Here is a 144179-nt window from a genome sequence, read left to right as displayed (position 1 = left end):
CGGGGGGAGGGCGGGGCCAAGAGGGAGGGCGGGGCGAGGGCGGGCCACGAGGGGAGCACCCGCGGGCCGCGTTGAGGAGGGGCGGGTGCGGGGAAGGAACTGGGCGCCCCAGCCTAGGGGCAAGCAAGCAGAGCCCATCCGAAGACGCGGTGCGTCCTCTAAAGCGCTCCCGAAGTTGCCTCTTCAGTGTTTTCTCTCTCCTTTCTTTTGCCTTGCACATGTTTTAGTGATTGATCTTGACTGTCTTGTTGGACTTAGGACTGTGTCGCTTTGTGTATTTTTCGGTGAAAATGGGGCAGTTAATTCAAACTAGTCAATCCTAAAGGAAATTAACCCCGAATATTCATTGGAAGTCCTGATGCTGGAGCTCCAAATACTTTGGCTATTAGATGCGAAGAACCTACTCGTTAGAAAAGACCCTGGTGCTGGGAAATTTGAGGGCAGGAGAAGGGGACGACGCAGAACGAGATGGTTGTATGTCATCACTGCTTCAATGGACTTGACTTTGAGCAAGCTCCCTGAGATAGTGAAGGACAGGGAAGCCTGGCGTGCTGCAGTCCAGGGGGTCGCAAAGAGTCAGACACGCAAAGAGCGACAGAACAATTATCCTCTTGAAATAGGTAAAAGTCAAAAGGTACGTTTTTGCCGAGTCCTGGTTAACTGGGGAAATTTTGGCACGGTTGGTTTGAGGTGGTAGAAGGTGAAACCCGAAAAACAATGATTTGCCATCTTTAGGCGAGGATGTAGTAGCTTGTACATTTATGTGCGGGAAGAAGTTTGGCCAAAAGGAGAATCAGAATTAGGCCCACCAGTCCCTGTCCATTTCAAGGCCCTCCTCACTCCTTGGCTTTTCAGTCTCAGGAGTGATAAAAAGCCAGGTATTGAAGCACTGAGTTCCCAGGACAAGGGGTTGTTGCCTGTGGATATGTACCAGTGCCAAGTTTCCTTGCTGTTTTCTTTCCTTACCCTCCCTGAGTAAGGCACCGCTAGCAAGAGGAACTTGTATGAAATGAGTAATGTGGTTGAGCACACAGTAGGAGGTTCTGTGTTTAACCCCAATAGAACCGACTCTTCATGTCAATCTCTGTGCCAGTCTTGAGGGAGAAGGGGGTTGCATACATAAAATCAGTAAGGCTGGCTTCTACAAGCCCCCTTTTGAGGAAAAAAAAAAGACCCAGAAATTACGAGAGAAATGTTAGCTATTGTGCAAAGCTGTTGAATGTCTTGAACTAGGGGTGAAAGTTGTAGGAAGAATGGGGGTTTGATCCTCATTCTCGGAGCCAATTAGGAATGGAAGGCAAAGAATAGTCCGTGAGAATGTAGCCTCAGAGTGGTACCCTTTTAAAATAAAGGAAGCAAGGGCATCTCAATGTCCAGCTGCTGGAAGAGGATTTAGTAAGGACCGACACAGGGCAGGGAGAAAGAATCAGAGGAGTATAGAAATGTACCATCAGCTCTTGGCCTCTGCTTCTGTGTCTTAACTAGCCTCAGTGTGGCTTTGTTTCTGGGGCTGGCAAATCAATGTGGGAGACTATATTAGACGTTCTAAAATGCTTGGTTCTGAAATTTCAGAATCCTTGGGCATGTCACAGTGATGTTGTTACTGGATAATATTGCTGTCCAAACCCTGACATATAAAATGAGATTCTTCACTTCAAATTGTACTCACTGGTGAGGAAAGACTGACCAAAAACTCAAATACAATTATAAAAGAGGGATGTATGTGTGCTAAGTAGCTTCAGTCCTGACTCTTTGCAACCCTATGGACTGTAACCTGCCAGGTTCCTCTGTCCATGGGTTTCTCCAGCCAAAAATACTGGAGTGAGTTGCCATTTCCTCCTCCATGGAATCTCCTCCACCAGGGATCGAACCCGCATCTCTTCTGTCTCCTGTATGGGCAGGTGGGTTCTTAGAAAGGCAGGTGGGGAAAATTGAGCTGAGGACTGGAAAGGAGTTATTAAAGAACACTTTTGACATTTTGTGTTTAACTGCGTCCCATCCCAACAGTTGTGGCCTTGTTCCCTCAAGGTTTAGTTTGGTTCAGTTCAGTAGCTCAGTCGTGTCTGACTCTTTGCAACCCCATGGACTGCAGCACGCCAGTCTTCCTTGTCCCTCACCCACTCCCAGAGCTTACTCAAACTCACGTCCATCCAGTCACTGATGCCATCCAACCATCTCATGCTCTGTCATCCCCTTCTCCTCTCACCTTCAATCTTTCCCAGCATCAGGGTCTTTTCCAAAGAGTCAGTTCTTCAAATCAGGTGGCCAAAGTATTGGAGTTTCAGCATCAGTCCTTCCAATGAGTATTCAGGACTGATTTCCTTTAGGATGGACTGGTTGGATCTCCTTGAAGTCCAAGGGACTCTCAAGAGTCTTCTCCAACACCATAGTTCAAAAGCATCAATTCTTCGGCGCTCAAATTTCTTTATAGTCCAACTTTCACATCCATACATGACTACTGGAAAAACCATAGCTTTGACTAGATGGATCTTTGTTGGCAAAGTAATGTCTCTGCTTTTGAATATGCTGTCTAGGTTGGTTATAACTTTTTTTCCAAGGAGCAAGTGTCTTTTAATTTCATGGCTGCAGTCACCATCTGAAGTGATTTTGGAGCCCCCAAAAATAAAGTCTGTCACTGTTTCCACTGTTTCCCCATCTATTTGCCATGAAGTGATGGGACTGGATGCCATGGTCTTAGTTTTCTGAATGTTGAGTTTTAAGCCAACTTTTTCACTCTCCTCTCACTTTCATCAAGAGGCTTTTTAGTTCTTCGCTTTCAAAAATTGTATATCTTTATGTGGTCGCACAGAGTCTTAGTTGCAGCATGTGGGGTCTTCACAGCGGCAAGTGGAATCTTTAGTTGCAACATGCAAACACTTAGTTGTGGCATGTGGGATCCCAGGAGGATGATTTCAGTGTCCACTCTGCCCAGCTGGGCAGATTAAGTAGAATTTCTGTTCAAAGACCAAGATGACAAAGGGATGTTTGGATTATTTATTGTTTTTCCTAATCTGGTTTTTCTAACAGCTAGCCTGCTAGTCTGGGTTCTTGATTTTACATCTCAGATTCTGTTCATTTATGGGATAGCTGAAATTTCTTGTCATTTGGTATTGTGGCAAAAGCATGGAAACCAGAATTAGAGGGCTTGGTCCAGGATAGACTAGTATCTACTACTGTGTCACCTTGTTAAGAAGTCACAAGATGGCTCTAAACCTCCTTCCTGTCACCTATAAAATGGGATAAGCTGCTTACCCCGTCAGCCATTTACTGTAAGGATTGAATAAGGTAGTGAATGTAAAATTCCTTTGAAACAGATATACTGCTTGTATTTAATTTAAAATAGAGAATTAATTGTAGAGAAAAGAAAAGTCAGTATCTCTGGTTGAGCTGGATGAAATGATATTATTTAATTTAGGGTCCAAAGAGCCTCTTTGAATTTTATTTTTATCAAAGTGTTAGTTGTTCTTTGTGTCCAACTCTTTGCAAACTCATGGACTGTAGCCCACCAGGTTCCTCTGTCCATAGAATTCTCCAGGTTAGAATACTGGAGTGGGTTGCCGTTTCCTTCTCCAGGGGATCTTCCCCACCCAGGGATTGAACCTGGGTCTCCTGAATTGCAGGCAGATTCTTTACCATCTGAGCTACCAAAGAAGCTCTTTAAAAAATAAAAAGTCAAAGTATTATCCATATCAAAGAACACTTCAAGACTTCAAAATTGAGACAATTTTGAGAGTGAAAGGGGCAATGGTAACAAAATTATGCCAAACAATCAAGGACAAACTGGGACTGCCCCAGGCAAATCCAGATACTCTGCTTATCCCTTCTCACTCTGGTTCCCGTTCCTCAGAAGTAACAGCCTTCAATTCTATTAAGCATTTTTCTCATGTTTACCTTTCTATTTCCAAATAATAGGCTTCTGTTGCTTTTCTTGATTTTTCCATTTTTATACATTATCTATTGATTTCTTACCATGGAAGATGAAGAATGATCTCTTTTATACCCTCCATTCACACACCATTTCCTGCCCCTAATTCCCAATGTGATTATATTATATATTCATTTTTATATTAATGCATCCATATAAATCTTGTTCATGACTGAACCACATCATTTATATTTCCCTTCTGGTGCAATTGTTCATTTTCCCTGGAGTTAATAATTAACTCAAATTTTGGTTTGTTCTATTTTCTAGGGCCCTGTCCACTTATTCATTCCCAGACTCTCTGTCTGAACTATCAAACCACTCAAATGTCTAATTTATCAATCCCAAGTTTTATTCGAAATAAACCTTCTGTCCTTGGTCTTCCTGCTCTTGGTAGACTGGTTACCCTCCAGACCAATTACATAGCTGTCATCCCAGGACTACCCTTCACTTCTCTTCTATGTTAGACTCTTTTTTTTTGATCCCATGATTACACTTTGTTTCTTCACTTCCTTGTTTGCATGGAACACAACAGCTACAGTGATTTAGTAAGAAAGTGAACTTTGGAGACCTTACACATCTAAAAATTCCTTTATTCTATTCTTATTCTTTTTTTTCTGAAACAAAGACTTGGAAGACAAAAATCTCCTTAATACCCTTCACCAATTCACTGATTCCTAAGATTTTTGCTGCAGTTGCTTTATCATGTCTTTTCTCTATCTTAAGTAAAAGCATATTGTTTTCTTAGGGCTTTCCAGGTGGCTCAGTGGTAAAGAATCCACCTGCTAGTGCTGGAGATGCAGGAGAAGTGGGTTCGATCTCTGGGTTGGGCAGATTCTCTACAGGAGGAAATGGCAACCCACTCCAGTATTCTTGCCTGGGAAATACTGTGGACAAAGGAGCCTGGTGGGCTACAGTCCAGAGGGTCGCAAAGAGTCAGACACAACTGAGCACATACACACACTTTTTTTTCTTAAACCATTTAATAGCTTCAGTTCCTCTTCCTATTTGAATGTATAGCCAAGTATAGACTTCTAAATTGGAAACCATTTCCCCTCAGAATTTTGGAGGCATTGATCCATTATCTTCTGGCTTCTGTTGCGATTTAATTGTTTTCCCTATAATTTCTTTGACTACCTAATTACTGTTTTTCTCCGTAAGAAAATCAGACTTTCCTGGGTGCCTTCTCCAGAAACATGTCCTGCTGTGATTGTGAGAACTGCCCATCCAGTCCTTTGGCTGTAGAAATCACCTTGTTGATCACAGCATTGGTATCGTGCTGTGCTTTCCAGTGCACTAGGCCATTATCTGGGTTTATCTGGTGGCTCAGTAGTAAAGAATCCACCTGCCAGTGAAGGAGACACAGGTTTGATCTTAAGTTAGAAAGATTCTCTGGAGAAGGAAATGGCAACCCATTTCTGTATTCTTGCCTGGGAAATCCCATGGACAGAGGAGCCTGGCAGGCTACATAGTGGACCCTGGGGTCGCAAAGAGTCAGACATGGCTTAGTAACAGAACACACACACACAGTGCATTAACTGCAGGAATAGGCAATGTGGCATTGGGAGACTTATTTAGCACATAAGCTGGAATCTTCAAAAGGAGGAACCTCTTTTTTGGGAGAGACATAGCTGCAAAATGTGGCTTTCAACAGAGCTGAGAGGTAGGCACCCTGCAAGGCAGCTCTCTTTGCATGTTGCTGTCCTTCTCCCCTGGCCAGTCAGCTGGCCAGGAGTCACCGGTCCTCTCATCTTCCAACACCAGGAAAAGCAAGCAGGAGGACCCTGTACAAACACTTTGAAGACAAAGGTAAATAAGGGAAGTAAGCAAACAATAAGTGACCTTTCCTCCTGGAGTAAACTATTCCCTCCCCTGATCACCTGAAGCTACAATGACACATAGTCTGACCATGAAACAGCTGGCATTGCTACAGAGTTTTCCCACCCAGGACAAAATGAAAATGCAAACCCCTTGTTCAAAAAAGCAGGAAAAAAGTACCATTGGAGTGCTACTATATAAAGCTTTTCCTTGCTTTCTGTTCTCTGGACCTGTTAAGATGTTTTTAAATTTGTGATTGAATGTATGTAACTCTCTCTTGGGCAGAGGACGTGAGTGTATGCTAACTTGCTTCAGTTGTGTCTGACTCTTTGTCGGACCCCATAGACTGTAGCCCGCCAGGCTCCTCTATCCATGGGATTTCCCAGGCAAGAATACTGGAGTGGGTTGCCATGCCCTCCTCTAGGAGGTCTTCCTGACTCAGGGATTGAACCCCGCATCTCTTGCACTGCAGGCACATTCATTACGACTGAACCACCTGGGAAGCAGAATATGGAAATGCCCCAGTGGTGAAGGGCAGTCGTAGAGAGCATGAGGTTGGGAGGGGGCCCTGGATACCAGGTGATGGCGGGCCGGCTGCCAGGAAATGGGGAGCTGACAGCAGGCAAATCTCGTGTGAGCAAAAGGCTCCAAGGCCTTGGCACATGTTCCAGTGTTCATCAGATCTCACTTATAAAACACAAATCCAAAGAAAAAATTATTTAGAATTTCAAGGCGGCAACAATTAAACTCCAAGCATCCACAGAGTCCCTCTGAACCTGGGGTCTCAAGCCTCTGCTTTGTCACATACCATGAAGTCAGTGTGTGGGATGGACTTATTGAAATCAATGAAGGTCCAGAAAATCCTTTATTTTTTATCACATTTGTGGTATGTCATAAGCTGCTGTAGATGGTTTTATTTTTTTACATAACCCTTCCTGGATGCCGTCTGCAAGGCTTAGCTCCTACCCTTTTCAGCCATTCTCTGACATATTACAGCCCCTCTCAAAGCCTTATCTGTAAAACAGAAATAAAACAATGATCTTGTAAGATTGTTGTGAGGACTTAATGAAGCTGATAAGGCACTAAGCTTAGTTACTGGCTCGTGTTTTTAACAAATGGGCATTAACATACATATGTGTATTTGCCCACATACATGATACACATACAGCATTGCACGACACACAGGGATGGTACCAGAGTACATGAAAAGTGTGAAAAGGCATTAGTCACTCAGTTGTGCCCGACTCTTCCTGACCCAAGGATTGTAGCTCGCCAGACTCCACTGTCCATGGAATTCTCCAGGCAAGAATACTGGAGAAGGTATCCATTCCCTTCTCCAGGGGATCTTCCTGATCCAAGGATTGAACCTAGTCTCCTGCATAGCAAACAGATTCTTGACCATCTGAGCCTCCAGGGATACATAGAAGGTACTTAATAAATCTGGTTTTTTTGGACAAAGAACATAGATACTAGGAAATTTTTAAAATGTCAGTGTGGTGAATGAATGCTTTAGTTGCAGTGTAAGGCAAATATGACTTGATTATTTAAAGAAGAAAGTATAAAAGTGTTTTTTAAAAATTCAAACCTGCTTTGATAGGATAATTTAAAAACTAATCATAGCTGAATTAAGGACATAAAGAAAATGAATGAAGTCCTGAAAACCTTGATAAATTTGATTTTAGAATGAAAATAGGAAAAATTTAAAAAGTTGGTGCTGGTGAGCATAAAGAGAAAGATAAGAGAGAACCTTAGAATAGCAGTATTGTTTTCAGTTTAAAGTGAGTTTTTTGTTATAAAAGTATGCATTTTTATTACAGAAAATATAGGAAATAAGTATTATCAAAAAGAAAATCTGAAATATGCACAATCCCATTATTCTCACACAATGAACAAATTTGTATCAACTGATAATCCTACTGTAAGCACATGTTTGATTTCCTTGACTAGCATTTTCATTTTTAAAAGTATTTGACAATTTTACATCTGAAATGACATCTCATTGCTGATTTGGTTTAAATTGTGTATTTGAATAATAAACTACTTCTTTCCTCACCTTGTAAGTTTATCGTTCAGGCCTGTGTCCTTAGACCATTTTTAATTAAGATGTTTTTGTTTTAAACAATAAGAAATATTTTAAAATGCATTTTAAAAATACAGAAAATCTTATAGCAGACACAGCATGTCTCTGTGTTTTTCAGAAAGACATCCTGCTGGGCTTGAGGTCAGGGCTGTGTTAATACAATCTCCCATGTTGCTTAAAAAAGAAAAAAAGGTAAAATGTTTACCTTTTTTACGTACTGATATGCAAATGTTTTTTGCTTTGTTGTATGACATGTGGGATCTTAGTTCCCCAACCAGGGATGGAACTTGTGCCCCCTGCACTGGAAATTCAGAGTCTCAACCACTGGTGCCTGTGTGCTAAGTTGCTTCAGTTGTGTCCACTCTGTGACCCCATAGACTATAGCCCACCAGGCTCCTCCATCCTTGGGATTCTCCAGGCAAGAATGCTGGAGTGGTTTGCCATGCCCCACTCCAGGGGATCTTTCCAACTCAGGTATCGAACTGGTGTCTCTTATGTCTCCTGCTTTGGCAGGAAGATTTTTTTATCACTAGCATCATCTGGGAAACCCTCAACCAGGTTAATCACTGGACCACCAGGAAGTCTCGAAAATGTTTTTTGTAACATTAAGGTGCTAACCTTTTCCTATGAGACAGAGTTTTTGCTTTAATATTTGACCAATTCTTTTGACTAATTCATCAAAGTAACTGAAAAGAACAGGACAAAAGGAAATTAAATTAAACAAAATTTTTAGTTGGATATAAGAAACAGTTTCTTGAGGATAAAGAAAATAAATGCAGGAGAAGGAAATTATCATTATGGAATCTTTGACCCTCCATCTCTCTTCTATGATTTACATTAAATTTACCTGGCTAGGAAACAGAAGCTAGACCAAATGGTTGTTCATATTTTCCTAGATTCTAGGAAGAACTAATTTAAAAATTAGTAGGAAAAGTTCTGGGTCACATGGCTAATTTAACTTAATATGTGTTTTCTTCACCACTGTAAGCAGAATAATTATATCTTTGCAGGATTTCTGAATAAGAGCTGCTAACTCTACTGATCCCTGAGTCTGAAATTCAGTACTTGGATGCAATCTCAAAAACGACAGAATGATCTCTGTTCGTTTCCAAGGCAAACCATTCAATATCATGGTAATCCAAGTCTGTGCCCAACCAGTAATGCTGAAGAAGCTGAAGTTAAACGGTTCTATGAAGACCTACAAGACCTTTTAGAACTAACACCCCAAAAAGACGTCCTTTTTATTATAGAGGACTGGAATGCAAAAGTATGAAGTCAAGAAACACCAGGAGTAACTGGCAAAATTGGCCTTGGAGTACAAAATGAAGGAGGGCTGATAGAATTTTGCCAAGAGAACGCATTGGTCATTAGCAAACACCCTCTTCCAACAACAAAAGAGAAGACTCTATACATGGACATCACCAGATGGTCAACACCGAAATCAGATTGATTATATTCTTTGCAGCCAAAGATGGAGAAGCTCTATACAGTCAGCGAAAACAAGATCGGGAGCTGACTGTGACTTAGACCATGAACTCCTTGTTGCCAAATTCAGACTTAAATTGAAGAAAGTAGGGAAAACCACAAGACCATTCTGATATGACCTAAATCAAATCCCTTACGATTATACAGTGGAAGTGAGAAATAGATTTAAGGGACTAGATCTGATAGACAGAGTACCTGATGAACTATGGACAGAGGTTTGTGACATTGTACAGGAGACAGGGATCAAGACTATCCCCAAGAAAAAGAAATGCAAAAAAGCAAAATAACTGTCCAAGGAAGCCTTACAAATAGCTGTGAAAAGAAGAGAAGCGAAAAGCAAAGGAGAAAAGGAAAGATATACCCATTTTGAATGCAGAGTTCCAAAGAATAGCAAGGAGAGATAAGAAAGCCTTCCTCAATGATCAGTGCAAAGAAATAGAGGAAACCAATAGAATGGGAAAGACTAGAGATCACTTCAAGAAAATTAGAGAGACCAAGGGAATATTTCATGCAAAGATGGGCTCAATAAAGGACAGAAATGGTATGGACTTAACAGAAGCAGAAGATACTAAGAAGAGGTGGCAAGAATACACAGAAGAACTGTACAAAAAAGATCTTCATGACCCAGATAACCATGATGGTGTGATCACTCACCTAGAGCCAGACATCCTAGAATGTGAAGTCAAGTGGGCCTTCGGAGGCATCGTATGAACAAAGCTAGTGGAGGTGATGGAATTCCAGTTGAGCTCTTTCAAATCCTAAAAGATGATGCTGTGAAAGTGCTGCACTCAATATGCCAGCAAATCTGGAAAACTCAGCAGTGGCCACGGAGTGGAAAAGGTCAGTTTTCATTCCAATCTCAAAGAAAGGCAATGCCAAAAGAATGCTCAAACTACCACACAATTGCACTCATTTCAGTTCAGTTGCTCAGTCGTGTCCAACTCTTTGCGACCCCAGGAATCACAGCACGCCAGGCCTCCCTGTCCATCACCAACTCCCGAAGTTCTCTCAGACTCACGTCCATCAAGTCAGCGATGCCATCCAGCCATCTCATCCTCTGTCGTCCCCTTCTCCTCCTGCCCCCAATCCCTCCCAGCATCAGAGTCTTTTCCAATGAGTCAACTCTTTGCATGAGGTGGCCAAAGTACTGGAGTTTCAGCTTTAGCATCATTCTATCTGTCTCACACGCTGGTAAACTAATGCTCAAAATTCTGCAAGCCAGGCTTCAACAATACGTGAACCATGAACTTCCAGATGTTCAAGCTAGTTTTAGAAAAGGCAGAAGAATCAGAGATCAAATTGCCAACATCCACTGGATCATCAAAAAAGCAAGAGAGTTCCAGAAAAACATCTATTTCTGTTTTATTGACTATGCCAAAGCCTTTGACTATGTGGATCACCATAAACTGTGATTGTGAAAGAAAAGGGAATACCAGACCACCTGACCTGCCTCTTGAGAACTCTGTATGCAGGTGAGGAAGCAACAGTTAGAACTGGATATGGAACAACATGCATGCATGCATGCTAAGTCGCTTCAGTCATGTCCGACTCTGTGCGACCCCATGGACAGCAGCCCTCCAGGCTCCTCTGTCTACAGAATTCTCTAGGCAAGCGTACTGGAGTGGGTTGCCATTTCCTTCTCCACATGGAACAACAGACTGTTTCCAAATAGGAAAAGGAGTACGTCAAGACTTTATATTGTCACTCTGCTTATTTAACTTATATGCAGAGTACATCATGAGAAATGCTGGGCTGGATGAAGCATAAGCTGGAATCAAGATTGCCGGGAGAAATATCAATAACCACAGATATGCAGATTACACCACCCTTATGGCACGAAGTGAAGAAGAACTAAAGAGCCTCTTGGTGAAAGTGAAAGAGGAGAGTGAAAAAGTTGGCTTAAAGCTCAACATTCAGAAAACGAAGATCATGGCATCTGGTCCCATCACTTCATGGCAAATAGATGGCTAAACAGTGGAAACAGTGGCTGACTTTATTTTTTGGGGGCTCCGAAATCACTGCAGATGGTGACTGCAGCCATGAAATTAAAAGATGCTTATTCCTTGGAAGGAAAGTTATGATCAACCTGGACAGCATATTCAAAAGCAGAGACATTACTTTGCCAACAAAGGTCCATCTAGTCAACGCTATGGTTTTTCCAGTAGTCATGTATGGATGTGAGAGCTGGGCTATAAAGAAAGCTGACTGCTGAAGAATTGATACTTTTGAACTGTGGTGTTGGAGAAGACTCTTGAGAGTCCCTTGGACTGCAAGGAGATCCAACCAGTCCATCCTAAAGGAGATCAATCCTGGGTGTTCATTGGAAGGACTGATGTTGAAGCTGAAACTCCAATACTTTGGCCACCTGATTTGAAGAACTGACTCATTGGAAAAGACCCTGATGCTGGGAAAGATTGAAGGCAGGAGAAGGGGATGACAGAGGATGAGATGGCTGGATGGCATCACCGACTCAATGGACATGGGTTTGGGTGGACTCAGGGAGTTGGTGATGGGCAGGGAGGCCTGGCGTACTGTGGTTCATGGGGTCGCAAAGAGTTGGACATGACTGAGTGACGAACTGAATGGAACTGAGTTATGAATCTAAGTTCTTTTTTTTTATATGTATATACGATTGTTTCAGCACAATTTATTGAAAAGACTATTCTTTCTTCACCATGTTGTGCCTTTGTCAAAAACCAGTTGTCCAGATATATGTATGAGCTTATTTCTGAACTTCCTATTTTATTCCACTGATTTATTTTCTATCTTTATCTTAATACCACACTGTCTTCATTAGTGTGGCTTTATGATAATCCTTAAAATCAGGGAGTATGATACCTTGAAATTTTTATGCTTTTTTTAAGAATGGTTGGGCTATTCTAGATTCTTGGCATTTCCTTAAAAATATTAGAATCAGCTTGTCTATCTCTACAAAAAATCCTGTTGGGAGTTTGATTTTAATTGCATTGAGTCTATAGATTAATTTGAGGACGCTTGGACATCTTTATGACATTGAGTCTTCAGGTCCATGAACATCTTGTCTTTCCATTTACTTAGGCCTCCTTTAATTTCTTTCAGCAGTACTTTGTAGTTTTAGTGTACATGTCTTTCACTTCTTTTGTTAAATTTATCACTATTTTTTCTGTTATTGTTCATGGTAATGCTTTTATATTCAAATTTTTAATTATTTGTTGCTACTACAGAAAAATATAATTGATTTTTGTGCATTGATCTTGTAGCCTATAACCTTACGGGTCTCAATTATTAGTTCTAATAGCTTTAAGAAAAGACTCCATCATATTTTCTTCATAGATCATTATATCATCTGCAAATAAAAGCAGTTTGAATTTTCCTTTTAAATCTGGATGTCTTTATCTATTTATTTATTTTTCCTTGCCTGAATGCGCTGGCTAGAACCACTGCAAGTTTTGAATTAAACTGATAAGAGCAGACATTCTTATCTGTTTCCTGATTTTATGAGGAAAGTACTTAGGTTTTCACCATTAAGTATAATGGTAGCTGTAGTATTCTTTAGATGACCTTTATGAGGTTGAGGAAGCTCCTTTCTAATTTTAGCTTACAAAGAGTATTTCTTAGAAATAGATGTTGAGGGACTTTCCTGGTAGTCTAGTAGTTAAGAGTCTACTTTGCAATGCAGGTGTTCAGTTCAGTTCAGTCGCTCAGTCGTGTCCGACTCTTTGCGACACCATGAATCGCAGCACACCAGACCTCCCTGTCCATCACCAACTCCCAGAGTTCACTCAGACTCACGTCCATCGAGTTAGTGATGCCATCCAGCCATCTCATCCTCTGTCGTCCCCTTCTCCTCCTGCCCCCAATCCCTCCCAGCATCAGAGTCTTTTCCAATGAGTCAACTCTTCGCATGAGGTGGCCAAAGTACTGGAGTTTCAGCTTTAGCATCATTCCTTCCAAAGAAATCCCAGGGCTGATCTCCTTCAGAATGGACTGGTTGGATCTCCTTGCAGTCCAAGGGACTCTCAAGAGTCTTCTCCAACACCACACTTCAAAAGCATCAATTCTTCGGCGCTCAGCCTTCTTCGCAGTCCAACTCTCACATCCATACATGACCACTGGAAAAACCATAGCCTTGACTAGACAGACCTTTGTTGGCAAAGTAATGTCTCTGCTTTTGAGTATGCTATCTAGGTTGGACATAACTTTCCTTCTAAGGAGCAAGCGTCTTCTAATTTCATGGCTTCAGTCACCATCTACAGTGATCCTGGAGCCCCCCAAAAATAAAGTCTGACACTGTTTCCACTGTATCCCCATCTATTTCCCACGAAGTGATGGGACCGGATGCCATGATCCTTGTTTTCTGAATGTTGAGCTTTAAGCCAACTTTTTCACTCTCCACTTTCACTTTCATCAAGAGGCTTTTTAGTTCCTTTTCACTTTCTGTCATAAGGGTGGTGTCATCTGCATATCTGAGGTTATTGATATTTCTCCTGGCAATCTTGATTCCAGTTTGTGTTTCTTCCAGTCCAGTGTTTTTCATGATGTACTCTGCATAGAAGTTAAACAAACAGGGTGACAATATACAGCCTTGACGTACTCCTTTTCCTATTTGGAACCAGTCTGTAGTTCCATGTCCAGTTCTAACTGGATGCAGGTCAGTTGCTTCCTGACCTGCATACAGATTTCTCAAGAGGCAGGTCAGGTGGTCTGGTATCCCCATCTTGTTCAGAATTTCCCACAGTTTATTGTGATCCACACAGTCAAAGGCTTTGGCATAGTCAATAAAGCAGAAATAGATGTTTTTCTGGAACTCTCTTGCTTTTTCGATGATCCAGCTGATGTTGGCAATTTGATCTCTGGTGAGGAGGGTTCAATACCTGATCAGGGGACTGAGATCCCCCCTGCTGTGGAGCAAATAAGCCAGCAAGCTGCAACAACTGAGCCTGCGTGCCATGACTAGGAGTCCGTGCACCTCAAAGAAAGATCACACGTGCCACAACTCAGACCTGAATCAGCCAAATAAATACAAATAAGAAATAGTTTAAAAAAAGAAATGGATGCTGAGTTTTGTCTTCATAAGCATATGATTTTTATTTTTAATTTGTATGTTGAGGTATATTGATTGACTTTTAAATGTCAAACAGAGCTTCTAAGTCACGGTTCCAAGATAAACTTCATTTGATCATATGATATTTTAAACTTTTAGTATATTATTGAATTTAATTTGCTAACACTTTGTATAGAGTTTTTGTTCTATAGTCTTCTTTTCTTGTCATGCCTTTTTGTCTTGCTTCATTTAAAAGGTAATCCTGGCTTCCTAGAATGAGCTGAGAGCTATTCTCTTCTTTGATATTTTTGGAAGAGTTTGTGTAGAATTGGTAATATTTCTTCTTATATGTGTGCTGGAATTCACCCATGAATTCATCTCAGCCCAGAGTTTCTTTGGAGGCAAGTTTTTAATTATACTGCTTTCCTAAATAGATATAGGGCTATTAAGATTATTTATTGCTTCTTGAGTGAGCTTTGGCAATTTTTGTTTTTAAAGGAAATTGTCTATTTCACCTACTTTTCATATTTATTAGCATAAATTTGTTCTTAATAATTCCTAACTGTCCCTTTAATATGTGTAGAATCTGAAGAGATAGCACCTCTCTCATTCATAATATTTGTCATTTATGTATTCTATTTTTCCCAATAAGTCTGGTAAGAATTTTATCAACTTATCAATTGTCTCAAAGAGGAAGCTTTTGATTTTATTGATTTCTCTATTGTTTTTCTGTTTTCTATTTTATTGATTTATGCTAATGCTAAGTCACTTCAGTAGTGTCCGACTCTGTGCGACCCCATAGATGGCAGCCCACCAGGTTTCCCTGTCTCTGGGATTCTCCAGGCAAGAACACTGGAGTGGGTTGCCATTTCCTTCTCCAATATCAATTTATACTTTGATCTTATTTATTTTCTTCTGCTTCTTCTGGGCTTAATTTGGTTTTATTTTTCTAGTGACTGAAGATTATTGATTTGAAGTCTCTCTTTTATTCTAATCTAGGTGTCTGAGTCTATAAATTTTCCCCTCAAAATTGCCTTTGGAGTATCCTACAAATTCTAATTTGTTTTATTTTTATTAGTTCAAAATAATTTTTAACTACCCTTTTAATTTCTACTTTCACTTATGTCTTCTTTAGAAGTGTGTTTTTTAGTTTCCAAATATTTGGAAATTTTGTAAAGAGTATTCTGTTATTAATATCTAATTTAATTCTATTATGGTCAAAGAACATACTAAGTATAGCTTGTGAATTGTGGTAAGACAATTACAGCGTAGTATCAACCAAAGGGAAATTATTATCTCTCAGGAAACCCTCAGAGTCAACCAAAGGTGCTGTAATCATTTAGTTCCCAGTTTATTTCAAGTTTACAAATGTTTGTTGAATACTGATTATATATGCTTAATCCACAAAATTGTTGACATTGTTGTTCAGTCACTCAGTCGTGTCTGAGTCTGTGACCCCCATGGACTGCAGTATGCCAGGCTTCCCTGTCCTTCACTATCTCCCAGAGTTTGCTCAAATTCATGTCCATAGAGTCGGTGATGCCATCCAATCATCTCATCCTCTCGCCCCCTTCTCCTCCTGCCTTTAATCTTTCCCAGCATCAGGATCTTTTCCAGTGGGTCAGCACTTCACATCCAGTGTCCAAAGGAAAGTGGAGTCCCTAATCTCAAGGAACTTGCAATCTAGATATGAATTACTGATACCAGGAAATACATGGCAAAATTAAAAAGTGGATAAACAAGAAACAAGAGGGGTTCAAGGAAGGGAAGATTTGAGAAAGGCTTCACATTAGAGGTGGGACTTAAGAAGAGACTGGGAAAAGTGTTCAAGTTTGACAGGTGGAGATGGTGGGATGGTCCTTCAGGTAGAATAAATAGGATAAGCTCAGCAACAGGAAAACACAGTACATGCTTGGGAAACTTTCCCTTGACTGAAGTTTAGGGGAGTGGTGGGAGATAAGGGGAATATTCTATAGCATTCTGAGGTCTTTATACTTATTGAAGAGGCATTTGGGTGCCATCAAGATTTTTTGAGCCCCAAAGTTACCTTTATTCACCCACGACATTTGCTCTGTAAAGTCTTAGTGGGACTCTATCCACCACAGAGGTCTGGAAAATGTCAAGTGGTTGGATTACATCACTGACCCTTCAGTGGATCCATGTTGCACTTAGAGTAAAATAAAAACTTCTTGGGTTTTCCTGGTGGCTCAGTGGTAAAGAATCTGCCTGCCAATGCAGGAGACACTGTTTTGGTCCCTGGTCTGAAAAGATCCCACATGACGTGGAGCAACTAAGCCTGTGTGCCAAAACCATTGAGCCTGTGCTCTGGAGCCCAAGACCCACAACAACTGAGCCTGTGTGCCGCAGCTACTGAAGCTAGTGTGCCCTAGGGCCCACGCACTGCAACAGGAGAAGCCACTGCAATGAGAAGCCCGCACACTGTGATGAAGAGAAGCCACTGCAATGAGAAGCCCGCACACTGTGATGAAGAGAAGCCACTGCAATGAGAAGCCCGCACACTGTGATGAAGAGAAGCCACTGCAATGAGAAGCCCGCACACTGTGATGAAGAGAAGCCCCCACTCACCGCAACTAGAGAGAAGCCTCTGCAGCCAAAAATAAAGAAGGAAAGAAAATTATTTTTAAAAAAATAAAAGTTTTTCAGACCTTGCAGGGTCTGCCTTTGGACTCCCTCATCTCCTACCATTGTTTTTCAACTTTATTCAGTACATTCTACCTCCATCAGCTTCCTCTCACTTCTTGAAACATAACTAGGGTTTCTCCCACTCAGGACCTTTGTATTTTCTTTCTTCTGTCCTGAACACTTTCCCAGCTCTTTGCATGGTATAGCAGGCAGCCTCTAAGGTATCCCAATTGTCCTTATCTCCTGGTGTTCACAACTTTGTATTATCCCCTTCCCTAGAATATGGTTCAGATTTAGTGACTTGCTTTTAGCAAGCAGAATGGAATACAGGTGATGGATTACAAAAGGGAGGGCATTCTCATGTGGGGTACAGTCTCTCTGGTTCTCTGGCTCATTCTGAGGAAGTCAGCTGCCTACTATGTGGTAAGTGCCAAGTCATTTCAGTTGTGTCTGACTCTTTGTGACCCCATAGACTGTAGCCCACCAGGCTCCAGCATCCATGGGATTCTCCATGGGTAAGAATACTGGAGTGGGTTGCCATGCCCTCCTTCGGGGGATCTTCCCAACCTAGGGATTGAACCTGGACCTTTTATGTCTCCTGAATTAGCAGTTGGGTTCTTTACCATGAGCACTGCCTAGGAAACCCCATGGAAAACCCTCATGGTGAGGAACTGATGTCTCAGACCAACAGGCAGCAAAGAGATCTTCCAACAGCCATGTGGGTGACATTGTAAGCTGATCCTCCCCCAGTAAACCTTGAATTGACTGCAGACCCAGATAACACCTGGATTTTAGCCTTTGTGAGACCCTGAGTCAGATACCCAGCCAAGCCATGCCTGGATCACTGACCCACAGAAAACCATGAGGTAAGAAATGTTTATTATTTTAAGTTGCTGAGTTTTGAGGTAATTTGTTATGCAGCCACAGGTAACTAATACATATGGCTGGCTCAGTCTCATTCATCACAGCTTAGCTCACGTATCACCTCCTCAGAGAAGCCTTTTATAACTAGCCTGGCTAAAATAACTTTCTTCCTACTCTTCTCTTCCCAAAGTCAATTTCTAATATAGTGACCTATTTTCTTTCTCCCATAGAGTTTATTTATAATTTTTACTTATTATTATTGGCTGTGTTGCATGGCTTGAGGCATCTTAGTCATAGAGCTTGTCATCATCTTTAATTAATTCATTTACTTGTGTGTTTTCTGACATCTCACAGCTAGAATGCAAACCCCTTAAGGGCAGGACTACTGCCTAACTTGTTCACTGCTCCAACACCCAGAATGATGCCTGGATCAGACCCTTGTTGAACAAATGTAAGAGAGTAAAGATTCTGTGTTATTTGTTCTAGAAACTTCCTGGTGTTTAGCAGAGCCAAGTCCTATGAACCAAGCATAATCAAGCATAATCTGTGCATTTGTAAGAATTTTGACAGCCAACAAAGCCTAGGGATGTTTTCAGTTTTTAGAACAAGATTTGCTTTTATTTTATGATCAGAAAAATAACTTACCAGAGCCACAAAACTAGTAAGCCATGGAGCTGGGATTCAAACCAAGATCTAGACGAGTTCAAAGCCAATTCTCTTGCCAAAAATTAAAACTATTTAAAAAGTAAAGCCATTTAAAACAAACCACAGCCTTGTCTAGCTCAATGAAACTATGATCCATGCCGTGTAGGGCCACCCAAGACGATGGGTCATGGCAGAGAGTTCTGACAAAACATGGTCCACTCGAGAAGGGAATGGCAAACCACTTCAGTATTCTTGCCTTTAGAATCCCATGAACAGTATAAAAAGGCAAAAAGATAGGACACTGAAAGATGAATGCCCCAGGTTGGTAGGTGTCCAATATGCTACTGGAGATCAGTGGAGAAATAACTCTAGAAAGAATGAAGAGACAGAGCCAAAGCAAAAACAATGCCCAGATGTGGATGTGACTGGTGATAGAAGTAAAGTCCGATGCTATAAAGAGCAATATTGCATAGGAACCTGGAACACTAGGTCCATGAATCAAGGCAAATTGAAAGTGGTCAAACAGGAGATGGCAAGAGTCAATATTGACATTTTAGGGATCAGTGAACTAAAATGGACCGGAATGGCTGAATTTAACTCACGTGACCATTATATTTACTACTGTGGGCAAGAATCCCATAGAAGAAATGGAGTAGCCATCATAGTCAACCAAAGAGTCTGAAATTCAGTACTTAGATGCAATCTCAAAAACGACAGAATGATCTCTGTTCGTTTCCAAGGCAAACCATTCAAAATCACAGTAATCCAAGTCTATGACCTGACCAGTAATGCTGAAGAAGCTGAAGTCAAATGGTTCTATGAAAACCTACAAAACCTTCTAGAACTAACACCCAAAAAAGATATCCTCTTCATTATAGGGACTGGAATGCTAAAGTAGAAATTCAAGAAATACCTGGAATAACAGGCAAATTTGGCCTTGGAGTACAAAATGAAGCAGGGCAAAGGCTAACAGAGTTTTGCCAAGATAACCCACTGGTCATAGCAAACACTTTCATCCAACAACACAAGAGAAGGCTCTACACATGGACATCACGAGATGGTCAATCGAAATCAGATTGATTATATTTTTTGCAGCCAAAGATGGAGAAGCTCTATACAGTCAGCAAAAACAAGACTGGGAGCTGACTGTGGCTCAGGTCATGAATTCTTTATTGCCAAATTCAGACTTAAATTGAAGAAAGTAGGGAAAACCACTATTCCATTCAGATATGACCTAAATAAAATCCCTTATGATTATACAGTGGAAGTGACAAATAGTTTTAAAGCATTAAATCTGACAGAGTGCCTGAAGAACTATGGACAGAGGTTTGTGACATTGTATAGGAGGCAGTGATCAAGACCATCCTCAAGAAAAAGAAATGCAAAATGGCAAAATGATTGTCTGAGGAGGCCTTACAGATAGCTGTGAAAAGAAGAGAAGCTAAAGGCAAAGGAGAAAAGGAAAGATATACCCATTTGAATGCAGAGTTCCAAAGAATAGCAAGGAGAGATAAGAAAGGCTTCCTCAGTGATCAGCACAAAGAAATAGAGGAAAACAATAGAATAGGAAAGACTAGAGATCTCTTCAAGAAAATTAGAGAGACCAAGGGAACATTTCATGCAAAGATGGGCTCAATAAAGGACAGAAATGGCATGGACCTAACAGAAGCAGAAGATATTAAGAAGAGATGGCAAGAATACACAGAAGAACTATACAAAAAAGATCTTCACGACCCAGATAATCACGATGGTGTGATCACTGACCTAGAGCCAGACATCCTGGAATGTGAAGTCAAGTGGGCCTTAGAAAACATCACTACAAACAAAACTAGTGGAGGTGATGGAATTCCAGTTGAGCTATTTCAAATCCTGAAAGATGATGCTGTGAAAGTGCTGCACTCAATATGTCAGCAAATCTGGAAAACTCAGCAGTGGCCACAGGACTGGAAAAGGTCAGTTTTCATTCCAATCCCAAAGAAAGGCAATGCCAAAGAATGTTCATCTCACACACTAGCAAAGTAATGCTCAAAATTCTCCAAGCCAGGCTTCAACAGTATGTGAACCGTGAACTTCCAGATGTTCAAGCTGGATTTAGAAAAGGCAGAGGAACCAGAGATTAAATTGCCAAAATCCGTTGGATCATCAAAAAAGCAAGAGAGTTCCAGAAAAACAGCTACTTTTGCTTTATTGACTACACCAAAGCCTTTAACTGTGTGGATCACAACAAACTGTGGATAATTCTTAAAGAGATGGGAATACCAGACCACCTGACCTGCCTCCTGAGAAATCTGTATGCAGGTCAAGAAACAACAATTAGAACTGAACATGGAACAACAGACAGATTCCAAATCGGGAAAGGAGTATGTCAAGGCTGTATATTTTCACCCTGCTTATTTAACTTATATGTAGAGTACATCATGCAAAATGCTGGGCTGGATGAAGCACAAGCTGGAATCAAGATTGCTGGGAGAAACATCAATAACCTCAGATATGCAAATGACATGACCGTTATGGCAGAAAGCGAAGAAGAACTAAAGAACCTCTTGATGAATGTGAAAGAGGAGAGTGAAAAATCGGCTTAAACCTCAACATTCAGAAAACGAAGATCATGACATCCTGTCCCATCACTTCATGGCAAATAGATGGGGAAACAGTGGGAAGAGTGACAGACTTTTTCGGGGAGGCGGGAGGGGCTCTAAATTCACTGCAGATGGTGACTGCAGCCATGAAATTAAAAGACACTTACTCCTTGGAAGGAAAGTTATGACCAACCTAGACAGCATATTAAAAAGCAGAGACATTACTTTGCCAACAAAGGTCCATCTAGTCAAAGCTATGGTTTTTCCAGTGGTCATGTATGGATGTGAAAGCTGGACTATAAAGAAAGCTGAGTGCTGAAGAATTGATGCCTTCGAACTGTGGTGTTGGAGAAGACTCTGGAGAGTCCAAGGGACTCTGTTGTTCCCTTGGACTGCAAAGAGATCCAACCAGTCCATCCTAAAGGAAATCAGTCCTGAATATTCACTGGAAGGACTGATGCTGAAGCTGAAACTCTAATACTTTGGCCACCTGATTTGAAGAACTGACTCATTGGAAAAGACCCTGATGCTAGGTGCTCCGTCAGCCTTCCTCCTGAAGGCAAGAGAAGGGGATGACAGAGGATGACATGGTCGGATGGCATCACTGACTCAGTGGACATGAGTTTGAGTTGGTAATACAAGGAGGCCTGCGAGCTGCAGTCCATGGGGTCACAAAGAGTTGGACATGACTGTGCGACTGAACTGACTGATAGTTGCTGAAAACAAAATAGATGACAAGAGACAATAGTCAAGGGGGAAGCAAGTAGAATATTTTACAAGAAAACATGTGACAGTTCAGGAACAGTTGAAGTGAAAGACAACATGGGGCCCTGGGCTTACTTAGAAAACTGCTGAATATGAAAAGGACAAAATGAGGAGCAGTGGAACCATGAAAGGTGTATGGGGAAAAGTCATTTGTCACAGTAAAATGATTACCTCGGTGCTTGCTGTCCACTCTCCTACCCCAGGTGGGTGTCTGGTCCTTTCCTAGGGGACTTTGAGTCCTGCAGGAGATTTGTGTGAGCCTGAAAAATTTTGCTGCTCTGACAACTCAAGGTGTGATGCCTTGCAGGGACTAGAAGTTGTAGTACACTATCTATCTATCTATCTATCTATCGCCTCCCAGGTGGTGCTAGTGGTTAAGAAACTGCCTGCTAATGCACGAGACATAAGAGACTTAGGTTTGATCCCTGGGTCAGGAAGATCCCCTGGAGGTGGGCATGGTAACTCACTCCAATATTCTTGCCTGGAGAATACCATGGAAGAAGAGCCTGGTGGGCTACAGTCCATGGGGTCTCAGAGAGACAAACATGACTGAAGTGACTTAGCACACACACATGTGACGAACATGTAAAGACTCCCTGGTGGCTCAGATGGTAAAGAATCCTCCTGAAATGCAGGAGCCTGAGTTCAATCCCTGGGTCAGGAAGATCCCCTGGAGAAAAGTTGTAGTACATTATAAGATGATTAAAGCCACACTGGGCTTCCCTAGTGGCTCAGTTTGTAAAGAATCTGCCTTCAGTGTGTGAGACCTGGGTTTGATCCCTTGGTTGGGAAGATCCCTTGGAGAAGGGAACAGCTACCTACTCCAGTATTCTGGCCTGGAGAATCCCATGGACTGTATAGTCCAAGGGATTGCAAAGAGTCAAACATGTCTGAGCAACTTTCCCTTAACTTTACTTCAAAGCCACACCACTGCCTCCCTCCTCTCCTTCCCGCTCCTGCCCTCAATCTCCCCAGCAATGGCAAGAGTGAAAAATATCAAGGATGCCATATTCCTGGCAAGAGCGCTCAGAAGGGCTTTGCATTCATATTGCAGCTCTGCCATGTTCCACCGAACACTAGTGGTGGGACTTTGAGCAAAATAGTCCTTGTGCATTTCAAAAACTCTCCACCTCACCTCTTATTTTGGTCATTGATGAGATGACCAGTTGCATGCCAGTCTATATAGTGTAGCCCGATAGCATCTAAGCCATATGTCTCTTGATTTCTGTCCTGAGGTTTTTCTGACATGCCTTGCAGTATGGCTGCAGGACTCATCTCAGCTCTCAGCTTTTATACTTGGAAGTACAAAACTTCATGTGCTACGGGGCAAACACTGCCCAATGGAATGGGGGTTGGAGGTAGCTGATGTACAAATTTGCCTTCTGTCTTCTCAGATGGAAAATTCTCAGACAATCCCGTGGGATCGAACAACCAGTCTTTCATAATGCTCGTCCATAATGCACATTCTTGTGTTGGTTTCATTTCCTTCCCTTTTCACTCCCTTCCTCCCTCACACCTGTCCCTGGGGTCATTTTCTCAATTAAACTACTCATCCAAAAGCTTTTGTTTTAGGCTTTGCTCTAGGGAAAACATAGATTATTTAATCTCTCTGTTCCTCAGGTCATCATCTGTAAAACAGGTACTTTGTTGTTGTTCACTCTATCAGTCTTGCAACCCCATGGACACCAGGCTTCCCGGTCCTTCACTGTCTCCAGGAGTTTACTCTAACTCATGTCCATTGAGTCGATGATGCCATCCAACCATCTCATTCTCTGTTGCCCCCTTCTCCTGCCTTCAATGTTTCCCAGCAAATAGGGAATATTTGTGTCAATTTCATAAGGTTTGTATAAATGTAAGTTAATAATCCATGAGAAGCAGGTAAAGGACTGCTTTTTACACAAGTGTACTGTAAGTTCCAGCTGTCACTGTTGTTGAATAAAAGGGAGTGTCTGTGTATATAAGGAGAACCCAACTTGTCCCTAGCTCTGAGAAGAATTGATTTCATCTTTACTTTCTTCCATAAACTTTCAACTAGATGCTTATATTTTAGTCTAATAAAAGGAAACAAAAGAGAGAAGGATCTAGAGGTGCTCTGTGTAGAAAACTGGCACTGATGAAGTCAAAGACAAAAATGTTGGGGAATTTTCCCTCAAAAGTTAATAACCTGAGGATTATCAACACCCAACAGAATATATTTAAAGTCACATATGTGTGTAACTCTGAGATGTCTTCTCTGGAAGGGAAATTCTCAAGTGGGATATATGGTTAGTATTTGTGTGTGTGTGTGTGTGTGTGTGTGTGTGTGCATGCCCGTGCACACTTAATTGCTCAGCTGTGTCCGATTCCTTGCAACCCTATGGACTGTAGCCCACCAGGCTCCTCTGTCCATAGCATTTCCTAGGCAAGAATACTGAAGTGGCTTGCCATTTCCTACTCCAAGGGATCTTCCTGACCCAGGGATTGAACCTCCATCTCCTGCGTTGGTAGGTGGGTACATTACCACTTGAGCCACTAGTATTTACAGCTGTTTCAAGGTATAGGTTTGCAGGTCAGCCCTGTGTGAATGGATGTGTCCACTTCCTACTATGCCTGCTCTTTGATCAGCTGCCACAGGTGGTCAGCAGTGTTCTGAACTATAGAACCATGGAGAACTGTCCCCAAAGACTTCCCCATGAGGGAACAAAATTCTGAATATCAGAGTCAGCCTTAGCTTTTCTTTTTTTTAATTTGAAGACCACTGTGTCATTTATTTATTTGACTCTTGGGGTCTTACTGCAGCACATGGGATCTTTGGTTGTGGCGGACAGACTCTCTAGTTGCGGCTCACAGTCTTAGTTGCTCAACGGCATGTGGGATCTTAGTTCCCCAACTAGGGATTGAACCCAAGTCCCCTGCATTGCAAGGTGGATTCTTAACCCCTGGACCATTAGGGAAGTACCTGCACTGACTTTTCACTCCCTTTCATAGGCCACACCAGATGAAATCTCCATATTCCATAGACTGTCTTCCCTGGAATGTCTTCCAGAGCTGACCTCCTCTTTCTATTCCCCTTTACTTCCCCTTACACTTCAGAATTTCTTCAAACTGTTTCCTTGGAAGACCTTTCCTCTGTTCTCTATCCATCTAGTTCAGAACCATTCTTAAATCTGTGGCTTTTTCTCTCTCTAGGAAGCTACCTTATATCCCTGTCTTGCTACTTCTCCTGTCTCTGGCATGTTGACTAATGGTACCAGTCACTAGGAGAAAATCTCTTTGGAAGCTGCTCTCTGGCCTGAAATACACTATTTTTCCTCTCCTGAAGTTGGCTCAAGTCCAGTGTCGTCCACTAAGCCACACGCAGCTGCCTCAATCCATGCTGACAATCCCCTTTTCTCAGCCCCCTGCTGCTGCTGCTGCTAAGTCACTTCAGTCGTGTCTGACTCTGTGCTACCCCACAGTCGGCAGCCCACCAGGCTCCCCCGTCCCTGGGATTCTCCAGGCAAGAACACTGGAGTGGGTTGCCATTTCCTTCTCCAATGCATGAAAGTGAAAAGTGAAAGTGACGTCGCTCTCAGCCCCCACCCTAGGCTAAGTCCATCCCTCTGGACCACTCATACATGCCTAAACATTTAGTAATACATTTTTATGTATATGGATTATTCTTTGTCTCAGTTTGCTTGGTAGAGAGAACTTCAAAGTTGTGAGGGGGGAGGAGGAACCCAGGCAGAAGCCAGTGATCTCCTTGCATCGAGGAGATAGAGCTCAAAGCATTGAAGACCAAAGAGTTTAAATTTGTAAGACAGAATATCAGGGAGGAGAGAACTTCACAGAGACACTACTCTGAAAATTTTTAGAGTGTGCCCTTTGAGTATTGATCAGCACATGTATACAAGGAAAGTATGCAAATTCAGGTAAAGAATAACCTATAAAGATTAGCAGTAACAGTGACTGGCATTCACACAGGTTAAGAAGAGTGCCTTTTTCCACCAACCATACTGAAAAGTTTCATGACATACAGGTCCGTGGACAGAGTACAAAGAAACATGTTGCCTCAAAGGGGAATAGCTAACTCCAAACAGTGCTGCTATGGTCTTATCTGACAAATCAGGAAAGCAAGACCCGAAGGTATTAGATTGCTTCCATGTAACTTAATAGCATCCAAGAACAAATCTCAGAAGTATTTGTAGGCGGACTTCCCCTGGTGGTTTAGGGATTAAGAATCCACCTGTCAATGCAGGAGACACAGGTTTGATCCCTGGTCCAGGAAGGTTCCATATATCACACAGCAACTAACCCATGGGCCACAACTACTGAGCATAAAGCCTATTCTCTGCAACAAGAGAAGCCACTGCAATGAGAAGCCTATGCACGGAAACAAAATGCAGCCAAAAATAAATAAAAATTAAAAAAGAATATTCTTTGGCATCAAAAATATCCATCTGGGGAAAGGGGTTGGGGAGGAGAGTTAAATAAGCAGAGCACAGGGGATTTGCAGGACAATGAAAATACTCTGCATGATATTATAGTGGTTGATATACTGCTATTTTACTTCTGTTCAAATCCATAGAATGTACAATGTCAAGAGTGAACTCTAAGGTCAACTATGAACTTTGGGTTACTATGATGTATCAGTAGAGGTTCATTCTTGGTAAATTTGCCACTTTGGTGAGTGATGTTGAAAATGGGAGAAGCTATGCATGTATGGGGCCAGGGGAGTATGTGAAAAGTCTCCGTATCTCTCAGTTTTGTTGTAAATCTAAAACTTTCCTTAAAAATTGTCTTTAAAATAAAACCATCTCCCAACAAGGTGAAATTTACAATGCTTGGCCCTCAACCAAAGATTACCAGACATGCAAAGGACCAGGAAAACATATTCCATAAGGACGAGAAAAAATCCAATCAATCAAAAATGAACCAGAACTGACAGAGCTGTTAGAATAAAGCAGTCAACTAAATTAAAACAGCTATTCTAACTGTATTCCATATGTTCAAAAAGTTAAGTAGAGACATGAAGATGGAAAATCTTCCAAATTGACTTTATAGAGATGAAAGCTACAGTGTCTAGGATAAAAAACACACTGGATATGATTAATTGAAGATTAGACATTACTTTAAAAAGGATTAGTGAAAAATCCAGTGCTAGAAACCATCCAATGAAATACACAGGAAAAAGTGAATTTAAAAAAGCAAAAGGAAAGTGCACCAATAACCTATGGGACAACCTCAAGCCTAATACACATGCAGTTAGAGGCCCCAGATGAGGTAGAAGAGAAACTAAATAATGGAGTTCAAAAATATTACAAGAAATAATGGCCAAAAGTTTTTCAAATTTTATAACCATAAACTCACAGATCCAAGATCCTTAACGAACCTCCAAAACAAAAGCTATGAATAAAACTATATCAAAACATATTATAATCAAATTGTTCAAAGACAATAATAAAGAGAAAAATCTTAGAAGCAGCCAGAGGATAAAGCTACCTTACAGAAGGGCACATATAAGGAAAACATTCATTGTCTTGTTGAAAATAATGTGAGATGACTGGAAAAATATCATTAAAGAAATGTAAAAAACAACAACAATTCTGTCAGCCCACAATTTTTTAAATTAATTTTTATTGGTGTAGAGTTGCTTTATAATGTTGTGTTAGTTTCTGCTGTACAGTAAAGTGAATCAGCTATACGTATACATATATGCACTCTTTTTTGGATTTCCTTTACATTTAGGTCACCACAGACCATTGAGGAGAGTTCCGTATGCTATACAGTGGGTTCTCATTAGTTATCTATTTTATACATAGTCGTGTATATACGTTCATCCCCATCTCCCAATTCATCCCACCTCACTTTTCCCCCGTTGGAGTCCATATGTTTGTTCTCTATGTCCATGTCTCTATTTCTGCTTTGCAAAAACGTCCCATTTATATCATTTTTCTAGATTCCACAAATAAGCAATACTACCCGATATTTGTTTTTCTCTTTCTGATTTACTTCAAATCTTATGACAGTCTCTAGGTTCATCCACATCTCTGCAAATGCCACAATTGCGTTCCTTTTCGTGGATGAGTAATGGTCCACTGAACCTAGAATTTTTTACTCAGTAAAAATATATTTCAAAAATTAAGGACATAGAGACAGATAGTAGGTTAATGGCTGTCAGGGTCTGAGGAGGAGGGAGAATGAGGAGTGACTACTAATGTGTATGGACTTGTGGGAATTGATGAAATTTTCTGGAGTTAGATAATGGGAACAGTTGCACAATTTTGTGAATATACTAAAAGCCACTGAGTTATACACTTTAAATAGTGAATTTTATGGTATTGAAATTACACCTCAATTTTTAAAAAAAACTAAAAAAAAAGAAAAATCATACACTTTTTTTTAGACATACAAGAGACGAAAGAATTCATCATGAGCCAAAATTCATTTTGAAAAATGTTAAAGAAAATCTTATGAGCAGAAGGAAAATAATACCAGATGGAGATACAGATCTACACAAAGGAATAAAGAGCACTGTAAATGGTAACTATGTGATAAGTATGTGACTTTTTCTTATCTAAATCTCTTTAAAAGATGACTGCTTTTTAAACTGAAAATGATGATGAAATAATAATAAAAATCTTTATGGAATTTATAACATTTGTAAGTAAAATAAATACAAAACAACAATAGCATAAAGAGAGGGAGGTGACATCACAACCTATAAAAACGCACACATTGTGAGCCAGCACCTTCACACATTGCTGATGAGAATATAAGATGGAATGTCCACTTCGGAAAAGACTTTTGGCTTTTTTTTTAAGTTAAACATATACCAACCCTACCACCAGCAGTTCCACCCTTAGCTATTTTCCCAAGAGAAAAGAAAGTGTATCTGTGTGTTTAGTCACTCAGTTGTGCCCGACTTTTGCGACCCCATGGACTGTAGCTGGCCAGGTTCTTCTGTCTGTGGAGATTCTCCAGGCAAGGATACTTGAGTGGGTTGCCATGCCCTCCTCCAGGGGATTTTCCCCACCCAGGGATTGAACCCAGGTCTCCTGCATTGTAGATGGATTCTTTACCATCTGAGCTACCAGGGAAGCCAAAAGAAAGTATATATCCATGCAAAGACCTGTACATTAATGTGTATAGCAGCTTTATTTGTGATAGTCATGTGTTCACTCATCTAAGACTCACAACCTTACAGTATCCTATGAGATAGGTTCTCTCATTAACCCCATTTTCCAAAGTGTTGTTAGGAATGGGGGAGGGAAATGTTGGGCTGACCACTTAAAATTGTCTACCACATGGACTTATAATAGCACTTGACTCAAAATTATATACACACACACATATATATAATTGTATTTCATATACTTTATATATATCTCATTTTTAAAATTTTATTTTTAAACTTTACATAATTGTATTAGTTTTGCCAAATATCAAAATAAATCCACCACAGGTATACATGTGTTCCCCATCCTGAACCCTCCTCCCTCCTCCCTCCCCATACCATCCCTCTGGGTCGTCCCAGTGCACTAGCCCCAAGCATCCAGTATCGTGCATCGAACCTGGACTGGCATCTCGTTTCATACATGATATTTTACATGTTTCAATGCCATTCTCCCAAATCTTCCCACCCTCTCCCTCTCCCACAGAGTCCATAAGACTGTTCTATAAATTTATATTATAAATTTATACAATAATATAATAATAGCACCTGCCTCAAAGTGGGTTGTTGCTGCTGCTAAGTCACTTCAGTAGTGTCCAGCTTTTTGCAAACCCATGGACTATAGCCCACCAAGCTCCTCTGTCCATGGGATTCTCCAGGCAAGAATACTGGAGTGGGTTGCCATGCCCTCCCTCCAGGAGATCTTCCTATTCCAGGATTGAACCCATAGCTCTCATTTCTCCGGCATTGGCAGGCAGGTTCTTTACCACTAGCATCACCTGGGAAGCCCCAAAGTGGGTTGGGAAGTTCAAATTTAATGATACGTATAATGTACATATGTGGTGACTAGCATGTTGTATGTACTCAGTAATGTGATTGATGACAATGATGATTTTACAGTAGGGCAATGATAGTCCCAAAATCACGTAGACGGGGTATAATTGAGAGAAGTTTGGATGCACGGGATGTTTTGTCATGTATCGTTTTTGTTTAGTCATTCAGTCGTGTCTGACTCTTTGTAACCCCATGGACTGCAACACGCCAGGCTTCCCTGTCCTTCATCATCTCCCGGAATTTGCTCAAACTCATGTCCATTGAGTTGGTGATGCTATCCAACCATCTCATCCTCTGTCATCCCCTTCTCCTCCTGCCTTCAATCTTTCCCAGCATCAGGGTCTTTTCTAATGAGCCGACTCTTCTCATCAGATGGCCCAAGTATTGGAGCTTCAGTTTCAGCATCAGTCCTTCTAATGAATATTCAGGGTTGATTTCCTTTAGGATTGACAGACTTGATCTCCTTGCTATCCAAGTGATTCTCAAGAGTCTTCTCCAACACCACAGTTCAAAATAATCAATTCTTTGGTGCTCAGCCTTCTTCATGGTCTTTATTTAACTTAGAGAAGTTAACTACAGGGAACTCTTTCTTCCTAAGAAAATTGCCCTAAATTTTAATAAAATATTACTGAATTCTGGAAACAGTGAGTGAGGTTTGCAGACTTCATTCCTTTAGCAAATAGACAAATTGATTGAAATTAGGTGCAAATTATCTGCCTCAGAGCCTCCAGTTGTGAAGCCTGTAATACCTGATAGTAGTATAGTTGTCCAAGCAGAGATATCAGGATATAAAATTAGAAATCCTGTTTTTTAAAGATAAATCTTCTTTCCTAGAAAGGCAAATTCACTCAGTGGAATACTGACTTTAGCTGGCCTGGGAGAAGCAGGTGACAGCTTTTTAGACTGCACAAGGACATTAACTTCACATAATCCTTTTTTTAATTTTTATTTTTGGCTGCACTGTGCAGCATGTGGGATCTTCCCCTGTGCTCAGTCACTAAGTTGTGTTGGACTCTACAGTCCCATGGACTGTAGTCCGCTAGGCTCCTCTGTCCTGGGATTTTCCAGGAAAGAATACTGGAGTGGGTTGCCATTTCCTCCTCCAGGGGATTGTCTCCACTTAGAGATCGAACCCCCATCTCCCAAGGCTCCTGCATTGGCAGGCAGATTCTTTACCACTGAACCACTAGGAAGCCCTTCCTGAGTTCCCTCACCAGGTATCAAACCTTCAGCCACCTGCCGTGAAAGTGGGGTCTTAACCAGTGGACTGCCAGAGAAGTCCCAGTTCTTCACAAAATTCTTACAGCAATCAAAACACTGTTTATTGTTGACATCTGATTGCATGAGTAATCCGTGATGTTCAGAGAAAAATAAGAAAACATGACCAAGCAAGAAGAGACTATCATAATCGTAGTCTCATAATTCTCTCTATTAATGCCTTAGTGGAAATCCTTCAGAACCTTTCCTATGTACTTTCAAAGAAACAAAAAATGGGCTAATAGCACAATGTGCACTTTTTAATAAATTGCTTTCTTCACTTCCCAATATATTCTGAAATTTTTTCATTTCAAATTGACGCATTTCTGAAACATCATTAAAGTCTGGTATGGATATAAGATAATCTATTTGATCAGTTCCATAATTCTCAACATTTCCAATAATTTGATATTCCAAACAAGGTTTTGCTGAGCATCTTTGATTTTACCCCCTGATTCTACAAATTATCATCACTGATAGTTTCCTTAGGATAACTTCTATAGAAGAGGAATTTTTTTGTCAAAAGACATGAATGTTTAAAAGATGCTTTCATATGTTTTCCAATAGGCCCTTCAGAGTAGTTGTACTAATTTATTTTTTAAATTAACTTTTTAGAGAAGGCAATGGCAACCCACTCCACTGCTTTTATTGGAGCATAGTAGATTTACAATGTTATCTTAGTTTCAGGTGTACAGCAAAGTGGATCAGTCATACATACACATACACATATATCCACTCTTTTTTAGATTCTTTTCCTGTATGGATCATTACAGAGTACTGAGCAGAGTTCCCTGTGCTATACAAGTAGTTCTTATTAGTTATCTGTTATATATATATGTGTGTATATGTAAATCCCAATCTCCCAATTTATTCCCCCTTTCCCCAGTTGTACCAATTTACTACTTCCACTGTCAGTGCATATGCTGTTACTTAACAAGCTGCATAAGAGAAGAGTGTGATAAACTCATGTATTACTTTCCCTTTTTAATCTGTGAGCAGCCAAATATAAGGCAAATGAAATCGCTTTCCATATCTAGATTGGGATTAGGTTTGGCAGCTCAGAGTAATTAAGCAAAAGGATTTCTCCAAAGTTGTGGAGCTTGAAACATTAGCCAGTGGATAAAAGTAGAAGTAGAAGAAAAAGAAAAAGCCCACGCAAGGCAAGGTAAAGCAATTAATAGTGTGTTTTTGCTATTGACCTTGTAAAATCATTCCTGTGTCATGCTAAGTTGCTACAGTCGTGTCCAACCCTTTGCGATCCTATGGACTGTAGCCCGCCAGGCTCCTCTGTCTGTTAGATTTTCCAGGCAAGAATACTGGAGTGGGTTGCCATTTCCTTCTCCAGGGGATCTTCTAGACCCTGCGATTGAACCGGTCTCCTGGGTCTTCTGCATTGGCAGGTGGATTCTTTACCACTGAGCCACCTGGGAAACTTGAAGGTAAGGGAATCTGTTTCAATTCAATGTGGAGTAGAAATGAATGTTCTTGTCTATTGAAGATTCCTTCACCTCCCCAGCTTTTTTTGTTAATAACCTGGTCCTTGTTCTGGCACTGGGCAATACTACTATTCTATCTCTCTGGCCATGGTGACTGGTCCAGAGATGGGCTTATGACCCCAGTCAGAGCAATCAGAATCCTTAGGCAAACATTTTCTAACTGGACTGGTCTTCTTTTCTTCTCTTTTGGTCACTGAATTTTTTAGCTGTAGGCCCAACACTGTTGGAGGGCATGTTCCCTGCTGGGTACAGAGAGTCTATCTGCAAGAGGAGGTCTTTAGTACAAGTTTTCCTAACATGAATTAGTGATGAGTTGACTGATTAATTAGAGAACATGAGGTGCCAACTAACTGGCACTGTTATAACCTCATACCAACGGTGATGTCTGAGTGACTTTATGCTTTGTTTATCTCAGCATCAGGTTGTAAAGTTGTTAACAATGTGTGCAGCTCATCCTAGTGATAAAGATGGTAGAGGTACTAATGAGTCAGTACTCTTGAGTAAGAACCACGAGTAACATAGAAATAAAGGACAACTATGAACCTGGAACCTAGAAGGACTTAGATTCATGCAAGATTATATTGTTGACCTAGTTCCAAATAAGGAAAGGACTACATCAAGGCTGTATATTGTCACGTTGCTTATTTAACTTATATGCAGAGTACATCATGAGAAACACTGGGCTGGATTAAGCACAAGCTGGAATCAAGATTTCTGGGAGAAATATCAATAACCTCAGATATGCAGATGACACTACCCTTACAGCAGAAAGCCAAGAACTAAAAAGCCTCTTGAAGAAAGTGAAAGAGGAGAGTGAAAAAGTTGGCTTAAAACTCAACATTCAGAAAACTAAGATCATGACATCCAGTCCCATCACTTCATGGCAAATAGATGGGGAAACAGTGGAAACAGTGACAGACTTTGTTTTTTGGGGGCTCCATAATCACTGCAGATGGTGACTGCAGCCATGAAATTAAAAGACACTTGCTCCTTGGAAGAAAAGTTATGACCAACCTAGACAGCATATTAAAAAACAGAGACATTACTTTGCCAACAAAGGTCCATCTAGTCAAAGCTATGGTTTTTCCAGTAGCCATTAATGGATGTGAGAGTTGGCCCATAAAGAGCTGAGTGCCGAAGAATTGATGCCTTTGAACTGTGGTGTTGGAGAAGACTCTTGAGAGTCCCTTGGACTGCAAGGAGATCCAACCAGTCCATCCTAAAGGAAATCAGTCCTGAATATTCATTGGAAGGACTGATGCTGAAACTGAAACTCCTATATTTTGGCCACCTGATTTGAAGAACTGACTCTTTGGAAAAGACCCTGATGTTGGGAAAGGTTGAAAGCAGGAGGAGAAGGGGACAACAGAGGAGGAGATGGTTGGATGGCATCACCGACTCAATGGACATGAGTTTGCTGCAGTCCATGGGGTCACAAAGAGTTGAACATGACTGAGCGACTGAACTGAACTGAATATTGTTGACAATAAGTGTTGGAATAAAAGAATATAGGTCACTAAAGGCTATGCTTCTCAGTAAGGAAAGAATCCTATAGCAATGTAAAGAGAGGAAGGAAAATCTACTTAAATTTAAATCTATCTGATTACCCATGTGAAATGCCATTTAAAAAAAAACCAAGACACAATTTTTGACATACTAAACAGCTAATTACAGTACAGTTATAAAATTCCTATTTTATGTCCCAGGAACATAACTTAAATTGCAACTAGTGAGATTTGGGAAACCTTCAGGGAGAGGTGTTTGCAATGAGTGTTGAAGATTGCTTGACATAGTGATGGAGATGGTATAGAAAAATATCCCAAGCTAAGGGCAGTAGCATAAATAAAATACTGGAGAGATCTGTGAATGCAGTGTGCTACCTTTTGTATAAGAAAAAGAAACAGAGTACATATTATTTACTTTTATAAAAGCTTAAAGGTTCTGTACACTCATAAGGGCTTCCCGGGTGGCCCAGTGATAAAGAATCTGTCTGCTTGTGCAGGAAAGGCCAGTTCAATCCCTGGGTAGGAAGATCCCTTGGAGGAGAAATTGGCAACCCACTCCAGTATTCTTGCTGAAAAAAAATCCCATGGACAGAGGATCCTGGCAGGTGATAGTCCATGGGGTTGCAAAGAGTCGGACACGATTTGAGTGCCTGATCACACACCTACGCATGCATACTCCTAAGAACCTAATATCAGGGGTTGGCTACTGGGAGTCAGGAATGTGATCTGGATGGATGGGGACAGGGCTGGAGGGAAGACTTGTCAGTGGAACTAGAGTTTAGTTGTATTTGAATGACAGAATTTAGTGAACAGTAGGTTTAGGGTGGTGTTAGATCAAGCATAATCTTGAATGTTTTGTTACAGGATTTGTAATTCAGTTTCTGGGTGATGGAAACCCATTGCTGCTGCTGCTGCTGCTGCTGCTGCTAAGTCGCTTCAGTCATGTCCAACTCTGTGCTACCCCATGGACTGCAGCCTACCAGGCTCTTCCATCCATGGGGTTTTCCAGGCAAGAGTACTGGAGTGGGTTGCCATTGCCTTCTCCATGGAAACCCACTACAGAATTTTAAACATAAAACTGACCTAGGCTTCCCTGGTGGCTCAGTGGTAAGAAATCTGCCTGCTAATGCAGTAGACATGGGTTCAATCCCTGGTCCTGGAACCCTGTCATAGGGCAACTAAGCCGGTGAGCCACAACTACTGAGCCTGTGCTCTAGAGCCCAGGACCCACAACTACAGAGCCCACACCCTGCAACTACTGAAGCCCACACGTTTTAGAGCCCGTCCTCTGCAAGAAGAGAAGCCACCACACGAGAAGCTCAGGCACCACAACAAGAAGCCCAGGCAACACAACTAGAGAGTAGCTCACACAACAACAAAGACCCTCACAGTCAAAAATAAATATATATATATATATATATATATATATATTTTTTTTTTTTTTTTAAAAAGACTGACCTAATACAGTCTTCACGGAAGGGGTAAGTATTTGCTCTGTAACACATGAAATGCAAGCAATGTTACACTCTTTTATGTTCCAAAATTAAATCAAATTTGCTTCATTTGTCAGAGTTTGCAAAAAAAAAAAAAACAGTTTTGTTGCAGACAAAAGTGTGTTGGAAGGAGTTCTCCTCACTCTCCCAATTCCATTAGGATCATGTTAGAGGTCTGGGAGCTTACATATAACATAAAAAGAAATCAGCTTCCCTAGTAGCTCAGTTGGTAAAGAATCTGCCTGCAGTGCAGGAGACCTGGGTTCAATCCCTGGATTGGGAAGATCCCCTGGAGAAGGAAATGGCAAACCACTCCAGTATCCTTGCCTGGAAAATCCCATGGACAGAGGAGCCTGGCAGGCTACAGTGCATGGGGTCACAAGAGTTGGACCTGACTTAGTGACTTCACCACCACCACCAAAGAGAAATCACTCAACCTGTGGCCCAGACTTTGCTGTTTCTTCCTATCCTGGAGCAGGACCAGTTACATAATTTGCAGGGCTCAGTGCCAAATGAAAACGCAGAGTCCTTTGTTCAAAAATTTTTGAGAATTTCAAGATGGTGACAGCAGAGCATTGGATTCCAGTGTGGGGCCCTTCTGTGTGTGAGTGCACAGATCTGTCTCAGACCCATGAAGCTGGCTCTGTCTGAGGGCAGGCAGCCTCACATGGACTACTCTACTTAGCAAAACTAAGCTCCAGGAGTCTCTACTAGAGTAAGATGTGAGGCCAGCAGGATTACAGTGGTGCCCAAGGGGTCTATCTCTTGGAATGCTTACCAAACCTTAGTGTGCATGCAAATCACAAGGTATTGCTAGGATGCAGATTCTAACTCTGGGGTAGGTCTGGGGTAGCATTTGAAATTCTGCATTTTTGCAGACTTCCGCATGCTGCTGTTTCTGCAGGTCTGTAGACCACATTTTGATCCACAAAGCGTTACCCCATAACCCTGTGCTGTGTGCTTGGTTGCTCAGTCATGTCTGACTCAGCCCTATGGATGGCTCCTCTGTCAATGAGATGTTTTCAGGCAAGAATACTGGAGTGGGCTGCCATTTCCTACTTCAGGAGATCTTCCTGACCCAGAGGTTGAACCCATGTCTCCTGTGTCTACTGCACTGCAGGTGGACTCTTTACCCACTGAGCCACAGGGGAGACTCCATAACCTTAGACGCGTGCAACCAACCCTCAGACTCTCCTCCTGACTCTCCAAGAATTCATCCTTGGTGTCCAATCTTTTATCTCACAAAGCCTCGGCTGCTAAGGGCAGGGAAGGAGGTCAATATCCCCCTTCAGTCTATAACCTAGAAGACAAGTAGTACTTGAATTTCCTCATCAGGGTACCTGGACTGGTCTGTTTTATAAAGATAAAGGAAATGTCAGTATGAGGCATGGAGAAAAAAACATGAAGACATGAGAGGCAGTTATAATTGTGCAAGTTTGATATGGCCCTGAGGATTAGAATGGAAGCAGACAGGAGAGGCTTTTCAAAGGTCAACCTAGCTGGCTGAGGAAGCCAACTAGGAGGAGAGGGAGAGGGAGGAAATGGAGGTAAGTCCAGAGTTTTGAGCCTGGATATGCCTACAATGATAAGGATGCCATTAACCCTGGAGGGCAGAAAGGACAGCAGCTCTGAGAATACACAAGTTCAGTTCAGGTAACACTAAGTTTTAGGGGCTGTACATCCTTATAGCTGGGCTTTCCAAGTGGCTCAGCAGTAAAGAATCCACCTACCAATGCAGGAGACATAGGTTCGATCCCTGGGTCAGGAAGATCTCCTGGAGGAGGAAATGGCAAACCGCTCCAGTATTCTTGCCTGGGAAATGCCATGGACAGAGGAGCCTGGAGGGCTACAGTCCACAGGGTCACAAAAGAGTCGGACATGACTTAGCGACTAAACAACAATATCCTTATACTAGGAGAAATCCTAGGCATCTAAGTAAGTAGAAAGCAGAGCAAAATGGTGAAAGAAATATATTAATGGGTATCGAATGAGTATGGATGTAAAATGCAAATTTTTTCAAAATAAGAACATGAGGACACATGTTCACTGAGTGGAAGAAATCCAAAACAATGGGTGGAGGACCTGTTTTGGTAGTGCAGGGCAGTGCTACTAAGAAGTTCTAGGTGAAATAGAAACCTTTGCTCTTGAACAGGTATGCAGCATTTTCTTCTGTCACAAACTTTGATATTATCTTTATAAAAATAGACTAGTCCAGGTTCCCTGATGAGGAAATCTTTCAAAAAATCTTTGAAGCTTCCTGGAAAGCCTATTCAGTCCCTGCCATATCTGCTGTCATTAAATATATTAATAGAATCTAGAATGCTGGAGTTACTTGTCTGCTGCCTTTTATGAGCACTGCTTGTACACAAAATGGTCTTCTGTGTTCTCATTTAATGTGGTCAAACGAATATATTTTGGTATGTAAATTTCTTATTTTTTTTTTTATTTTAATGGCTAACAACTTTACAGGAAAAAAATCGTATGTATAAAACAGCTTGCTACAGCTGTTTGGAGGTTTCTTCTATCCTTATCAGTATACATACACATGATTAATATGTTTCTTGTGGGACTGGTTGTGACTCATTGGTGTGTAAGTTCTTTAATGACCACAAACTCCATCCTCTTTGTTTATAACAGTCCCTGCAGTGAGACCTAGATGTTCTTCCATCAAGATATGGAATCTATTTCCTCCTATCTTGAATCTCCTCCAGCCTGCTGACTAACTTTGAGTAACAAGAGAATGCAGTTTCTTCTTTCTTTTTTAATGAAATGAGGCAAGGTTATTATTACTATTTAAAATTTTGGCTTGCAGGTTCTTCATTGCAGCCCAAGGGCTTAGTTGCTCCAGGGCACGTGGGATCTTAGTTCCCAGACCAGGGATCAAACACACACAGCTCCTGCATTGGAAGGAAGATTCTTTTTTTTTTTTGGAAGGCAGATTCTTAGCCACTGGACCACCAGGGAAGTCATAAGAGATTTGTGATTTCTGCTCTTGCCATGTTGCTACCATCCTATAAAGAAGCTTGACCTAGTCTCCTTGCGGCCTACCCTTTACCCAACGCCAAAATCCAGTCATGTGAATGAAACTGAGACTGTCAAGCCTCAGGTGAGCTGCCAGATGACTGCAGTCACGAGTGTGACCCCAGGCCAGGCCAGCTAAAATCCAATGGAGCTTAACCCAGCCCAAGTGTGTGAGCAAATAAAAATAGTTGTTTTAAAACACTAAATTTTAGGGAATTCCCTGATGGTCTGGTGGTTAGGACTCTCTGTGGTCAGTGTTGAGGTTGTGGGTTCAATCCTTGGCTGGGGAATTAAAATTTTGCAAGTCACAGGATGTGTCCAAAAACCCATTAAATTTTAGGTAATTTATATGGAATATAGATAATTGATTAAATTTGGTACATTATATTTGCATTCTAATTTTGGAATTATCATTATTTAGGGTATAATTTTGTATGTATATTAACAAGTTGTAAGATATTTTATATGCTTATACACAATTCTATGGTATTCCTTTACCACTGTTTACTTAACCTTTTCCCAATAATTAGACATTTGATGTGTATACAGCTTTCCATTTTTATGGATAATACTGTTCCAAGAATCTTTTTACAACTGGTCTCTAATTTTTTTTGCTTGCTATTTTCTTAGGATTTTTTTTTTAACCTAAAGTGGAATTAGTGGGTAAAATTATGTAAAGTATTAATTCTCACTACATATTGACTGACTGCTTTCTAAAAGATGGTTATCAATTTACTGTGCAGCCAGCAATATATTCATCTCCCCATACCCAGTTAGCAAACTTTCTAAAAATTTAGCAATTTTGATTGCTTAAAACTCTTTTTTGGCCTCACCTCTCATTTTGTGGCATCTTAGTTCCCCAACCAGGGACTGAACCCTGGGCCACGGCAGTGAAAGCACTGAGTCTTAACTACTGAACCACCAGGGAATTCCCAGCAATTTTAAAATTAAGATGTAACATATATGCAGCTAAGTATGCAAATCTTAACTATGTATCTTGATTAATATTTACAGATATAGAGAGATAGACAGAGTTCATGTAATCACCCCCAGATGAAGATCTGGAACATTTCTAGCTCCCCACGTATTTCTCTTGTGCTCCTTTCCAGTCAAACCACCCCCAGAAGTAATCACTTCTTTGATTTTCATCACCATAGATTTATCTAATCTTGAACTTCATATAAACAGAATCATGCAGATTGTACTCTCCTATGTCTGCCTTCTTTTGCTCATTATTATATCTGTAAAATTCATTCTTGTTCTTGTTGTGTATGGAAGTGGTTCATTCTTGTCCATTGGTAATATTGTTGAGTATGCTGCAATTTCCTTATCTATTCTTCATTTGATGGACAGTTCAGTAACTTCAGCTTGGTGCTATTAAACAAAGTGTTTTAAACTTTTTCATTTATTTTAATATTTCAGTAGTCATATGTTCGGAGAAGGCAATGGCACCCCACTCCAGTACTCCTGCCTGGAAAATCCCGTGGACGGAGGAGCCTGGTGGGCTACAGTCCATGGGGTTGCTAAGAGTCGGACATGACTGAGCGACTTCACTTTCACTTTTCACTTTCATGCATTGGAGAAGGAAATGGCAACCCACTCCAGTGTTCTTGCCTGGAGAATCCCAGGGACCGCGGAGCCTGGTGGGCTGCCGTCTATGGGGTCGCACAGAGTCCGACACGACTGAAGTGACTTAGCAGCAGCAGCAGCAGCAGTCATATGTTGATACCTTAGAAGTGTTTCAGTACTAATTTCTTCATTTACTGTTGGAGTACAACTGGCGAGGGACTAGAGAATGAGTCTGAGTGAGTGAGCAGGGCCAGATTATGAAGGACCTTGTGAGAGGTGCTGAGGAACATGAACTATGTGGCATGGACAGAGGGAAGTCACTGAGGGATCTGAAGCAAGAGAAGAACCTTATCAACCTTGAATTTTAGAAACATGTCCCTGCCAGGAGGGAGGAGAATGGATGGTGTGAGGAAAAGTCTGAAGGCAGATTTCTAGGCAGAAGACATGGCAATAGCATAGGTAAGAAATGAACTGGGCCTAACTAACTAGGAACTAACACAGCAGCAACAGAACTTATTAGGTGTTGATCTTTGGGGCATGATGAGCTAACTGCTGGATAACTAAAATGGCAGTAGATGCATTGACTAAGGCAAGGAAGGCAGATGGGGAGGAGGATAGAGCACCACAGGAAAGATAATGAGTTAATTTTGGATTTGTTGAATTTGAGATACCTGTGGAACATCCAGGTGGAGAAGACTATTTGTCAACTGGTTATGCGGGTCTAGATGGGCTTCCTTGGTAGCTCAGTTGGTAAAGAATCTGCCTGCAGTGCAGGAGACCCGGGTTGGATTCCTGGGTTGGGAAGATCCCCTGGAGAAGGAAATGGGTTACCCTCTCCAGTGTTCTGGCCTGGATCACAAAGAATCCAACACAGCTGAGCGACTTTCACTTTCACTTTTCACGTGGGTCTAGAGGTCTGGAAGTGGTCCTGCTAGAAGCAGAGATTTGGGAGATCACCAGAGCATAGGAGGAAGAAGAACCTGGAAGATAGACAAGGTTAATTAGAATAGTAGTTGAGGTGGATGGACAGGCAGTGAGAAGGAAAGCCAAAGAAGCCCAAGATGAGAGGTCTGAGATAAATGGGAAAGTTGTGGCTCTCAGAAGTTCAGGGGTTGAAAATTTCAAAAAAGAGGGTATCTCAGAGAGGAAGGTGAGATAAAGACTGCATAGTAACTTCTGGATTTGGAAGTCAGATTGTTGGTGAGCTTGCCATAGCAGTTCCAAAGAAGTGATAGGAGTGGGTGCCAGATTGCAGCAAGCTGAGAAAACCAAGGGCGGCAATTAGACTTTCCTTTTGGAAAATTCAGTTACAGATAAAAAGAAAGATGACATTATTGAGGCCAATGTCACTTTTGTTTTTGTTTTTTGGTTTTTTTAATTGATAGAAATCTGAGTACCAAGAGCAGACTGGGTGAAGCCATCCCCTCCTGGACTGCACCCTAGGGACCACGCCGCGGATCCAGCACCTCTATTGTCTTCCAAGCCCTCATTTCTGCCTTCTCTAGTTTTAATAGAGCATTTTATATGATTCCTTGTTGTCTCCTCTCTTGGTCTGTTAATTATATGTTTAAAAATATATTTAAGCATTTTCCTTAGGGTTTGCAATCTACATTTACAGCTAATTCACTCTAATGCTTCACAGGTAGTGCAAGTATTTCATAACAGAGTATTATCAATGGCTCCCTCCTATTTCTTATAACATTGCTATTATTTATTTCACTAATTCATAAACTATAATCGCTGAAAGCATGGGTTGTATTAGTGAATCATGTAGTGAAAATTTATCATTTGGAGTAATTTTTCTCACAAAGTTATTTGTTATGCTCTACCCAAGTGACTCGGTGGTAAAGAATCTGCCTGCCAATGCAGAGACGCAGGAGACCTGAGTTCAATCCCTGGGTCAGGAAGATGCCCTGGAGAAGGAAATGGCAACCCACTCCAGTATTCTTGCCTGTAAAATCCCATGGACCTAGGACTACAGTCCACAGGGTCGCAAAGGGTCAGACACGACTGTAGCGACTTAGCACAGCACCATTTCGTATTTTATTAGTGTTGGTGCTTTTAAACATATGTGGTTTCTAACATGATGACTTTTAAAGACAAGACGTGAGATAGAAGAGAAAAATTCAGATTGAGTTTATGATGAAAATTTCAGTCTTTTGAAACATCTCCTTGTACCTGAGGACAATGACCTCAAGTTGCTCTGTTCCTTTGTGCACTGTATTAAACAGCTTACAAAGTAAGCAATGTGTCCCTGCGAATTGCAAAGACATGTAACTCCACATCCTAGTCATTTTGACAAGGAAGGTGGCTGATTATTTTATGTGGCTATTAGAATCTTAAAACGGAGTAAAACTCTTATTTAAAAAAAGTCACAAACAAATGGTATCTAACTAAACTTAAAAGCTTTTAAACAGCAAAGCAAACCATAGACACAATGAAAAAACAACCTATAAACTGGGAGAAAATATTTGCAAATAATGCTACCAACAAGGGATTAATTTAAATATGTATATATATACAAAGCAGCACATACAGCTTAATGTCAAAACAGAACAAACAAAATAACCCAGGGCAGAAGACCTAAATAGACATTTCTCCAAGGATGACATACAGATAGCCAACAGTCACATGAAAAGATAATTAACGTTGCTAATTATTAGAGAAATGCAAATCAAAACAGTTCTCACACTGGTCAGAACTGTTGTGTCCAACTCTTTTCGACCCCATGCAGCACACCTGGCTTCCTAGTCCTTGACTATCTCCCGGAGTTTGCTCAGACTCATCACCATTAAGTTGGTGATGCCATCCAACCATCTCATCCTCTGTCACCCCCTTCTTCTCTTGCCCTCAATCTTTCCCAGAGTCAGGATCTTTTCCAATGACTCGGCTCTTCACATCAGAATGGTCCCATCAAAATGTTTATAGGACTTCCGTGGTAGCACAGTGGATAAGAATCTGCCTGTCAATGCAGGAGACCCAGGTTTGATCCCTGATCTGGGAGGACTGCACACGCAAGAGCAACTCAGTCACAACTGCTGAGCCCTTGCTCTGCAACCTGTGCTCCGCAGCAAGAGAAGCCACCACAGTGTGAAGCCCGCACACCACAAGGAAGAGCAGGCCCTGCTTGCTGCAACTAGAGAAAGCCCAGAGCAGTCAAATAAAAAAAAAAAAAAAAAAAGTCTACAAAGAATTTCCCTGGTGGTCCAGGAAGATTCCACATGCTGCAAGGCAACTAAGCCAGATGCCACAGCTACTGAGCCCATGCTCTAGAGCCCACGTGCTGCAACTGCTGAAGCCACAGGCCCTACAGCCCATACTCCACAACAAGAGAAGCCACTGCAATGAGAAGTTTGTGAATCACAACTGGAGAGTAGTCCTTGCTCACCCCAACAAAGACCCAGTGCAGCCAAAAAATAGTCTACAAATAATAAATGCTAGCGAGGGTGTGGAGAAAAAGGAACACTCCTACACTGTTGGTAAGATGTAAATTGCTGCAGCAGCTACAGATAGTATCGAGGGCCCTTAAAAAACTGAAAATAGAGTTACCATATGATCTTGCAATTCCACTTCTGTACACATATCCAGAAAAAATGTCTAATTTGAAAAGATACATGCACCCTAGTGTTCACTGCACCACTATTTACAATAGCCAAGCATGGAAACAACGCAAATGTCCATTGACAGATGAATTAATAAAGAAGATATGATACATATACACAATGGAATACTACTCAGCCATAAAAAGAATCAAATAATGCCATTTGCAGCAGCACAGATGGACCTAGAATTTATCATATTAAGTGAAGTAAGTCAGACACAGAAAGACAAATATCATATGATATCATTCATATGTGGAATCTAAAAAAAGGATACAAATGAACTCATTTATGAAACAGAAATAGACACACAGACATAGAGAACAAGCTTGTGGCTACCAAAGCTTGGGTACTGAATTCGGGATTAACATATACCCACTACTATGTATAATATATATAAACAACAAGAACCAACTGTACAGTACAGGGAACCATACTCAATATCTTGTAATAACCTATAATGGAAAAGATTTATATACACACACACACACACATATATACATATATGTATATCTGAATTACTTTGCTGTACACTTGAAAACTAACACAACATTATAAATTAACTGCTGCTGTTGCTGCTAAGTCGCTTCAGTCATGTCCAACTCTGTGTGACCCCATAGACGGCCTCCTACCAGGCTCCTCTGTCCCTGGGATTCTCCAGGCAAGAACACTGGAGTGGGTTGCCATTTCCTTCTCCAATGCATGAAAGTGAAAAGTCAAAGTGAAGTCGCTCAGTTGTGTCCAACTCTTAGCGACCTCATGGACTGCAGCCCACCAGGCTCCTCCATCCATGGGATTTTCCAGGCAAGAGTACTGGAGTGGGGTGCCATTGCCTTCTCCGATAAATTAACTATACTTCAATAAAGATAAGAAAGAAAAATGTCACAATTGGTAAAAATGCTCAGGAAATACATTATTTATTAGCCTTTATTTATTGTCCAGAAAAGGAAAAATCACCCAACAGTATAATCAGTCAACATATTAGTGACATGTAACATTATGCCAACAAAGTTTTGTGTGATAAACTGAACAACAATTGCTTGTCTAGCCAGGTTGATGAGTCAGTAGATTTTACCAATAAATGTCTTAGCACAACATTTGTAAGATTTATAAATAAAGATGAAAATTGAGAGTTTTTTTTTTTTTTTTTTTTGCTGCTGCTGCAAAGAGCTCCCTAAACTAGTCAAGGTCAACATACTTGTAATGTTTTGTCTTTGTACCTGAAGAACTGTGTGAACATTTGTAATGACCGAGCCTATCAGTGGTTGTATCCAGGAAAGGCTTTACTTCTAATGAGCAAAGAAAATTCCGACTTTGTTCACAACATACTGTTTTTCTTCATAGAGAAGTGCTGATGTCAAAGCCTGTTAAACAAGAACTTTTAAAAGTCTAGACAATGTGACAAAAACCACCAACTTTATTAAAAAGAGAACAATTCACTCAAGAATATTTTTTAAACTGTGTGAACATCTGGATAAAGAGCACATAAATCTGCTACCAACAGGAATTTAGTGGCTTAGCAGAAAAAGAATTCTCAGCGGGAGTTTAGGTTAAAAGATGAATCATAAAATCCCAGAGAAAACATTTCGATTTCGAGAGATAGGTTCTTAGATTGAAAAGAAATGAAAATTTGAGAAATTATGTTCCAAAGGGAAATATTGACGTGTTTCCACTGTTAATTAGGTTTGAAGGTGAGGAAGGGTCTCTGCAAGCCTCACATCTTATTGAAAACCACTTGGCAAAACCACAGAATCTCACTGAATCACAGTCCCTGTGTTGGGGCTTCCCTGATGGCTCAGCCAGTAAAGAATCCACCTGCAATGAAGGAGACATCGGAGAAGCCAGTTCAAGGTTGGGAAGATCTCCTGGAGAAGGAAATGGCCACTCACTCCAGTATTCTTGCCTAAAAAGTCCCATGAAAAAAGAACCCTGATGGGCTATACAGTCCATGGGGTCGAAGAGACTCAGACATGAATGAATATGAGTATGCACCACAGACAGTCCTTGTATGCACAAGGTATGACTTGAGCAACTCACACTCCTTGAATCTTTTGCTCAGCCTGAGAACTGTACCTTTAAGGGAAGAGAAGGAAGACTTCCCTGGTCTCCCTTCTCTTCTCTTAAACCACTTAATCCCTTAACCAGTGTTAAGAATCTGCCCTCTATGGCAGGGATTCCCACCCCTGGTAGAGGAACTAAGGTCCCATATGCAACTAAGCCTGCGCTTGGCAACTACTGAGCCCGCTCATGGAAAGATCCCGAATGCTGCAACTAAAACCTGATGCAGTCAAATAAAAAAATATAAATAAATAATAAAGTCCACTTTAATAGATTTAAAAAAAAAAAAAAGAGAAGGACTTTTTGAACTACAGTCTGTATATTTAAATGAGGTTTACAAGTTCTGGATTCCTTTGAAAAAAATAGGACCCCACTATTCATGGGAAGGGGGCTTTCCTGATAGCTCAGTTGATAAAGAACCTGCCTGCAATTCAGGAGACCCGGGTTTGATTCCTGGGTCGGGAAGATCCCCTGGAGAAGGGAAAGACTACCCACTCCATGGCCTGGAGAATTCCATGGACTGTATAGTCCATAGGGTTGCAAAGAGTCAGACACGACTGAATGACTTTCACTTTCACTTTCACTTTCACTTTTCATTCATGGGAAAACAATGATCATTTTGCTGAAGTGTTTAACTTCTCTTAAATGTGTAGATAAGCTTTGCGTATTTAACCAGTGTCAGAAATTGTCTCATTTTAGTTGAAAATGAAATCTCAGCGTTGGACCAGCAAAAAAAAAAAAAAAGGGCACATTTCAATTAAAAGGTAAATTTCATTCTTTAGTTTTAGTTTCATAAAGAATAGTTTTAATGCTTTTATATAGTCTGATAAAAGAGATCATGCAATTAGTTATATATGTTGTAATTTTGCAGTTGCTAGGCCTGTATGGGAGCTTGATCATGTCACTAAGTAAGGAAATCCTTTCATATAGTGCTGAATCAAGCTGTCTTAGGTCAAGATTTTTTTTATTTTTTGGCTGTGCTACATGGCTTATGGGATCTTAGTTCCCCGACCAGGGATTGAAACCAGGCCCTTGGTAGTAAAATCACAGAGTCCTAACCATTGGACCACCAGGTAATTCCCTCTTAGGTCATATTTTTATTCATATTGCTTTGTTTATAATTTTTGTAACTTTTCAGCATTGTCAATAAATTTCATGTTGTAAATAATATTAATTAAAACAATATATGATCTTTACATAAATTAAATCTACTCCCCCCTTTAAAAAATTAAATTTCATTTTGTATTAAGTTAGTTATTTGACAAAAATATATTATATTTGCCTCATGAGTTTTAAATATTTATGACAAGGCAATAAGGAGATAAATTTCAGGAAAAGTAAGCTAATTTTAGCTATTTGATTCTTTTGCAAAGACATGGTTAAAAGAAACTTTAAGTGAGGGAAACAAACACTCTTGTACATATCATATATGACATACTAACCTCATTAGAATATCATTTAGTAGGAATTTCTGATAAGAATTTCAGAATAGTTGGTTAAGATAAAAAATCAAGTAGGTATTATGAGTTAACATCTTTGGTCAGTAGGGAGAACCACACAAAATAGTAGGCTAACCAGTTAGTTAAAATAAACGGATCCTCAAGAAAGTATTTATCCTCTACTCAAAAAAATCATTGGAAGTTATTACTGGATTGATGTATCTACAATTTACTGATCATGCTCAAACTGTGTAACTCATACTGGGACTTGAACCTAGTTGGCCAGGACTTGAACCTGGCCAAAATCCAATTTGGGACTCAAAGGCTGTCAAAATTCATGATCTTCCAACTGAGATCACACACTTGGTTTCAGCACTTAATGAAGCTCAGATTCCTGATGTTTTATCATGGAAAGAATTGAGTGAGAGACAAAGTGATAGGTAAGAAGTGGATTTATTTAGAGATACAGAGTGTGGATAATTTCAGAAGGAGAGAGTGGCCTTGAAATATGGTATGGTTAGCTTTTATGGGGTGGGTAATTTCATAGGCTAATAACTGGGTTTCCCTGGGGGCTCAGATGGTAAAGAATCCACCTGCAATTCCGGAGACCTGGGTTCGATCCCTAGGTTGGGAAGATCCCTTGGAAGAGGTCATGGCAACCCACTCCAGTATTCTTGCCTGGAGAATCCCCATGGACAGCCCCCTGGCAGGCTACAGTCCATGGGGTTGCAGAGTCGGACATGACTGAGCGACTAAGCACACACACAATGACTGGGAGGGTTATTCAAACGATTTTGGGGAAGGGATGGAGATTTCCAGGGGCTGGGCCACCACTCACTTTTTGGGCTTTGATGGTCAGCCTTGGAACTGTCATGGATGGCACCTGTGCATGTGTCACTGAGCTGATGTGCTACAATAAGCAAATACTGAGGCTCAGGGTTGCATGGAAGTTGACTCATCGCCATCTTGGACCCATTTGGTTCTAATCAGTTTATATTATGTCCCTGGGCTATGCGATTCTTTTAAAGTTTGTGCCCTGCCCACTTCCTTCCTGTTTCAATGCTAATGTACTATGTGTGCGTGCTCAGTGGCTCAGTCATGTCCAACTCTTTGTGACTCTATGGACTAAAGCCCGCCAGGTTCCTCTGTCTATGGAATTTTCCAGACAAGAATACTGGAGTGGGTTGCCATTTCCTACTCCAGGGAATCTTCCCAACCTTGGGATCAAACCCACTTCTCCTGCATCTCCAGCACTGGCAGGTGAATTCTTTACCACTGAGCCACCTAGGAGCTGTAAGGGAAAAAAAAAATTTATATAGACATTCTCTGAAAATTATTTCAAGAGTTCCTCCAGAGGGAAAAGATTGAGAAAGATTATGTGAACCTCTGCATGGTGTCTGAAAATTGCTCTGTGCCTTTCCTTCTCAGTACGAATATTCTATAGGGCCTATCACTGAAAATTCTTTAAAAAAGAAAAGATGAATCATGTTCATGGCATCCTGTAGTAAATACATTGTGATATGTCACAACATACAGAAAGTAAAATAAAAGGTCTATCACAGGGTCAGTTGACAAAGTCGTCAAAAAGAAAACCAGGGCCCAAAGTGGTGTAACTTTTACTAAAGCCCAGGATACCAAACCTAGATTTAATACCTGACCCAATTTTAGCTTCAGCTTTCCCCAGGAATGTCATCTTAATGGGCCAGTCTGGGGTTTTCTGATCAACACCACTGAGGTAATCTGGTGGGCCCTCTCCCTACCCACACCCCACCCCCAGGGGAAGAATGCATAATAAAAGCTGTTTTGTTCCCTTCTCCACAAAAGAAGATGGCTTGGCCTAAAATAATCCTTTGTTTTCTTTTGCTAATCCTTTCTTGTCCCATTCTTCTAGTTACAAAAACTTCCCATTCTGTACAACTCCAGAGAGTGTCTTTCTCTTCGTTAGATGGGGTGCTGCTGATGAATCATTGAATAAAGCCAACTAGATCTTCAGATTTACTCAGTGGAGTTTGTTTTAGGCTCACCTGGTGGCTCAGTTGTAAAGAATCCACCTGCCAATGCAAGAGACATGGGTTCGATCCCTGGGTTGGGAAGATCCCCTGGAGAAGGGAATGGCTATCCACTCCAGTATTCTTGCCTGGGAAATCCCACGGACAGGGAAGCCTGGAGAGCTACAGTTCATAGGGTGGCAAAAAAGTTTTACATGACTGAGTGACTGAACAACAACAACAACAAATACTAAAAAGATTAATTTGTTAAGGATAGATAATTTTAATTTATATATTGTGTAATACTGGAGCGGGTTGCCATTTCCTCCTCCAGGCAATCTTCCAAACCCATGTCTCCTGCACTGGCAGGTTGATTCTTCACCATAGTGCCACCTGGGAAGCCCATATGTGTAAATTATATATTAAATTAAAACCGTATATAATTTTAATAATTTATTTCTGTATCTTAACAGATCATTTTAATAACTTCTTTCTGTATTCTAGCAGATCAAGGGGGTACACACTCACTTTGGAAACTACTGTCTTAATCACAGAATTCCTAGTCACACCCATATATCTAATGTCAGTTGATTTTCAACAAAGGTGCCAAGTCCATTCAATAGTGAAAGAATAGTCTCGTCAATAAATGATACTGGAAAACTGGATGGCCACGAGCAAAAGAAGGAAATTGAACCCATAACTCACACAAAATACAAGAATTAATTCAAAATGCTTTAAAGGTCTAAATATAAGAGATAAACCTATAGAACTCTTAGAGGAAAACATAGGGGTAAATTTTGATGACTTCAGTTTGGCAGTGGATTCTTAGATATGACTCCAAAATCACAAGCAACAAAAGAAAAAAAATACACAAGTCAGACTTCATCAAAATTAAAAAAAACCTTTTGTACTTCAAAGGGCATTATAAAGAGAGTGAAAAATCCACAGAATGGGAGAAAAATATTTGTAAATTGTATCAAAATTGAGCAGGACCCTGCAGGACCCTCCGGGTACAAGTCCCTCTGTTTCCCCTGTTTCTTGTTTGTAGAAAGAGGCTTTAGTTTCCAGGCCCTTCATTAAGTTTGAAAGCGCAGATTCAACAGTTATTAATAAGAAAGTGAAGGAATGCAGATAGAAAGAAAAATCAGACAGGCACAGAAAGTAATGATAGCTTAAACAATTGTTTATTGTTCAGTCACTGAGTTATGTCTAACTCTTTGCGACCCCGTGGACTATAGCAAGCCAGGTTCCTCTATCATCCACTATCTACCAGAGTTTGCTCAAATTCATGTCCATCAAGTCAGTGATGCTATCTAACCACCATCATCTTCTATTACCCACTTCTCCTCCTGCCTTCAATCTTTCCCAGCATCAGGGTCTTTTCCAGTGAGTCGGTTCTTCACATCAGGTGACTGAAGTATTGGAGTTTCAGCTTCAGCATCAGTCCTTCCAATGAATATTCAGGGTTGACTTTCTTTAGGATTGACTGGATTGATCTCCTTGCCATCCAAGGGACTCTCAAGAGTCTTCTCCAACACCACACTTCGAAAGCATCAATTCTTTGGTGTTCAGCCTTCTTTACGGTCCAGTTCTCACATCCATACATGACGACTGGAAAAACCATAGCTTTGATAGACCTTTGTCAGCAAAGTGATGGCTCTGCTTTTTAATACATTGTCTAAGTTTGCCATAGCTTTTCTTCCAAGGAGTAAGCATCTTTTAATTTCATGACTGCAGTCACCATCCACAGTGATTTTGGAGCCCAAAAAAATAAAGTCTGTCACTGTTTCTCCATCTATTTGTCATGAAGTGATGGGACCGGATGACATGATCTTAGTTTTCTGAATGTTGAGTTTTAAGCCAGGTTCTTCACTCTCTTCTTTCACCTTCATCAAGAGGCTCTTTAGTTCCTCTTTGCTTTTTGCCATTGGGGTGGTGTCATCTGCATATCTGAGGTTGTTGATATTTCTCCCGGCAATCTTGATTCCAGCTGAGTTTCATCCAGCCTGGCATTTCACATAATATACTCTGCATATAAGTTAAATAAGCAGAGGGACAATATATAGCCTTGACGTATTCCTTTCCCAATTTTGAACCAGTCTGTTGTTCCATGTCTGGTTCTAACTGTTGCTTCTTGTCCTGGTTTCTCAGGAGGCAGGTAAAGTCATCTGGTGTTCTCATCATTTTAAAAATTTTCCAGTTTGTTGTGATCCACACAATCAAAGGCTTTGGTATAGTCAGTGAAGCAGAAACAGATGTTTTTTCTGGAATTCTCTTGCTTTTTCTATGATTCAGTGGATGTTGGCAATTTGATCTCTGGATGTACAAGCTGGATTTAGAAAAGGCAGAGGAACCAGAGATCAAATCACTGCATAAGTGTGTCGAAATTACTCAAGATTTGGGAATTAACCATCTGAAAGGATTAGAGGAACTCACACAGGGCCAGGAACTAGGCCTGTTTCTATTAGCCAAATTGGATAGCCTCATAATTTATGGCACACGGGGTAGGGTACTTAGAAGGATCTCACCTCAGTAGTAAAAAATAATTAACCTTTGACTAAGCGTGGCCCTGGTCTCACCCAACAACTGTAAATTGAAAGGATCAAAGTGTTTCCAATTATCTTAACTGCATTCCAAAACAAAGTTCAGAGATATACATACACAAGGATAAAAATAGCCACCTCCTAACAATGCAAAACTCATAATGTCTGGCATCCAATCAAGAATTACTACACATACAAAGAAGCAGGAAAATATGACCAATGATGATGAGGATTGAATCAATAAATCAAAACCAAACCAGAATTTACACAGTTGTTAGATTAGCAGTCAATGACATTAAAGAATTATTATAACTGTGTTCCATTTGTTCAAAAACTTAAGTTGAAACATAAAATAAATTTTTAAAAAACAAACTAATTGAATTTGTAGAGATAAATACTATAGTGTCTGAACTGGATATCATTAATGGCAGATTATAAATTAACATAAAAAGATTAGTAAACATCAAAGCATAGCAATAGAACCTATCTAAACTGAAGCATAGATTTAATAAAAATTTAATAAAAAAGGAACAGAAAATCAGTGATCTTTAGGACATCTTCTAGTAGCCTAATATAAAAGTAACTTGAGTCCTCAACAGATAGGATTGGGTATCTACAAAATACTTGAAGAAGCATTGGTCAAAGTTTTTTTTTTTTTGCATTCATGAAGAATATAAATTCAAAGGTTCAAGTAGCTTGACAAACCCCAAGCACAAGAAATACAACAATAACTACACCAAGGTACATCAATGAAGTGAAGTCGCTCAGTCGTGTCCGACTCTTTGCGACCCCATAGACTGTAGCCTACCAGGCTGCTCTGTCCGTGGGATTTTCCAGGCAATAGTACTGGAGTGGATTGCCATTTCCTTCTCCAGGGGATCTTCCCAACTCAGGGATCGAACCCGGGTCTCCCACATTGTAGACAGACGCTTTACTGTCTGAGCCACCAGGGAAGTCCTAGGTACATCATTATCATTTTACAAAAAAAAAAAAAAAAAGTGATTAAAAACAACCTGAGAAAAGATACAAGTTATGTAGAAAGAAACACCAGGTTTCTTTTTGGAAACAATACAAGTTAGATGGCAGAGAGCAGCATGTTTAAAATACCAAAAGAGGAGCTTCCCTTGTGGCTAGTGGTAAAGAAAGAGGTTAAAGCGTCTGCCTGCAATGCAGGAGACCTGGGTTCTATCCCTGGGTCGGGGAGATCCCCTGGAGAAGGAAATGGCAACCCACTTCAATATTCTTACCTGGAGAATCCCATGGACGGAGGAGCCTGGTGGGCTACAGTCCACAGGGTCGCAAAGAGTTGGATACGACTGAGCAACTTCACTTCACCTCACCTCACTTCACTTCAGTGCTGAAGAAGACACAGGTTCCATCCCTGGTCTGGGAAGATCCCACATGCTGCAGAGCGACTGAGTCGTTGCACCACACTACTGAGCTTTAACCACTGAGCCTGAGTGCCCTAGAGCCCAAGAAGCCCAAGCACCACAATGAAGAGAAGCCCCTGCTCACTGCAACTAGAGAAAAGTCATGCAACCAAAAGTAAATAAATAAATAAAAAGAGAGAGCTCTCCTGTACCATGACTTTCTAATCTTAGTTTATAGCTGAGGAAACAAAGTCACAGAGAAGTAAATGTCTCACCTAATGTGAAGGGCCAGCTCATTGGAAAAGACCCTGATGCTGTGAACAATTGAGGGCAGGAAGACACGGTGACAGAGGATGAGATGGTTGGATGGTATCACTGACTCAATGGACATGAGTTTGAGCAAACTCTGGGAGATAGTGAAGGACAGGGAAGCCTGGCGTGCTGCAGTCCAGGGGAACGCAAAGAGCTGGACGTGACTGAGCGACTGAACAGCAACAACAAAGGCTCAACGAGTGGGGGAACTGGGCTGGAACCCCAAACTTTTGACTCATGTTCTATGCCCTTTGTACTTCTTCATCTTCTTCCACTTTCAACTATGGACTCTCGATTTCTTTTAAAAGGCTCTCTGCTTAATCTCTCCCATGATTCGACACTGATCCTTTCATTAGGTTTTTTTTTTTTTTCCCTTTTATTATTTGCTATGTTGCTGCATTTCTCTGGGAGGAGCAGACCCATGTGGTCTGAAGAAATTTTTAATAGCCTTTCCTCCCATCCTGAACATGACTTATTAAAATGACCTCTTTTGATAAGACCACCCTATCCTAATTTATAGTTCTCAGGTCCTGTTTTGCTTTTGTTTTCTTCCTATGGATTGAGTTGCTTCAGTATCATTGTGGTTCTTATGATCTTTTTTCATTTTTTTCCTTTTCTTTGGGCCCTTGAGGATAAAAATTCTTTCCCTCAACCCTATTTTGCTTTGTAAATTCATGTCTTGTTTAAGTGCATTTTGCTTGTTTTCCATATTCCTACTGTTATATTAGTGGATTTTTTTTCGAAACATTCATATTCATTCCATTTTCTTTATAGAACCCTCCTGCTTACAAATTACAAACTATCATGTGAAGTAAATCATGAGTAGAAATTGCAATGGTGATTCTGGTCTAATTCCAGTTAGTGAACCATCTCACTGAGTTTTAGTTGTCTCCCTAAAAGGATGAAAGCTTTTTGCCAGGTACAGGAAACAAAACCAATATGACAACAAATAAAAAAAGAAACTTGAAAATAATTTTTTTAACTTAAAAAAATACTGGACAAATAAGATATCATCATCAGGATTATCCATTAACTAGCATTACTGATTAATTAACTAATGTTGAACTTTAAACTAAACCATAAAGGATAGTTACATGTATATTATAGTTAAATTAAATGCTGCTTTCTTGGTGACACAGAGTGGAGTGCTGTCCTAGAATTACTTTCCCAGAATCACATTCCAGAAGATAGTTTTAAAAGTTAGAAAACAATTGAAATGATGGCAAAACACATGATACATTCTGATTAATGTAATGTTCATGTAAAATAAAACGTGCTCACTTTCTTGCAATATATAAATTTTATATATAAAATTATGTATATAATATATACATATCTACTTTGTTGTTGCTGTTTAGTCATTAAGTGGTGTCCAACTCTTTGGGGATCCCATGGACCTTAGCCTGTTAGGCCCCTCTCTCCATGGGATTTCCCAGGCAAGAATATTGGTCTGGGTTGCCATTTCCTTCTCCAGGGAATCTTCCTGACCCAGGAATCCAACCCAAGGCTCCTGTAATGCAGGCAAATTCTTACTGGCTAAGCCACTGGGGAAGTACTGGCTGGTACTTCAGGAGCCTTGGGTTGGATCTCTGGGTCAGGATGATCCCCTGGATAAGGAAATGGCAACCCACTCCAGTAGGCTATAGTCCATGGGGGTGGCAAAGAGTCCAATTCTTTGCCACCCCCACGGACTGCAGCACACCAGGCTTCCCTGTCCTTCACTCTCTCCCAGAGTTTGCTCAAACTCATGTCCACTGAGTCAGAGATGCTGTCTGTCTCATCTTCTGCCGCTGTCTTCTCCTCTTGCCCTCAATCTTTCCCAGGGTCTTTTCCAATGAGTCAGCTCTTTGCATCAGGTAGCCAAAGTACCAGAGCTTCAGCTTCACTGTCAGTCCTTCCAATGAATATTCAGGGTTGATTTCCTTTAGGACTGACTGGTTTAATATCCTTGCTGTCCAAGTGACTCTCAAGAATCTTCTCCAGCACCACAATTAGAAAACATTAATTCTTTGGCACTCAGCCTTCTTTATGGTCCAACTTTCATATCCTTACATGACTGCTGGAAAAACTACATATATGTATATGTATATACATATATATATATATATATATATATATATGTGTGTGTGTGTGTATATATGTGTGTGTGTATATATATAAAACTTATTTTTAAGACCCTAAGCCAGAATCATCCAGTTAAGCCACTCCTGGATTATTTAACCACAGAAATTAAGTGGAACAATTAATGTTTGTTGTTTTAAACTCTTAAGTTTGGGGATAATTTGTTATATAGCAGTAGATAACTAATATAGCAACTCTATCATGACATTTCCTCCTAACCCCTTCTGGGTCCAGATGTCTGAGTAACAGGAGAAGACCAGCTCAGGAAATTGTTCCACAGTTTTCATTCTTGGGAGTTGTTGGATCAAGGCTTTATCACTTCTTCTCTAACAGTGTGTTGAGTCTTAAATTTTACTGTTAGTGTGAAAGTGTTAGTTGTTTAGTCATGTCTGACTCTTTGTGGCCCCATGGACCATAGCCCACCAGGCTCCTCTGTAGATGGAATTCTACAGGCAAGAATACTAGAGTGGGTTGCCATGCCCTTCTTCAGAGGCTCTTCCCAACCCAGGGATCAAACCTGGGTCTCCCACATTGAAGGCAGATTCTTTACTGTCAGAGCCACCAGGGAAGCCTCCTAAGGAAGGCAGATGCCAGGTGTAACACTAATGCCCTGACTTGGAGTTGTGGCGCAGCTGGTAAAGAATCTGCCTGAAATGTGGGCTACATGGGTTCGATCCCTGGGTTGGGAAGATCCCCTGTAGAAGGGAATGGCAACCCACTCCAGTATTCTTGCCTGGAGAGAATTCCATGGACAGAGGAGCCTGATGGGCTACAGTTCATGGGGTTGCAAAGAATCAGACATGACTGAGCGACTAAGCACAGCACAGCACTATACTACTTAAACATTGTGCTAATTTGGGAGAAGTGAAGGAAAGAGAAAATTTAAAAGAAACCTGTAATTTAGTTATGGAGTATGATGAAATCAGCTATTTTTCTGTTTCCCAAAAGGGATACTGTCGCTTTAAATGTAGTATGATGCAAACCACTGAAATCACACACACACAAGATCGAGTGCTATAACTTGCCAAGGAAAAAAGTTGTTAAACCGGTAACTTAGGTCAGTAAATAAAAATTGCCAAACAGACTCCTTGCCTGAGATGGCCATGGGAAAGGGTAAATTAAGATGAAGTTTTCTAACTGGCTGAATATCACCTTCTGTTTGGTGGGAAATATATAAGAAGTTATGGCTGTTGATTATAAAAGTGTCCTACTTATATTATACAGAGAAATGACTGGAGAGCAAAGTAACAGAGAGGTTGAAAAATTCCAGAAGAAGTTTCCCAAGAAAGATGAATAAAACCTGTCACCATTACAGTTTACTTCAGAAGTTTGTAGATGTTTTACTTCTGAGCCCAGGAGTAGTCACATAGAACCCTTGCCAGAAAACACTAGTAAACTTGACAAGCTGCTCACAAAAGGACTTAGTTTAAGTAAAAATCCAGGGAAATTTGAAAATTGCAGAGTTTCACAAATAAGAAACCACAAGGCAAGGAATCCTCATGTATCATGGAATACAGATACACAAATGTGTGCATAGGCACATATACTATATATAATATTTTTTAGTAAGATATGCTATAGAAATATCAACTTTAGGTGACTTGAATTTGAGGTTGTTTTATTTATTTTTTTTTTTAGGTTTTTTTTTTTTTGAGGTTGTTTTAGTTTATTTCTGCATTGTGATTTGGATATCTAATTTTAATATTTCCGGCAGAAACCTACCTTTTAATTCAGGAAAGACACCTTCTTCTGCTCCTGCCGCCTTCGACTTCAAGAATATGCAGCACTCTTTATCACCACCCGGTAGCACTGTCCAGCATCTGCAGAACAAACTCCCACTTTACAACCTGTTCATCTCCACGGGTCTTTGAAAATTGAGAGCAAACATCACAACAAGACGGCTTTATGATGGACACATAGAAAATGTTAGATGATAACTTTAAAAAGAATATTTGTTTATGAACCAAAATAAGCAGTGACAAATTTTATCTGCGAGAGTAATCCACAGGTGACCTACTGTGGAGCACAGGGAACTCTACTTAACGCTCTGTGGTGACCTAAATGGGGAGGAAATCTTAAGAAGAGGGGATGTATGTAGTGACAGATTTTCCTTTCTTGGGCTCCAAAATCACTGCAGATGGTGACTGCAGCCATGAACTTAAAAGATGCTTGCTCCTGGGAAGGAAAGGTATGATAAACCTAGATGGTATATTAAAAAGCAGAAACATCATTTTGTCGACAAGGGTCTGTACAGTCAAAGCTATGGTTTTTCCGGTAGCCATGTATGGATATGAGAGTTGGACCATAAAGAAAGCTGAGCGCCAAATTGATGCTTTTGAACTGTGGTGCTGGAGAAGACTCTTGAGAGTCCCTTGGACACAAAGTAGATGAAACCAGTCAATCCTAAAGGAAATCAATCCTGAATATTCATTGGAAGGACTGATGCTGAAGCTGAAACTCCAGTCCTTTGGCCACCTGATGCAAAGAGCTGACCTATTGGAAAAGACCCTGATGCTGGGAAAGACTGAAGGCAAAAGGAGAAGAGGGCAGCAGAGGATGAGATGGTTAGATAACATCACTAACTCGATGGACATGAGTTTGAGTAAACTCTGCGAGATAGTGGAGAACAGAGGAGCCTGGCATTCTGCAGTCCATAGGGTCACAAAGAGTTGGACATGACTTAGCCGCTGAACAACAACAAATAGCTGATTCACTTTGCTGTACATTTGAAACTAACACAACATTGTAAAGCAACTTTACTCCAGTGAAAAGTAATTAAAAAAAAAAAAAAGAGTAATCCATAGGAGACAGAGATCCAAGAGGGTCCCCATGGTGTGGGGAGGCTTCAAGGAAAAATCATCATATAAGCTATTCTCTGAAGGGTAGGCTCAGACTTCAGGGGATTGAAAAGGGCATTAGATTAGCAGAGAGGTGTGGGAGGAAGCAAGGACAATGTGAGCAGAGAAAGTGAGGAGACCCATTTAGATCAGAACTGAAGGTTCATTCTGGGAAGGAATTTCGAGAATATAAGGGTCAGTAGTGAGCAGGACAGGAAGGTTATCAGATTTAGTAAGTGGGCAATGCTCAGAAATCCCTAGAAGTGTTATTTCAGGAGACTGGCAGTCACAGACAGAACTAGTTATTATTTATCATATATCATTTGATTTTTTTTAAATTATAATCTTCATTGCTTCTCAGGAAAAATAAAACTACTATCCTGAAGATCTCTATAGGTTTTTATTCCTGTGTTTGGGAAAGAGTAAATAGGGACAGGGGCTTCCCAGGTGGCACTATGGTGAAGAATCTGCCTGCTAATGCTGGAGACTCAAGAGACTCGCGTTTGATCCCTGGGTTGGGAAGCTCTCTTGGAGTAGGAAATGACAACCCACTCTAGTATTCCCACCTGGGAAATTCCATGGGTAAAGGAGCCTGGCAGGCCCAGTCTACGGAGCTGCAAAGCGTCAGACACAACTGAGCGACTAAGCACACACAACACAAATAAGAACAGGATCTTTTTCTCTTTTTTAGTTTTTATTATTATTATTTAACAGAAGGGAAATTTTAAACTGAAGTGACTGTAGAATTTAATTTAAAAAACCATATTCCTTTTCATCTAATTAGAATTTTAAAATGGTTTCTTGAATCAAAGCTAAACTATCTGACCTCCCTTTGTAACATTCATTGAGAATTCTGATTTTGTAAAGTACAAGATATGAATAAATGAATTGAGTACCAGGATCTTTGGTTCTGATAGATGAAGTAGCTAAAAAATCTCCCTTTATATTGATCATTTAAATCTAAAAACTAAAATTTGTCTTAAAATCCCAATGTTTTAAAACAGGAAAAAGATTTTCTGGCCCATTGGACTGGGAACAAGAGAAATAGATTTTAATTATTGTGCCATCAATACACACTCCTTGAGGAGACCTGACAGCTTCAATGTAAATTTCTCTGGTTTTTCTCACGGCACTGAACTCAAGTCTTCATAAGGAGAAATCCCCTTCTGTCTCCCCTTTCTCCAAGTGCCCTGTTCCAACTGCTATTACAGATCCAACCAGAGGCTCCATGGCAAAGCAGATGGCTTTTGCTTATGCATTGGGAAAACACGTCTCAAGGACAGAGAGCAAGGTGTGTCAGATACCTACTTTGTTTCATACCGCAGGTGAATGAATGCACTTATAGCTAGAGATGGGAGAAATGCCCTAGAGATGACTGAATGAGAAGAGTTCTATTTGTTTTTATCATTTTATTTATTTATGGACGTGCAGAAACTTCTCTTGGCTTCTCTTGTTTCGGAGCATGGGCTCTAGGGCATGAGGGCCTCTGTAGTTGAGGCACATGGGCTCAGAAGTTTCGGCTCCCCAGCTCGGGAGCACAGGCTCAATAGTTGTGGTGCATGGGGTTAATTGCTCCGAGGCATGTAGGATCTTCCGGATCAGGGATCGAAGCTGTGTCCCTTGCATTGGCAGGCAGATTGCACAACTGAGCCGCCTGGGAAGCCCAAGAAGAGTTCTATTTGAATGCAATGCTGTGTTTTATTTGATTGTACCTTCTTGGACAACCATAATGAGGAGCTGTTTTGGAAAAGAGAGTTTAAATTATCCACATTTCTTGGCATCATGAATCCAACCATAAATAGACAAGATAAAAATTATGTGGATGAGCTTATTGAAATTTAAGATGTAAAATTAAGTTTTACCTCCTGATCTCTTGGAATAGCTTCACACTCAAACCAAATATGGGAAAAAAATTAAAATGATGGATGTTTAAAATTTGTATAATTACTAAATTCTCCAGAAGGTTTCAGGGCACTTACAATAAAGACTCAGAAAAATCTTGTTCTTTATTACATTTTTATTTATAGAATTTTGTTCTAGCTTTAAGTTGTAGTGACAAAAGATTCTATACTTTTGCTTCACAACACAGAAGACAGTGACCGTTTTCCGTTTGTTTGAACCTGTAAGAAAAGGTGGCAGTAGTTACAGTCCCTGCCTATAATGAGATGAGACTTAGGGAAATAATGAGTACAATTTGTACATGGGAAGAATGTGAATCACTGAGCAGGCGGCCTCTAAAATGGGCTCCAGGGAGCCCTGCCTCCTTTTATTCTTGCTTTTGTGTAATTCCCTCACCTAGAGTGTGGGCTGGACCTAGTGTTGTGCGTCTAACAAACAGAAGGCAGGAAAGGTGAAGGATGTCACTTCTGAGATTAGGTTAGAAAATCAGGGTGAATCCCCTTGCTCAGCCTGTCTCGCCGGTTCATTCAGTGGAAGCCAGCCACCGTGTGGTGAGCTGCCCAGGGGAAAGGAACTGAAGGCGGCCAACAGGTAGTGAGGAATGAGACCTGGGTCCGACATCCATGAAGAATTAATTCTGCCAACAACCACAAGATCCTCCCCTAGTGGGCCCTCTGCCAGCCAAGCCAACACCTTGACTTCAGCCTGATAAGAAACCTTGAACCAGGGGAGCTACCTAAGTGTTTCCAGATTCCTAACTCACAAAGCCATAAAATCATGTTTGTTGTTTTAATCGTTAAGTTTTGGAGTAATTTGAATATAGCAATAGATAACCTTCACTGCCCTCAAGTAGTTTATGAGCCAATTAAGCATACAAACATATAAATAAAATAAACATATAAAGAAAATAGGGACTTCATCAGTGGTCCAGTAGTTAAGATTCCACCTTCCAATGCAGGAGGCTCAGATTCAATCCCTGGTCCGGGAACTAAGGTTCCACATGTCATATGGTGTGGCCAAAAATTTTAAAACAGAAAATAATTAACACATCATGCTTATTACTTGCCAGATGCTTTTTAAAGCATTTTACATATATTGTTTAATTTCATTCTTACAACAACTCTATGAGGTAAATATTATTACTATCACCATTTTATAAAAGAGGAAATTGAGGCAATAAGAAGTTAAATAACTTGGTCATGGTCACGCAGCTAGTGGAACTGAGATTCAAACTCAGATTGGTGCCAGAGTTCAAGTTCTTGATCACTGTATTGTACTGTTTCTGTTCCACTTTATGTGCGACAACAGAGGTATGTTGGTTCTACAGGAGTAGCATGTCATCATCATGAACACATGCTCAACCTTGTCCGATTCTTTGCAGTCCCATGGACTGTAGTCCCCCACGCTCTTCTGTCTGTGCAATTTCCCTGGCGAGAATACTGGAGTGGGTTGCCATTTCCTCCTGCAGGGGATCTTCCCAAAGCAGGAACAGAACCCAGGTCTCCTGCATGTTTTGGTTTGCAGGTGGATTCTTTACCACTTGAGCCATCAGCATAGGAAATGATTATATCTGTAAGATCAAGAAAGGGGTCAGAAGGATTCAGACACCTGGGCAGTGTTTGAAATATGGAAGTAAGGCATTCCATTCAGGTGGAATAGCATATGCTGAGGTTTGGGGGCAAAAGACTTGCCCCCAGGACACACTCCATTCAAATGTTTCAAATCAGTATATGTACTTCCTTACATTCTGACCTTATTTCTACTGGTAAACATTACTGTCTTGGAGTTTTAAAGTGTTACTCTTTTCCGAAAAGAGTAATGCCTGATTCTCAACCAAAGGTAAAGGCAGGAGCTCAGAATAAGTTGAGTTGTTTCAACAAACAAGATGATTTAGGGGATTAGTAACCAAGTCTTTGGCAGCAACAGAAACTCACTGTTTACATACTTCCCACGTGCTGTCCATTAGGGAGTATGATGCTCTCCCTGCCCTTGGGACAACATGGAAAATCAATCATAAGTTTAAGAACTGCAATCAGAGTTTCTATATTTAAATGTAACTTTAAATAACCTTGCATCAGGCCCACATAACCTATTGATAATTTGATAGGCAAAATGGAGAAGACAGAAGAAGGGGGATTAAACATAATTTAGAATTAATCACTAAGACTTCCCTGGTGGCTCAGTGGATTAGAATCCGCCTGCCAATGCAGGGGACATGGGTGTGATCCCTGGTCCGGGAAGATTCCACATGCCACAGAGCAACTAAGTCTGTGTACCACAACCACTGAAGCCCACTTGCCTAGAACCTGTGCTTCAAAACAAGAGAAGCCACTGCAATGAGAAGTCCACATACAGTAGCTAGAGAGTAGCCCCTGCTCACTACAACTAGAGAAAGCCTGGACAAAGCAATGAAGATTCAGTATAGTCAAAAATAAATAAATAAATAAAATTATTAAAACAGAAAACAAATGTTGATGAGGGTATGGAGAAAGGGAAACTGTACTTAATCACTGGAAAAAGGAGCCAGGTAAACCTAAAACCAAGGAGAAGAGGCTCTAGATACAATAATTAGAGACATAAATAGTAGTTGCCTTTCTGCTTTATTACCATGTGTGCATATGTGCTCAGTAACTCAGTGTTGTCTGGCTCTTTGCAACTCTTTGGACTGTAGCCTGCCAGGCTCCTCTGTCCATGGAATTTCTCAGGCAAGAATACTGGACATTATTATTCTCAAAAGGCCAGTTAAAATTTTTTTGAGATAATTATGGATTCCTATGCAGTTATAAGAAATAAGGCAGAGAGATCCTACACAGTGCAATATCACAACCAGGATACTAACACTGGTACAGTGCATCAAATTTACCTAGTTTTAACATGCATGTGTGTACGTGAATGTGTACATGTGTATGATGAATCCTGCTGCTAAGTTGCTTCAGTCGTGTCCAACTCTGTGTGACCCCATAGACGGCAGCCCACCAGGCTCCCCCGTCCCTGGGATTCTCCAGGCAAGAACACTGGAGTGGGTTGCCATTTCCTTCTCCAATGCATGAAAGTGAAAAGTGAAAGTGAAGTCGCTCAGTCGTGTCTGACTCTTAGCGACCCCATGGACTGCAGCCCACCAGGCTCCTCCATCCATGGGATTTTCCAGGCAAGAGTACTGGAGTGGGGTGCCATCACCTTCTCCAATGATGAATCCTACTTATATGCTAATTTATCACATAAGTAGAGTTGTGTGGCTACCAGAAGCAACATCTAGAACAGTTCTATCACAAAGGTCCCTCAAGTTCCTCTTTCATAGCCACAGGCACCCTTGCCCCTCCCACTGTCTCCAGTCCCTGCCATCTCATCTGTTCTCAATCTCTATAATTTTGTCATTCAAGAATGATATATACAAATAACTTTTAAGACAAACTGAGTTTGAGCAAACTCAGGGAGATAGTAAAGGACAGGGAAGCCTGGTGTGCTGCAGTTCACGGGGTCACAAAGAGTCGGACACAACTTACTGACTGAACAGCAAACAACAATTTTTGAGACTGGCTTTTTTTTTTTCACTCAGCGTAATTCACTAAGATGTATCCATGATGTCCTGTGTAGCAACAGTTCAGTCCTCTTAACTGCAGAGTAATATTTCTTGGTATGGATGTACCAGAGTTTGTTTAATCCGTCACTTGTTGAAGGGCATTTGGGTTATTTCCTGTTTGGGGCTATCACAAAAGTAAAGTTTTTACGAACATTTGCATACAAGTTATTTTTTTGTATGGATCTGGAATAAATGCCCCAAGGTACAACTGCTGGGTTACATGATAAGCAAGTTCAGTTTACAAGAAACTGCCATAGTCTGGTCCAGAATGACTGTACCTTTTTCCCATCTTCAGTGTGTGGGTGATCCAGTTTATCTTCATCCTCACTCACATCTGGCATATTGCTACATTTTGTTTTAGCCATCCTGATAGGCATAAAATGATACCTCATTGTGGTTTAAATTTGTATTTTGCTAATTGCTAGTTTTTCCTTTTTCTTGTTTTTTAAAAAATTTTATTTTATATAGGATTAACAACGTTGTGTGAGTTTCAAGAGTACAGCAAAGTAAAGTGCTCAATTCTCTGTGATAACCTACATAGGAAAAGAATTTGAAAAAGAATAGATACATGTATATGTATAATTGCTAATTATTTTTGAACAGCTTTTTATTTGTTTATTTGCCATCTGTAAATCCTTTCCAGTGGCATGTATATCCATGTCCTTTTCTTCTCTTTAATATTTACTTTATTTATTTGGCTGCGTTGGGTCTTCTCTGTGGCATGGGCATGAGAGATCTTAGTTGCAGCGTGCAGGATCCAGTTCCCTGACCAGGAATTGAACCTAGCCTCCCTGCATTGGGAGCAAGGAGTTCTAGCCACTGGACCACTGGACCTCCTTTGCCTTTTTTCTGATTGGACTGTTTTTCCTTTTTTAAACTGGTGAGTTCTGAGAGTTCTTTATGTATTCCAGAAACAAGTCCTTTGTCAGATACAAGGTTTGCAATTATACTCTCAGTCTATAGTTTGTCTTTTTATTCTCTTTGCAAGATCTTTCCAAGAGCAAAAGTTTTTAATTTTGATGAGGTTCAATGAATGATTTTTTCACTTTATGGATTATACTTTTGGTGTCAAATAAACATTCTTTGCTTATCCCTGTGTCCCAAGGATTTTTTGCCAAGTTTTTCTTTTCTTTTTAAGTTTTATATGACCTGTTTAACATTTAAGTCCAAGATCCATTTTGAGGCAATTTTTGTAAAAAATATTTGACTTAGATTGAGATTCACTTGTGTTTAGCCTATGAATGCCCAATAACTCCAGCTATATTTGCTGAAAAGGCTATTCTTCCTCTTTTGAATTTTTTCTAAATCTTTGCTAAAAATCACTTGGGCATATTTGTGAGGCTATTTCTGTTCTCTATTTGTATTTCCCTGAACTATCAGTCTATCCCTGTGCCAGTATCATACAGGCTTGGTTACTGTAGCTATATATTTAGACTTAGCATTGAATAGAATGACTTATCCTAGTTCATTCTTTGTTTTCAAAATCATTTTAACTATTCTAGGTGCAGCACTTTTACATATAAATTTCATAGCAAGCTTGTCTATGTTATACCGTGTTGAGATTTTGATCAGAAGCACACTAAATCTATAGTAATCAATTTGGAAAGTATTCATATCTTTACTGAGTAATCATACATTACACAAACACAGTGTATTTATCATCATACACAGTAAAAATACATACAAATATACAAACACTGTATGTTTATCCATTTGTTTAGGTAGCCATTCAGTTCAGTTCAGTCACTCAGTCGTGTCCAACTCTTTGCGACACCATGAATCGCAGCACACCAGGCCTCCCTGTCCATCACCATCTCCTGGAGTTCACCCAAACTCATGTGCATCCAGTCGGTGATGCCATCCAACCATCTCACCCTCTGTCATCCCCTTCTCCTCCTGCCCCCAATCCCTCCCAGCATCAGAGTCTTTCCCAATGAGTCAACTCTTCGCATGAGGTGGCCAAAGTACTGGAGTTGCAGCTTTAGCATCATTCCTTCCAAAGAAATCCCAGGGCTGATCTCCTTCAGAATGGACTGGTTGGATCTCCTTGCAGTCCAAGGGACTCTCAAGAGTCTTCTCCAACACTACAGTTCAAAAGCATCAACTCTTCAGCGCTCAGCCTTCTTCACAGTCCAACTCTCACTTCCATACATGACCACAAGAAAAACCATAGCCTTGACTAGACGAACCTTTGTTGGCAAAGTAATGGCTCTGCTTTTTAATATGCTATGGTCATAACTTTCCTTCCAAGGAGTAAGTGTCTTTTAATTTCATGGCTGTAGTCACCATCTGTAGTGATTTTGGAGCCCCCAAAAATAAAGTCTGACACTGTTTCCACTGTTTCCCCATCTATTTCCCATGAAGTGATGGGACCAGATGCCATGATCTTCGTTTTCTGAATGTTGAGCTTTAAGCCAACTTTTTCACTCTCCACTTTCACTTTCATCAAGAGGCTTTTTAGTTCCTCTTCACTATAGGGCTATTCAAATGATCTGTTTAGGAAATTCCCTTGCTGTTCAGTTGTTAGGACTCTGTGCTTTCACAGCTGAGTGTGGGTTCAGTCCCTGATTGGGGAACCAGGATTCCACATGCCAGGAACACAAAAACAAAAAAGAGAGACAGATCAGATCAGATCAGATCAGTTGCTCAGTGGCGTCTGACTCTTTGTGACCCCAGGAATCGAAGCACGCCAGGCCTCCCTGTCCATCACCAACTCCCGGGGTTCACTCAGACTCACGTCCATCGAGTCAGTGATGCCATCCAGCCATCTCATCCTCTGTCGTCCCCTTCTCCTCCTGCCCCCAATCCCTCCCAGCATCAGAGTCTTTTTCCAATGAGTCAACTCTTCGCATGAGGTGGCCAAAGTACTGGAGTTGCAGCTTTAGCATCATTCCTTCCAAAGAAATCCCAGGGCTGATCTCCTTCAGAATGGACTGGTTGGATCTCCTTGCAATCCCAGGGACTCTCAAGAGTCTTCTCCAACACTACAGTTCAAAAGCATCAACTCTTCAGCGCTCAGCCTTCTTCACAGTCCAACTCTCACATCCATACATGACCACAGGAAAAACCATAGCCTTGACTAGACGAACCTTTGTTGGCAAAGTAATGGCTCTGCTTTTTAATATGCTGTGGTCATAACTTTCCTTCCAAGGAGTAAGTGTCTTTTAATTTCATGGCTGCAGTCACCATCTATAGTGATTTTGGAGCCCAGAAAAATAAAGTCTGACACTGTTTCCACTGTTGAGAAACATAAAACAAAATTATCTATTTCACACTGCACAAGTTGTGCTAGTCCGTGTTTTTTGAGGTTTGTTTCATCTAAGTTGTTAAATTTATGTGTATAGAAAATAGAGGTGTAGCATTTCCTTATTATCTTTTTTGAGGGGGCCGCACAGCATAGCATTTGGAATCTTAGTTCCCTGACCAGGGATTGAACCCACGTCACCTGCAGCAGAAGCTCAAGAGTTTTAACTTCTGGACCACCGGGGAAGTCCTCTTATTATCTTTTAATGTTTGCAGAGTCTTAAGTGATATCCAGTTTCGTTCCTGATATTGTAATTAGTGTCTTCTTTTATTCCTTGTCAATGTTATTGGAGGTTTGTTAATGTTCCTCTATGATTTTCTCTGTTGTTTTCCTATTTTCAATTTTATTCATACCTGCTTTTGTATTTATTATTTTCTTCTTCCTGCTTGTTTTCAGTTTATCTTGCACTTCTTTTCCTGGTTTCTTGAAGAGACCTTTTTTTAACCCTGTATCTTTTAGAAGTGTGTTGTTTAGTTTCTGAGTCTTTGGAGATTTCCTGTTATCTTACTGTTATTCATTTTTAGTTTAATTCCACTGTGTTTGGATAGCATACTAGGTATCATTTCAATTCTTTTAAATTTATTGAGAATTATTTTATGGTCCAGGATATGATCTATCTTGATATTTCATGGACATTTCATAAGAATGCATATTTTGCTATTATTGGGTTCAGTTCAGTTTAGTTCAGTCGCTCAGTTGTGTCCAACTCTTTGCGACCCCATAAATTGCAGCAGGTTGGATATCTGTAAATGTTGATCAGATTCTGCTAGTTGTCAGTGGTGTTAAGCTCTTTCATATCTTTGCTTACTTTCTATCTAGTTGTTTTACTAACTATTGAAAGAAGGTTGCTGAAGTCTCTAGCTATTGATGTGAATTTGTCTATTTCTTCTAGTTCTATTCACTTTTTGTTTCACATAATTTGTAACTGTTGTCTGGTGCACACTTATTTTGGATTGCTGTGTCTTGGCGGATTGATCTTGTTATTATGATATAATGCCCATCTCTACCTCCAGCAGTTTTCTTTGCTCTGAAGTCATCTTTATATAATATTAATATAGCTACTCCTACTTTCTTTCAATTAATATTTGTATGATATGTCTTTTAAAATACTTTTATATTCAGCCTGTCTATACGATTATATTTGAAATGAGCTTATTGTAGATATCATATAAATTAGGTCCTGGTTTTTAATCCACTTTGCCAATCTTGTCTTTTAACTGGTATATTTAGACCATTTATATTTAATGTAACTAATGATATGTCTTCTCCAAAACAGAGAAGACATATCATTAGTGTTGGAGAAGACTCTTGAGAGTCCCTTGGACTGCAAGGAGATCCAACCAGTCCATTCTGAAGGAGATCAGCCCTGGGATTTCTTTGGAAGGACTGATGCTAAAGCTGCAACTCCAGTACTTTGGCCACCTCATGCAAAGAGTTGACTCATTGGAAAAGACTCTGATGCTGGGAGGGATTGGGGGCAGGAGGAGAAGGGGACGACAGAGGATGAGATGGCTGGATGGCATCACCGACTCGATGGATGTGAGTTTGAGTGAACTCTGGGAGTTGGTGATGGACAGGGAGGCCTGGGGTGCTGGAATTCATGGGGTTGCAAAGAGTTGGACATGACTGAGTGACTGAACTGAGCTGAATGATATGTCAGAGCTTAAGTTTGCCATTTTATGTTTTGCTTTCTGTGTCTTTGTTTTCTATTTCTCTAGTTTTTTTTTCGAGCCATACTGTGGATTACTTGAACACTTTTAAAGAATTCCATTTTGACTTATCTATGGTGTTTTCCCCCAGCTTTATTGAAATATAACTGACATATATAACATTGTGCAATTTAAGAGATACAACATACTGATTTGATACATTTATATATTGCAAAATTATTACCACTGCTATGTTTTTAAAATTAATTATTTTAATTATTTGTTTTTAAGATTTTGGCAAAATATACACTAACATAAAGCTTACCATATTTAATCATTTTAAGTATGCAATTCAATACATTCACCATGTTATATAGCCATCATGTCTATCCATTTGAGAACTTTTTCATCATTTCAAACAGAAACTCTGTACCCCTTAAACAATAACTCTTCCTTTTCCCCTTATCAATAGTATTTTTGATTTTACTCTTTGTATATATTTTTTAGTCTTCACTCTAGGTATTACATTATACATACCTATTAAATTCTTATTTGTGGTTTAGTTCTAACATGTGTCCAACTCTTTTTGTGACCCCATGGATGGCAGTCCACTAGGCTCCTCTGTCCATGAGATTTTCCAGGCAAGAATACTAGATTGAGTTGCCATTTCCTTCTCCATATCACAGTTTACTTGGGTCACTTTATCAATTCAACTTAAAGATAGAAACCTTATCTCCCTTTATGTCTTTGTCTTCCCTGTTAACATGATTGTCTTAAATATTTACTCTACCGACATTTAGAACCACATCAAACAGTGTTATAATTTTTGCTTTCAGTGCCAATTTAGAAATTTAGAAAACTCAAGAGAAGGGAAGTCTATTGCACATACCAACATTTTTGCGTATTATGTTCTTTCTTCCTTACGTTCCAATACCATTTTTGGTATGTCTGTGGGTGATTTTCAATGGACATAGAATGCTGGGTTGACAACCCTGTCCTTTTAGTACTTGAAAAATGTGCCACTTCCTTCTGACCTTCATGGTTCAGATGAGAAATCTGCTGCAATTTGTATTGGTTTTCCTCTCTACAAAATGGTGTCATTTCTCTTTGGCTGTTTTCAAGATATTTTCTTTATTTTTCAGAAGTTTAATTATCATATGTCTTGAAGTGGAATTCTTTGGGTTTATCATACAGGCTTTGGTATTTGTTCAACATCTTGAAATTATAGGTTTATATCTTTGCCAAATTAGGGAAGTTTTCAGCTATTATTTCTTTGAATATATTTTCAGTCTTGCTCTCATTCTCCTTTCCTTCTGTGATTACAATGATATGATTGTTACTTAAAAAATAATATCCCACAGTCCCTGAGGCTCTGTTCATTTTTATTCCAGACTACTTTCTGTTGTTTAGATTCAATAAGTTCTATTGGTCTGTTCCTCAAGTTCACTGATCCTAACCTCTGTTATCTTCACTATTTTTGAGCCCAAACAGCAAGTTTTTAATTTTACTTACGTATTTTTCGTTCTATAATTTGTTTCAGTCTTTTAATAGTCTCTATATCTTTGCTGAATTGTTTTTGTTTCAAGAAAATTTGTCAGTGATTGCTGAAGTATTTTTATGATAGCTTTAATATATCAATAACCTCAGATATGCAGATGACACCACCCTTATGGCAGAAAGTGAAGAAATACTAAAAAGCCTCTTGATGAAAGTGAAAGAGGAGAGTGAAAATGTTGGCTTAAAGCTCAACATTCAGAAAACTAAGATCATGGCATCTGGTCCCATCACTTCATGGGAAATAGATGGGGAAACAGTGTCAGACTTTATTTTTGGGCTCCAAAATCACTGCAGATGGTGACTGCAGCCATGAAATTAAAAGACACTTACTCCTTGGAAGAAAAGTTATGACCAACCTAGATAGCATATTGAGAAGCAGAGACATTACTTTGCCAACAAAGGTCCATCTAGTCAAGGCTATGGTTTTTCCAGTGGTCATGTATGGATGTGAGAGTTGGACTGTGAAGAAAGCTGAGTGCCGAAGAATTGATGCTTTTGAGCTGTGGTGTTGGAGAAGACTCTTGAGAGTTCCTTGGACTGCAAGGAGATCCAACCGGTCCATTCTAAAGGAGATCAATCCTGGTGTTCTTTGGAAGAAATGATGCTAAAGCTGAAACTCCAGTACTTTGGCCACCTCGTGCGAAGAGTTGAAGTGAAGTGGAAGTGAAGTCGCTCAGTTGTGTCCGACTCTTTGCGACCCCATAGACTGTAGCCTACCAGGCTCCTCCGTCCATGGGATTTTCCAAGCGAGAGTACTGTAGTGGGTTGCCATTTACTTTTCCTGACCCAGGGATCGAACCTGGGTCTCCTGCGTTGTACGCAGACGCTTTACCGTCTGAGCCACCAGGGAAGCCTCATTGGGAAAGACTCTGATGCTGGGAGGGATTGGGGGCAGGGGGAAAACGGGACGACAGAGGATGAGATGGGTGGATGGCATCACTGACTCGATGGACGGGAGTCTGAGTGAACTCCGGGAGTTGGTGATGGACAGGGAGGCCCGGGGTGCTGCAATTCATGGGGTTGCAAAGAGTCGACACGACTGAGCAACTGAACTGAACTGAATGTAATTATCATGGGCTTATACAGGTGGCGCTAGTGATAAAGAACCTGCCTGCCAATACAGGAGATGTAACACATGCAGGTTTGATATCTGGGTTGGGAAGACCCTTTGGAGAAGGAAATGGCAAGCCACTCCAGTATTCTTGACTGGAGACTCCTATGGACAGAGGAACCTGGCAGGACAGGATTGCAAAGAGTTGGACATGACAGAAGCAACTCAGCGCTAATGTAGTTATCAGATAATTCCAACATTTGATTCATTTCGTTGGCATCTATTGATTGTCTTTTCTCATTCATATTGTGATTTTTCTAGTTGTTGGATGAGTAATTAAAAAAAAATCACATCATGGACATTCTGGATAGTATATTTACAATGCTCTGGGTTACATTTAATCTTCTTTTTCCTTTAGAGCAGGCAGTCCCCTATTGAAATTTAACACATGGGCTGCTGGGTATGTATGTTTAGCTTCCAAGCCCTGCCAACACACTTTGGCAAAAGTGGAGCCCGGACTCATACTGCCTTGTTGCAAAGAGGTGGGGTGGAAGTTCAGCACTCCCCTTGCTCCCAGTGGAAGGGTGGGGGGTAACAATTCCCAGTGTCATGTTGCCTCTTAACCAGGGGTATAAACTCAGCTCCCTGCTCAATCTGTTGGTACCACCTGCTGGGGGAACTGGAGCACCACCTGCTTTTGCCAGGCAGGAGATGGAAGGTCAGCTCCCTACTCTGCCTTGCCAAAACCATCCTGCAGAGGAACTGGAGCGCTGCCTCCAGGTCCATGGATTAAGGGGGGTTGAGTGGAAAATCATGTCCCTGCTCAGCTCTGCTGATACCATGCTAGGGGGAGAGGATGCAGTTTTTTGTGTTTGGCTGGAATAGGATGGATATTGCCAACAAAGTTTTCAGTGTTAGGCCATCCCTTTTCCCATGCTTTGGTTAGGAAAAATAGGCTTTCTTGGAGCCTTTATTGTGTGTGCCTGTTTGTGGTGCTGAGTGGGAGTCTTTTGCAGTACCCCATCTGAGATATGGGGGGCTTCCCTGATGGCTCAGTGGTAAGAACTCACCTGCCTATGGAAGAGATGCAGGTTTGATTCCTGGGTGAGGAAGATCCCCTGGAGAAGCGAATGGCAACCTACTCCAGTATTCTTGCATGGAAAAATCCCATGGACAGAGGAGCCTGACAGGCTACAGTCCATGGGGTTGCAGAAGAGTCAGACACGACTTGGCAACCAAACAACAATGACAACAACTGAGATATTGGAGAAAACCTGTGAATTAACCACCAGGTCATCTTTCAAGTCCTAAGATCCCTATACTGCCCAACTTCTTTCTACCTTTCAAAATATTCCTGTTTTTCTTCTGTGCTACATCCAGGGTTGTTTTTTTTTTTTTTTTTTAGAAACAACCTGGAGGAATGGGATTAGTTTGTGTTTGTGGAACTGGAAGTCTCAAAAGGCCATGTCTTAAGCACTTGCTTAGTTTACTGTCTGGAGTTTCCCCCAGGTTGTCAAAAGTCATGAATCTTGTACGTCAGCAATTTACAACCTAGACTCTGCCCTGAATAGATGCGGTAGGAAAAGGCAACCCACTCCAGTATTCTTGCCTGGAAAATTCCATGCAGAGAGGAGCCTGGTGGGCTACAGTCCATGGAGTGGCAAAGAGTCGGACATTGCTGAGCATGCATGCACACAAGATACATAAACAGATGCATCAAATACATACGTAAGAGGAAATAACAGCACCCTGGATTTTTATAGGGCTTCATGGTTTATGAAGAACTTTCTGTGAATCTATTCATATGTATTCTTATACATTTGCTAATTACATGTATACATTTACCATACAAAACACATTTAAATTACTTTAGAAATAAATATATATAACTCAGTGATGTTGCAAGGTGGGTGGAGTAGAAATTGTTATTTAAAAAAAATAAGACTGTTGGGTTAAGATTGTTGCCAACGGTGTAAAAGCTGGCAAGTAGCAGTGTTACAATTTCTGTGAATTTTAGCCCTAGACTCCTATTACCTAACCACATTACTTAGAGTAAATGATCCTTTGTGTTATTAGGAACCACATGCCTAACAAGTAATTATGGAGCATAATTTTGCTTTTCGGAGGTAGAGGGCTAATGGGTTGTGGAGTCAGATTTAAATTCAAATTCCAGCTCCACTGTGTATTAGCTGTCTGATCTTGCAGAAATCCCTCTCTGCTTCAGTTTATTCCTCTGTAAAATACAGATAAAATAATATTTACTTCCAAAGTTGCTTCTGATAATCACATATTTAAAGCAAAGTGCCTGGCATACTGTAAGCACTCGATAAATGGTAGGTATTATTATTACTGGAGTAAATAAACAAAGCCAAAGGGGGGAAAAACACCCATTACACTTTGGCAATGAGGAAGTAGTGATTCAGCATCAAAATTTTCAAAAGCAGGGAGGGGGAATTCCCTGGTGGTCCAGGGGTTAGGACCCCAGCTTCCACTGCAGGGTGCACGGGTTTGATACCTGGTCTGGGAACGAAGACCCCACAAGCCACAGGGTGTGCCCCCTACCCCAGAAAAAGAGCAAGGAAGGTGTATCTATGTATTTCCTGCTTGGTTGGGTAGTGCCTCACATGTTGTCTAATAAACACTGGCGTCTCTGTAACTTTAGAACTGGAAGGGACTTAAAGGTCATCTATTTCAAGCTTCTTATTTTATAAACAAGGAAACTGAGGCCGGGCGGGGTTGAGTGAATTACTTCAGAATTACAGTGCTATCACCCTTCCTGCTATACCTGTAAACCACACAAAAGAGTGAGCAGCAAACAAAGTATAGAAAGACACCCAGATTCCAGAAAGAAAATGATCAGATCAATAAAACCTGTGGGACCAGGTCCAAAAGGTATAAAGACCCCTACAGGGCGTAATATATGAGGGCAGTGCCTGCGTATCATCCTCATAGAGATCTTTAAGGGATGTCTAAACTAGAAGGTGGGCTTCCCTGGCAGTTCAGTGGTAAAGAATCTACCTGCCAATGTAGGAGACTCAGGTTCGATTCCTGGGTTGGGCAGATTCCCAGAAGGAAATGGCAACCCACTCCAGTATTCTTGCCTGGGAAATCCCATGGATAGAGGAGCCTGTCGGGTTACAGTCCATGAGGTCACAAAGGAGTCAGACACGACTCTGAGACTAAACAACAACAAAACCAGAAGGCAGCCAATGGAGAAGTGCCCCGGCCTCCAGAAGGGGTGAAGACCACATTGGGGATGGCTTTGCTGTTGAGAGGCTGTCTTAAACAATCTTTAGTGGTGCTGAAAGAGGGTGGTAGTGCATACAGAAGAAGAGGCATTATTGTTAACACTGCCTATCAGTAGGTCATAATGGCAGGCAAGGTATAATCCAGCCAGCCAGCAAACAGGCATGTAAGGGGCAATATGCCCCAAACCACACAGGAGATATAAAAGAACTGAAAAACATTCTGATCAATACTTTTGCTGGTAGTTATGCTTTTACCCATTTCTTAAATTAGTCTTAGCAGCAATTTCCAGAAATGTCTCATGTGGAGATTTCTTTTTTTTTTTTTTATGGCTTGAGAATGATGAAAATTGATTTTTAAATAAATGATGAAAAGGAGTGTTATTTTCAAAATTTGATATTTCATAATAACACATTTTTTCAATTTAACCTTACTTTTTTGTATTGGCTGTCAGCTAGAACAGTCAGGAAATTAGCAAGGTCTCTTTCACAAAGTTTTTTTTTTTTTTTTTAGAATTATAAACATAGTCTTTCTTACTCATATCTGAAAGTGCATTTTGCATAAAAAGCGTATTTTAAAAGTTTTCTTTATAGATTCTCAAATTTGAAAGATGAAATTTTTACTTTTTCTGTCTTGTGTCTGTCTACTTTCAAGCATCTAAGAGCAAGTTAAGATGAAAAAAAATATGTATGAGGTATACTGAATAAGGGTGAATGCTAAGCTATAGTTATGTATAACAGTTACTAAACATTTTGAAAAGATGTCACAAGCAGTTCTGAAAACTTTTTGTTAGAGAAATATGTGTGCTTAGTCACTCAGTCGTGTCCGACTCTTTGTGACTCCTTGGACTGTAGCCCGCCAGGTTCCTCTGTCTGTGGGATCTCCAGGCAAGAATACTGGAGTGGGTAGCCATTCCTTTCTCCAGGGGATCTTCCCGACCCAGGGATTGAACCCAGGTCTCCTGCATTGCAGACGGAGTCTTTACTGTCTGAGCCACCAGGGAAGCCCCAGAGAAATGTTGAAGACAATAAAAACAGTCTACAAAATAATTCTAAATAATGAGAAACATCCTTCACCTATGGGCCTATCTGTATATGCAAGAAAGTCTGGAAATTCATCCCAAGTGTTAAATCTAATTTTTTTTTTTCTGGGTTTTGGGATTTCACTGGATGATTATTTCTGTTAACCTATTTGTATTTTCTAATTTTCTAACAAAGAAGATGTATTTTGGTCATAAAACAAAAGGATTTTTTTTTTCCTTTCTTTGGATTGTTTTCTTAAATGTTACAGAGAGTGGAATTTGGGGTGGAGGGGAGGATCAATGCAAAGTCTAGAATGATTGCAAATGAAACAGTCTCTAGCTTGAACAAATTATGGGGGCAGGAGCTCAGTTGATGCTGGATGGGGTTTTTGTTTGTTGGTTGGTGTTTGTGTGTGAGTGAATTATTTTTTGCTGTGTGGTAAAAATGTAGTCATAGAAAAATAATTTGCAGTTGTTCTGAAAATGGAATTTTTCTGCTGTTACTTCTAGAGACTTTTCTCTGAGAAATCAAGGTTTAGGCTGAAAGGAATTATGCACTAGGTAGGAAGGGCCAATACAAAGGAAAAAGGTAACAAAGATCTCTGCCCTTACAAGTACTATTTTTCTTTCCTTGGTTATATTTGCAGTCTCTTCTCCTTTTGTTGGGCTTCCCAGGTGGCACTAGTGGTAAAGAACCTACCTGCTAATGCAGGAGTTTGATCCCTGGGTCAGGAAGATGCCCTGGAGGAGGAGAGCAGGGCAACCCACTCCAGTATTCTTGCCTGGAGAATCCCATGAACAGAGAAGCCTGGTGGGCTACATAGGGTCGCAGGTCAGAGAGTACTGAAGCAACTTAGCACGCACACACTCCTCTTGTTTATCTTCTTTCCTTTAACAAGTACCTAGGGCACTTTTTCTGTGCTGATCAAATTATGGGAGAGAAAAGAAAATTCATCTATGACCTAGGAGCTAACAATCTATTTAGAAAACAAGGTACATTTTGGAAAAGTTAACTAAAAATATGGGAGCAGTATGCACTTAAGCATTAAATGGCTTAAAAGAGAAGTCCTCCAGCAGTTAAAGGAGCGGCTGGTAACCCTTAGGGTCATGGTCTAGATCAGAACTGTTCAACTGAACTTTCTACAGTAAAAAAATCAGCACAGTTCTGTGCTGATTAACACAGTAGCCACTAGCATCTGTAGTTACTGTGCAGCTGAAATGTGGCTGGTACAACTGAAAAAATGAATTTTAAAAATTTAATTTAAATAGCTACATAGGGGGACTTCCCTGGTGATCCAGGGCTAAGACTCTGCATTCCCAATTCAGGGAGCCTGGGTTCGACCCCTGGTCAGGGACCTAGATTCTGCATGCCACAATGAAGACTGAAGATCTGGCATGCCACAACTAAGACCGGGTACAGCCAAATACATAAATAAATATGTAAAAATATAGCTACCTATGGCTGATGATTACCATATTAAGGAGTGGCAGACCAAGATCTAGAAGGTATCAGTAGCGAAAGATAGTAATAGTAATAGGATTTGTCTTATTACTTGAAGAAAGAGAAGGATTTGAGTAGCTGAGGATAAAGAAAAGCATTCTAGGAGAAGAAAAAGCATGACAAAGCTGTGCTTAATTCACCCTCAAAGTATGAAAGTGCCCAGTGGTTGGATGGGGGATTGTGATATTCTGCTATGCTGGGCAGACCACACAGCTAAGAATCAGGATTTGAAGCTGCAGGTAATGGGAAGTCTTGATTATTTCTCATTAGTGGATAATAATAGCTCTTACCATATACCCAGAATTATATTGAGTGCCTTACATGGATTGTCTGATTTAATTCTTATAACAACTTTTTCAGGAGAATGAAGATTATTATTATTTTTTTTTTTGAAGATTCATTTGATGGCACTGTAAAGGTAAGAGAAGCAATTATAATCTTGGAAGGATGACAAAAGTACTTATGAAGGGACTTCCCTGGTGGTCCTGTGGTTAAGAATCTGCCTGCCAATTCAAGGGACATGGGTTCGATCCCTGGTCCATGAACTAACATCCCACCTGCCATGGGGCTACGAAGCTCATGAGCCACAGCTACTGAAGTCCCTAGAGTCTGATTTCCACAACAAGAGATGCAACCTCAATGAGAAGCCCATGCACCACAACTATAAAGTCTGCCTGTAGCAACAAAATCCAGCACAGCAAAAAAAAAAAAGGTACTAATGAAGGTGAGGCTCAGATGGTTAAGAATCTGCCTGCAATGCAGGAGACCTGGGTTCAATCCTTGGGTTAGGAAGATCTCCTGAAGAAGGGAATGGCCACCCACTCAGGTTTTCCTGAGGTTCCCTGGTGACTCAGACAGTAAAGAATCTGCCTGCAATGCAGGAGACCTGCGTTTGATCCCTCGGTTGGGAAGATCCCCTGGAGGAGGGCATGGCAACCCACTCCAGTATTCTTGCCTAAAGAATCTCCATGGACAGAGGAGCCTCATGTGCTATAGTCCATGGAGTCACAAAGAGTCAGATATGATTGATCGACCAAGCACAATGAAGGTGAAGGAAGCAGAAACTGAAAAGCCTCATTTAAGACATTAGGAAGTTAGACTCAATACAGAACATGCAGAGAAAATGTGGAGGTGAATGGAAAAGGGAGTGAGACAATCTTTATCCCTAGGCAAACTGATGAGGACATGTGGAAAGCACCAATAATTCTAGGGTGACTGAAGGCAGGTTACTTAGTGAAGGAATCTTGAGAAGGATATAGGTGGCAATGGAAACAGGTCAATGGAGCCAAGGAATCTGATGGAGGAAAGGTTTTCAAGAACCCTAGAGGTAATTAAGGGCTTCCCAGGTGGTGCAGTGTAAAGTATCTGCCTGCCAATGCAGGAGATGCAAGAGACATGGACTCAATCCTTGGTCAGGAAGATCCTGGGGGAGGTAATGGCAACCCACTTTAGTATTCTTGCCTGGGAAATCCCCATGGACAGAAGTGGGTTGTAGTGGGTTGTAGTCCATGGGGCTGCAAGGAGTTGGACACGACTGGGCAATTGGGCACACACACTCACATACACACACACAGAGGTAAGTTAAAGATGAAGATGGTAAGGTGGCATAGAAACATGCGAAAGTTAAGGTAATGCTGTCAAGAGGAGGAGAGTCAGTTTTGGAAGGGAAATATGGATTCTGTTTTTGACATGTTCATTGGAGGTAACGAGTTCTCTGGATGATGATGTCTTGCTAGTTGGGGGGAATGTGAAGCTAGTTTATGAGAACAGATCAGGACAATTTTAATTTTAATGTGCTCTCACAGGACAGCAGGTAGAGAGAAAACAAGGCTGAGAATAGAACCTGGGGCAAACGCCCATCATATAGGTGACTGAATGAGAAAGAAGAGCCAGTAAGAGAGAAGGGGTGACTGAACCATACCATGGCAATGCCCTGGAGGCCAAGGAAGGAATTTAAAAGTGATGGTGATTCGTAATTTTCATGTGTTGCAGTGAGATCAAGGGAAACAAGAGTGAGAAAGGGTGACTGAGCTTATCAAGGTGATCCTTGGAGAAACAGGAGGAACACATGTAGAGGATTTGTTTGGGCAGTTTGGCCTTCAAAGAACTGAGGATAAGGGAAACCAATTGAGAAAGGTTAAATGAAGGTTCCCCCTACATGACCAGGTCAGGCGACAGCTTAGGAAGGGAGAAGGGCCTCTTCTTCCTTCTGGTACTTGACAACAGTTCACCAAATGGATGGTATCAATAGACACATTTTGAGGAGAGGATTCTCAGGGAAGCAGGACTCAGGGTCACCTGCCAAGAAAGAAAGGAGAATGGGCAAGGGAGGGAAGAGAAAGGAGGTATGTAACAGCCACAGTTGGGGCTGCCCTTGAGAATCACCAAGAAATAAAGGACTGGGTGCAAGATCAACATGATTCCCTGACTAAACTGCCATCTCAGATTTATTCCTGGGAACTGACATCAATAGTAACAAACACCACCACCATTCATCATGTGGTTATCATGTGCTGCTTTCTGGGTGTTTTCATAAGTTATCTCACTTAACTTTCCTAACAATGGAGTTGAGTATTATTAATCCTAATTACTTACGAATTGTAAAAAAAGGAATTGAGGCTCAATGAGATTTTACCTAAATTAAAAAAAGAAAATAGCATACCATGTCTCCAGGCACTGTTTACTGCACAGAAAACACAGGCAAGGGGGCTGCCTTATTGGAAATCTATTGAAGAGCTACAGACAGAAAAGTAAACGAATAAAACTAGGAAAAGGTCTTTTTTATTTCATTATGCATTCTTTACTTGAGAATCGATGGGATATAAATTATTCCCCAACATCAGTACTAAAAATAAAAGCACGCCGTGAGCATGTTTTCCCTTCTACAACTGGAACAATTCCGGAAATCCAGTATTTATTAGTTGCTTGTCTGAGTTAAGTTTCCAACTCTCAGAGTTTAATTTTCAGATTAAAGAAATCATTGTCACCTAATCTTCGGAATAACATTTTAAGTTGTTAAAATGATAATATCCTAAATAAAAATGAAAAAGAATAAGCCATTGAATACGAATAAAGGCTCACCTATGTAAAAAAAAAATTGAATCAAATCATTTCAGATTTTAATAATGGTGCGCAAAGAATAAAACTGATGATACAATTGATATTATAATAAATGACATAGCAATGGAGGAGGGAGTGTGGTCTGGGGAGGACCATCAGTGGGACAAGGGAGCTAATTTTAGGATGAGAAAGTAAAAGAGTTTTCCAGGCCAAAGAAAATGCAAGTACGAGGCAAGCAGCAGCTTGGCTCCTCCTCAGCTGCAGCTCAGTGAGCGATTAGGTATAGACCAAGGTTGGAGGCACCATCGCCAAGTCAGGGAAGGATTTACGCAAAGGGGTTAACTCCAAACTATTCAATGGAATAAGGCGACGAAGAGGCAGGGGCCAGACTGCCCCAATCTCCGACTCGAGTTTCCTGTCCGCGAAGCTGCCCGTCTTACACGCAGGGTGAAGCAACCGGTCAGGAGAGGCTCCAGGCCCAGGGGCCAAAGGGCCGAGGCCTGCGGAGGTGGGTAGAGGGGTGAGGCGTGTGACCTCTAGTGTCGCAAGAGTCGAGGGAGCACCACAGACTGCGCCGGGCCACTAAGCACCCCCTTCTGCCCCACAACCACCCCCGCCTTTCATTCTCTATAGAGACCCTCGGCCGTAGCACCTCCCACCCCGTCCGGCCCAGCTGGATTTCCCCCCTCGGGGCGGCGAATCCGTCTTCCAAAACTTCGGAACGACCGTACCCCCTTGAGTGATGGAGAGATGAAATAATACAAGGCTAGGGCGAAGTCCTACAGGAAACAGACCTCTTTATTTCTGCCTTGTTTCCCCTCATGGCTTCACCCAAAACGCCTAGCTTCCCGGGATGCTCTCCAAGTCACCCCCTCCAACAACGAGTCTATTGGTTTTGCCCTTAGTCCCGGATTGGCTGAAGGGTTACGCCTCGGCCCGGGACTGGAGGACGTTGGGTCCTTACGTATTCCCGGCGCCCATTGGTTCGTTTTCCCCGTTTCTGGGTGGAGTCGCTAGGGCCGGTTTCCACCCACTTGTTTACGGAGCGCGTAGTTGTAGCGCTCTCGGAGCTCTGGGGCTGTCTCTAAAGTTCTCAATTTAGCTCTTTGGACCAATTGGGCGCTGGCTCCACCCTCTCCCGCTCCCTCGCACGCTTCCCGCGTGGTACGGCCCATATCTTTAGAGCGGCGGCGCGAGCGGCTGTGTTCCTCCGCCCGCGCTCGCCTGGCTGACCCCCCTCGACGGTGCGCTTGGTACGGCCCGCGCCGCCTCCTCTAGCTGGGGTGGTTGCCCCCCTCGGGTCGGCGGCGCTTGGTGCCGCCCGGGAGAACCAGGTCATCGGTCGGTTCCCGTGAAAACAAAAACAATCGGCGGCGCCGCGGCGGGCAGCCGAACGCGGCGAGCGGGGAAGCAGGGGCGCGGGGCCGGGTCTGACCAGCGAGCGAGAGCAGCGGCTACGCGCCGGGGCCGGGGCCGGGGCGCCATGGGGCAGGCGGGCGCGGGCTTCGCGAGGCTCCCCTGGCGCCAGGGCTAGCTCCTCCGCCGCTTCGGCCTCTCGCGCCGCCCGCCTGGGGGACGAGGAGCAGGACGCGGCCTCGGCCGGGCCCGGGCCGAACGGCTGCGGACACTCGCGAGCCGAGGAGCAGAACACCACCACCGCCGCCTCCGGGATGGATCAGTGCGTGACGGTGGAGCGCGAGCTGGAGAAGGTGCTGCACAAGTTCTCGGGCTATGGGCAACTGTGCGAGCGCGGCCTGGAGGAGCTCATCGACTACACGGGTGGCCTCAAGCACGAGATCCTGCAGAGCCACGGTAAGGCGGCCCGGGTGGTCGCGCGGGACTGGGCCCACCCACCCCGAGCCCCTCGGGCCCAGGCGGGCCAGGAGGGTGTCTGCGGGCGGCCAGACCCGGCCTTCTCCGGGGCGCCGAGATCCCCAGGCCCCTGTGACTTTTCCTCCTCCTCTCCCCTCGAACTGTCTCGAACCTACCCCGATTTCGTTGTTAATTAAAAGTGAGCGGGAACCCATCCGGAAACTAATTCTGGAGCCACGGGTTCCATCCAGGTTTAAACCCGGGCGCGGGGCCGGCTCGTCGCACCTGCAAACTGCCTCCCTCCCGGGGTGGGCGCCCCTAGTTAATTGCCTTGGGCCCGAGGATCCGGGCGAAGAGAGGGTCAGTGCAGAGAGCCCCATCCCTCCTCCTCCTCGCCCCAAACATTTCGCCAGGGACTGACTTTCCTCGTCTTTCTTCATTTTTTTAAAATTAGAAACTCGCATGTTATTCTTAGCTGTGGGTTAACAAAACAGCCGCTGCTTCAACTCCATAATTTGACTCTCTGTAGAAGAAGCCTTTCTTTCAACTCCGCAGCGGCACTGATGTGATGCCTAAGAAACTAGCTAAATCAAACTGTTAAGCTCTCCCAGTTGCATTCTGCGATGAGACTGGAGGTAGCCTCCCCAGAAACACATTGTGGAGCAAGTTGTTAGTTACATGTGTTACCTGGTCAAGTTTTTACTTGTTTTCCTTTCAGAAAGCAGGTTTTCAATGGAAGGTGTTTCTTCTCTATTATTATAGCCCTAGGCCCTGGGGGAAGATACTTAGCTGCAGTTAACTTGTGGAAGCTGGGTGGGATTCTTTGGGTTTGAGTTCTTTAAATAACATGAAAAGTCTGGTATTCTTTAGGTTAAAATATCTGTAGTGATGATTCCTTCTGAGCAAGAAGTAATGGACTTCATGGAATGCATTTGTTGAGTTTGGGGGCCCTGCTCAACTCAGAGGTTGAACAGAAATCTTTGATAAGGAAGGTTTGGTAGCTGGGGTCACGTGTGGACACTGGAGCAAGTGTGGACAGTGGCACTGGCTGACTTCTTTCCGCCTCTCCTTCCTTCCTGTACATTTTCCTTTCCCAGACTGCTTTCAGTTGAGAGTTAGTGCTCATCCATGGTGCCTGTGTGCGTGGGTCAGTCGTGTTTGACTCTGCGCCTCCATGGACTGTAGACCACCAGTCTTCTTTGTCCATGCAATTTTCCAGGCAAGAGTAATGGAGTTGGTTGCCATTTCCTCCTCTAGGGAATCTTTCCGACCTAAGGATCGAACTTGCATCTTCTGCACTGGAAAGTGGATTCTTTACCACTGAGCCACCTGGGAAGCCCCATCCATGGTGAGGGAGTCTTATAACAGCATCTCATCCTGGACACGGCAGTCACTTGGGAACTCCAAGAAAGAAGCAAACCCAGTGACCATAGTGGGGTTAGGACTTGAAATAGGAACATGGAAAAATGAGCAGACCTAGATGGCTGCCTGCAAGGGGGAAGCAGATGTGGGGTAGGATGGGTCTCCTGGGAAGGCTCTGGTGAACTTGGTTTGGGACAAGTGAGAAACTGAAGGACTGATGAAGATAGTCAAGGGCATCATGTTTCCTATTGGCTGAAGATGCATAGATGGAGTTTGGGAGCAAAGTAAGGTTTAAGATGGTGTCCTGGTGTCCTTCACAAAGGAGAGTGAAGGAGATCATTAGGTTGCACAGAAGAAAGACAGTAGGGTCTAACCACAGCCTTGAACTCCCTTTGAAGAGCGGAGGTCCTGCAGGTGCCAGCAGAAACAGAAAGGGCAGGCTTAGAGAGGTTGGTCAGCTGGTGTTTGGCTATTGGGACCAATAGTGACTCTTTGCAAGCAGTTTCATAGAATTGTTAAACTAGATGACTAGGAGTTAAGAAAAATAATACAGATTGAGGTGAGAGGGGCTGCTTAAGTAAGGGGGCTGAAGGTGTGCCCCATCTGCCCCTCATCTGGAGAGGCAATCTTTTTATATCATTAAAGACTGAAAAGGGACTTCCCAGGTGGTGCAAGTGGCTTCTGCCTGCCAATGCAGAAGACAGAAGAGCTGCAAGTTAGATCCCCTTGCCAGGAAGATCCCCTGGAGGAGGGTATGGCAACCTACTCCAGTATTCTTGACTGGAGAATCCAAGGAGCTTGGTGGGCTACAGTCCATAGAGTCCCAAGGGTTGGACATGCTTCACCTGCAAAGACTGAAAAAGGTAGGAGTAGGTGAAGGGTGTAGACGTGGAGAGGTGGAAGGAATGATTCCATTTTTAAGGAACAGGTTGAATATTGAGGGCTTGCAGAGTTTGAGAGAGAGAGAAGATAGAAACTATTACAAAATCCCTTTCTTCATGAGAGAGAGAGAGCATATTAATTGAAGGCGAATGTGATTTGAACTTCATTTTAGGGGATTTGGGGCCAATCACAGATGGATAAAATAATTTTGAGAACTTGCTAAATCAGGAATGTGTTTTAGACCTCTTTGGGACTTTTCGAGGAACTTATGGTCAGAGGGGTATTAGCCACCGAGTTTGCCGTGTTGTTCAAACAGTCTGATGTGAATTGTGGTGTTCCTGCCTATTTTTTACCTTCTTATCTAACAGATTGCAGTTTTATATTGATAATCTCTTTGATTTTCTTTAATTCTTTAAGAATAGGATTAAGAGACTAAGGAATTCTCCAGGCAAGAATACTGGAGTGCATTGCCATGCCCTTCTCCAGAGGATCTTCTTGACCCAGGGATTGAACCCTGGTCTCCCACATTGCAGGCAGATTCTTTACTGTCTGAGCCACCAAGAAAGCCCCTAAGAGACTAAAGGCACCAATAAAACATGAAAGAAAAATAAATACCACAAGTACTAGGTCTAGTTTTCAAAATAAAATCTTCTTTCTTATGATGTTCTATTGTATGAAGACAACAGATATCATGTCTTGGTGTCTGGAAAATAGTATTTTTCAAAGCAGATGATTTCTAAAGTTCTCTGCAGACAATGTGGGTATTACATTGAGTCTTAAGTATACCCTTCTTAAAGCTATATGGACTGAAATCTGATTTTGGAACTCCATTTTCAAGTTTAAAGGAAGTTTTCAAAGCTCTGAATATGCCTATCTGGGAGAGTGATCTGGTGGTTTCTCATGACCTGATGGAGAGGCTCCAGTTGGCAGCCTCTATAATTAGGCTTATTATAATAAGCTCATTCTTTGGGTTCATTTGTGATGATATTCTTGTAAGAATGTGATATGAATAAAGTAGAATCATGGGGACTCTACAGATCCCCCAACATTGCATCATACTGTTGGTGAGTAACTGCCTGATTCAGTAGTGTTCTTTAGTGAGGGCCAGGGGGTCAGGTCAGTTTTTGAGGTTGAATTACATTTTCTTATGTTTAAATTTCTCTTTCCTAAAGTTGTGAGCAGACAGCTATACCATGTGAGGATGGTTAGGATGGCTTGTGGTAGAAACTGATGAACCATCAAAGAAAACCCATTGACAACTGTGATCCACTCGCACCACCCTTGTTCCAGATCGTGACGTGAACTCTGCCCAGAAGGGGCTTGCCTGTTCTCCCCTAAGATCCTCTCATCTGCTCTAAATTGCCCCACATGGCATTTCCCTAACTCTGGGGGAAGAGGAGAGCATTTAGTGCATCATTTAGTGTATCCTCCTTTCAGTGAGAGTTTCCCTGTGAGCATGAAGTTTGCTGTAAGATTTAATACAGTCGATGCTGTTGGTGATTGTTCTCACTCTGCCCTTGATCTCATTTGGATGATGCCCTGGTTCTTCTCAAACTTCTCTCACACGTGCACACTCCTATTTTTCAGGTAGATTCACAGTTTCACTTCGGTAGATTTATCCTCATTCTGGGCAATAATTGTAAAGTCCTAGATTTGGTATGTTAGGTATGATCAACCTTATATTAAATATGTTAAAATACTTCACATACAGCTAAAGTCACCATTCACATCATTGGTAGGGGAACCACACTTTGGACAGCCCTTGATTAATAGATAAGTGGTATTAGATACATTTTGGTGATTTGCCTTGTGGGTATGTATTGTTAACTTTTGGGGGACGGCAAGTGTATTTGTATTTTGTTAATCAATAGCACTTCTGTAGTGGAAAGGAAAACATAAAAGAATCATAAATGATTTATTGTTAATATTCGAAATTCATGTTTGGTGATAGAAAATTAGGCTGGAACAACTGGGTAACTGTTTTATTACATGTATATAGTATACTTGAAAAAAAATTACAGTGTTTATAAGTGTAAAGGATGTACAGTATTTAATGAAATTGTTATTTTGGAGCTGTTATTAAAAGGAGTTTGAATATGGTTTCTGAAAGTGATTGTCAAGGAATTTTCTAAATTTAAAATTGTATTTCTTTTGAGTAGATAATACATTTAAATGGTATAAATTCAAATGATAAAAAGGCTATCTAGTAAAAAAAAAAAAAAATCTCCCTTTCAGTCATTCTTATTCTCGGACCACCTAATTGTCCATTTTATAGCCAAAGATTTGGCTGTTTCTGGAAAAAATTTTAAGGTTCAGGGAAATGATATCAGTGTTTATTTTTTCTCTAAGGCATTGGACGTGTAGTTCTGCATACGGTGATTTAGGCTTAGTATTATCACAATTTGCAAGTTGGTAGAGATTGTTTCATTTGTGGGTGCAGTCAATGTATATTATCAGCTAAAACTCCGTGTGTTTCTGTGTGGTCTGACACTTAGAGTATGATCTTCTACCTTTATCTCTTTGGTGAATCAAAGAGAATTTAATTACTAATTACAGAATTGCTTCTTTTTTTGTTTTTTTAATTTGAGAGTGATAAATGAGAAGTAAGCAATTAAACATGAAAGAAAAAGCAAATTAGATGGTCACATTTTAAACTAATTTATGTGATATAGTATTGGGTCAGTAGACAAAAAAACCAGAGGTCTGGGGTTACATGTTAGGTATAACTAACTTTACATTCTAGAATTTGAATTGTATATATTATATATATATATTTAAAAGTATGTTTATTTATATATGCAGATTCTCTGCTTTTCAGCATCTACCAGTGTTGAGTGTCTGTGTTGAACTAACTGTAAAAGGATCAGGGTTTGGTGGACTAGTGGTATGTCTTACTTAGTTATCCTTATTTGGTGTACTTTGAGTAGGCTGCATAGCTTGGTCCCCCATTTGTTAACTAAACATTTTGCTAAGTACAAGACACTCTTGAAAGAATTAATGCCGTTCAAGTTTTGAATAAAATTTGGTATCTCCATTTAGCCTCTATTCTGGAAAGTAGCAAGATAAGTAGGTCAAAAAAGTTTGTGTGAATTAGCCAGTATTCAAAAACTCAAAGAAGAGAATAGACTGGTCACCGATCTACTTGGGCTGTTTTATAGATGGTGAGAATCATAATAATAATAGGCTAGCGTTGGTGTTTCCAGTTGGGTTTAGAAGCAGATTTGTCAGCCATTCCTTTCCAGGCTCATTTAGGAGGTAACTCTGTCATCTGGCACCTTACTCATTCAGACTGCTGTATCACTCAGGATCCTTTTGGTTGCAGGTGGCAGAATGGTTTTAATTAAAATGAAATTTGTTGACTCATAACTAAAAAGGCTGAGGATAGGCCAGCGGCTCCCTGGGCACAGAAGGTGTCATGAGGACTGGTTTTGTTCTCTTCCTCTCTCGGCTGCGCTTTCCTCCATGGTTGGCTTCATCCTCAGCAGAGCTTTTTCCACATGGAAGCAAAGATGGCCCGTGGACTCGTGTCATTCTTGTACTGCTTGCAATCCCAGAGACGGGGACATGCCTGTTTTCTGTATTTCCAACAAAATTACTGGGGAATATTTTTATTGTCCTAGTTCAGATCAGTAAGAGGGGCTGCTGGGTGAAGTCCATGAGCCGCCCTGGGCTGTGCTTCCCAAGTGTCAGATGATTCATGACCATGTGACGTGTTGTTGCTCAAATAAAGGAGAGAGTTCGAGAAAGGAAGACTTGAAGTGATAGATGCCCGCTGTAGTTGAGCCAGCTGCCAGTTACATCGATAACAGTATTATTTGAGATGGTTTCTTGATTAGCCCAATCTTTACGTCTCAGCTTTCTCCTTGACTTGTAACTGTAGTGTTCAGATAATTCAAGCCCTGAGTTGCTGGTATGACTTCATGTGTAGACTCTGAGACTACAGCTTGATTCATGTTACCTTTGGGAACTTACTTGAAATGACTTTAATGCTTGGTATAATAAAATCATTTCCCTAAGGTTATCTTATCTCCTGAGTAGTTTCTAATTCTGGATAATAACCTCGGTAAGAGGGAAACTTGCCAACACTTCTGTGATACTATCTTACTAGAGTTAATAGAGAAATTTCTGTGTTTTCATGTTGCAGTCACTTAGTAGTTAGCATAGTGAAGTGGTGTTTTAGGCAGACTGCTCTTCACTTGGGATATTGAAACTTGTTTTTATTTGGGGCCCTGCTTCTTCATCTGTAAAATCTTTGAAAATGACCCCAAGAGGTAGTTGTGGGGAAACCTGTGGAATCCTGGCCATAAGCTATGTATTTGGAGGCCTGTGGTACTTCATGTTACTCCTCAAAGTAACACTGGGGAGGTGATAACTCTCAACAGAGCGTTTCTTCTGGCTTTCTTAGATTATGTGCTAGTCTAACAGCTCAGAGAACAAGAAACTAGAATCTCTGGCAGCACTTGAGGCTTTTAGAAATAAGCTTCCACTCTGTTTTGGTTTAGTGATCGTATGGCTGAGCTCAAAGTGGTGCTTTGGGAACATTGTTTGGGAAATCCATATGTCTTCTTTTGCCAAGTCTTTCTCCACCTAAGAGGCCTGGGGCACAGGATGTGCTGTATGTGCAATCCGTATAGATTTAATATCTTCTTATTGGTCTGTGAAGATGTTTGGGAGGAGATAAAGAGAGACTTTGAAAAAGAAGCATGGTATGCCTGGCCTCAGTCCACCGGGAAGGTAGAGGCTAGTTGAGGAGACAAGATGTGTTTGTGCTTGTGGAGAAGAACGTAAAGTTTTGTCCTTGAGCTCAGGAGATCTGGATGTGAGTCCTTGTTCTATCACTTCACTGCCTCTCCGTGTGTGTGTGTGTGTGTGTGTGTGCGCGCGCGCGCGCGTGTGTGTGCATGCACACATCTGTGCGCAGTTGTGTCCACCTCTTTGCCACCCCATGGACTGCAGCCCATCAGGCTCCTCTGTCCATGGGATTCTCTAGCCAAGAGTACTGGAGTGAGTTGTTATTTCTTCCTCCGGGGATCTTGCCGACCCAGGGATGGAACCCACATCTCTTGTGTCTCCTGCGTTGGCAAGTGGATTCTTTACCACCAGTACCACTTGGGAAGCCCTCACTGCTTCTACAATTTCACTTAACTTCTTTCCTCCTCAGTAGACTGATAGCTTATATCATGGGTTGTGGAAATTAGATAGTACGAACTGGCTTTGAACTCTGTAAAACAAGGTTTACTTGTTATTTTTAAGGTCCGTACCTTTAAGCAGTGTCTTAATTGAGACACTGAGTTTAGATATCTTTATTACTGGTGTGTGTTAACTGCCATTGTGTCCAGTGGTCTGCTTAACACTCTTAGGAATATTCAAAAAGTATTAACAACAGTCTTCAAGGAACTTTATTTGGATGATGAGGCCAGAGTTTTACAATTGAGAGGGGAAAAACCATGGCTGTGGAATAGTATACAGCATAATATTAAAGGGCTTCCCTGGTGGTTCAGACAGTAAAGAATCTGCCTGCAATGCAGGAGACCTGGGTTTGATCCCTGAGTTGGGAAGATCCCTTGGAAGAGGGTATGGCAACCCACTCCAGTATTCTTGCGTGGAGAATCCTCACGGACAGGAGCCTGGGGTCGCAAAGAGTCGGACATGACAGAATGACTAAGCACACAGCACACTTAATATTATTAGATGATAGTGCTTCTGGTTGGTGTAAATACTATCAGTTTAGAAAAATAGGAAGAGAAGGAGCCCTTAGAATGAACTGCTTAGAGGTGGGCTGTTTCAGTTGCACTGTAGAGCACATGGTCAGTAGCTACTAATCCCCAGCTATATGTGAAACTGGGCTAAATCTTGTGGGAGTTACAGAGGACAAGCAGTCATCCTCATGCTCCAAGCATGTTCTGAGTAGTTGGGGAGGTAAGCCCAGTATGTTTTTACAGTGCGAGGCCATGTGTATATGGTAAATGCTGATTGAAGGATACCAACAACGGGGTGGGATTTGAGACAGGGACAGGCTCCTCTACCCTGTGGGCAGTTTCAGTAACAGAGACTGAGTGAGGAGAGGAGGAAGATAGGATGGGGTGCTGGGAGAGGAGGTTGGCAGGAACAAAGATGCAGAGGAGTGAGGGTACAAGAGGCATCCTGGGAACAGTGAAGGATCAGAGTGGGGAGGTAGGAAACAGAAGAATGAAAATTAAGCTGGACTCAGGTTTTGTAGAGTCAGGGCTGTCAGGGCAGGTAGTAAACTGAGAAGATACTGAGAGACTTGGGTTGGAGCCGGTGAAAAGGGAAGGACAGAGACATGATCTGAGACCAGTTAGCATTTTGGGTGATTGGAGTGGGAGTGAAGTTTGACTAGAGGCAGAAGACTAGTTAAGGTTCCTTGTCAGCGTGCGCCTGATGAAATAGGGACCTATTCTGGGGTAGTGGTAGAGATGTAGAGACCCAGGTGTGGAGTCTCCTGAGGGAAGAAATTACCAGGACATGGGGCAGAATAGGAGAGAAGGGCTGGAAAAATCAAAGGTTCATCTAGGGTTCTGAGCATGAATGACAGACAATTACAGAACCAGGAGGGAAATGGGAAGTTCAGGAGAGGGGAAGGTAGAAATTTGGGTTTGATTTTTAAATAAGAAACCCATATTCAAATGCTATAAGAAGCCCTATCTGGTTCACTCATTCATTTCAGAGATAAATAGATGTCTTGATTAGTTCTCTGTGTTTTGAATTTGAAGGAAGTGAACAGGCTCTCAAAATATCTTGTTGTTTAGTCACTAAGTCGTGTCTGACTCTTGCAACCCCGTGGACTGTAGTCCGCCAGGCTCCTCTGTCCATGGGATTGTCCAGGCAGGAATACTGGGGTGGTTGCCATTTTCTTCTCCAGGGGATCTTTCCGACCCAGGGATCGAACCCAAGTCTCCTGCATTGGAAGGCAGGTTCTTTACCACTGAGCCACCTGGGAAGCCCCTAAAAATATCTAACAGACATCTAAAAACTTGTTCCTACATCTTCCTTCTCTGGCCAGTTCTTGCCTCACAGACTCCTGTAGAGCCCTGCTTTCTTCCCCGTGCCCATCACATTGGTCTGGCTCTCTGCTCCAGGAGGACTGTTAGTCTGTGCCACGTCACTTAGCTCTTAGAGATAAACTGAGGTGATTTGTTTTCTCTTGTGTTTGGACTTGCACCCCCCTCGGCTGTGATTTGGTGCAGCGGATCCGAATACCCATCTGTGAATCTACCTTTGGGGTGGACGAACAAATGCTGTACTTTCCTTTACTATGTACATTTGCCAGCTGTTCATATACCAAAAAGTTTATTTTGTTTTCAGGGTGTACTGCCTCTAGGAAAAAAAAAAAAAAGAGTGTTTTCTATTTGTGCCTTTTCCTGCTTCCTCTGAGTATGTCTCTGTTGAGTGGTTACTGTGTCCTGAGTGCCAGGGTAGCTCATGAGAAGCCCAAAACCTCAGCAGGCCACAGTTCGGCTTGCTACTCGGGCTTCCCTGGTGGCTCAGACAGTAAAGGATCTGCCTGCAATGCAGGAGACCCGGATTCCATCGCTGGGTTGGGAAGATCCCCTGGAGAAGGGAATGGCTACCTACTTCAGTATTCTTGCCTGGAGAATTCCATGGACAGAGGAGCCTGTTGGGCAACAGTCCTTGAGGTTGCAAAGAGTCAGACACAGCTGAGTGACTGACGCTAACTATGGTTTGCTACATACAGTATGAAATAGCCCTTTATTATTATTTTTAATACCAACCTTTTTAGAGTTTCAGGTTTTTCTGTTTTAATATCTTGCAAGCATATCCATGTTTACTTGTCAATGACTTTTTAAAAAAATTTTTAATTGGAGGATAATTGCTTTACAGTGTTGTGTTGGTTTCAGCCATACAGCAACACAAACCAGCCATAAGTATACATATATCCCATCCCTCTTGAACCTACCTTCCAACCCTGCCCTCCATCCTACTCCTCTGGGTCATGATGGAGCCAGAGTACCAGGCTGAGCTCCCTGTGTTACACAGAAGCTTCCAGTTAGCTACCTATTTTACACGTTGTCAGTGACCTTTAGAATCAGTCTTATCCTTGAAATTGAGATGGTGTAGTACACAATCTATTATGTTTCTATTCATTCAGTAAATAGTTATTGAATGCCTAATATGTGCTGATTTCCATGCTAAACATGGGAAATTAAATACTTACGTTTTCTACCTTCAAGTAATTTCATGGGAGTGATAAATAAATATTTACAGTGTAGTGTGGAACCCTGGTAGAGAAGTACAAGAAGCTATGCAAGCAAATATTTTTCTAATTTACTGTTTCCAGGTAACTAATGGACATAAATCCTGAAATGGATAGGCAGTGAAGCTAAGGGCAGAACTTGAAGTCTTAACTGGGTTCTATAAAAACAACTTAATGTTGTGTGCTTAGTTGCCCAGTCGTGTCTGACCCTTTGTGACCCCATGGACTGTAGCCTGCCAGATTCCTCTGTCCATGGGGTTGTCCAGGCAAGAATACTGGAGTGGGTTGTCATTTCCTTCTCCAAGTAATCTTCCTGACCCAGGGATCAAACCCATGTTTCTTGTGTCTTCTGCATTGCAGGCAGATTCTTTACCACTGTACCGCCTGGGAAGCAAGGTAAAATCAATTTAGGAGTTAACTCACATATGTGTAATTTAGTTTGGCAGATGTCTGATTTTGGAGGAGACCATGTCTATTCTAATTTTAGAGAATATCATGCTTAAATTTTGTTTATAAAAGGTACTGTTCTATTGCACTAAAAGGAAAAGTATCTTTAACTTAGACCAACTGTGTATGTGGATTCTTTGCTTGGATTTAGGATCGATTATTGCCGTACTAATTGTTTTGCTTGTTGAATCAAGTCAAATAATAAAAGTGACCTTAAAAATAGTACTTATGTGTTACAGCCACTTTGGAAGATGGTTTGGTGTTTTCTTACAAAACTAAACATTATTCTTGCAATAAAAGGCAACAATCAGTGTTCCTTGGTATTTACCTAAAGGAGTTGAAACTTAACTCCACACAAAAACCTGCACCTGGATGTTTATGGCAGGTTTATTCATAATTGCCAAAGCTTGAAGACAGCCAAGATGTCCTTCAGTAGATGAATGGCTAAAGTGTGGTTATACCCAGACAGTGGGCTAAATAAAAAGAAAAGAACTTTCAGGCTGTACATGTGTGGAGGCAGGGTATACTGGGAAGTCTCACTGCCTCCCTCTCAATTTTGTTGTAAGTATAAAACTGATCTTGAAAAATAGTCTTTGAAAAAAAAGTATTTGTGGTGACAGTAAAAGGTGAGTGATTTCTTTTCATACTTGTGTATGGGTCCTGAGTCCAGGGAGGTTTATCGCATTGCCAGACACACTTGCACAGGACTTTATCCTGGGTAAAAAGTGACCACTCTCCTAGTGGCCAACATGGATCCCAGCGTTCACCTTCAGCTCTGGTTGTTATGGTAAAGATGGCTGTCACAGGAACTGCCCAGTTTAACTTCTAGGAACTGAATCCAGTTAGTTTTCTTTCATAGAGAAGCAGGTTTCTGTTTCTCTTAGAAGCAGGTTTTGTTTTCAGACAAGTAAATGGAAAGAACATTAGGCCTCTCCCTTTAGGACTTAGAAGATTGGTCTCAGTCGGTTTGGTGATTACAGTGATTTCCAAACCTGTTTTTACCTTTGGCTGCTTTCCACCGAATCCATTTGAAAATGCATTAGTGGAATCCTTCTCTCTGAACAGGGCTTTCCTGGGGTTCTCTTTCAGATTATGCCATTACACTTTTCTTGTGCTTCCAAATACTTTGTAGAAATTATTCTCCTTGGGGCATACTGAAAACTCAGTGTTAATTAATTGACCTTATATTATTCCTCACATCTATGATTTATAAACATAGCAAACTGAGTCACTAAAATTTGAAAATATCAATGGATTTTGAGGTTGGGGCATAGAAGTTCAACTGGCAAACCCCACATGACTTCTCTCCAGCTTGAGCTTTGCTTTTGTGTTCCTTAACCTTTTGTTTGTTGTCTCCTAATTGTAGAAATAAACATATCCAGATGTTATGGTTTGCATTTTTAGGCTTTTTAAAAAATTAAGTTAAAGTTCACATACCACAAAATCACCCTTTGAAAGTGTGAAATTCACTAACTTTTAGTACATTCAGACTTGTGTAGTCATAACCGTTATCTAATTTGAGAACATTTTCTTCACTCCAGGAAGAAACCTCCTCTCATTCACAGTCATTCTCCATTCCACACTTCTCCAGCTCTGGCAACTATGAATCTCCTCGCCTGTTCTGGACGTTTCACATAAGTAGAATCAAGCAATCTGTGGCCTTTTGCATGGCGTATTTCAGCTTACTATTTTCAAGGTTCATCCATGTTGTAGCATATATTAGTGCTTCCTTCCTTTTTATAGCTGAATAATACTCTGTTGTATGGACTTGCCACATTTTGTTTATCCATTCATCATTTGGGTATTTGAATTGTTTCTATTTTGGGGCTATTAAATGCTGCTGTGAACATGTACAAGTTTGTGTATGGATGTATGTTTTCATTTCTCTTGGGCCTGGCTTGCTGCGATTCATGGGGTCGCAAAGAGTCGGACACGACTGAGCAACTGAACTGATGTACCTACATGTGGAATTCTTGGCTCATACGGTAACTTTGTTTAACTTTCTGAGGAATGTTTTCTACAGCTTTTGCACCATCCCTCAGCAATATATGTGGGTCCACATTCTTGCCAACACTTATTATTGTCGTCTACCTTTTTTCATTATAGCTATCCCAGTGGGTGTGAAGTAGTTTCTGACTGTAGTTTTGGTTTGCATTTCCCTATTGATTAATGATGCTGAGTACCTTTTCCTGTGCTTATTGGTTATTTGTATGTCTTTTGTTTTGGCCATGCCACACGACTTGTGGAATCTTAGTTCCATGATCAGGAATTGAACCTGGCCATGGCAGTGAAAGCACCAAGACCTAACCATTGGACCACCAAGGAGTTCCCACTATATCTTACTTGGGAAAAAAAATCTATTCAAATTCTTTGCCTATTTTTAACTGGATTGTTCATCATGGAACAACAGACTGGTTCCAAATAGGAAAAGGAGTACATCAAGGCTGTATATTGTCACCCTGCTTGTTTAACTTCTATGCAGAGTACATCATGAGAAACGCTGGGCTGGAGGAAGCACAAGCTGAAATCAAGATTGCTGGGAGAAGAATCAATAACCTCAGATATGCAGATGACACCACCCTTACGGCAGAAAAGAAAGAAGAACTAAAGAGCCTCATGATAAAAGTGAAAGAGGAGAGTGAGGAAGTTGGCTTAAAGCTCAACATTCAGAAAACTAAGATCATGGCATCCGGTCCCATCACTTCATGGCAGATAGATGGGGAAACAGTGGAAACAGTGACTGACTTTATTTTTCTGGGCTCCAAAATCACCGCAGATGGCGATTGCAGCAATGAAATTAAAAGACACTTGCTCCTTGGAAGGAAAGTTATGACCAACCTAGATAGCATATTAAAAAGCAGAGGCATTACTTTGCCCACAAAGGTCCGTCTAGTCAAGGCTGTGGTTTTTCCAGTGGTCATGTGTGGATGTGAGAATTGGACTATAAAGAAAGCTGAGCGCTGAAGAATTGATGCTTTTGAACTGTGGTGTTGGAGAAGACTCTTGAGAGTCCCTTGGACTACAAGGAGATCCAACCAGTCCATCCTAAAGGAGATCAGTCCTGGGTGTTCATTGGAAGGACTGATGTTGAGGCTGAAACTCCAATACTTTGGCCACCGGATGCGAAGAGCTGACTCATTGGAAAAGACCCTGATGCTGGGAAAGATTGAGGGCAGGAGGAGAAGGGGACGACAGAGGATGAGATGGTTGGATGGCATCATCAACTCGATGGACATGGGTGTGGGTGGACTCTGGGAGTTTGTGATGGACAGGGAGGCCTGGCATGCTGCCGTTGATGGGGTCGCAAAGAGTTGGAAACAACTGAGTGACTGACAGAACGTTCTGATATTGATGACTTGTAAGAATTCTTGTATACTAGATACTAGACGCTTATCTGATGCATGATTTGCAAGTATTTTTCTTCCATCTGTGGGTTCTCTTTTCATTTTCTTGGTAGTGTTTGAAGCACAAGAGTTTTTAAGATTTGATGAAGTGAAAATCTCTCAGTTGTGTCCAACTCTTTGTGACCCCATGGACTGTATAGTTCATGGAATTCTCCAGGCAAGAATACCAGAGTGGGTAGCCTTTCCCTTCTCCAGGGGATTTTCCCAACCCAGGGATCGAACCCAGGTCTCCCACATTGCAGGCAGATGCTTTACCAGCTGAGCCACAAAGGAAGCCCTTGTTTTAATGAAGTCCAATTTAATTATCTTTTTGTCTGGTTGCTTTTGGTGTCATATCTAAGAAACCATCACCCAATCCAAGATCAAGAATAAAACCATTTTCTTACAAGTGTTTGATAGTTTCAGCTTTTAATTTCTGTCTTCATTCCATTTTGAGTTAATTTCTGTCTGTAATATGATTTTTTTTGCAAATGAGTAGCTAGTTATTCCAGCACCATTTGTTGAGTATGACTTTCTTTTTAACTGTTTTCTCCCCCTTACTTTATTTACCATCAATCTGTATACTTACATTAATAGCACCTGCAAATGTGTAGGGTACATAAGACTGTGGAGTATACAGTTTAAGAATTTGTCTTCCCTTTGGTTCTTACATCTAGTTGAGACTAATGATGGTGTATATATCTGAAATTGTTAAATGGTGTTTGATTCTGTGCCAGAGGAGTGGTGGAGAAAACAGAATTCATTAGGAATTGAGAAGACTGAGTAAGTCTGTGGGCAAAGAAGTTCAAAGAGAAGATAAAGTCATTGAGGTTAGATAAGGGTTAGATACAGAAAGAGCAGAAATGGCCAGGACAGAGCTTACTGAAGCAATTAGGTTCTTTTGGCCCAAAGTATGTATAGGACATGTTTTAGACAGATCTAAATTTTTTTCCTGGATTACCAGGTCTTCCCTTAGCCTAAACTGCGTCACTAGAAATTGGAAGCACCTGATACATACTTTGTGCAGTTGTGTTTAGAAATAAGGGCAATTTCTGTTTTGGCCACCCCGTATTGAATTGGGTACCTTATGGATACATCTTCTGTTTACTTATTTTTTTACTTCTCTCAGTGGTTGTCATAAATGCTGGAATGCATTCCTCTGTAGGGAAGGAAAAAGTAATTTTACATCTACCCTTGCAAGTTCTTGGCTGAGACAACTCCTATAATAAAAAACAGACTAATTAGAGAAAAGCAGTCTGTTTACACGTATACCTCATGTGCATGTGGGAGGTGCACTCAGTATTCCAGGGAGTCGTGAGTAACTCACAGAGGTGGCTTAGAACTCAGGCTTACAGACCAGCTTCGGCTAAAGACACAAGAAAGGTAGGTGTGGGTGGGCCAGTAATGGGGAGGTTAGCAGGAAAAGCACAGTAAACAGGGGTTAGGTTTTTTATGTAAATCTAAGTCTGAGCTTTCATAAAAAGTTCTTGTGATTTAGGAGAAGGTAATGGCAACCCACTCCAGTATTCTTGCCTGGAGAATCTCAGGCTCCCAGAGGAGCCTGGTGGGCTGCCGTCTGTGGGGTCGCCCAGAGTCTGACGTGACTGAAGTGACTTAGCAGCAGCAGTCATTCTTCTCTTCCTCATACAGAGATACCCTTAAAAATGGAGGTTAATTTTATACATTTAAATTTCCCTTATAAAAGGGTAACTTCTACTCTGTTTTCAGAGCTTCTCCTGTGTTTGTTGTTTCTCAGAAATAATCAGCTCAAGATCATCCTTACACCAAAAGGCTATTTTGGGGTGGCATATTCTGCTACCCTTCCCCCTCTTCTTTCAAGGTTTTGCCCAGATGTCACTTCCTCAGTGAGGCTTACCACGTCCACCTGTTTAAGATTACAGTGGCTCAACCCTATAATGGCTCACTCTCCATTTGTTTTACTCTGGTCCCCCACCCCTGCCAGGAGCACGTATCCTCTTTTGCAATATTGTGTAATTGACTGACGTCGTATTTATCTTGCTCACCAGAAGTTATGGTTTGCTGGGATTTTTTGCCTGGACACAGCTGTACCTGTCACGTAATTGAATGCTCAACAAATAGCTGTTCGATGAATGAAGATCCTAAGACTGCTTTTACTTTTGGGCTATTGTCTTTCAAATTCTTGGGTCCTATCCCAGACCTCTTAAATCAGAAACTCTGGGGATGTGGATCCATCTACTTTGTCTTAACTAGACCTCCAGATCACTCTGATGTAAATTATACTTTTAAGAACCACTCAGTAAGATTTCAGGAGCTAGGTCTGTTGCTTACAGGTGTGGATGTGTAGATCTATACTTGAGGTAACTGACAAGTATTACTGAATACAAATTCAGAGAGACAAAGAGAATACAAATAAAGAGAACAATCTCTTTTCGGACTTCTCTTTCTCTTCCTCCTGCTGCCTTTTTCTGAGGAGGTAGCCCAAGGAAAGAGGATATCAGCTGTAGTAACTTTCTGTTGATTTATCAAGGAAAAAGTGTCCCCAAGACTACTTTGTTGTTGTTCAGTCCCTAAGTCCGACTCTTTGTGACCCCCATGGACTCCTGCACACCCCACTTCTCTGTCCTTCACCATCTCCTAGAGCTTGCTTAAACTCATGTCCATTGAGTCAGTGATGCCATCCGACCATGTCATCCTCTGTTGCCCCCTTCTCTTGGCCTCAGTCTTTCTCAGTATCAGGGTCTTTTCCAGTGAGTTGGCTCTTTGCATCAGGTGGCCGAAGTATTGGAGCTTCAGCTTCAGTATCAGTCCTTCCAGTAAATATTCAGGGTTGATTTCCTTTAGGATTGACTGGTTTGATCTCCTTGCAGTCCAAGACTACTGTAGATTCCAGTAATACAGGAGGAGGCACTGGACTCAACAGGGAGTCACGCTCATACTCGTGGCTAACGTTTGTTACAGCAAAAAGGTACAAGACAAACAGCCAGGGAGAAGAGCACACGGGGCATTGTCTAGAGGAAACCAAGAGAAAGCTGCAGAGAGTTCTCTCCCAGTGGAGTCACACAGGGCATACTTAATTCCTCTGGCATCAAACACTAACAAGTATGAAGTGTTATGGTATTCCCCGACTCAGTGGTAGAGAATCCACATGCCAATACAGAAGACACAAGTTCAGTCTCAGGGTCAGGAAGATCCCCTGGAGAAGGAAGTGGCAACTCACTCCAGTATTCTTGCCTGGGAAATCCTGTGGACAGAGGAGCTTGGCCAGATACAGCCCATGGGGTCGCAAAGAGTCGGATACAGTGACTGAACAACAACAACGTGAAGTATTTATCTCCGAGGGAAGCTCGTTTGGAGACATAGTCTTCTGGTGTTTACTGGGTACTGTCATGTAGGCACCCTCTGACTAGCAGATACCAAAATCCAGACTCCCAGAAGAAAAGCAGTTCAGCACAAACCACATTTTACAGTTTAGGCACAGCAAGCCATTCTTAACCAGTTAGAGTGGTAGGAACCCTCCTGAAGTCCAGATTCCCAGATGCCCACCAGAGACCAACCTTGCAAGCCAGCCTGAGGCTGCTAATGCTTAGAAAGACCTGCTTGCAGGGTGGGCCCTTGGCTGGCATCTGGGAACTCGAAGTTCCAGAGAGTTCCTCCCACCCTGACTGGTAGGGATGGCTCACTGAGGCTTACAGGTGGGGATATGTAAACTGTTTTCTGCCATGTTCACCGTTTCTTCATATTATCCAAAAAAGTTTGTTTTTCTTCTTTATGTAGAACATAAAGCAATTAGACTTCTCTCCTTATGAAATTTAGTAATAGAATGTTGTGAGAATGATTTGGACACTTTAAGTGAATTGAATAAGTGAGTTTATTCACTTAGACATATTTTCTTAAAAATGCCTTGGCAGTATTATTCAATTTAGTTATTACATAAATGATTTATGTCATAGTAAAATTTTAAAATGGATTCCAAATGATGCAAAAATTAAGCTAGCTTTCTTACTGTTCATTTGAAAAATATCCCCTCTGGCTGTTACTGATTTTTCTTCACATCTACCTTTTCATCTTCTAGAGGGCCAGTGTGATAACTTGCCATCTTTGGGTTTGCTTTTGTGAATAGCCAGTCTTCTTTCTTTCTTTTTTTATAGGTCAAGATGCTGAGTTATCAGGGACACTTTCACTTGTCTTGACACAGTGCTGTAAGAGAATAAAGGATACTGTTCAGAAGTTGGCCTCTGACCACAAAGACATCCACAGCAGCGTTTCTCGGGTTGGAAAAGCCATTGATAAGGTATGGAGTTGTCTGGAGTGTTTGGTGTGTTCTGGCATCATCCACCATTTCCCATGGCTGCTTTCATCACATTAGCTTTCTCACTGTTTGTACTATTTCTTCCATCCTTGCTTTTAGTTATGTGGTTTTACTGTGGTACTCTTAAAGTTCCGTGTTGCTGTTATTTCAAAAAATACGAATAAAAGCAAACCAGAAACCTCTTTTTATAGCCTTTTTTTTTTAAACCCATTTTCTTGTATGATGACCACTCCTAGTGTCAAGGTGAGTCAGTTTCCAAATTTTTAACTTACTCTGAGGGAGTTTGTTTATAGAAATAACTTTTCCTACTTCCTGAGTGACTCCCGGGGTGTGACTCGGCCTCTGTTACGGATGATTGGGGTAACAAAGCTTGCATCTGTCTGCCCTGCATCATCCTAGTCTCCTTGTCTTCCTGTGAGCTTACTGGTCACTTTGCTCCAGTGTTTTTTGCTGTGTGAGTGGGTTGGTTGCTAGCCAGCAGAGCCGGTCACTTGAGTTGAGTGATTTTCTTGTGACATCTCTTAAATCTTTGACTTGGAGGTTTGCTTATAAGCAGTTACCATTTTTAGCACTGGGCCAGTTTTGCCCTTGGAATTCTTAGTCTTAGTAGAGCCCAAGAGAAGTGGCTTAAGGTTACTGTGTGATACCTTGGAGTGTTTCAGCTATTGGGGAGTGTGTGACTGGTTGTAGACATTTTTGTTCACATGTTGTAAACTTCTGGGAGAGTAGAAAAAAATTTTGGAGAGAACTTTTTGTAGCAAAACATGTCTTATGAGCTGCTCCATCTGTATGCATGAGGACAGTAGCTGTAACATGGAAACTTGTGGAATCCAGAGAATGGCTCTTAACTCATGCGCAAGCCTAACTGTTAGAAATAATCTGACAAAGTGGTAGTATTGGCTGGCTAAAGTCAAGGCAGCCCAAGTGAGAACTATAACACAGATGCTTTTTTTTTTTTTTTTAACTTTACAATATTGTATTGGTTTTGCCGTACTTTAACATGAATCTGCCACGGGTGTACACGTGTTCCCCATCCTGAATCCCCCTCCCACCTCCCTCCCCGTACCATCCCTCTGGGTCATCCCAGTGCACCAGCCCCAAGCATCCTGTATCCTGCATCGAACCTGGACTGGCGATTCGTTTCTTATGTAATATTATACATGTTTCAGTGCCATTCTCCCAAATCATCCCACCCTCTCCCTCTCCCACAGAGTCCAAAAGACTGATCTATACATCTAACACGGATGCTTTTAAGGAAGTATTGCTAACTTGTAGGTTCGGTATGACAGGACTGAATGGCTGGGGCTCTGCAGATCGTTTGGGTAGCTGGGCCTTCAGAAGTGTTAATGACCTTTGGGAGAGGTCTCACCACTCCCAGTGTGCTGAGGGTTTTGACTCAGTGAAAGAGGCTAGAGAAGTGGTGTTGGCTGCAGCGGTCCCATTTTTGGATCTGTGATGGCGGTTGCCAGCAGAGGCTGGAAGGTAGTGAGTGTTCTCTGAAATAGCTCTGAGGTTGTGGGGCCTTTCTGTTAACTGAGGATGTAAACAGGGCTTTGGAAGTGGCTTTGGCTTCAGACTTTTTGGAGACTGTGGCATCGTATGTCTTCAGTTGATGCCTGAAGTGATTATTGGTGTATACTGATTCAAGGACCTTCTGGAAGAGTGGGGTTGGGGGTGCTTTAGGGATGATCTTAAATCACTGTGAGTGAGGAACTCTCTTTCGGGTTCCTTAGGGTGAAGTAACTACTGGTGATGTTTAGGAAGCTTCAGATATTGGCAGCTGCCAGTGACCAAGGCATTCTAGTGATGGTTCAGACCCCAAGAGGTTCCTGGCAGTGACCACGGGGCTACCCGCAGTTATGATGGTATGGGGACAGGCAGGACCAGAAGATGTCAGGACAGTGAGAGTAGCTGAAGCCTCCGAAGCAGCCAGTCAGAGAAAAGATCCCAGGTTCCGGAATAGGTGGGGATGGCCTCACAGTCATACCTCGTGTGTGGTCTCCTGGCTACCAAGATCTGGGATTCAGGGCTTTGCCTGGTGCCGCTGCTAAGGGGGCCATTGTGCCTTCATTTCCTAGCTTATGTCTTGTCTAATCCTAATTACCATCAGTGTTAGTCCCTCCATCTTGTCCGACTCTTTGCAACCCCATGGACTGTAGCCCGCCCGGCTCCTCTGTCCATGGAATTCGCCAGGCAAGAATACTGGTGTGAGTTTCCATTCCCTTCTCCAGGGGATCTTCCTGACCCAGAGATTGAACCCAGGTCTCCTGCATTGGAGGTGGATTCTTTACTGTCTGAGCCCCCAGGGAAGCCAGTTATCATCAGAGCCCTCTTTTACTCTTGTCCCCCAGCTACTGGCGACTTGCTAAACATGTCTTCTTTGGGATTTGGCAAGTCTTTATACATATTCATAAGGGTTGTCATGTTTTGGCTAATTTTTGAGACAAAGCATTTAAATGTATTTGGTGCTAGAAATGGAAGTATCTTTTTGAAAGTGGACAACAAGAGATCCACATAGTGAGTAACCTACATTCTGACCTTTTTAGTGGGGAGATATTTGAGGTGAATATTGCTGATTAAATATTTTAATTTATTCATTTATCTTTTGGGTATATTTTTCATGTACTTGGAAGTTATAAGGGCTTTTACAGGTTCTTTTGGAGGGGAGGGGGTAGTTTTATATGTTCCTGTGAAAGTAGTTTAGGTTCTAGGTGACCTGGCTTCTAGATTCTTCTGATCTATCATGAAATGACACCATTAAGTTGATCCTGGGGTAATTTGTTGAATTATAGTCCTGAGGCACAGCCGAAAGCTTGGATGTCTTAGCGAAGTTCTCTAACATTTTTCAGTGTATTCTCTTCCCTTTTGGGGGGGTTAAGGGGCGGCATCTACTTAGCATTAGCTGTGAAGGAGGCTGTGACCCCACTAGAACTGCCTAGACCTTGTACACGAGCTTCTCGCGCACCTGAGGAATTCTGTGTTGACTGATGTTGTCCAAGATTCCATTGGTTTGTAAAGTCTTCCTGCCCTTCTAGCTTGTACCTCGTAAATTTGTGCAAGCTTCTGGAGCCACCTGTCATAAAGGCTGGGTGGACTCGTGGGTTGGCGAACAAACAGGATGAAGCTGAAGCCACTGTGGCTTAAGCCTTTACGTATCACAGTAAACAGCCTTGAGTAATAAACTGGAATGTTGTCCGGCAGCCTGTGAGCACCATGTTATGGGCACATGTTCCCACCCTGCCGAGAGGAGGACAGTAAGGAAGCTGGTGACTCATATATGAGCAGGCTGGTGGTTGAGTGAGGAACTTGAGTAAATTTTGACATGCTTAAAAAAATTTATTTTTTCCTTTAATGTTTTAATGCGTCCTTTAAACTTTTTTAGTCATCACTTCCTTGAAAACGTATGCAAAAAAGTTCATGATGTTAGGCAAGACACTTTCTGGCTTTTAATCATTGCCAACATAAAAAATTATTGAAGATTTCTGCTTTAATGTGTTGACAGTTTTTAGATGCCTGTATGGCAACCCACTCCAGTATGTTTGCCTGGAGAATCCCAGGGACGGGAGCCTGGTGGGCTGCTGTCTATGGGGTCACACAGAGTCAGACATGACTGATGTGATTTAGCAGAAGCAGCAGCAGTATAATCACAATTTAAAATAAATATCAACCGCTGGGTTTTGTAGCCAAAAAAATGTGTGTGTGTTTTTGTTTTTGTTTTTAAGTAAAAACGAATGTGTTATTTCCTTCTCTATTTTTAAGAAAATCTAGAACTCTTTCCTGTTTAGGATATTTTATTTAGTGCTTTACTTATTAGTCTTTTGACTTTTTTTAAGTTTAATTCCTAAGTAAGAAAAGTCAGTAAACATAATTACTGCTTTAGACTTCTGTGTGTGGGTGGATGAAATAATGCTAAGATTCAAGTATCTAACATTTGCTGTGGGACAGTTGACAGTGAAAAACAGTACCTGTTCTTTAGAAAATTGTGGTGTAGTGTATTCGTGTAAGGGTGCTTTTTGTACATGTCAAAGAACTAGAAAGATTCTGAGGCAACATAAAGTAAGTTTGCTTAGGACAGACTCTGCTTACTAATAAAAAGAAAAGAGATGATCATTGAGTTCTTGATTAAGGTTGTGGAGTTGATATTTTATTTTATTTATTCATTCATTTATTTTTGGCTGCCTTGGGTCTTCGTTGCTGTGAGTGGCTTTCTCCAGTCGCAGCAAGCGGGGGCTGCTCTTCGTTGTGGTGTGAGGACTTCTCGCTGTGGTGGTTTCTCTGGTTTCAAAGCATGGACTCTAGGCACACGGGCTTCGGTAGTTGCAGCATGCAGGCTCGGTGGTTGTGGCACATGGGCTTAGTTGCTCTGAGGTATGTGGAATTTTCCCAGACCAGGGATTGAACCTGTGTCCCCTGCATTGGCAGGCAGATTCCTATCCACTGTGCCACCAGGGAAGTTCCGTTTAGTTGTTTTTAATTTTTTTTAAATTGTTTATTTTTTTGGCCACTCCACAAGGCATATGGGATCTTAGTTCCCTTATCAGGGATTGAACCTTCGCCCCCCTGCATTGGAAGGCAGGGTCTTAACCACTGGACCACTGGGGAAGTCCCTGGAGTTGATATTTTTACGTTTGACTTGTGAGAGTGGGTAAGATTTAGCACAGCAGAGCAGTGAGGTGTGGTCTTCTGTGGGGCCAGGCAAGGAACTGAACAGCTGAGAAAATGCTTGACTCCTATTAAAGACTCTCAGGAACTGACTTGACGAGAGTGGCTGCCCCTGTCAGGCAAGGTCAGGCTGGGGAAAAGGCAGTGATGGAAGGCCTAAAGATTTGATCCAAGGAGATTAGGGGAAAAAGGGAGGGAATGATAAAAACATTTGAGGATTTGCCTACCCTCCTTAAATAGGATGAAAATAGACTAAGGAGAAGGCAGAAAATATGGCTCTCACTTACAGAGAATTGACCATGTTCCACATGCTGAGCTGAGAGCATTACATACATTTAGACGGCTTCCCTGGTGACGCTGCTGCTGCTAAGTCGCTTCAGTTGTGTCCAACTCTGTGCAACCCCATAGACGGCAGCCCACCAGGCTCCCCTGTCCCTGGGATTCTCCAGGCAAGAACACTGGAGTGTTAAAAGAATCCACCTGCTAATGCAGAAGACGTAAGAAACTCCAGTTCGATCCCTGGATTGGTAAGATCCCCTGGAGGAAGGCATGGCAACCCACTTCAGTATTCTTGCCTGGGAAATCCAATGGACAGAGGAGCCTGATGGGCTGTAGGCCACAGGGTCGCAAGGAGTCGGACATGACTGAAGCGACTTAGCACGCACATACACGCATAGCCCATGATGTGTGTCAGTCGCTCAGTTGTGTCCGACTCTTTCCAGCTGCATGGACTAGTTTGCCAGGCTCCTCTGTCCATGGAATTCTCCAGGTAAGAATACTGGAGTGGGTTGCCATTTCCTCCTCCAATAGCCCATGATACAAGCACATTATTCCCTTTTCACATGTGAGGAAACTAAGATTCAGAAATATTAAGTAACGTACCCCAAGGTATGCAAGTGGTAGATGAAGGTTTGGGAAAAGGTTTCACTCAAGCATTTGTTCTTAAACACTGTGCTGTACTAGGAAATCAGGCCATTGCAGGGCTGGTAATGTTTTATAAAGGGGGCAAATAATGGTTTTAAAAAAAAACCCTTTTTGTACACCACTTTTCCTAAACTGATCTTCTGCCACTAGATGGAGCATATGCATTGGTGAGGCAAAATGATGACTGTTAAAAAAAAAAATGGCGTAAGGCTATACAAAATGAAATAGAGAACATTGTAAAATAGTTCTGAGTGAGCCTTTTATATAGGTCTTCCTGGGGTGTAAGAGGAGAAAAAAGTAATGGCAGGAGAAAATGTTTTGCATTTAGCCTTAAACAATAATTAGAATGGGTGAGGTCAGCTAGCTCTGAAGTACTATTATTGCATAACGGATAAATCCTTATGTAGTAGAGAGATGGTACTGTTCATCAAGGAGGGAAATGAAAAAGGCTAGAAAACTTACTCTGAGCAAGGCAAAAAAGAACTGAGTTCTGAAATATAGGCAGATAATTTGATACATGTATTGGGTAGAATTTTCAGAATTACTGAAAAGAAATGGCTAACAAAGCTGTAAAAAGATCACAGTGATTAGAAGCTAGGAACAAATTCCCTAAAAATAAAATAAAACATCAGACTAACCACACTACTAGTAAGACATTTAGTAAAAATCTCATATTTTCTCCCATTCTGAGGGTTGTCCCTTTGTTTTTGGTTTCCTTTGCTCTGCAAAAGCTTTTGAGCTTAATTAGGTCCCATTTGTTTTCATTTTCATTACTTTAGGCAGTAGATTGAAAAACATCTTTCTGTGATTTATGTCAAGAGTGTTTTGCCTGTGTTTTCCTCTTAAGTTTTATAGTATCTGGCCTTGTTGCATTCAGGTCTTTAATGCGTTTTGAGTTTATTTTTGTGTATGATGTTAGAGAGTGTTCTAATTTCATTCTTTTACTTGTTGCTGTCCAGTGTTTGCATAGTATCTTTTTTTTCTGTTGTGTGTTAAGTAGTAGATAACTTTTCCCAAGCTGCATGGAGCCAGAGTCCAGGTCTTCTTCTCAGTTAAATGTTCTCTGCAGTACCCCTTTCACTGCTGCTACTGCTGCTAAGTAAACCAGATGTTTAACTAGGTGCTTGGAAGGGAAATTGATTCCTCATAGGTGCAACAAGAGCACATTGTTAGGGTCACATCCCAGTTTTTCTACCAAAGACGATGGAGAAGTTTTTTAAAGATTAGCAGTATTAAAGAATTGGCAGGGACTTCCCTGATGGTCTAGTGGGTAAGACTTCTTGCTCCTAATGCAGGGGAGCCGGGTTCCATCCCTGGTCAGGGAACTGGATCCCACGTGCCACAACTTAATAGTTCTCATGCTGCAACTAAGACCTGATGTAGCCAGATAAATAAATATTAAAACAGAAAAGAATTGGCACTTAGGCGTTAAATCAAATACTGAGTTTTATCATGTACTTCTTTTGTCACTGCTTACTCAATAATTATAATTTCATAAAATGTATTTCAGAAAGGGATTGGTTTTGGATGATGAGCAGTGAAAACCAGTCCTTAAGTCTAATCAGGTCATAAGCATGTTTAAGCAAACAGGTAGGGTGGTTTGTTTAGATTTCATAGTCTTGTAAGGATCGTCTAAGTTATTTACCTCTGTCTAGCCTCCAGACTTTAAAACCTTTAATCCATTAAAAACATGAATGATACTAAAAGTACATGAGATGGTATACAGATTTGTGTGTCCTGAATTTCTCTAAGCTGTAATATCTTCTCTAGACAGACACACCCTTGAATATGTGCTTTTTATCTTTTGAAAATGTGCCTTCACATTTAAGAACATCCTTCCATGCTTTTTCTTTTCTTTTCCTTTATAAAAGAAAAAATGGAGTAAAACAGAAGTGCTAATAGACAGGTGTTTCTCTTCACTATCTACTTCTTGGCTGGTTTGCGATGCTGCTGATTTCCTGGGCAGCCATGCAGATGACTTTGGTCACCTAGCAACAGGGCCTGGAACTGATCCTTGCTCTGATGCAATAGTAAGAACATGCACTTATAACAAAAGGAGTTCTCATACTATATTGCATTTCCTTGACCTCTTTTTACAGTTTTAGCTTTAATTTTTACTACATGTGAGCAGGAAATAAGCTATGAAAAAAATTTACTCATCCACTTTAGTGGTTTAAACTGCAAGATCTAAATGATAGAAGGGAGCTCAGAAATTTTCATCTAATGCTTTGCTTAGTCATGCTTAGTTGTGTTTTCCAAGACTAGCAAATAAGTTCTAGAACTTAAATGTCGTACAGATGTCTTGAGTGTAAGGGTTTTCGATTTTTCTTACCACCAGTATAGTAGTGAAATAAAATTACATGAAGAGCATCCTTGTAAAAGAAAGTGTTTACATCTGTTTAAATGTTAGACTGTTTTAAATTTTTCTAGATGATCAAAATTTACTTTTGGTTTAAGTACATGAAGGAAAGATTTGGAGGAATTGTTTTATTTGAGCAGTTCCTGCCTGGTGGTAGCTATTAGAATTATGACTAAATGTAAACATATACTGCTAGAAAAAACTATTTTCATATGGTCTGTGCTTTGGAGTTGACCATTGGGTCTTCCAAAGTTATCTCTTTCTTTCCTGCTGAATAATAGACACTTGATTTGTTGGGGGTTAATGCGATTGGGGAATAATCAGTAAATGAATCAGTAGAAATCTGAAGGTTGTGTTTGGATTGAATGAGGTTGATAGATGAGTGAGAAATCTTAGTCTCAATGGTTCTTGCCTATGGAGTGCATGCAGACATTTAGAGAGTTATAGACAGATTCCTGCTGCTGCTGCTGCTGCTAAGTCGCTTCAGTTGTGTCCGACTCTGTGCGACCCCATAGACAGCAGCCCACCAGGCTCCCCGTCCCTGGGATTCTCCAGGCAAGAACACTGGAGTGGGTTGCCATTTCCTTCTCCAATGCATGAAAATGAAAAGTGAAAGTGAAGTCGTTCAGTCATGTCTGACCCTCAGCGACCCCGTGGACTGCAGCCTTCCAGGCTCCTCTGTCCATGGGATTTTCCAGGCAAGAGTTGGTAATAAATTCTGTCATCCTCTGATACCATTCCTTTATTCATTTGATTAGCCTTTTATCTGGGGGAATAAAATATGGGAGAAATCTGTGATATTGTTACTGAACCCAGGTCTGACTGTGTCCCAATAAAGAGGTTGGTGAGAAGGAAAGTTTGCTTTATTTTGGATGCTGGCAATGGGAGGTGGAGAATGCTTGTCCAAAGGCTGACTCCGCACCCCCAATCAGGGGCAAGAGCTTTTATAGACAGAGGGAGGGGCTCCATGCAGAAAAAGCGCAATCAGCTCTGACAGTCATCTTGGTCATCAGTGGTCTAATCGGCGTCATCTTCATTGTTTTAAGAACAGTTAGTCTTCCATTCCAGGATTGGTTGGTTCCCGTTTCCTTGAGGCCAGTTCTTGGAATTGTGCAGCTGTGTCGTGGTTACAGTCTGGTCGTCATGTAGTTAACTTCTCTACCTGCTGGTGGTTTCAGGATCTACAAGGGCAGCTCACAGGATATGGCTCAGAATATTATGTATAGCCTTTGAAAAGAAACTAAGGGTCCCTGACTATGCTTAATGACTAAACTATTATTATTTGGTCTCCTTTGACTGTTTTCCTTTGTTTCTGCATTTTCTTGCTTCTCTGATTAAACTTAATTCTTTGGCTAAAGTTTTTCCACAGGCAAAAGGCAGGCTGAGGACATGGGGAGTGAGGCCCTTGGGCCCTGCTCCTTTTCACCATCAGTCACCCTTGTAAGGCCTGTATCCCACCCAGGCCAGAGGAGGAACAAGGTAGCGGCATCTTTACTTCCAGTGTTCTGATTGTCATAGACAGCATAAAGGTGTGATGATTAGCTTAAAGGTACTGATAGACTACTATAAAGTCATCTCTCAACAGGCAGAATCTGGTAAGCAGATTGGATGAGGAAAGTAGAGAGCCACACCAAGCAATTCTGATTTTTTCAGTGCTAAATACAGTCTCTTCAGTATGGGCATGGATGCTATTGCCTTAGCATCTAGGTACTTTGTATTATCTCATTCTTTAGATTAAGTACCAGGCCAAGAAAGAGGTCTATAAAAAGAAAAGAAATAAAAATTTAAGATTCTGAGAGTAATTTTGCTTTTTTGTTTTTGTGTTGAGTAATTCCAAATGTTAAATTTGTATATTTAGTTTTAGGCTACTGACTTGACATCTAAGAATAGATAGATCTTTAAAGAAAAGTGGGCTGAATTTTGAAGAGGAGAGCTGTGCTGTGTTATGGTGATTGTAAATAGTATGTGGTTTGCAGTTCTATTGTGGATTACTTACCACCTGTTCTTTTGTGCGCTGTACCATGCTTAAGCAATGATTAACTAAGGATTGAATTAATAATTTCAGTTTAATCTAAACAGAAACTAATTACATTTATGTGCTTAAAAAACAATTCAAGAGGCTTATCAGGTTAACATAGGTTAACACCTATGAAAGATAAGGGAGTGGAAGTAAAATTGGACACAGAAAGCTTTCAGAGGTAGATTGGCCAGTTTCTTGACTCTTGATGTTTCGAGTTGCCTTCTACTGGGGTAATTTCCCCTTTGTCAGAAGAACTTTAGCAGTTCTTTTAGAGCAGGTCTTCTTTCAGCAAATTCAGCTTCCCTTCATCTGAGAATGTCTTTATTTCATCTTCATTCCTGAAGGATATTTTCACTTGATATAAAATTCTGGGATTCAGTTCTTTTCTTTTAGTACTTGAAAAATGTGTCACTTCTTTCTGGTCTCTGCATGGTTTCTGTTGAGAAATCTGTAGTCCTTTTTTCTTTTTTAAAATATGAATGTATGATAACACATTTACAGGAGACTTGGAAAATACAGAACAAAGTTGCATATGGTTCCACTATATATTACAGTTATTTTTAAAGTATATAAATTAGGATTTTTAGTTGAGAAATCTGTAGTCATTTGAATTATAGTTTCCCTATAAGCAGTGTATCACTTTTCCCTAGCTACTTTCAAAATTTTTCTTGGTCTTTAATTTTTACCAGTTGGATTCTGTGATGTCTTGAGTTTGGATTTCTTTGAACTTATCCTTTTAGGAGTTTGCTGAGCTTCTTGAATCTGTAGATTTATGTCTTTTGACAAAATTGGGAAATGTTAAAAAAATTTTTTTCCTGCACTACACTCTTCTCCCTCTAGCAATCCATTGACATAATGTTAGATCTTTTGTTATTGTCTTACAGGTCCCTGAGATGCTATTCATTGTTTTTTTTTTTTTTCAATTTTTATTTGGTTGTTCAGATTAGATCATTTCTATGGATCTCCACTGACTTGTGCTATTCACCTCTATTCTGCTGTTAATTACATCCTGTGAGGTTTTTTTTTTTTTTAATGTTTATTTATTTGGCTGTGTTGTGTCTTAGTTGCAGCATGGGAGACCTTAGTTCCACGTTTTGTTTTAGTGGTCACTACCTTGTTGGGCTCAGACTACAAGTTCTGACCAGTCTTCTCTGAGTTGTAGTTTCAATGTCAGCTTATTTCCAAAGCCATTACAGAGCTGTTCAGATATGTCTTGTTAGTGGCCATTCTAGGACCTGGAAGCTAGGTCTGACCCCTAGTTCCTCTTTCAAAGTCTGTGCTGTGCCGCTGAGGGTCAGACCCATGCCTTTGCCACTTGAGGGCAAGCCCAGGGGTTCATAAACAACTCTGGATGAGAGTGTTACTTTTCTGAGTTTCTTCCTCTCTCTGATCTCCCTGCTACTTTAGAGTTCTCTGGAGCTTCCTGTTTAGTCATCCAGCCAGAGAACTGGGCTTTATATACCCTGATCAGTTCAGTTCAGTTGCTCAGTCGTGTCCGACTTTTGCGACCCCGTGGACTGCAGCACACCAGGCTTCCCTGTCCATCACCAACTCCTGGATCTTAACTCAAACTCATGTCCGTCGAGTCGGTGATGCCATCCAACCATCTCATCCTCTATTGTCCCCTTCTTCTGCCTTCAATCTTTCCCAGCATCAGGGCCTTTTCCAATGAGTCAGTTCTTTGCATCAGGTGATGTACCCCGATCCCCTGTATTTTATCATAATTCTGCCTGTATCTGGGGCTACCAGGTAGAGGGACAGAGAGAAAAGATGGAAGAGGAGTTTTGGCCCCTCGTTCTTGGGACCATCACTCCTCTGATTGGAGAGAAAAGATCCCTTCCCTCAGAGTTTTAACTTGCCTACTGTGGTGGATTTCCCAGGTGGTGCTAGTGGTAAAGAATCTGCCTGCAAGTGCAGAAGACATAAGAGAAGTGTGTTCGATCCCTGGATTGGGAAGATCCGCTGGAGGAGGGCATGGCAACTCCAGTATTCTTACCTGGAGAATCCCCATGGACAGAAAAGCCTGGTGGGCTACTGTCCATGGGATTGCAAAGAGTCGGACATGACTGACTTAACACGTGCAGAGTTCTGAAGATCTGCCGAGTCTTGTTTCCTGCTTATTCAATCAAACATAATCTAGGTACTGCTGTGAAAATTATGACACCATTTCTTTCTTTTTTTAATGACACCGTTTCTGTTTGGGGGAAAAAAAAAAAAAGCTTACAAATGCTTCTTATTCACAACAGAAGCTTAACTTCAGACTGCCTTGAGCTAGGGGTGCAAGAAAATGGAAGGAAAAAAGCATGTGATTTATTTCCACCCCCTTCTACATGATAGGAAAACCCACTCCTGTTCCTCATGCCAGCCCTGGAGGGCTTCTCCTGGAGGTGCCCGTCCTGTTGTGGGTTTTGGTTGTACTACCTCCAGACTGAGAGATAGATGTTGGAGGGAGGAAAGTAGTAAGCTCACCTTCAGTTCTTTGCCTTCCTCCCCGATCCAGTTACTGCTCTTCAGAGTTGCCTCGAGTAGCCACTCCCTTCAGTCCTGATTTTGGAAATGCATTCAGAGAGTCAGGGTGAGGTGTACTTGCTTGATCTTACCCAGAACCAGAACCTTCAACACCCTCTCTTTTTGTAATAGATTTTGATGAAATCCTTTAGCTTGCTATAAAAGGAATGTTTGCTCTTTGTGTAAGAGTGGTTATCTCCAGTGATAATCTCTGCTAGTACTTTATATATTCTTTTCACATTTGTTCTGTGAGCATTTGTGTAAGCTTTTTTAAAAACAGAAATGGTGTCATTAAAAAAAGAAATGGCATCATAATTTCTGTAGAAGTTGCTTTTTTTTTTTTTTTTCATTTAAGGGTAAGAACATTTTTCCATGTTAGTAGATATAGAGCAATGAACCTTACTTTTTAATTGTGAATAGTAAGATTAACAGAGTAGTAACTACCATTTCATTGCACCAATAAGGGAGCATATTAATTTCCAAGAGCTGCTATGACAAAGTACCACAGCCTGGGTGGCTTACACAGACATTCTTTTCCCCACTGTTTTGGAAACTATAAGTTCCTGATCAAGGTGTGGCAGGCAGGGTTGGTTTCTTCTGGGGCCTTTCTCCCTGATGTGTAGATAGGCATCTTTTCTTCATGTCATCACGCAGTGTTTTTATCTGCTTGGGCTGCCATGACAAAATTCCAAAATTCCATTTAAACAACAAAAGTTTATTTTCTTCTGGTTGTAGAGACTGGGAAATCCAAAATCAAGGTGCTGGGCAATTCACTGCCTGTTGAGGGCAGGCAGCCTCTTCCTGGCTGGCAGATGAGCACCTTCTCCCTGGGTCCTCATGTGGTGGAGAGAGAACAAATGAGCCCCGGTGTTTGTTCCTTGTCTCATAAGAACACCGGCCCTACTGGATGAGGGCCCCACCCTTATGACTTCATTTAACCTTTATTACCTTCTCCAGACTCTGTCTCCAAAGCCAGTCACACTGGTTTCTAGGGCTTTGATGTAGGAATTTGGGAGGGACACAGACATCTGGTGTATAACAGGTGGTCTTCCTTCTGCACCTGTATGTGTCCTGCGTGTGTGCATGCTCAGTCGCTTCAGTCATATTTGACTCTTTGCAACTCTTGTAAACTGTAGCCCTCCTGTCCTCGGGATTCTCCAGGCAAAGATACTGGAGCGAGTTTGCCATTTCCTTCTCCAGGGGATCTTCCCTACCCAGGGATCAAACCTGTGTCTCTAAGTCTCCTGCATTGGCAGGTGGGTTCTTTACCCGCTAGTGCCACCTGAGACATCATTTGTATTGGATTAGGGCTCAAAATGGTCTCCTTTTAACTTTATAAGGCGCTGGGAGAGGATACAGTTAAGTCCATAAAAGTATTTTCTCTACTTAAGCTGAGGCTCAAATATCTTGAGTGATTTGGCCAAGAATGGCAACCTACTCCAGCCAGTATTCTTGCCTGGAGAATCCCATGGACAGAGGAGCCTGGCAGGCTATAGCCCATGGGGTCGCAAAGAGTCGGACACGACTTAGTGACTAAACCACCACCACCACCACACAGCTAGTTAGATGGAACCAGGATCCAGACCCTGGTGGATTGGCTCCAGAGCCTGCTGTCTGAGCCATCTGTCCAGGCTCTTTTTCCCCAACTCCCACCTTGGCACTGCAATTCTTGGGATAGGCCAAGGATTATTGAATAATCCTATGTTCGATATAATGGCTCTTCCTTTTTTTCCTATTAGACAACGCTGCATTGAACATGCTTTTGCAATTATCACTGCACACCTGTGAAAATATTGCTGTCATATAATGCCTAGAAATCAATTTATTTACAGAATCATTATAAAGTTTATTTTTCCAAAATACCCTCAAAAATGAAAACATTTACCCTTGCAGCAATAATGAATGAGAGTGGGGGTTTCAGAAAAGAACAGTGGAAAAGACTGCTTCCTGTCATAGGCTGCAGACAAATTGGAATTGGGGACTTATTGGAGGTGTCACAGAGTTAAACAAAGGTGGTGGTTTCTGTCAAGGTAGGTGGGGTGAAAACGTATCAAGTGATGCATCCTGGTCAATTCATGACTCGGTATCTTGCCTTTCAGAATTTCGATTCCGACATCAGCAGTGTGGGGATAGACGGCTGCTGGCAGGCAGACAGCCAGAGGCTTCTCAATGAGGTGATGGTGGAGCACTTCTTCAGACAAGGAATGCTAGATGTTGCTGAGGAGCTCTGCCAGGTGAGGATGAAATGAAAACAAGGGAGATCCTTGGGGTTTTTAAGTCTTCTAGCTGTAAGTAGATTGTTACATTTTAATCACCAGTGCTGACCTCAGTTTACTAGAAAGTCTCTCTCCTTTTTTTTTTTTTTTTAAACTTGGTTAAAAATTATAGTCCTAGAACTTGCTATTCAAATTATTTCCTTATTCTTGCCCCAGAATGTTGGTCAAGGGTCAGAAGTGGTGCTACTTTTCCAAACATCTCCTCTTTTGTTTTTTGGGAGGGAGCCAGTGCATTTTACTTAATTTTTAAAACAGTTTTTTATTATTATTATTTTACAGTTGATTTACAGTGTTGTGTTAGCTTCAGCTGTACAGCAAAGTAAATCAGCCATATATATATATATATCCACTCTTTTCTGGACTCCATTTCCATATAGGTCATTACAGAGCACCAAATAGAGTTCCTTGTGGTATACAGTAGGTTCTTAACTTGTTACCTCTTACATATAGTACTGTGTATGCTCAGTCATTTAGTCATGTCTGACTCTTTCTGACCCTGTGGACTGTAGCCCACCAGGCTCCTCTGTCCATGGGGATTCTCCAAGAATACTGGAGTGGGTTACCATTTCTTCCTCCAGAGGATCTTCCTGACCCAGGGGATTGAATCCTTTTCTCTTACGTCTCCTGCATTGGTCAGTGGGTTTTTTACCACTAGTGCCATAAAGCATCTCTTTGACGGGAAGGTTAGTATAGCAGAGAAGAGGACAAAGAGGATTATATTTGCTCTTCTAATCTGGCCCAGCTTAAAGAACTTTATCAAACGAATTTCAAGCTAAAATAGACATGAACTTAGAACAGTTTACCAATACCACATAGTCATAATACCAGCAATATGTATTAAGTATTTACTGCCAGCCAAGCCCTGAGTTTATTCCTTACTGTAACCCTGTGAAGAAGAAATTATTTCCCCCATTCTACAGATGAGGAATCTGAGGTCTAGAGAAATAACCTGCCCAAGACCGTACTGCCGGGGTCCAGCCCCAGTGGGATCCAGGGATTCCCTCAGGATGACGGCGTCGGCGATTAGAATAGCGATAGCTTAACTAGGTATTAATTAGAGATATAAAGAGTGGTTAAATAGGGATAGCTCAGTGAGAAAATTCAGTAGAGAAAAGAGGCCGAATAACTTGGTTTACGTGGAAAACCAATAAAACTCCAAGACAAGGAGTTTGCATCACCTACGTAGGCTGCAGGCGTCCTCCCGTTCTCCCCAAGGAGAGAAGACACTAAGGCCTCCCCGGTCAGATTTTAGAAGCCCAGGCAAAATTAGTAGGCTTGACGAGCCTCCACGCTCCAGATGGGAATTCAGCCAGAAGGTGAGAGAAAGAACAACATGGGGAGACCAAGCTTTGGTGAGCAAGGCCCATAGCTTTATTTTCAACAGGGGCTTTTATACCCTAAGTTGCACATAGAGGATAATGGGGGGTGTGAAATCATGCAAAGTCAGCAGTTTTTGATCCTTATTGAGACCAGGCTTTCTTTTCTGCAAATTTATCGTATACAAATGGTTTAGGTGATTTACATCATCTTCTGGCCAGAAGGCCTGTTAACATTTTATGACTCTGATAAAGGTTTGTCAGCCATAAGACTTACTTTCTCTAGGAGTAATTATTTTAAAGTTTGGCACCATCCTCCGAAGGTGTTAGACAAAGTTGCATTCCTATAGGGCAAAGGTGCAGTGGGTTTACAACAAAGAAAAGAATTTATTACCTTAAGGGTCTAAACTTGTTAACACCAAGGCCACTACTTATTTTTTCTACATACCAACTATGTTAATTAATACACTTCCAAGGATACAATACAGGGGATGTGGAAACTTGGCAGCAAGCCTTGGCTCAACAATGAAATCTTCTACTAGTTCTATTCTGACAATTTCTAACTCTCCGAGAGGCTCTATACTATTTGAATATCTTAAGCTTCCCCTGCCTCTTCCAGTTGGGAGACTGTAAACAATTGTATGCATAGCTGTAGGAGTCCGGGTAAACCTGTCAGGCAAGTTAGAGAGCCATCTGAGGGGTTTGTGAACTAAAACACTCTTGTCACGCCCAGGAACTTTATTAACTGGAGCTATAAGTTAACTCTTTTTTCAGAGAGAGAGATGGTGGTGGGGGACAGCCCCCCATAAAGTCAGAGGTGTAGGTGACAGCACAAAGCAGTAAAGTAGGCAGACTCTGGTTTTGGGGGTAGATGCTCGAGAATTTCCAGGGGGACTCCTGAGGCTCAATCCCGCCTTTGCGTATGTCGAGCCTCCTTCCTCATGACCTTTGCCATGGGTGGAGTTCCTCACGCTGGCTCCCGCCACCGTACAGGTTCTTAGTGGAGGATCTTGGATTCAGTTCCATTTCATGTGTCTTCAAACTCTCTTCTGTGGCTTACATTTTGTGCTGTTGTATTTTTCATTTAGAAGAGTGAAGGACCATAAGGTTTAAATAATCTAAAGGTAGGCTGTAAACCAGACCTCTAATCTAAGACTTTGCTATTTTAAACAATTTAGATAAGTAGTAACTCAAGTCTTTCTCTATACATTACAGGATTCTGTGTCCATATAAATTTCCTAAAATAAATTGTGTCATTTAAGATTGTTTGTTTACAAGTATCAGAGACCCAAAATACCAATGGCTTAAACAAAAATGAAGTTTATTTCTCTTACACAAGAATAGGAAATAGTAAGCCATCCATGACTTATGTGGTAGCCACATACCATGAAACTCTTAGGGATCTCAGCTCCGTTTAGCTCTGCTGTTTCTAAGGTGACCCCTGTCCTCATGGTCCAGGGAAGCCAGAACCCCAGCTTGACCTTTTTGTATTCCAGGAAGGGACAAAGACATATGTTTGTGTTTCATTGGCCAGAACTTACATTTTGCAAAGCCCAGCTTTATTCCATATGCTTACGTGCCCAGCTAAAATATGGGGTTTACTACTATCATAGGAGGAGGAAGAGGGATACTGGGGCTTAGTCCTCAGTCTCTGCCAGAGAAGTATATGTTAAAAAGAAACTATCTTTAATTATTTACCTCACATTTTATAATGTAGAATATGCTTTTACCATATCTCTTTACTCTGACTTTTGCTAACAAAAGTTCTTTTGATTTTTTTTTTCAGGAATCTGGTCTTTCTGTAGACCCAAGCCAGAAAGAACCATTTGTGGAGTTAAATCGAATATTAGAAGCATTGAAAGTCCGAGTTTTGAGACCTGCTTTAGAGTGAGTTACTGAGTTTGTTTTCCTTTGAATACTTTGTGAGAACTCTGTAAGAAAACGGAATTAGAAAACACGTTGAAGATTTTGAGATCTCTCTCTCTTAATCTCATGTGGGGTAGACTTCAGAGTGATCAAGGGAGAATTATTTTATTTCTTTTAGTCGAGTGCATTTGGGGGATATGCAATTTGAGAAAATGGTTAACACTCATTTCACTTATCAGTTGGTCTGAATTCCCATGAGAGAAGAGGGTTTCTTGTAGCCAGACTAGCTTTATAACTGAAGTACTATTGTTCAGGGCATCTGAATTTGATATTTGAACTTGCAGAATGTGTGGGGTTTGGTATACATGAAGAGAACAAATGTTGCGGAGTTTTACTCTAATTACCATCATAAAATAGTTCATTGTGAACTTGTCATTGATATGAATTCTATGAAATTACTGGGTTATCTGTGTTAAGTATTATACTAGAACAGGGTCAAGGAAAGTTTTTCATAAAGAGCCAGATAAGTATTTTAGGCTTTGCAAGCCATGTATGGTCTCTGTTGCATGTTTTTCTTTATTTCATTTTATAACCTTTTAAAAAGGTAAAAAAAAAAACCAAACAACAAAACCCACCTTGGCCATGTGGCATATGAAATAGACAGCAAGTCCTGTTTGGCCCGTGGCCATGGTTTGCTGACCCCGTCCTAGAATTTTTTAATGTGATAATAATCACGTTATTTGTTTTAAAAAGGAAGAAAGGAAAGCTACAAAGTAACAGAAAGAATCTGGGTAATAGAAGCAGTGATATTGTTGTGAGGGCACAGCCTTAGAATCGTAGGATTTTAAAACCGGAAATACATGAGTGCGTTGTTGATGCTAAGTCACTTCAGTCGTGTCCGACTCTGTGTGACCCCATAGATGGCAGCCCACTAGGGTTACCCCCGTCCCTGGGATCCTCCAGGCAAGAACACTGGAGTGGGTTGCCATTTCCTCCTCCAATGCATGAAAGTGAAAAGTGAAAGTGAAGTCGCTCAGTTGTGCCCTACTCTTATCGACCCCATGGACTGCAGCCTACCAGGCTCCTCCCTCCATGGGATTTTCCAGGCAAGAGTACTGGAGTGGGTTGCCATTGCCTTCTCCGAGCTCATTGTTTCAGGGCGGAAATATAGTTGGGAAGATCCTTGATGAGTTTTATAAAATACACCTTTTTCCCTTCTATTAACCCATTTAAATCTTCATAGCTTAGTTTTTTCTGTTTCTCATCATTTCTCAGTTCTTAGGAAATTCTGAAAGTTCTAAAACCAGCCTAGATGAACAGGCAGAGATAGTAAAAGTCACTCAGTCGTGTCCAACTCTTTGCGAACCCATGGACTATACTGTTCATGAAATTCTCCAGGCCAAAATACTGGAGTGGGTAGCCTTTCCCTTCTCCAGGGGATCTTCCCAACCCAGGGATCGAACCCAGGTCTCCCTCATTGCAGGCAGATTCTTTACCAGCTGAGCCACAAGGAAAGCCCAAGAATACTGGAGTGGGTAGTGGATCCCTTCTCCAGCAGATCTTCCTGACCTAGGAATCGAACTGAGGTCTCCTGTGTTGCAGATGGATTCTTTATCAACTTTCCCTGAGCTATCAGGGAAGCCCTGACAGAGATAGAGTCCTATGTAAATTTATAAATTACAAATTTCTGTATAATTTATAAATATCAGGTAGCTCATTTATTTTCATTCTTTAAAGATATAAATGTCACCCAGCACCACTGTGTACTATGCATATCACTTTTTAGTTTATTTTTATAATGGATTTTTTAGCAGGTTTCATTGTGACACACCCTTATAAGATGAAATTTAATCAAATGCCTCAAACACCCTCTTAAATATGGCAGTCACTCTTGTCTCTACTTTCATATTCCACCTAAATGATTAAACTCTAAAGGAGAGTGAGGGAGCCTAAATATAAAAGTGTGATGGGTTTCTCAGTTGTTCTATAGTGATTTAGAAATGATATGTAAGTTGTTAATTGAGGTAATATTCATTTATCTATTCCTCAGATTTTTCATCAGACTTTTATTGAGTGCTTATTACTATGTATCAGAGACTATACTAAGTATTTGGACTGCCTTAGCCCTCAAACTACTCAAGGTTTTTTCCTTTTAGACTGAAGAAAATTCATAAGACTCTTTTAACTGTGTATTTTTCCTGTAAGATCTCAAGTTTCTTACTGATAACGATATTATATATATCAGTTATTTCTGTAAATGTCTTTTGTTATTTGTAGCCTTAAGCAGTGCCTCTCAGGCAAAGGAAGGACTCATTCCATCTGCCTGGCAGTAACAGTGGAAATTTCTCTGCAGTTGTCTCTTAGTATCCATGGGACATTGGTTCCAGAAACCTCTGTGGATACCAAAACTCACAGATACTCAAGTCCTTTATGTAAAATGGCTTGCTACTTTTGGCCCTTTGTATTTGAGGTTCTGCAACCTTGGTGCTGAGGGCCAACTATACAATAAAAATGTTCTTGTTACATTTTTCTGGGAATAGTGCCACGTTAAATATCTGCATGTGGGATGTAGTGATAATTACAGTTACCTCTCTTGGAGTGCTTACTATTAATATATGCCTCACGTTGTTCTAAGCGGTTTGTATGTATTAACTTATCAGTCCTCATAATAACCCTATGAAGTAAGTACTCAGTTTACCGAGGAGGAATTAAGCCTGGAAGGTGCTCCATGGGAAAAAAAGGATATGGAGTCAGAAGGTTAATTGAGGAAAGCTTCATGTGGTAGTCTCTAGTACTCTCCTCTAAAAAAGATTTACTTTCGCATACTAGATGGGCCATCTGCAGTTCTACGATAAAGAAACTCATTTAACTCTGTGAAATCCGTGTTTCCCGTGCATAATTAACCAAAGAATCCTTCTCTCCTTTCACCCCCAATAACACCTACTAAATAAAACTCACAAAATTGGAGATCTGTGGAATTATAGGGGTTTCCTTGGTGGCTCAGATGGTAAAGAATCCGCCTCCAAATGTGGGAGACCGATAAGTTTGGAAAGTGTTAGTTTAATACAAATATCCGTTACAGAAACTCAAACTTTTCCAGTTCTTGCCAGTTATTGGTGGATGCAAAGCAGGTATTTACTCAACATCTTTTATGGGCAAGGTTGGGACTGCCCAGGTGGCTCAGTGGTAAAGAATCAGCCTGCCAGTGCAGGAGACGCATGAGACGCATGAGACGCATGAGACACAGGTTCGATCCATGGGCCAAGAAGATCCCTGGAGGAGGAAATGGCAACCCACTCCGGTATTCTTGCCCGGAAAATCCCATGGACAGAGGAGCCTGGTGGGTTATAGTCCATAGGACTGCAAAGAGTCAGACACAACTGAGCCACTAAGCACATAGCTCCCACGTGGGCAAGCACCCACGTACTCAGCTTGAATCAAAAATTTAAAAATGTGGGACATGAATTTCCAAGATTCTGGTTCAGAAACACTGGAGAGAATCTTTCATATTTCACGTGTGGCATCTTCTCTTTGTACCCGGAAGCATCGTGGAAGCACCCAGGAGAGGAAGAAGAAGGTGAGAGACTGCAACAGTTCCTTCAGGCAGCCTGGCAGTTGAGACAGAGGCCAGCAAGAAAGGTTAATATGGCTTGAGTTGACTAGATGGGAGGACTAGATGAGAAGGAAGTCTGGTGAGTGTTGTCAGCTATTAATTGCAACCAGTAAAAGACAGTGGAAAGAAGGTGGTAAAGAAGGATGATATGGCAGAGAGAAGCGACCGAAGAACAACTAATTATACATACAGTCAGGATCCTGCATACTCTTTTGTTCCTGCCCCTGTATTTCTGAGTTTGTGTGCAGATTTTTCTCCTCACTCAGATCACCCTATTTTTTGAGTTCCTCTTGGCACCTCGCAGAGTGCTTATTTCATTGTAGGCATTCAATAAATGATGGAATAATTTGAAGAAGAACTTTGAACAGACATGACCTCCTCCTTCATGTGGCAGATAGAAGCAAAGTCAAAAATAACTAGAGTCGATGGGAGAATAACAGTAACTTAATATGACAAGATGGAGAAAATTAGAAAAATAGAAACTGTCCTTGTAGACATGTACCAGTTGCTGACATTTTGAAAGTGCTATCTTGAGAGGAAGCCAGATGGTTGCCTTCCTAAATATTGCCTTGGTGGATTTGCCACGGTCTAGAATTTGACTTTCAACCTTGCATACTTGGAAACTCATTTTCTTTTTCCTCGAACACCCAAAGCAGGCCCAGGGGCCTCATAGCACTTGTTTAGAGGAATTTGAAGTTCTGTTTGCTAAGCTTCAGGGGAATGCCATAAGGAAACAAAAACTAATTGAATGATTATAATACAGAGGGATGTTCTAGAATTTTTTCACAGAAGAAAGAGTATTTCATTAGTCTAGACCACTGCAGAGTTTTAGATCGAACAGGCCATGAACAGTACAGGCAAGCTCTGAAATATGAGAGGACTCCATCTCTAAGCTTAGTAATTAGGTGAGGCTGGAAGTAAAAGCCACAGGGGGTATGAGGTGAGCTTGCCATTGTGGTTTCTTGGAGGTGTGTGTGAACAGTGGTTTTGAAGTGAAGAAATTACTTGCTGGAGTTAGAGAAATTGTGGTATCAGTGACTAAAACACTGTTTATAAGCAGAGAAAAGTTTTAGAAAATGGAGGTTTTAGAAAAGTTTTAGAAAAGCCAGCAAGGATGTCTGGTCACGGAGCCTTGACTACTACTAGAAAAGAGAGTGACCGTGATTAAGCTGTTTCTGGTGTCTGTTTTGTTATTAGTTTCGTCTTCCTGCAGGTGGCAGTCTTGCTGACTCGGGTACTTTTAATAGCCACATAGACCCACAGAATAAAGGCTCTCATAGGTGTCGCCTGTACCATTGGAGAAAAGGGATCAAGGTTTCAACAAGTTGGGTTTGTCTCCCCTCAGTTTGAGCGTTTTTGGTTTTGTTTTCTTCGTTTTTGGTTTTGTTGAGTGGGGTGTGCATGCTTAGTTGCTCAGTCACCTCCGACTCTTTCCACCCTCATGGACTGCAGCCTGCCAGACTGCTCTGTCCATGGGAGTTCTCAGGCAGGAATCCTAGAGTAGGTAGCCATTCCCTTCTCCAGGGGATCTTCCCAATCCAGAGATGGAACCCGGGTCCCTTCGTTGCAGGTGGATTCTTTATCGTCTGAGTGCTGGCTCTTTTTAATTCTGAATGGGCCAAAGAGGTAAGTTGAGGAATGGGATACAGTTTTAACTCACTGTGTCCATGCATTGAATCCAGTGGAAAAAGAGCAACTCTGTTAAAAAGAAGATAATTGAAAATGGAAAGAGGTGCCCAGTGGAAAGAAGATAGGACAGAAGAAAGGTCAATGGAATGTAAAGGCCAAAAGGGGAAAAAAAAAAAATCTGGTGTGAGGACATCGTTTTCTGTTGTCTGGCCAAAGTTTGCATGAAGTTGCAAGGACAGTCAGTGCTTCTCAGGAGGAAGAAGAGACATGGCCATCTCTTATCTGGATGCATCGTCACCAAGGACTTGAGGATTATTGGAAACAAGTGGGCAAACCATGACTACAGAGAAACTGAGAATTTTCTTTTCAAAAGAAGGGAAAATTGAAATAAAATATCCCTGAGAGGAAGTGTTTAAAAAGGATAAGGAGCTGAACTAGGCCAGGAGGGGAGCTAAGGGAGACTCTGGAATTTGTTCTTATACAATGCTGATGTGTTATTAATTTAGGCTTATCAAACACTTGGTTTTGTGGTGGGAAATTAGCATTAAATAAGGCAATGTCATAAATAAATACTTAAATAAAGTACATACTTAAATATGTACTTTATTAAAAAAAAATCACCCGTCTGTAGAACTGTACTGTCCAACATGCTGGCCACACATGACATCTGTTAGGCATGCCCACCACACTCTGCGTGACTAAGACCCTCATGTAAAAGTTAAGTGTGAATGTGGTGGTTTAAAGAGGTTCAGATGTGAATCACTGCCCTTTGTGTGGTTTCTTAAATAGCATATAAGAAGGACAGAGATTCACACCAGCTCTGAGATGAGTGAAATGTTAGTAGTTCCAGCGATGGATTCAACTCATATCTGAGGAGTTACCATTTGCCGGTAACCTCAGAAACGAAATGTTTAGCTATCCTAAAGCAAAATGATAGGGTTCCTCACTGTTTTGGGCTGAACTTTGGTTTTTTCCAATCTCTGAATTTTTTAAGCCCTTGATTTTGGTCACCAGTAACATTCAGCCAAGTCTACCCCTGTGGAGTAATGCCTGCCACTCATTTCCCTGACCTTCTGCTTTTACCCCCAGGAAGATAGCCCCAACATAGATAGAAAAAGAAGATATTTTTGAACCTTTTAAAAAATGCTGTGAGACTTAGAGAATGAACTTATGGTTGCTGAAGGGGAGGGATAGTTAGCGAGTTTGGGATGGACGTGTACGCACTGCTATATTTAAAATGGATAACCAACAACGACCTATTGTACAGCACATGGAACTCTGCTCAATGTTATGTGGCAGCCTGGATGGGAGGAGATTTGGGGGAGAATGGATACATGTGTATGTATGGCTGATTCCTTTCACTGTTCATCTGAAACTATCACAGCATTGTTAATCAGCTCTACCCCAGTACAAAATAAAAAGCTCAAAAGGAAAAAAAAAATGCTGTGAAAGATCGTAGTGGAATGTGCCATAGGAACTGGCAAGAGGCATTTTTCATTGGAAAAGACTCTGATGCTGGGAAAGATTGAGGGCAGGAGGATGAGATGGTTGGATGGCATCACTGGCTCAGTGGACATGAGTGTGAGCAAACTCGGGGAGATGGTGAGGGACAAGGAAGCCTGGCATGCTGCAGCCCATGGAGTTGGAAAGAGTCAGAGACAACTTAGCAGCTGAACAACACCAACCAGAAACAGAAACCAACCCAGGCCGGCAGGATGGTGGGAGGAGAGAGGGAAGCAGACCAGTGCTGTCAGTTAGTCCTGGAAAAGAACAGCTAGCTTGAAGGTGGAATCTTGTTTTAATTATTTTTGGAATAATAAGGAAATGCTAAACATGGAACGAATAATGGGCCAAGTCCCTTTGGAGGCCTGACAGTGAAGATAACGAACACTTCCCGTTTCTGTATGATAATTGTGTGGACGTGGGTTGCCTCTGACTTCATCACCTAAGTAAGTGGTGTTGTTTTGGGGTCTTTTTATGAACGAGGCCCAGAAGGTCTCCTTATTAGCGCTACAGTGAACCAGAACTGTGACATAGGTGACCTTACTGGGTGTCATTTTGTTTGGTTTGCAGTGTTTCTCTAAACCCGGAATGGTTCCACAGCGGGCGGTGCTCTTGTGGTGAACACTGGGAGATTTGGAAGCAGATTTTTTTTTTTTTTTAGAAACTACAGTAAAGCTAATAATTTACCTGAATGTTGACATTTACCTTGCTGCTCATAGTGTGTGTGCGTGTGTGTATTTGTGTGTTAACGTTAGTTGCTCAGTCGTGTCCGACTCTTTGCGCTCCTCTGTCCATAGAATTCTCCTGGAAAGAATACCGGAGTGGGTAGCCATTCCCTTTTCCCGGGGGTCTTCCTGACCCAGGGATCAAACCCCAGTCTCCTGCGTTGCAGGCAGATTCTTTACCATCTGAGCCACCAGGGAACTGGTTATAGTGTAGTGGGTGTTAGTGTTTTAAAAAATGAAAGATCAGAAATCTTCTGCCAGAAGTGCCATGAACCAGAATACAGCACCCCATTCCTTTATTAACTGTTTTTTTGTCTTTTGTGGTGTGTCTCCGGAGCTGTGTGGACAAGTAGTTTTTGGTGCCGATTGTAGTTTTGTGCTCTTGTAGTTTCATGTGCTTCATTGTTTTTGGATTTGATGATTTTCAGGTTAATTAAGGTGGTGACTCCCTTCTACCCCTTACTCCTGCTCAGTGAATCAAACACCCACATATTCAGTGTGAACTTCTAGTGGAGAAAACTTCAAAAATTTTTGAAGGGAGTTAGCTGATACATGCTGATTCCCAGAGAGTTGTTTTTAGAAAAATCAAAGTAACACTGAGTATTATATAGAAGTGCCCAAGTAACTTTTAGATTGTCACTTTTTAATTAATGATTTTAGAGAATATTATGCTTATCTATTCAGTAAACACATATTAAGTAGCTGATGATTGTCGATTTGTGCCAGTCTCTGGGCTCACTGCTTTAACCTGCCCCGTCATTTAATGCTCATAACACTATGAGTTGCCCCCATTTTATAGTAAGGAAACGGATGTGAGTGCATTAAGTAACAGATCACCACGATTCACACCACGGAGCCAGCATTTAAATCCATGCATGTTTGGAGAAGGAAATGGCAACCCACTCCAGTAGTCTTGCCTGGGAAATCCCATGGACAGAGGAGCCTGGCAGGCTATAGTCCATGGGTCGCAAAGAGCCGGACATGACTTAGCAACTAACAACGACATATGGCTCTACTGACCTGCTGTATCTTGTGCCCCTTCAAAGTAGGGGGTGCCGAGCTGAGCAAGGCAGAACTCCCGCCTTAAGAGACCATCCTCCTAAGTGGATTGTGAGAGGTTCGAATAAAAAACATCTAGAGTTCAGTGGATGAAGAGATTATTAGGAAACTTACAGAAAATGTAGTAATTGAGCCTGGGCCTTGAATTTTTCAATTCTGTTCTCAGCTACTCAGTTTGTTCCATTGTACTTTTGTAAAAATACAACTGCTCCCTACACTGGGAGAAGGGACCGTGGCTCCTCATTTCATGGAAGGAACAAGCGTTCTTGCCAGACCAGCTCTGCTCCACCTAAACACGGTGCTGCTGATGGTGATGCAGGTTGCTGCATCAGGTTGTCTGAATATGTTTGCATGTTTTTCTTGGCGTGCACTTCTCTCCACCTCCATTCTGTTCTCAGCAGCCCTCTTAATTTCTTCCTTTGATTCTTCACACCACATCACAAATGCCTCCAGCTCACCCTATTGGCCCGCCACTGTGTTTTCTCCTTCCCTATGTTGCATAACCTGCCTTCTGGGTTTTCAGCCTCCCCTCCTCCCAGAAAGAAGAATGGATGGGGCAGAGACCTCAGTGGTGGTAGACCCGGTTCCTCAAACTTCTTTGTTCTTTGTACCACTCCGGGCCATCTTTGTCTTTATAAAGTAACCTCTTGCCTCCGAAGTAACCTCTTGCCTCCGAAATCCTTATTTTTTTTCCTCTCCTGTTTCTTTTCTCTACCGAACCTATGGGCAATTCTTACTGCACAATTCCCAGTATGCCCAAATTTCACAGTTTAGTGAGATAACACCAGTTCCTCAGCAACACCGTTCAGATTTCAGTCACCATGGTATATTGTGAGTAGGTACATAAAATACAAACTTCTCTGCCAGCTTTTCAGTCGTGGATCACAACATAAATAACAGATGTGCAGCATGGTCACGGCCAGTCACGTCACTGCTCTTTAGTCTCTTGGTGCTTGGTCACAGCATATCTGTTACTCAGTTCACCCTCAGACAGCAAGTGTGTGGCTCTATTGCCTCCTCACCTCCTGGTAATAAGCCCACGTGACATATTACAGAAAGGGATCATTGAAAGACAGGCTTGGACAACAAAGATGAATTACTAGAGGTGAAATTGAATGCATTGAGGATGATTTGAAAATGATGACAGCAAGGGAAAGCTGGGATGAGAGCTAGACTTACAGGAAGCTGTGGTATGAGGCATATTGAAAAGTCCTATGGGGACTTCCCTGGTGGTGCAGTGGCTAATATTCCATGCTTCCAGTGCAAGGGACCTGGGTTCAATCCCTGGTCAGGGCACTTGATCCCACATCCAGCAACTAAAGATCCTGCATGCCACAACTAAGATCCGGTACAGCCAAATAAATAAATATTAAAGTCCTATGAATGTAAAAACCAAGTTGAAGTTGCTTCAACACCTTTTAATGTAAGTTGCACTAGGAACAGAAAGCTGCTTGTGGTTTAAATGATGGAGCATTTACTTCTACTTTGGATTGAAGACTGTAAAAACAAACAAACAAAAACCCATAAAACCTTGCCATTCTGGGGACTTCCCTGGTGGTCTGGTGGTTAAGAATCTGCCTTGGTGTTACAATTGGACTGCATTAACCTTAGTGCCAGTTAAGGATCCAAGGCTTACTTAAATTTAAGTAAATATTTCCAAGATCCAAGTGATTACTATTTTTAAAAATTACTTTGATTTTGAGGTCAGAGGAGCTTCATGATTAGACTCTAAGATGCGGCTGCATCAGCAGATTGATTAGAGTATTGATATATGGATTTGCAGTCCTTTGGGGAAGGATAGGATCCAGTGAGGGCTTCTCTGGTGGCTCAGACGTAAAGAATCTTCCTGCAATGCAGGAGACCTGGATTCCATCCCTGGGTGGGGAAGATGCTCTGGAGAAAGGGATGGCTACTCACTCCAGTATTCTTACCTGGGAAATCCCATGGACAGAGGAGTCTGGAGGGCTATAGTCCAGTAGGTCGAAGAGAGTCGGACGTGACTGAGCAACAAGCACACATACAGGATCCAGTGAAAGTGCTGTCTGTGAAGTCTAATGCCAGTCAACTGATTCATTACAAGTAACTTGAAACATTTTACTCTCGTATTGGGTTGACCCATAAGTTCATTTGAGATTTCCGTAGCATCTTAATGGAAACACCCGAACAAACATATTGGCCAACTCAATAGTAGAGTAGCTCAGTTTAGATTCTGAGGGTCCTTGGTGAATTGGGTTAAATGGGGAATGTCTAACTGAAGATCAGATTAGAGAAGAATGTGATACTTGACATCTTCTACATGTCAATATGTTTAGAGAAATAAAGCAGTGTTTCTTACCACTTGCTTGCAAATTTGATTTTAACAGCTGGCTGATAGACTTTTCTGCTTTAGTGCTCACCTTTAACTGGTAGTCCCGGCTCAAGATAGTAATTCCAACTTTTTGTACTTCAGAGGCCGATGTCACTGAACTTTGGATCATTCAGAACTGCTATATTGTTCCTTCTCTTATTAGCAGTGTTGGTACAGACCTTTCTGGCACTGAACACACTACATGGTATTTTTATAGCTTTATCTGCCTGATTAGATCAAAAGCATCTTGAGGGTAAATACCTATGTTTACTATTTTTAATCTAAAAGCAAGTAGCACAGAATCTTGCAGCAGTGCAATGTCGTGTTAGTTTCTGCTGTTCAGCAAAGTGAACCAACTATATGTATACACATATCCCCTCTTTTTTGGGTTTCCTTTTCATTGAAAATTTAAACATAGATGATTCTCCTTCAGAATCTTCTGATACATTTATAAACATAACAGTTTTAACAGGACGAGTAGTGGATCTAGGCAGCCGGTAGTGAATCTCATGAGTGACGTCAGCTTCAACGTGTGGCCTTGTACAGTTCCAAATATGTCAGAATCGATCTTGTCTTGATGTAAAACCTTATTAAATAGTAATTGTCATCTAATTTAATGTTTTTCTTTCTTTGACTGGCTGCAGAGCATCTTTTGGTATAGTTTATTTTCTTTACAAAGCCTCTGGTCCTAAGGGTTGATGTTACCACCAACTTCCACAAGATGGCAGACTAAACACACTTCTGTTGTTAGGTTTCAAACCACTTTTAACATACATGCCTGTGCTTTTTATTACTGTTGAATCATTTTTTGCTTTTTCTTCAGATGGGCAGTATCAAACCGAGAAATGCTCATAGCCCAAAACAGCTCCTTGGAATTTAAGCTACACAGACTCTATTTTATTAGCTTGTTAATGGGTGGAACTACAAATCAGCGAGAGGCATTGCAGTATGCTAAAAATTTTCAGCCATTTGCTCTAAATCATCAAAAAGGTGAGTCTAGAGTCTGAGGGTTTTAATGGTTGAAACAGGGCTAAAGCTGCCACTGGAATTTGTCTTAAGTAGATGTAACATGTATTTGCTAAGAAACTGAAACAATTGTAGATGATAATCACTTAATTAAAAAGCTCTTGACTGGCTCTAGAACAGAAGTAAAATACTAAAGCCTCTTGATTGAGGGAATTCCCCGAAAGTCCAGTGGTTAGGACTCTGTGCTCTCACTGCCAAGGGCCCCAGGTTCAATCCTAGTTGGGAAACTAAGATTCTACAAGCCATGAGGCAAGGCTTAAAAACAGAAAGTCTCTTAATTGAAAAGCCAGAAAGAAACCTTACATTTTGGAGGATGCTGTTAAACTAAGAGGAAATAAGGTGTGTTCTTGCTCCACCGCTCGCCCCGCCACCTCCTGTGCTGCTGTTGTCACACAGCCAGACGTCTGAAGGCGCACCAGGGTGGCAGCACTGAGCCCCAGGGATCAGTGTGGGGCTGGCTGGTTTCACAGCCAAAGATGGTAATGGCCCCACTTACGACACAGTGGTTACTCCTCCAGATAATGGTAATCACACTGTGCTGTAAGAATAAAATAATTATACATTCAATATTTAGTGCTTTCCTTTTCTTGTTTTCCTCTGCGCTGCTTCTTTAAAAGACAGCAAGCTTAAGGACCAGAATTTTAAAAGACATTGTTAATAAGTTATTTTTATGCTGTGTCCACTGAGGAAATTCTTGCCTTTTTCAGTGTATAACTTGCAAACTCTTGTTTCAAGTGTGAGCATCCACACCTCCAAATTGCTGCTGCTTCTGTTTAGACATTCAGGTCTTGATGGGGAGCCTCGTGTACCTGAGACAAGGGATTGAGAACTCACCGTATGTTCACCTGCTTGACGCAAACCAGTGGGCTGACATCTGTGACATCTTCACCCGGGATGCCTGTGCCCTCCTGGGGCTCTCCGTGGAGTCCCCACTCAGTGTCAGGTATGCACACTGTCCGGTCTAGTTTTTGTTTATTTTTGAGGGTTCGCTGTGCGCTATAGTTGGTTCTCGTTTGTTAACTATTTTTACGTAGTAGCATGTATATGTTGATCCCAGTCCATCCCATCCCCCACTGCCCCCCTTATCCCCCTTATCCATAAGTTTGGTCTCTACACCTGTGACTCTTATTTGGAAATACTTTGCAGATAAGCTCATCTCTACCATTTTTCTAGATTCCACATGTGTACGTTATATACATAGTATATATTATATATAATTACATATATATGTTACAAATTATATATAATATATATAAATAATATACATTATATATATCATACATTATATATACAATATTTGTTTTTCTGACTTAATTCACTCTGTGTGACAGTCTTTAGGTCCATCCGTGTCTCTGCAGATAGCACAATTTTGTGCTTTTTAATAGCTGAGTACTATTCTATTGTATATACGTGTCCTGTCTCTTTTTGAAACGTTCATCACATTGATCAGTTCTGCTTAATTTGTGGTCTGGTTCTTGATGTTTAAAGCTGAGAGAACGTTTGTCTTTCTCAAGAAGAGTATAGTTGGTATTTCAGGAGATCATCACACTTGGCGACAGTTTTAGAGGAGCAGTTAGCAGAGTGTGATCCTTTGAGTCTGTGATCCTTTGGGGGTCTCTGAGAGCCTTTCCCACTTTGTTCGCATGGTGGGTTCAGTAAACTCCATGTTTGAATTATGAGCTAAAGGACTAGTTGCTTTTTCCTGGAACACAGTTTTTACTTGAAAATCCACTGAAACACTACAGTTACTCACACTCAGCCTTTTGGCAGACATCTATTCAGATGAATGAAGTAGGCCTCTCATGTCAGGGAAAGCAACTGGTGGTGTCTTTTGCCACAGTGATGGAATTTTTAAGCTAAAATAGAAATTTGGGGAAACTTGAACCCAGCACTGTGAGCTTGACAGCTTCCCAGTGCTTAAAGACATTTCTGATGAAATTGGTGGTGATAATAATTTTAATTTTTCGATGTATAATAAAACGTGCTAGCTCTTAGAAGAGCAGTATGATCTTACAAAATCACGCATGAGTCAAGGATTCATTCAGAGTTCAAGACCACTGGGTTTTAGTAGAGCAGAGTACAAAAAATACTCGACGTAACAGCAAGGATTCAGATTCCACTTTGCAGCTCACCTTTTTAACACACTGCTACTTTGTGGTGTTTCAGTGAGACATTAAAGAAGAAGATCCACAATTATATGAAAAGGCAATTAAAGTGCTACATATCTGTGTGAGACTGGATTTTTTTTCCACTTCAACGGAAAGAATACATTGCAACAGACAATGCAGAGGAGGGTATAAGAATCCAGTTGTCTTCTGTTAAACTGGAGGTTAGAAAGATATGCAAAAACAGAGAACAGTGCTGCTCTTCTCACAAGGTTATTTTTGGCTTGGAAATATAGTTATTTTTTGTGAGAGTGTTATCTATCACATGTAATATATTTATTATTTTCAACATTTAAATTTTAAACATTTCCCAATTTTACTTTGTAATACAATAAATAATGATGGAACCCACAAAATCAAACACCCTTTGAGATCCTTAATGTTTCAGCCTGTAAAGCATTCCTGAGATCAAAAGGTTTAAGAACCTGTTTCAAGAACTGACTCTTGCAGCTCTTCGATTCGTTTGATTCCTCTAGTGTTTTGAATCCCTGCTCTGTCCAGGCATTGTGTGGGACACAGAGATGAATCGGGGCAGCCTGTGTTCACAGGGGTCAGAGTCCTACGTAGGAGACAGTGCAGTTCACTTTAACATGCTGTGGGGCTGCAGGGTCGGGTTCCCTGGGACAGACTTGAAGTGGGGGGAGACAGACGTGCAGGAGGTTTACTGGGATCACCGCCTGCAGGGAGCGAGAGCAGCAGGATCAGGCTGAACTCTAAACTCTGTCACCAGAGGCCTCAGCCCACCCCTGTGGCACTCTGGAGCTGCAGTGGCCGGTAGGGTCATCCCAGTTGGGACAACTTCTGTGTGATCAGGCGGAGCTGTCTTAGAATGTGACCCTGGTCAGGTCGCTTCCTTCAGGTGAGGGCAGTCTTGAAGAGGGACTCAGCAGAGAGTTGACTGGACTCAGCAGAAAGTTGACCGCCAGCACTTATAAATCTGAGAAGTGTGTACTTTCTGCCCTGGCTCTCCAGGGTGATCCAGGTCTGGAAGGGGCTGTGCAAGGAAACGTTTCAGAGTGTCATTAATGCTAAGAATTCTGTGTGGGGGGCCACAGTTCCTGAGGCACTAGCCTGGTGTTTCCCCTTTGCCTGGCAAAGAAATCCACTCTCCTTCTCCTACGCTTGAAAGAAAAAAAAGAATGTGCATGTGTGGACATGTGCACACATGTATGTGCGCACACACTACTTCAGCAAAACAGATGGCTTTATCATACCTAGGATCCAGTGGGACCCTCTGCACACAGCATGCAGGCTGGAGGAATTGGTGTTGCCTGGGACCAAGCTTTCTGCCACCTGGTCTGGCTTTAACATTTCCTTTTCTGCCCTCCAGTTTCTCAGCAGGTTGTGTGGCGCTGCCAGCTTTAATTAACATCAAAGCTGTGATCGAACAGAGGCAGTGTACTGGCGTTTGGAACCAGAAAGATGAATTACCTGTGAGTGCCATTTCCTATTGGTTATTACCTCTCCCATCAAGAGAAGAACGTGGATGCGATGGGTTTTAAATGCTTATTTTGCCTTTTAATCAGGAAATTTTATTGTAGCCATTTGACAGGGATTCTTTTATCTGTACGGAGACATGATTAAACAGTAAAAGCAGGGTAGGTAGTAGTGTTAGCCACTCAGTCGTGTCTGACTCTTTGTGACTCCGTGGACTGTAGCCTGCCAAGCTCCTCTGTCTGTGGAATTCTCCAGGCAAGAATACTGGAGAGGGTTGCCATTCCCTTCTCTGGGGGATCTTCCCCACCCAGAGTTCGAATCCTAGTCTCCTGTATTGCAGGCAGATTCTTTACTATCTGAGCCGTAGGTACATTTTGGAGGCATTGGAGTTTTCTTACCATTTTGATTTACAGCAGCAGCGACAGCTAGTGAAGGAATAGGTCAGAAGGGGGAAGGGTGGATATACTGAGGCATGAGTGGTGTTCTAAGTGCTGTTGACTTCAAAAAAAATGTATGAGAGTTGTGAGTTAAGTTTTATTGGAGACAGAATGAGGACCACAGCCTAGGAGACAGCACCTTAGATAGATATGAGGAGATTCAAGGATTGGGCTCAGAATATCAGTTTCTGAAAATACTTGACTATCTGAAGACGTGTTGCACCAGTTTTCCTGGAGCACAGAGTGCCTCACTCCTGTGCTCCACCCTGTACTACCTTTCAGGGTGTCTGGAAGGTCAGCATCTACTCGAGTCACTTGCCAGCTCTCTCTCTCCTCAGAGTGGTAGTTTGTCCATCTCTAAAATGGGACCATCCTTCTATTTATGGGGCTGTTAAAGGCTAGATAGAGATAACAGAGGAATGCTTAGAATAATATGGAACACACAGTAGGTAGTTAGGTTTTGTTGCCATAGGAGTTATGACATGGAAGCATAACATAGGTCATCGTGTGTGTGTGTGTGTGTGTGTGTTTGTGTTTTTCCACCAGGCCTCTGACAGTAGGCACTGGATCTTTGACAGGAATTCTCATTCCTGCCTGACCTGGTCACGGATCCCAAAGGCCAAAAATATGTATTTAGCTTTTCGCTTTTCTCCTACCACCTCTGTGTGCAGGTTTATCTGCAGTTCCCTTGTAATTCCAGCTGATAACTGTCAGTTGGTTGCCCCACTTCTCAGAGACCAGTTCTGATGAAAGGCACAGGTGCACGCCCAGTCCTGAGTGTGGTCAGGACACAAGCAGTGCCCCGCGTGGCAGCTGCTCGTTGAAACGAGTGAGAAGAACTCGAGCCTCCCCTCGCTTTGCTGAGGCAGGTGCCTCCAAGAACCTGGCACTTTCCCAGTTGTATTGTCAGTGTCTGGCGCTTGCACCCTAGAACAGAGCGCACCGAAATCTGAATTCACCCGGCGCCTGTGTGTCAAAATAAAGCAGTTGGGGGTTGGGGAGAATGATCTGGTTATTTTATCTCGGGATCATTGTTACACTCTGCCAACTTTCTTGGAAGAATCTGGGCAATATAGACTTTTCTGTTGATAGCCATTTGAGATTTAGAAGAAGAGAAAACAGAAAGAACTGCTGTTTATGAAGCCTCTGTCCCATGCTAACCACTATGCTACGGCGATCTCATAGCTTTTGTTCTGCTCACTGCAGAGAGAGCGAGCCGGTAGAGTGCTGTGGGCGCAGATGGATGGGGTGTGAACTCTCCGGCTGAAATTTAGTTTGAAGCCCTTGTTTCAGGTGGTTTCTCTGGAAGTTGCATACAAAACACGGGAAACCCAGATCTAAAGCCCACACAGCAATAAGCAATATTTAGTCTGCCTTTAATGAATTAGCACACTGAATTGTATCAGTGTGTTGTGAAAACCATCAGCATTTCTGGTGAGTTTATTTATTTGGCCATGCCATGCAGCGTGTGGGATCTTAGTTCACTGACCAAGGATCAAACCCCTGCCCTGGCAGTGGAGGCACGAGCTCTAAACACTGGACTGCCAGGGAAGTCCCTTGGTGTCTCTTTCGTACATCTTGATGAGTCCTTCAGGTGAGGGCAGTCTTGAAGAGGGACTCAGCAGAGAGTTGATTGGACTCAGCAGAAAGTTGACTGCCAGCACTTGTAAATCTGAGAAGTGTGTACTTTCTGCCCTGGCTCTCCAGGGTGATCCAGGTCTGGAAGGGGCTTTCCAAGGAAACGTTTCAGAGTGTTAAGAGTGTTTGACTTCCAGAGTATTGCCTTGCCTTTGACCTTTGCTTTCAGGCATTAGAATTTGGTTTGCTATATCGTGTTATAAATAATTTTGAAGGTTGATTTAGAATGATGAGGTAAAGCTTTGAGTCCCTAAGACTGTCCATCTTTGAGTTAGTTTAGAAGGGTGCTGTAAAAAGTTACCTTCGTATGAGCAGGTTTGATGAATGTTCTTTGCTGCAGAGTGCATACTGGCATGTGGATGGTTTCCTGAAGTATAACTTGAGTCCTTTACCTTTTTAAAAACAGATTGAAGTGGACCTTGGTAAAAAGTGCTGGTATCACTCAATATTTGCCTGTCCTATTCTTCGTCAGCAAACAACAGATAACAATCCACCCATGAAATTGGTCTGTGGTCATATTATATCAAGAGATGCCCTGAATAAAATGTTTAATGGTAGCAAGTAAGTGTCTTGACTTTTTAAATGTTAGTAATATATATATGTGGAACTTGTTGGGACAATAAATAATAAGGATAAGTAAACATAGCTAGAGTTTAGAAATATATAGATTTACTTATTTAGTGCGTGGTATGTGATCTTTTCTCAATCTAAAGACTGAGAAATTTGTTCAAGAATTTATTAATTAGATTTAAAAAAACAGTTTCGAAACTCTATTTCTAGCATAGGCAGCTAAAGAATTTCTCATTGGAGTTCATTTCAGACCCTTTACAGTGAAGCCTTTTCTTTGAAGAAAAGGCCCTGAAGCTGTTTGTGTCCTTCTCAGCAGCTGAGTGCAGGTGGATGGCAACTTGGTTCAGACCATGCTGGTTTCTGATGCCACGACAGCATGTCGTGTGCCACTACGTGCATGTAGGCCACTCTGGATTGGCTGCGTGCCGTGTAGGCCTAGCAGCTGGCATCAGTTTTGCTGCACGTATGTGGATTGTGACACCAGTACATCTGAAAGTCATTCTGAGATAGGTGCAAGCTAAACCTTGGAGGAAAAAAAAAATTGAATTTGCTTCTGAAACCCCAAAAGCAATTTTCACAACAGTTGTCTTTGTTTTCAAAATACTTTTCACTGATTGCCACTGAAGAAGAGCCTTGCAATTTAGGGTCTGGTTTGGATGGTGTTTATTTTTAACTCTTCAAAGCATGGCTGTTCTATTCAGGGAGAGCACAGTTATGTGCACAAACAAGCATATCTGTGAGTGTGATTGTTACAAGATACTCTGTAACTAGATAAAAATTGACTGCTCAGTGCTGATCCTGTTTCTTGATTCAATGTTTTCTTTCTTGTCTTTAGATTAAAATGTCCATATTGTCCAATGGAACAAAGTCCAGGAGATGCCAAACAAATATTTTTCTGAAGAAATAACGTTAGTTTGCAATTTGTAAGTGAAACTGAATCGAGGGTGCATTTCAGAAGAGAACGTTCCATTTAATGCAGCTAACCAAGGACTCCCATGTTTCTATAAGCTAACGCTCCAGAAACTTTGCCAACATCTTAGTGTGTACACACAGTGGGGAGTGCTCCAGTTGGATATTATCATAGGGCTTTATTATACTCTTGGTCTTCATTTCTGATCAAGTAAATACACCAGCAGTTGTCATTCAATGCAGGTTTTTGTACTTAATTATATGGTGATTTTTTTACTTTTTAAGAGCAGAAACAGAAATTTACCTTCCTGCCATGTGTTTAATAGTTCTCCTGCTTTTACTTTTGTCATTCTCCTGATAACTGTAAGCCTTGAGAATGTTTGTGAAGAAGTTTTATTTCCTGTTATGTAACATAATTCAATGAAAATCCTTCAGAAAAAAAGTTTGATAAACTGAATTGTGGTTATGAAACTCATCTGCAGGGTTTTGTTTTTGTTTTGCTTAAGGAAGAAAGCTGTGATAAATTGCGAATTTGCTTTCTGATATTTTCCTCTGCTCCAGCTCTCACTGAGAAGTCAGCAGACCTGCACCTGAGCTCTGCTGGTGGCCCCAGCAGGCTGCCTGTTGCAAAATTCCATAATGAATTTATTAGCAGGTCGGCGTGACCAGTCTTCCACTAGAACACAGTGGAAGCAGTACTATTGTTTCTTTGCTTTTATTGCCAAGAGATGCTTGTTTTAAGAGTGTGTTCAATAAAACAGAATTTTAATGTTAGAAGTGTTAAGTTGACATTTGCTCTCTTGGTCTTGGTAGCCCTCTTCTCTGAAATCTGCCTTCAGGACTTGGCTGTGTATATTGCATTTGTATATCATTGCAGACACAGTGTTGTGCATGTGTGTGTACATATATATATACATGTGCACCAGCATCAAACATTGTGTATCTGGAAGGGAAGAAGCATGTTCCAGTCCTCAGATGCAGTTATCAGACTCATCACTTTCAGTCCTTAAAGTTAGAAGTTAGCAAATTTTCTGTAGCACAGAATGTTTATTGCTGTTTTTTTTTGTATTTGAATAGCATCCTGTTCAATGCCTCTCTTCTGCAAAACGTATCATCTCATTGACTGTGAATCTGTATATTATTCTGATGGATACAGATAATGATCGTTTCTCTTGTGAGGTATCTTCATTTAATGCACTGTCCGGAAATAGCCATGCGTGAGAGTCTTTCTCTGTATGATGAACTACAAGGAAAAGACGTCTGTGGACGCAATTCTGACTTAAACCCATGAAATTACTTCATTTTGAGAATGTCATATGGAAATCACCAAATACTTTGCAACTCTATATCATCTGACTCAGAACTGACTATCAATATAGGAAAACTTCCACGAGAAAATGAAGAAAGGAGACGACACGGAAGCAAAGAGAAACGTGACGCTTCACATTTTAAACTGTAGACTGACTTCGTTTGCGCGGGCGGGGAGGAGGGTGATACCGGATTTGGTGCTCAGTTATTGGAAACTGGCAGCATTTGCTGTCATATATACCAGCCTGGATGGTTCATCCTGAAATGTTTACCAGGGAGAGCTGGGATCTGTTTGTAAATGAAGGGGACTGCTTGGTTGCTGTGTGTGGTCAGGCTGACGGTGAGGGTTGTTACTGTATGCTGCGGGGCTGAGCCAGGACTTGATTGGCCTGCTCAGTGCTCGCTTTGCCCGACTTCCTGCTTTGGCCAACTTCCGGCTCAACTCCACAGCTCGCCTGTTGGAACCCTCTGTCTGGTAAAGCAGTGAAGGAAGAGAGCGGAGAGTAGCTCCTCGGACTCCAGGAGAAGGTAGAGAACTCCAGGCAACACTTGGGCCGAGGATGTAAAAGTGATTTATCTTTTTTCTTTCAGTTAAACCCAGAGTGTCTTTTTTATTTTTATTTTTTTTTTTACCTTTTGCTCACTAGGCCAGATTTAGTTTTAGTTACAACTTATTCTCACCTTTCCACCTCGAACACCCACACAATATTGAGGCTTTGTGTAAGGTTCCTACATTACTGACATTGCTCTGGAGGCCAGTGGTTTGTGTTTTTGACAGCCAGACCCCACAGCAGCTGGCTTAGGCCCCTTTCAAGAAGAGAAGCCAGAAAAAGCTCTGCTTTGTCCCTCTCGCAGTGTTGGCAGCCCCATTGACAGTTTGCTGTGCAGCTCGTGAAACTTTAGAATATGCTTTAATGGAAGCATCTGATTTTGCATTTGCCCATGCAGGGTCCTTGTGGTTCCCACTGGGCAGGGTTAGGGCCAAAAATTTGAAACTGTTGATCTGATAATTTAACATGCAAATGATGTCTTGTGTCCTTCTATAATTAAACATACGGACTTAAAATTCACTGGTGACTAAATGTGAAGGAAAGAGGTGGATTTGAAGAGACCAGAGCTTAACCAAAGATACGGAAATGCAGCATGCTGCCCTTTCAACTCTAGAAACACCTTCCCCAATGGTGTCAGGACCAGGTCGTCACTGAGACTGTCAGTGCAGTCATTGCACTCTGCTTTCTCTTGAAAAAGGTTGTGATAGAGCCAAGGTTTTTACAGTCAGATTAATGATAACAGTGTGCATTTAAAACAGAATCTGAGTGATTTCTTAAATCTCTTGGAAACTATTTCCATTTCCCAGGCTCCGACAGAGGCCATGGAACTATGCTAAACCAATAAAACCTTATCAGATCCTTACATTCTGATTTAGAGCCACTGTGCTTTCAAGTACACACTCAAGTGCGGTGGCAAAAGTTGTCTTTTGATCTTTTTTCTCCTTTGTGCAGTCATCACTGATGCCATTTCTGTCATTTTAGTGGTGATTTTATGATACTTCTAATACATAAATGAACGGGTATTGGTGCCTCTTGATTTTTAAAATTTTGAAGAGAAGAGCCACCTCATTCATAGGATGTATGAGTATCTTGTGAGTGTATGAGCATTTGATTGAACCTAAGAAAGTGATGAAGCAAATCTTACTGATTTTTCTGTAGCAGCTGATGTATACGGACACACTAAAACCCACATCTCATTATGTGGGGAATGAAGATCCTTTTTTTTCTCTCCAAGTAGTCCCACGGGTTATGCAGTTTAAGTTCAGTATATTGTATGCTGTGAGTTATTTTCCACCTCGGTGATTTCACCCTCTGGGACAGTAGATTTTGCAAAAACCAAGAACTCTTGGTTTATCTGCACAAGGCAAGCTGCTGGTAGACATTAACCCTCCGGTTTTCCAGCTCAATCTCTGATTAAGTGGATTGACAGGCTGGCCAGTCTGCTTAGTCAGCTGACTCAGGTTAATTTCAGGGAAGGCATGGAGGCATGTTTGGTTAACTTCATCGCTAGGCTGTGTAAGGTGAAGACACAAACCAAATACCTTTCATTACTTATCTCTACTTGCATCATCTTTGGGAACACTAGAATGCTGTGGTCTTGAGGGAATGTTATTAGCAAAGAACACGCAGAAGATTTGGTGCTTTGTAAGGCCGTCCAGTGAGGGCAGGCGTTTTGCGGCACAGTGGTGTTTACCATAAACAGGTACAAACTTCACAAACTGTGCTTATTGAAGGAGAATGGAATAGATACCAAAAATAGAATGACAAATGTATTTTAATTGCAGATGAGGCAATTAGTTTTAGGGCAGGTTTTTCTGCTGTTGATTTTACTTCAAGACATACGGAGAGAAAACTGTGTCGTTTTCAAGACATTTCCCTCTACAGTTTTAAACTGTAGTGAGCATATGCTTCATTTACTTCCAAAGAGGCAGAAACAGCTGGAATTGGCTTATAGCACATGCTTTGTTTGATGTTATGGGTGATGACCTACACTCTTATTTTAGCAGTCACTTAATGTTCTCCAGCAAGGCAGATGTGGGGTTCACTAGGACTTAGTGCCTGATGTTTTTCTTTTGGGAAGGGGTGGGAGTGAATGTGTCGGGGATGGGAGGGTAGCAGGAGAAGAAACGGGAGAATGAGTGAGTGTGCATGTGTCTGAAGTTCACCATTTGCCCCCACCTGTGTCTCGCTGAACAGGTATTTAATGTATTTTGCTCCTGACTGCAGTGTGCATGTATTTTTTTCCCCTCCTCCATGTTTTCTAAACCTACACTTAAAAAGATTTATCAGATCATCTTTTTCAGATGGCTCAGGATTGCATTTCTTTTGCTTACCCTGTGCTCTTGGGTTCTATAGTATTTCTATAATTATGTAACAATAGTGTTGCACTGTAATCTATCATATAGAGCTATATGTATGGAAAATTTTGATCATTTTTTTTTTAAGAAATGTATTCTGTTTGCAAAGGCACAATAAAGTTGCATCTTATAGACTATAGGCAATAAAGCTAACAATAAACCTTATTTAACACGAACCATATTCACATTCTCTGTTCATTTGATTTTGAGAAAAAGTCGAGCGTATCTGGTAGTTTCAGGGATCTCATTTTAACTTAAAAGGTTCTGATATATTTAATTTATAAATTTCAGACATATAATAGAGTTTTGGGAAACTATAAGAAATGCTTTGTTAATGTGTGTATTCCTATGTAAAACACATGGCTTCTCCTGTGTATATTTTTCAAAATTAAAGAAATGCACATTTGAAAAGTGTTTTGTGGAACCAGTCTGTATAAATGTGACAGGTGCCAGAGGCAGGAGGGAGGGAGGGAGCATGGAGGTGAGAGAGCATTGCTGTCTGCCTCTGCTGAGGGTCTGCATGTAAACAGTTTAAGAAAATATCTTTGTCACCATCTCATCCTTTTCCTGTTGCTACCAGCAGTGTGAGAGGAGGTGTTGGCTGGGCACCGTCCCCAACTTCTAGAGAAGGGGGATTGGGTTGATAATTATAGGTTCCTGCCCCTCATGCTCATCGTGTGGGTGCCTGGGACCCCCTGACCAAGCAGACAGTGGGAAGATGCACCCAGAAACAGCTGCTGGTGGGGGAGGGTGTCTACACCCAGCTTTGCCAAGGAGGAACAGAGGACGCATTGTCTGTCTTCCTCCATGACACCCTGAGGTGGTAGAGACCCAGAATCTTTTGTGCTGCTTCTGTATTTTCTGAGAGAGAAAGACTCATTCTCATCAGATATTTTCTGATGAATCCCACACCCAGTAGCATCTGGAGCTAGGAGGTCCAGGAGGTATAGATGAAGCCTGGCATTGCCACCTAGCCCTGCAGCATTTGGGGTTTCTCTAGATTCAAAGTGCAGCTTTCCCTGCTGGCTCAGCGGTAAAGAAGGAGCCAGTGCAGGAGACATGAGTTCAATCCCTGAATCCGGAAGTTCCCCTGCAGGAGGAAATGGCAACCACTCCCAGTTTTCTTGCTTGCAAAATCCCATGGACGGAGCCTGGCGGGCTACAGTCCATGGGGTGGCAAAGAGTCGGACACAATTTAGCAAGTAAATAAGAGCAGCAGCATCACCTGAGAGCTTTTAGAAATGCAGAATTTCAGACCTCAGCCCAGACCTACTGAATCCGCATCTGTGTGCTCCTGAGAAAACTTTCTTCACGATGAGTTCCCTGGATGCTCCCTTATTTTGTCTCATTGACCTGGGAGTTTTTGCAGAAACTAACAAACTGGCCGGCAATTTGCTATGTAAGTGAATATTGAAATGTCTCCAGTGAATAACGTTTGGATAACAAAAGCAAACTTGGGGAGATAATGATGGACACAGAAGCCTGGTGTGCTGCAGTTCATGGGGTCACAAACAGTTGGACATGACTTAGCAACAGAACAACAATAACCAAAGACGTATTACTATGTCTCTGGTCACTAATCTGTTGTATGTGCATGCATGCTAAGTTGCTTCAGTCATGCCCAGCTCTTTTTGACCCCAGGGACTGTAACCCACCAGGCTTCTCTGTCCATGGGATTCCCCAGGCAAGATTACTTGTGTGGGTTGCTATACCCTCAACCAGGGGATCTTCCAAACTCAGGGATCAAAACTGCGTCTCTTACATCTCCTGCATTGACAGGTGGGGTCTTTACCACTAGTGCCACCTGGGAAGCCCGTTATAAAGTACTGATTGATTGTTAGTCGCTCAGTCTTCTAACTCCATAGATTGGGGCCCTCCAGGCTCCTTCGTCCATGGGGTTTTTCAGGCAAGAATACTGGCATGGGTGCCCGTTCCCTTCTTCAGGGCATCTTCCCGACCCAGGGATCAAACCTGGGTCTCCTGTGTTGCAGGCAGATTCTTTACCATCTGAGCCACTAGGAAAGACGTTATTAAATATCCTCCCTCTTAAACGTGGCAGATAAGGGTCACGTGTACTGAACAAAATTTAGCCTTGATGACTAAGTTATGAGTCATCGAGAAAAGTTAAATTTAGTGTGCTTAGAACTCTTAGTACAGTTATCTTAAAAATCAGTGTATTTCTTTAGGCATCCAGGTAACTGAGAGACTATTTGTTGTATTTGTTGTTCAGTCACTAAGTTGTGTTGACTCTTTGCAACCCCATACACTGCAGCACAACAGTCTTCCCTGTCCTTC

General features: G+C 41.5%; 1 protein-coding gene across 2 annotated transcripts; it reads left to right on the top strand.

Moving 5' to 3' along the window:
* Nucleotides 1-81353: 81353 nt before the first annotated feature.
* On the top strand, nucleotides 81354-142065 carry RMND5A (required for meiotic nuclear division 5 homolog A). 2 transcript variants are annotated; one of them, XM_061432618.1, is made up of 10 exons: nucleotides 81355-82078; nucleotides 100519-100661; nucleotides 115252-115386; nucleotides 118531-118631; nucleotides 130310-130476; nucleotides 131290-131455; nucleotides 134008-134110; nucleotides 136596-136750; nucleotides 137595-137682; nucleotides 138746-142065. In XM_061432618.1, the coding sequence occupies exons 1-9, from the start codon at nucleotides 81937-81939 to the stop codon at nucleotides 137656-137658; spliced, it is 1176 nt and encodes a 391-aa protein (XP_061288602.1). In that variant the 5' UTR covers nucleotides 81355-81936; the 3' UTR covers nucleotides 137659-137682; nucleotides 138746-142065. The 2 variants fall into 2 exon arrangements, with proteins under 2 accessions (XP_061288603.1, XP_061288602.1); XM_061432619.1 differs by lacking the exon at nucleotides 100519-100661 and having other exon boundaries at nucleotides 81354-82078; nucleotides 137595-142065.
* The last annotated feature ends 2114 nt before the right edge of the window (nucleotides 142066-144179 follow it).

This window comes from Bos javanicus, chromosome 11, assembly GCF_032452875.1.
Source record: "Bos javanicus breed banteng chromosome 11, ARS-OSU_banteng_1.0, whole genome shotgun sequence".
NCBI lineage: Eukaryota > Metazoa > Chordata > Mammalia > Artiodactyla > Bovidae > Bos > Bos javanicus.
Note: the sequence above shows the minus strand (reverse complement) of the source record. Positions and strands in the feature narration are given on the sequence as shown.

Coding starts and splice junctions, on each gene's coding strand:
- RMND5A (XM_061432618.1), top strand. CDS start 81,937: ATGGATCAGTGCGTGACGGTGGAGCGCGAGCTGGAGAAGGTGCTGCAC. Junction 131,456..134,007: donor GAGTCCCCACTCAGTGTCAG/GTATGCACACTG, acceptor TCTGCCCTCCAG/TTTCTCAGCAGGTTGTGTGG. Junction 134,111..136,595: donor ACCAGAAAGATGAATTACCT/GTGAGTGCCATT, acceptor TTTTAAAAACAG/ATTGAAGTGGACCTTGGTAA.